Below are 110,773 nucleotides of genomic sequence, written 5' to 3' on the forward strand. Positions count from 1 at the left end.
CTAGCCTCTCCAGCAATGCAAGGTGATTAGATGTCTGGAGGGTTGGACACCCGACACCACCAGGGTGAGACCCGCCCGCACCCCGAGGCCTGCTCCCAGGCCCCAGGGCGGCGCGGCCTGCCATGGTCAGGCGGCACGGCGCTCCGGGGACGGGGGGGCACAGCACAGGCCCACGATCCGCCCCCCTTCTCATGGCCGCACCAGGCCTCAAGCTCTTGACACGCAAGCTATGAGCAACACCGCGGCTGCCGAAACCCCACGGCCCTGCTGGGGCCAAGGGCAGGCTGAGGGCCGGGACTAGGCTCCGTGAGAAGCCGCCACCCTCGGTGCTGAGGGGGCCCCGCAGCTCGACAGCCCCAGCGCCCCAAAGCGGAGTTCGGGACAGCGGGCGGCCCGGGGCCTGTCCCCTCGGCGGCGGGGCCTACGTCGGCACCGTCCTCCGCCCCGCCCCGGTCCCTGCGGCGGCCGCAGGTGGCCTCGGCAGCGCCTGCGCGGGGCGGTGCCGGGCCCTTCCGCCGGGCCGCGCGGGCGGGGCTGCGCGCCTGCCTGCTTCCGGTGTGTGTTCGGCGGGGGCCGCGCAGCGGAGCAGGGAGATGGCAGAGGGCGGCGCGGAGCGGGCCGATGGCCGCATCGTGAAAATGGAGGTGGATTACAGCGCGACGGTGGACCAGCGGCTGCCCGAGTGCGAGCGGCTGGCGCAGGTGAGGGGCGGGAGGGAGCCCGGCGGCGCCGATGGGCTGAGTCATGGCGTGGGGCGCGCTAGGCCGCGCTCGGCGAGGCGGCCCGGTGGCGGGGGGACCCGCGGCCCGGCCCGCAGGCGCCTCTTGTCACCCGGTCCGGTGCAGGAGGGTGCGGGGCTCGGGCCCTGCTGTGCCGTGTGCGGCGAGTAGGGGCTGCCGTGCCATTCCCTGACAGTGCAGGGCAGGAGGGCGGCCGGAGCTGTCGGGGTGCGGCCGGGCGGCTGAGGGCAGCGGGAGGCCCGGCGTCCCCAGTAGGGCCGCGGCTTTCCCCGGTGTGGCGGGACAGCCGCGGGCAGCACACCCGACTGCGGGGGGCTCGTTCATCCCTGGGCCGCTGCCTCCCTGTCAGGGGCCCCGGACCCGGCTGGGCAGCGCTCTGCCGCTTCCACCTGGGTACGGGCCTGGGGCTGCAGGGGAGGGGCAGAGCCCTGCCAGGGTGCTGGGTGTCTGCTCCACAACCAGGCCTGTGCACCCACCCGGGGCGACCTCGGGATGGCTTGCCGATTAGGATCGTAATCATGCATATGGTCTATGTGAAGGATCTTGTATGGATTTGTGCCTTTGCGTAGACCTCTGGACAGACAGACCGGATTTGCTGTTACGCTCTGTCCCAGTAGGATGGTATCTGATTCTTTACATGCTGCGCATCCTCCGCTGGATTCACGTTTCTCAGACATGTTGTACTGTATAACGTGTTGTAGGATGCTGAAGGCAGTGGCCTTAAGCAAATAGCGTCTTTTACTGTCTTAAGGCTGTGCTGTGTGGAGAGTTTTATCCCATATGCTGCATTAGGTACAGACACCATGACCATGGTTCATTGTTGTGTAACGTGTAGATTTTGTAGCACATCCCTGGCAAACCATTGTATATAGCTTAAAAGATTTCAGTAAGGTAGGTATGTTTTAAAAACAAATGTAATTCTCTCTTTTTTGTTACTAATTTGCTAGTTTCTAAGCACTTTTTGCAGCCCCACAGTTGCCAGGGACTGTTTCAAACTCTTCCATGTTAACATTTTTTTAGTGAGATATTTGCTAGGAATTACGATGTAGGACTAAAAGTAGATTGTAGTGTCTTTAACTCCTCTAAACAAATATAGTTCTCAAAACTCAAAAAGCAGGACTATTATAATTCCATGCTTAGACTATAAAAGCATGTAGTTTATGCTTTCTATAATATGCTAATTAAGATATAATGAATGTGGATGAAAGGAATAGTAAAAATTTCTTTTGGCCAAAATACCTAATTGCTTATCTGTTCTCACTTAAGGCTTTGTTTTGACTAGGAAAGAAATGAGTCTTCCATCTAGCTCGGTGAATGTGAGCTAAACAAACCTGTCTGAAACTTGCTAGGCTTTTTGCTCCAGACAACCAACTTCCAGCATGTATTGGGAAAAAATGGAATTTCAAAAACCTTTCCAGTTTATTCTGTGTGTAGAACCATATATTTAAAGTTACTGCTATGTATGTTTCTTTTATTAAGAAAAAAAATCCAAACCCAATTAAAAATGGGTGTACAGACTAGTCTGGTTTTTACTTGCATGAGAATTGGAGCTGCTCTCTATTTAAACTAAACTGTGTTTTTCACTCATTATGATAATTCTTTGCCTGTCACATTAGGAAGGAAGATTGCAAGAAGTAATTGAAAACCTTCTCTCCTTGGAAAAACAAACACGCACGGTAAGTAGCATATGGTGTGCAGCGTTTAGGCTGGGTTGTCCTATGCACCCCCTTGTTCCACTATATTTAAGTTGTGAAGGGAACTGGAGTATCAGTCTTTCGATTTTGTTGTTCTTTTCTTTAAAAAGAAAATTAATAAGGTTAGATATAATCAGGTTCTTTACCTTGGTGTAATAGAAGCGCAGGTGATAGAGGTCTGCACGTTGTTTATCCCATCACTAATATGCTGTTTGTTTGTTACAGGCATCTGACATGGTCTCCACATCCCGTATCTTAGTTGCTATAGTGAAAATGTGTTACGAAGCTAAAGACTGGGATGCTCTTAATGAAAATATTATTCTTCTATCAAAGAGAAGAAGTCAGTTAAAACAGGTGAATTTAATCCTTTGAAACAAAAAATGAAATTGTATTTGGACATGTGTATCTGATTCCCACTTGTGTGTAGGGACTTTCCTGACTTTGTAGCACCTGCCTGAATATATTGTTACTAGCTTCTGTTGATGTTTTTTTGTAGACTTAGGAAAGCCAATAATGAAACTGATGTCTGGAATTAGTCTCTCTCCACCCTGTGCCTGAGCTCCACATGGTCCAGCTTGCCATTCTTGGCAACACAGCTGTGACTTTCCTGCTTTTGTGCATGCCAGTACTTTAGACAGTAGCTCATCTTTACGCTCTTATACAGTCTGTATTGTGGCCATATTCTTAATTTTTTGTCTTCATGAGGTGTACATTAAGCAGAGTTATTGCAGCTTACTGTGATCAAATAAGGTGTGTGCTTTACAGGCTTGCTTTTGAAACTGTCATACTCAGGTATTTAGTTCTGTCTGAGAAATGGGCTATCAGGATAGCTGAAGGCACTTGAACTTAAGGAGGTACAAAGTTTATTGCATTGTGTGTTTAGTTTAACTTAGTAGAAGTCAGCAACAGGTAATTTCAATGGTATTGCTTTAGAAAGGAAAAGGTTGCCTCCTTTTTAATGTTCAAAAATGTTAGGAGTTTGTATAAAAGTAGAGTACAGTTTAGTTTGATAATTTGCACAAAAAATGTTGCTGAAGACTTGGATCATTTCAGCTGAATTTTCTTCTTGAGGAAGAGGTTTCATTCTCTCTCTTTTCTTTTTTGAAGTAGGTATTTTAATAATAATAGCAACAGCTTTGACAGCATTGTTACCAGAAGAACATATTCCAATAGCTGTGCTTGCCACTGAAGGATGCTAGTTTATTAGTGCTTTTTTGGGAGTATGCAGAGATGGAAAATAATCAGTCAGAAATAATTATCCCTCTTCCTTCCTTTCCTGAAAAATCTACAGGTGTCCTAAAGAGAAGGGCTAGTGCACACGCTTAAGAGAAGATAACACCTTTCCTGGGCCATGCAGGTCTTGGGGCATACAAATTTTGTCGGTCCATGTGAGAGTCATGTGAATTTGGCAGGAGTACTGCTTTTCAAGAGAAAGCTCTGTGGGATTAATCATTTTGAATATCACTGGAAAAACTGAGGTGAAAGAAGAGACAGAACAGCATCACATTTGACTTCAGTTGCTAGTGTCATTTTACACATTTTTATGAAGCAAAGTCATGAGAAGTAACCTTCATGCTTTTTGTTGAAATGAGTCTCTGAAGTACTGAACAGTTTCATATCAAACCTATCTGACTGTTATAGTTGGAATGCATTTGCAATATCTAAAAACCAGTATGTTCTTCTTTTCTGTTACTGTACTAGGCAGTTGCTAAAATGGTCCAGCAGTGCTGCACTTACGTTGAAGACATCACAGACTTACCAGTCAAACTGCGCTTAATTGACACGTTGCGTATGGTTACGGAAGGAAAAGTAAGGTTTTGTTTTAAGACTGAATGTCTATAAGGTAGTATAAAAATGTTCACCTCCTTTAAAAGCATAGCTTCTTAACCTTGTTTTTTAATCTTGTTCAAATAAGAGCAAAATTAATTTTTGAAGTAACTTGAGAAGCCAAGTAGTGTATTTCTTTCTGAAAGACTGCAAATATTTTCCAGATTTCATATTTAAATAATTTGCTGAAACACTGCTTATATTTCCATGATGTAGATATTTGGCTATATTATTGATATAATTAATAGTACACTTCAGAGTTCTAAAATGCCACTTTATTTTTCACTTTTTAAGACGTGATGTATTTGTTAGAGAAATAGGCAGGTTTCATTTAATTTCTCCTGCACTTAGCAAGGTATTAGGTACAGTTACGGTACCTAGAGGGTGATACTAAAGCATTATACCACGTTAATAATTTAGATAATACTCCTTTTGCTGGATGACTTTTGTCTGTTCAAAGTTAGTCCAAATTGTTAGTAAACAAGTATTGTCGATTTATGGGTGGTTAGTAGTGAGCAAAATAATGCAAATGGTAGTACTTAGTACACATTAACCATTAAAGTCTTTACTTTATATCTGTTTCAATATATTTTAACAGGCAAAATATCTAATACTTCATGCACAGTGCACATCCTTTTATGTTTGCTTGAAGAACGGTAGATGAATTTAGACATAGTTTTTTAGATTAATTTGGTCCAAATAGTTCCGGTGTGTCAAATATCCTTTCTACTTCAGCTGTGTATCTTGTGGATAGTGTCAGTATAGCGTATGGATACACAGGGAATTAATTGGTTGTATGACAACATCAAATATGTGTCTTAGTGGGGTTGCAGTCTTAAGTTTTCACTCTTCTTTAGAAAATGCCAATGTTTAAACAACTACTTCTGATTTCAGATATATGTGGAAATTGAACGTGCTCGCCTGACAAAGACGCTTGCAACAATAAAAGAACAGAATGGTGAGGTGAAAGAGGCTGCCTCTATTCTGCAAGAACTGCAGGTAATGTGCCTTGTAACTCAAAACTGTGTCAGCAATAAAAATTAATTGTGACTGCTCTTAGGTTATTGTTTAGAAACTTAATCAGGTATGTTTGCAGAAATGCCTGGAATGAGTTTACCTGTTACTAGTGAGAGTGTAATTCAGTTTTAACTGCTTTTGTTAGTCTCATGGTTAGGTTACGTGGAATACTTGCCATTTGGAAAACAGATTCCAGTTGTCTAGGTAGTGTATTGAATTCAGTGTTAGCAGATTCTTTTGGTGTAAGTGGGGGTTATAATTTAAAATTGAATAACCTTTTCTCCATTTTCACATGCTCTGGCATGTTTTTCCTGTTTTGTTTCCCCCCCCACCAACCTCCTGCTCTTCCTGGGAAGTTAAGAATTCACTTGTTTTGACTTTGACATTGTTAAATAGTTACATTTTTATTTTAGGTGGAAACCTATGGTTCAATGGAAAAGAAAGAACGTGTAGAATTTATCTTGGAGCAGATGAGACTCTGTCTAGCTGTAAAAGACTATATTCGGACTCAAATTATCAGCAAAAAAATTAATACAAAATTCTTTCAAGAAGAAAACACAGAAGTAAGTCATTGGAGGATTTCTTTCTCTCCTTTCCCCTGCTTGCCCCCCCCCCCCCATCTGACATGTCTCTCTTCAAATCCACGTATTTGAATCCCTGTTTTCTGTGATCCAGTTGGATTTAATTTTCATGATTCATGAAGCTGTATTAATTTCACTGTTTGATTCTGTTTCAGAAACTTAAGTTGAAATACTACAACTTAATGATCCAGCTGGATCAACATGAAGGCTCCTACCTCTCCATCTGTAAGCACTACAGAGCCATTTATGATACTCCATGTATCCAGGCTGAAAGTGAAAAGTGGCAGCAGGTAAAAAACCATCATGTACAAAATGTCTGTATTTTCATGTGGCAAATACCCATTTCATTACCAGATCAATTTATGGCAGGTTAAATAGTTCATCAGTTTGTTGTTCTTAGTGTTGGTTTTTTTAATGGGTATATTAACAAATCAGTTAGTTGAAAACAAATAAAGTTGATTTCAAATGAATATTTATAACTAACATCTTCATTATATTGTCTTTGAAATCTTGAGAATTTCTTGTCTGTTCAAGTGCAGAAATTAGAAACAGCTGTGCAGTTGTGGTCTAAATGATACTGTTGTGTATGCAGTACAGATGTTACATATTTAAAAAGATTTTTCCCCCACATATTTACTTTAAATACTAGTGTTTCAGTTAACCTGAATCCATTTAAATGTATCACTGTGAATTCAGGGTTCACTTCTGCAATATTACATTTATTTCACCTTAACTTTCATATGCTGGGTTTAAGCCTTTTACATGTTAAACTCTAAGCTCTGTGAGTGTTTTCAATTCCATTATTTAATTATTGGGGAAAAACCCACACTCTTTCCTCTTCAACAGGCACTGAAGAGCGTTGTCCTATATGTTATTCTTTCACCTTATGACAATGAACAATCTGATTTGGTGCACAGAATTAGTAGTGACAAGAAGCTAGAAGAAATCCCAAAGTATAAGTAAGTATTCTTTCTAATAAACAATTATTAGGTGAAAAAAAAAAAGTATCTCAAACTAGCTGTTCAAATGAAATTGTTTATGCTAAGTCTGCTGTAAGAATCTCTGAATGTGTGAAAAATTATGCAAAATTTTTCTGATTGTGCAAGTTCTACATTAAAATACGTCTTATAAGAGAAAGAGCTTTATTAGAAACACAGTCTGACTTGAGCTGCCCCTGATAGTATGAAGCATTACAGTATATTCATGAAGAGCAATGAAATCAATGGTAAAAAAATGAAAACATTTACAATTATTTCTTTGATCTATTTAAGTACGAAATAAGCATTATTAATACAGTATTGTAAATCACCTTTACTAAATCATTTAGAGACCTCCTAAAACTATTTACCACTATGGAATTGATGCGATGGACTGCTCTAGTTGAAGAATATGGGAAAGAATTGAGAGAAGGATCCCTTGACAGTCCTGCGACAGATGTTTTTGGCTGTACAGAGGAAGGTGAAAAGAGATGGAAAGATTTGAAGAACAGAGTTGTGGAACATGTAAGTATGGCTGTCTTTAAGCATTAGCTGTGTATTCAGTGCCTCAACTATAAATGCTTTTCGTTTGCCTTACGTTAGTTACAAAGGGGGAAAAAAAAAAAAGCTATGTAGTAAAGCAGCAGATAAGTTGCCTTTTCCATTGTGTTGTATTTTCCAGATTTTATTTACTCATGTATCTTTGTTATAAATAGGTGTTTGGCACGGTTGCCATAAAAAAAGAGCATGTTGCATTCGAATTGAGATTTAGCATTCACATTCAATAGAGCAGAAATTTGGAAGTCTTGCTTTTTATTAAATTCATAATGACTTGATATCATTACTTAATAATTTGTCATGTAAAGACTTATGCCTTTTACAAGCAAAAGAACTGTTTGTTTGTAACTCCCTCACAATACCTTATGCTGCACTGCCATTAGAGCTCCTAATCTGCTTTTAACAGTGACTTTTATATTTTTGCAGCCTGCTTCAATTATTTTTTGCACATAACCCTCTACTCTGAACACTTTTATTCCAGAATATTAGAATAATGGCTAAATATTATACCAGAATTACAATGAAGAGAATGGCACAGCTCCTGGATCTATCTGTTGATGTAAGTGTTGCTTTGCTTTTCCTTCTTTCGTAAGAGGTGTGGAAGTGTATGTGTGTATTCAGCAGATCAACGTTCTCCTGTAACTTGAATATGAGTTCTCTTTAGCTTAAAATGCTCTGTTAGTGATGCTATAGGTCATCATTGCATTGTTTTACAGACAGTGCAGAAAGATGTAGCACTGTATAGAAATACACTGCTTGCTACAAAATTCTCAGGGTTTACACTTGTGTGTTTACGAATGTTCATGGATACAGTATCTGTTGTTGTATCTCTCTATATTTGTCTTGGTATTATGCGTGTACCTCTCCTGGCTTCATCCTTAGTCTAATTCCCCTGTTTGTGTTACCAGTGCTTTTCAGCTCTTACAGGAAGAACAAAGTGTGCTGTAGTGATAGACAGGGAGCATTAACTGAGCTTTAGTTCATTGGATTCTGTTTATGAGATGTAGTGTAAAAGTCTGTTGAGAATAAATTGTCTGAGTATTTGGCACTTTATTAGTCAATATGATGACCTGAGTGTATTCTCACGCCTTTATGGGAGTTAAAAAACTGGTTTATAATCCAGGGAGAACTCAGTTTCATGATGCGTGTGCCCATAAGGCAAAAGTTGCTCTTAAAAATTAATTTATATTCAAGGTCTCATTTAAATGTTGGAGCTTCTTGTCTTGTGTTTTAGTGTTAAAATGTTCTTGTCACTGGGTGAAGATACAGGGTTTCTCACCTTTAGACGCCCGTGTTTATAGATGGTTGTACTTTGGGAAAATGGGGTGGAGTAGTCTTCCTGTCATTCCACTTTGTCTTTTCAAGAGCTTTCAGAAGAGATTAATACATCTTGGCATATTGGTGTTTTGAGCGCAAATGAAAAGCTTTACCCTACTGTCTTTTAATTACATCTGCTCTTTTCCACAAACTCAGAATAAACCTTCCTTGACAGTGGTCAATAATTCATGCAGATTTTTATATGCCTTGCTTGTCAGAAGGCTTGTTCTGCTATCTGGTTAGCCAAGTACTCCAAAGTATGAAAGTCTGTTGGTGTAGTATATTAAACTTAATTTCATGAAAGATAATGAGAAACAGGTGAGAAAAAAAGAAAAAAGTTTTTTAATAGATCATGCTAGTATCTTGCAGTGCCAACATGTAACACTAAAGTATCATTTGGTTTTTTTTAAGTACAATATTACTGTAGCTGTATTTCTGTTAAGTATAAAGAAAATCTAGTTCCCTGTGCTTTAATACTGTCTGGGAAGAATTCTGATGTTTTTATAGATAAAAATGCTATTTTCTTGACTTAGTGCTGTTTGTCTTTACAGGAATCGGAGGAGTTCCTGTCTAACCTAGTAGTTAATAAGACCATCTTTGCTAAAGTAGACAGGCTGGCAGGAATTATCAATTTTCAGAGGCCTAAGGACCCAAACAATATACTCAATGACTGGTCTCACAAGCTCAACTCGCTAATGGCCCTAGTTAACAAAACCACGCATCTCATTGCCAAAGAGGAGATGATACATAACCTGCAGTAAGGTGCCTCAATAATCTCAATGCTTTTAAAGGCATTAAATCTTCATAATAGAGACTATTATTCCAGTGTGTATATGGTTTGTTTTCTCCCTGTCAGGCCTTCCTGGTCTAAAGTTTAGAACACAATTCTGAAATTCCTGTTGATAATTAAGTTCCCGTGATTATTCATTCGGTTGTTATGTGTTTTTGCTACAGTTGGTGAAAAAACATAATAAAACTGTATTGCCTGTATAACAGTAGTCTTGTGGCTTCTTCTTTTCCATGTATACCTTTATCTAACACGTAATCCTGTGGTTATTTCATTACAGGACTTTTTTTGAGGCTGTGATTGAAAGGATGTGCTATAAATAAAAAATCCTAGGGGTTTACAGTAGCATGCATTGAGGTAAATTAAAATGATTATATTGTTATGTCAAGATACTGTTTGAACAAAATTCTGGATGCTCATGCTTAAGAATAATGCTGTTTCTTGTGATGTGGAACTACAGATAGACTTAATTCTGAACTGACTGAGAAATTACTGAATTTTGTCTGCTGGCTGCAAGTCACTAATGTTCACTATTTTGTTGTTGCAGTTTGTAATGGCTACAATAGCAATTACACAATTAGCTAGGACAGTACTTCAAAGCTGCTGCTTCTTATAATTGAATGTGTTACATTCATAGAAGATAACATCCTATTATTTGCTTTAACCTACTTGTAATGGAGGGCAGCTGTAGACTTTCCCCATGTCCCTGTTCTGTTTTTTTTAGAAAGTAAATAGTAGCACGAATAGTATAGGAAGAATCAATGGAACTTTTATTGAAATTGCTGTTTCTTAATGATTTTTTAATGCTAGTTAGTCGTAACTAACTGTTCTGTTCATAATTAGGTAGAGACTATAATTGTAAATAATATGTTGAGATGTATGTAAATGCTATCCCTTTAAAAGCACACCGAACTTCATTCGGACTAACACTCTTAGCACAGGTAATTATTGGATGAATACACAGTAAGTCAGGAAGCTAGGCAGTGATTTTGAGGGTGGGAAGTGTGTGAAGGGACAGGAAAAGATAGAAGCTTTTAAGCAGTGATTTGCATTTGAAATTTAGACTTTGGATGTAGTTTAAGGGAAATGTCATTTCAGAGACTTGCAACTTTATCAAGCCATACCAGTCCAGCTCATTGCATTTAAGCAACAAAAAAAGCTGCTGAACAATTGGTGAGGGAAGGGAGAAAGAGGAGCAGACTGTTTAGAATGCATAGAATGCTTACCATCTAGCTTCCTAAATGGTATTATAATCCCAGTTGTACAAGTTGTGTAAAATCTTGTCACAACCACAAATCTTGCCTGAGAATGGGATGTACTGGTCTTTGTGAGGCTAGCCTTAGCAGCATGAGTGAAAGTGGCTGCTGGGATAATGAATGAAGTAACTGCAGTTTTGACCTTGTCAATTGAAAAAAAAAAATCTTTCGCAAACTGAGGCAAGAGGTATCAGAAAGGGGAACAATGGATTGTTAGGGAAAGTGGGAACTTGCCTCTCCCTGTTCTTCTTAGCATAGACCTATTTTCTTCTTTTTTGCAAGTCTGATCGGGAATCTTCAACTCCAAGCATTTAAGCTTATGGACTCTGACACTTCTACCAGATGAGAGATACTGGACCTGTTTTCCCAGCCAATCCTATTTTCCTTTTTATCCTGGAGTGGAATGGTTCAGTGGTTCCCTGGCCCTTGTTCTGGTGGGGTCTTGCAGATGCTTCTCCCTCTCTGCCCTAGCTATATACCTCTCTGCTGCCTTTGAATTTAGAGCATGAGTTTGTTGGAGAAAGGAGGTGGTTTCTTTCCCCTCACAACTACCTTTTGCTGTCAGCATTGGAAAGAACGTTGGAAACACTCTTAAATTTCAACAGCCCAGGTATCTCCTTAAAACTCAGAAGGATTATGAAGGTTCACATTAATGGTCTGTATTTGTACCAAAGATCCACAGTGATCAAGCTTTTTTGCCTTTTGGTCTGAAATATGTTTTTGTCCTCACTTGAGTTCACTTACAACACCTCTGTCTTGGTTTGACAACATACTGCGCAAGGCAAACTCCTACCTAACTCCATCCTCAGGGTGAGATACACCTGTTGTGTACCTAGTACTTGGTGCCAGAAGCAAGAATCTCTCAGGGTTTCCCTCCTCACACATCACAAACTCAAAAAAGGAGTTTTAAAGCACAATTGTACAATTACTAGGCTGTACAGTAAGCCCAAGTGAGTGAAAAAGAATCTATACATTTTGCTTGGAGGTTTTTTGTTTTATTTTTTTTGTTGTTGTTGTTGTTGTTGTTGGCAAACTACTGTTAATGAAAATGAAAGGAGTATATCTTGTGTCTCTCTGGAAAAGGTTGCCACATTCAGATTGCTAGAAAAAAAGAAAAACTGTACATTTTTGGTGCTAGTTCATCTGAAGAATGCAGATACATGTCAGATATAACTCCTCTGTGAGCAATTTAAAGGTCAACATAAAGGCATGCAGTCTTTTTTAAAAAAAAATGCATTGAGATTGAAGATCTTTGATCTTGACAATGTGGGATCAAACCATCATGTTAATCTGAACTTTGTATTTCCTATCTCCTCAATGTACCTTCAGCACCCCCTTATTGCTGTTTGCTTCTCAACACCCTCATTTTGTGGACCAAAGGAAAAGTGAATTAGTTTGACTACCAGTTGCTCTAGAAATTGTATGTGTTTAAAGAGTCCACACTGAAGAAATTTTATCCTTGGGAAATTATGAAGTAAGATTAAAGTTGAGATCATCTGTTCATTAGAGGACTCTGGAGGAATTCCAGGGAAATTTTCATGCTGGAAAATCAAAACTTGCTACTCTACAGCCTAATAATCAGACATTAATGGCTACTTAGAAACAGTTTGCTTTATTGTTTAGTGAGACTAAGTCTTACTGTTGCTATCTAACCTCAGGTCTACCACTGACTTGTTTGTGGCAGAGGGTAAACCACTTAACTTCTGCTAGTTTCCCATGACTGCTGCTTCTGAGGGAGTTCAAAAATTTGTAAAGGCCCAGTGTGCTAAGACAATAAAAACATTGCTTCTATTACTGCAATCAGTCTGGAACTTATATTGAGAAAGGCCTCCTGTTGTTTGTTCTCAGAGGTGAAAACTGCTCAAGACGTTAACTGCTGGGATGTTAGGCTCCAGGGTCCGGGAGGCAATTCAGTGTTGAACGGTACTTTTACGTGTGAATTGTAATGTTTTTTCCTGTATTGTGAAGTTAGACATCATGAGTGGAGCTGATTGAAAATAGAGTTCTCTGTATCGGAATTTAAGAAATGCCAGTTCCAAGAAACAGGAGTGAACTTTATCATAGAATGGAAATTGATGGTTCTGAATGTCCTGTGAAAGCAAAAGTTGCAGAAGGAAAAAACCCAGCAGCGTAAGTCTGAAATAATTGAAATAGTTTTGCTTTGAAAATGTAGAAACTAAGCTATAGCTGTGATTCCAAGTGTGCAGCTCATGGGTGAGCCAGGACTCTAGGGCTTTTTGGCTAGCAGCTCTCCATTAGCCCTGAAGCAAGTGAGGGTTTGAGAGTTCCCAACTCTTCCAGAATCTGTGCCACACCTTTCGGAGCTCTGCTCAGATCTTTGCTTCATGGCAGGGAGCCTGGCAGCCCTGAGTGGCCCCAGGTTTTCAAACTCCTGTTTTTTGGCGAGGAGCCTAGATTCTCCAAGGACCTGGGTATGGCTCCTAGCTTCACAGAATGGGGAGAAGGCCTGTGAACAGCCATGGATTTCCAGAATCCTGACTTAAGGGTAGGGAGACTGGATGTGTTAGTGCCTTCTGTACAGGGCTTCCTTGAAATTGCGGTCCCTGGGAGGTCGGGCTTTCTGAACTTCCAGCAGGAAATTGCAATTTTCAGATCTGAAAAGTTTTGAAATACTACGAAAATGTAAAAACTGAATTGAATTTGGTATTTCTGCAATCATTGGAGGGTTTTTTGTTCATGTTTTTTGTTTTAATCTCACCGTTCTAATGCGTCCTTAGGAATACCACTGTTAGGCTTTTGAGGATTTGAGCCCTGTCAAGTCTCATGATGCTGAGCAGAGATTCCTTCTTTTTGTTCCTATCTCATGCCTCCCCCTTGTGCCTTTAGCATTTCTTACATTTGCAACATACACTGTTGCTTTTCTTCTACTCCCAGATTCCATGTGACCAGTTGCTCCTGGTCTTCTTGGGCCTAGCACTGTGAGCTCTCCTCTTGTCATGAAATCCCATTAATGAGCATAGCACATGGACATTCCAGGAACTCAGGAAGCCTGGACAATTCTGGAAATGCAGGCCAGCAGTCAGCATGTAACATGTTTCTGTGCCTAGCGCAACACTGATTGAAGACCTGGCTAGTCAACTCGGCCTGTAGAGTTGTGAATGATGTGTTTGATTGCAGAGGTTGGAAGTCAAAATTGCAGCTTCTGCTGGGGTAATACACATCAAGAAGAGAGAAAGAGATATCTCACGGAGTCTGTCCCACAGTAGAAGCTAACATTATAAGCATATTTATTTAAATTATCCTTCAATACTGTATAGAAGGATGTCAATAAAAGCCACAAGAAGTCTCTTTATCCCCCCCCCCCCATGTAGTATATAACCGGTTGCTAGTAGCATGCTCTGTCTTTTGTGCTATTACAATAGAAGTGTCTCTGAAAATAAAGTTCAGTTCTGTTGAGGCCCTTGGGGTTTGGGTTCTTGTCCCTTAGGCCACCTCCTCTGTCATTTGCACTTTGAGCAGAATTTCCAAGGTTAATGAGTGCTTGGAGCCCAAATTTGTTTTGGACCAGCACTGCTCATCTTTTCATCTGGTAAAAAAAAACCAAAACAAAACTATGAAAGAGCTTTGAGGGGACACCACATAGAAGCAATACAGTTATTCCAGTGTTGCAGGCTCAGTGGCAGTACTTGGACAAAGCAGCACTTGGCAGCAAACCTCATCTCAGGGCTGTTGGCTCCCTCTGTAGCCTCTGGCATGTCCACTTTGGATTTATGCAATATGACAAACCTGTCTACAAAACAGAGTAAAACCTGCTTCATATAGGGGCTAAGAGGTTTAATTTAAGTAACAAGATCATAAAAAGCACTGGGTGTAATGGAACAGTCTCCATATTGTTTTATATGCAGCATTTTTTCTGAGATGGGTACCATAATCTTTCCCCAGCTCCTTTCTGCACCGTTTCTACAGGGCAGAGTTGCCACTGCTTTACAGCAGTCTTTGCCTTTCAGTACTTTCAATATCGAAACTTTAAAACAACAACAACAGACAGCAATAAAAATGGTGTCTTGTAATTTTGAGCGAATCCTTCCTTGCATAACTCTATCACTAGCCACACTATTTTTTTCTTAGCATGGTATAAAGAAATGGACAAATATATAGGACAAATGGACTCAAAAGTTAATGACAGCTTATGTGAAAAATAAACCCAGCAAATTTATGTTTCACCCCAAACTGAACTCAAGAATACATGTGTACTTTTAGATAGATACACACATATAAAAATCATTATACTGTCCATTTTTTTAAAATTACCATTTATTTTAAAGAAAACCTTCTTTGCATTTTGTAACGGAAAAATTTGCCAGTAATACAAAAGCTTACTAGGAACCATACCCAACCAACCTCCACAATAAAGGGACTAATTCCACTTCCACAGCCTGGACTGAATGAGATGCAAAGTTAGATCCTAAACATGGTTTCATCTTTATCTGACTCATCCTAACTGCCCCCTTGTGCAGTGCCCATGGAAAACAGTCACAGCATGCCCTTTTGGCTCACTGGGGATGGTGGCCTGGCTGGGTAGCAGAGTTGGCCTGTGGCCAGCTCTGCAGGAGTGTGTTTGTCCTCCCACAGCGGCATCTCGTGGGTCGAGGCTGGAACCAGCTGCACTCCCCTCTGGCATGGCACTGAAACTTTATAAACACTCCCACCTGTATTTATAAAGTTGAATTAAAAAGTGGAATGATTTAAGTCTGGGGCTGTAAATGCAAAGGATTTCTTGAAATTTATTTCCTTCTGCATTTATATTTTTTGCAAGGAGCTCTCTCTTTTCAAATGCATTACTGATGAATATGGAAAATATTCTTGCGTCAAGTATCTTCTTGCAGTGGCAACGCAGCAGAGGCTGGGCTGGTGGTTACTCTTCAAAGAGTTAGAAGGCGTTAAACGTAAATTTAAATATAAATGTATTTAGGATAATCCAGTACTAAAGTGACCTGGATCTTATCAAAGTTGAAGGAAAAGTTTTTTAAAAACTCTGGGATCCTGTTTTGTTGCCAAGCTTCATTAAGGTCCTGAGGCAAGCTGTTGTCCCCTCAGGTTCGAGCCCACTCTGCCCTGCGGCCTGCCTTGGAAAAGCCAGCTTGAAGAACAGCGTAGGTATCGAGAATGGATTGCCACACATTCTGAAGTCAGAGCTAACGGGGAAGGTTACTCGGTGAAAATAAAGCTGTTACGGAAAGCAGTGTGTGTGGGGTTCACGCGCAGCCAGGGGTGCGTTACCGACCGTCCCTCGGCAGGCGCCTGAGGCACAGGGCGCGCAGCCCCCTCACACGGCCCCCGCCTTCGGAGCGTTTATGGGCTCTTAACTGCTTCAAAAAAAGCCCCAAACAAAACGGAACAACAACAACAACCCACTAAAAAAACCCCAATAAGCCAACCAAGCCTGCAACAGTCGAATGACGGCGGAAAAGCCCCACGCTCGGCACCGGCGGCCTCTGGCAGCTCACCGGGCGGGCCCGGCCCCACCGTGCGCGCCCCTCGCACCCAGCCCGAGGGCGGCCGGGCCGCGGCCGCGCAGCGTCTCTCCCCTTCGGCTCCGGCCTGGCGCTCGCTGCCTGCCCGCGGAGGCCGCCGCACGGCTCCCGGGAAAGGGGCGGCAAAAAGAAAACACCCCGCACCTCCCCCAAAACAACAACGCAGAGCCCCGGGGCTGCCGGTTTCCAGCCCGAGCGGCGCGGCAGTGCCTCTGCGGCGTGAGGGGAGAGCTGCGGGCCGGAGTCCGGGGCTGCCCCTCGGCCGCCGCCGCGCCTGCCGTGCCGGTCCGCGGGCGGGGCGGCGGGTCCCGGTGCCGGTACCCTGCCGGGCGCTGCGCCCGCCGCCCTCCGCCTTCCCCCGCTGGCCGCCGGGCCGGGAGGAGGGCGGGGGAGGGATTTCCCACAATGCTTTGTGGGGACGTTGACAAGTGGATCCAAGATGGCGTAGAAAGTAATGACAGGTAAGTCAGGACTTCCCCATTCGCCCCCCGCGGGGGCCGAGGGCGGTCGGGCCCGGCTGGCGAGGGCTCCGGGGAGGCCTCGGGGGATCCTCGGTGCCGCGCAGCAGGCCGAGCGGCCGGGCGAGGGCTGCCGGCCGGCCCGGAGGCTGAGCGGTGCCGGCTGGAGAGGGCCCTGTGTCTGCGGAGGGGCCTGCAGCGGCAGCCGCTCGGGGGCTGTTTACGGGCAGCTCGGCCGGAGCCCCGGGGGTGCCGGGCTGTCCCGGGGGCCCGCGGCCGGCGACGGGCGGCCCGGCGCGGCCCTGCGCCCGGCGCAGCGGGGGCAGGCAGAGCGGCCGGCCGGGAGAGCCGGAGATGCCTCGCACCAGCCCGGCTTCCCCCGGCTCCGGGGGTGCGCCTCAGGGCGGAGGGTGGGGGGATGCCGAGGGGTGGGAGTCAGCTTTGTTTTTGTACCGGGCGGGGCGGGAGGGGACGGCTAGCGACAGCCAGGAAATAACAATAGTAAACCAGAAGGGAGGGGAGAAAAAAAAAAAAAAAGGTTTAGGTAGGGTTTGTTGAAAGATGGAAAAATAAATCGAAAGAATTTAACAGCTGTTGTAAAATTAACCCTTGGAGCAATCGAAGGACTGGCAGATGAGCTTATATTTTTGTTTTCTGCAGGAGACTTTGTCAGGGCTGAGCAGCTAGAAGTTGGGAGGTCTAACAGACCCTGAGATCACCTTTTGTACGATGCAACTGTTCTGAAACTGTAAAAGGGGAGTTTGTACTGCAGGTTGTGATATGGTACTGCCAGCAGAGACTATGTGTGTGTATATATATATATATTTTTTTTATATATATATATAACATATGTAGGGCAAATCCCCAAGTAGGGGAAGGGGATATGTTACCCCTCCTGGGGTGGGTCATACCCTTTTATTAATTTCCAGATGAGTGGAGTCGTTTGACATCAGTGATTTGTTAATCAAACTGTTGTTTGATTATCGTAACATGATTAAACATATCATTGATGGAAATTAAGAAATAACTGCAGGGAGACAGTTGCCAGATTGCTTTCCAGTTAATGAGAAAATGTGTGAGAGGTAACAAGGTAATAGGACTTTTGCATTGTCAGAGGTGCAGCAAGCTTGAGATAAAGTTTTAAAATAACGTATTTTGCTTTTCATTGAAGAAATAAAAGAATTCAGTTGTAAGATACAAGGTTGTCCTAGAGATGAATATCCTCATTGACAGGTTGAGTGCATCATGACTAGTCTTGTTGGGATGTTTTGAATTGTTGGGGTCTTCTAATGATGTTCTTGGTAAATAATATAATTGAAACAAGGCAAAGGAGAAAATACTCCCCTCTCCCCCCCTTATTTCTATTAAGAAAAGACACATTCTTTTGTAAAAATGAAAAGAAAAAAACCAAACCTAAACACAAACCACAAAATTAAATTAAGTTATACTTGGCAAATTTGTATTATTTTCCAAGAGTGATTGGTAGAACAGGGAGGTTTTACAATAATGTGCTTTAAATTCAATTGTTCAAGTACTTTTGAGTCATAGCAGATTGTGAATGAAAACTCTGTTGTTGTTTTTTTAATGGCAAAAGTTGTTTGATTGGGACAGCCTGAGGTTGCTGGACCGCTTGCTGGTCCTCTGTAGCGAGGAGCTGATTTTGAACATGCAGTTGAAACTTAATGAAGGGAAAGTGTACAAGTGATCACCACATTCCTGCCCCCTCTTTGGGATTCATTGTGGGGGGATTCACTCTTAAATGACTTAGGCTCTGGTAATCTTAGCTTTTACAACGCAGAAATTGTGAGCAGCGAAAGCTGAATTAAGCTTTTTTTGTTGAACTTTAATTAGCAGAACAGTTTTTCTTTATTGGTAAGTGAAGGAACATTTTGTGTGTTATTACTGATAAAATTGAGTTGTCATTTGTTATGAAAGCAGAAATGACTTTTTTTTCCTAGTTAAAATCACATTTCTATTATCACTCCTTACTTCCGTGAATTTTTTTGACTTACGAAATGTACAGAGTGTGTATTTCCCCTCCTTTAATTCATACGGACGCTGTGCCTTTTTAAGTGAGTCAGATTAATTTTTCTGTGAAAGAAGCTTGTTAAACTGATGGCTGTAGGACTTGAAAGGTTGTAATAGCTGGTTTTGTTGGGTTTTTTTGTTGTTTTATTTTTGAGGGTTTTGTTTTTTAGGGGGATTGTTTTGGGCTCTCCCCAGCAAACTGAAAATTAAAGTGAGATGTGGAAGTGGCTTCTTAACCTGTAATATGTCCCAGTTCTGTTTCTTGACCTCTCATGGAGGAATCTTTCCCGTGCTGAAATCTCATTGGCTTCAGAGGAATTGCTCCTGCGGTTTCGGATCCATATTAGTAGATCTGGTTGCAGGAGAAGGGCTGGAGTTGGGAGAGAACTTCTGCTCCAGTGTTAGATTTACGGAGAAGTTCTCATCTCAGAAAAAAGTAACAGTGTCTAGAAGGTTTGAAGAGGTAATATTTCCACATGGGTAGGGTACAGGCCTACTGCTTGAGAGATCTGGACAGCCTGATGCAAATCACTTCACCTGTTTATGCTTCCTTTTGAAGGAATTTAAAACAAGACTAGTGAATCTTACCAACCTGTGAAGAGTCTTGAAGCCTGTGGATGAAAGGCTATGTAAGAGCTAGGCAATATTACTACTACTGTTTTCCAACTCTCTTAATTTAGTAGTCTGATGAAATATTTTCTCCATCTTTGGCAATTATTTTTGTTACTAAAATCCCCTTTGCAATTATAGCTGGATATTCTTTCTGACGTTCACTGTGGTTTTGTTTTCTTTCTATTTGTTGTTTGCTGCCATCTTACATGTGCTACTGTACTTTATTCTAGGTATTTTCATTTTAGTAATGGCAGAAGCAATTGCTGGAGCAATTCAGATTATTAGTTGAAAGCCCTTGAATCTTTCACCTCACTGGCATTCCCTCCTGAGGTCAGTGGTACCTAATGGGTCTGGTAGCAGGAGCAAAATCTAAATGAGAAACTTCTTTTGTAATAATTTAAATCCTGGCCCCTGTGTATGGCTGAATAACTAGGGAAAGCTGTGGGAGCTGGCTTGGAGAATGAGAAGGAAGGATGCTGTCGTTCTACTCCAGCTTAGGGATAGAGTAGTTGAACAGCTGGCATTCCCCCTGCTTTGGGGATCAGTAGGCCAAGTAGCCTAGTAAATGTGAATCTTGTCCTTAAGTTTTTCCTAGAGTTGCTAAAGGCTTCTTACTGGAAGCAGATCCCCAGAGCTGCTCATTGTGCAGGATTGCTAGCGGCTCATCGTGGGGGAGAAAACAGCCAATTTTGTATTCCTGACCTCCCCTCCTGCTCGCATATTATAGCTGTTTAATCTTTTCTTACTTCATTTGTTGAGGTCCTAAGGCAAGATCCCATTATCGCTACATGGTATATGTATTTCCCCCCTCTCAGTGGAAGTATTATGGGTTAGATTATCAGAACAAACAAGACCTTCCTATTTTTGTTCTTGTTTGTCCTGCTGTTTCTTCTGTGGTCTTTGGCAGTAGTCAACGCTTGTGTTTATGTATATCAATGACATATATTTAAAGACACTGTACTTTGTATGTTTGATTTCTTACTTCCTTTGGTAGACTTCTCCAACTGTCATTCTTTTTTCAGCAAGGAAGAAAAGAGAGAATATTAAAAAAGAGACCGCTTTTCCAAAAGTTTGCACACAGCAAGGGTATGGAATAAAAAAACCCAAGGAATGCTTGGTCTTGTGGAGCTTGTGACTGGGAAAGTAAACACTTGTTTTCTCCTAGTATTTATTTGACAGGGGGTGGGGAAGAGAAAGAAAATAACTGAACTTTATAGATAGTAAAATGAGGAGTCTGCAAGGTCAGACTCTCCACAGAAACAGGCCAGCTTCTCGTGATTTCATTATGGTGGTATTGATATGTAACTTAAATTCTGTATTCAGAAACAGTCTTGCTTACTGAGCTTTCATCTTTTCTTCACACAAATATTTACAACATGAAGTTTCAACCAGAAAGACTCACTCATGTCTGAGAAACACAGAAAAGTGACTATTAATGTAGGAAAAGAAGTGATTAGGAATTTAAGCAGGGAGATTGTAATTACTCATGGGTAAGAATTTGTTTTTCTGTTGCATTTCTATTGCACTGCTAGTTGAAGTTAAAGGATGCTTTATGTGGCTGTGACATAATAACAAAATATTTCTCTGTAATTTTATATGCAAATTCATTGTCATAAATTTAATAGAGATGCACTGGTTATTTACCCAGTCTTTTCTCAGAGTCCTCCAAATTACCTAATTTCAGACTTATTACAGGAAAGCCAGATAAGAAATCATACATCTCAATCTTTTTTCCTTCTTAAATGTAATTTTACTACACTGAGAGGTTTCATTTCATAACTAAAAAGTTTGAATGGTTACTGTGGCCCCTTCCTACTTAGAATGAGTACAAACTATCAATTTTTCTAAGTGGTGTGGAGTCTTTGTTAGGTGTCAGGAGGCTCATACTTTGGCAAGAAGGTAATTTAGAATTTGCAACACTGAACTATACAGCTTTTCCAAGAAGCAGTAGGTACACAGTTGATAGCAAGAGCTTTTGCAAGTGATTTTGTAAAGAGATGTTCTGGAGATGTTACTGTAAACTTGTGTGATTTGTTTCTGTTAGTCTCAGGAAGTACCACTTGCATGAGGAATGATGTGACAGAGGTGGATATTTTTAATCTTTGGCTTATATGTGGTTTAGGGAAATAAATTTTATGATCTCTCCTGTTTGTAGGCAGTAGGAAGGCTGATGATTCTCAGAGCTGTAATGACTAAACGTTGGAAGAAAAAGAATAATAGAATTATGTTAGGTATGAAATTTTGAATGTTGGAGTGGCAGGAAGTGAAGGGTAGAAGTGTGAGCAGTGTGTGGATTTGTCTGTATGGTAGTTAGGGTAAGTGTTATTTAGAAATGATCTTTCAGTCTGTGAATTTTACAGGTTTTGGTTTTTTTTTTTTTCGTAGTTACCTGTAGCAAAAGTACTGTATTTATCAAAACAGTAAAAATTACACTGCTTAAATATGCTTAGAAGATCTTTTGGGGCCCTTCAGACCCCATGGGAAAAGGAAAATACATAACATGACAAGCTGTTTTTGAGAATATTGGTTGTTAGTAATGTGGCATGAGTGTTTAATTTGCTGGAAAATATTTAGTGGTTCAGCAAACCAAGAAAGTAGCAAATCTTTGTGGACATAATAAATGGAAAATGCCACAAATAAAAAGCATAGTGGTTTTGGCAGCATATAAAATAATGCTTCTTCCTTATATATCTTCTCTCTTAATGTAAGATTATCTGTATTTTTGTCACTGAAAATTTAATTTTATCCTGCGGTAGTTCTGGGGGGAATGGGGACAGGCAGTGCGCTTCTGCTTCCAAGTGATGTTCCTTCGTTGCTGTCTACTACATCCCCATCAGCTAGTTGGGATTCCCAAGTACTGTTGACCAGCCACGACAGCAGCCTTGCGTCTGCTCCTCTGCCATCTTGGGAGCCAGAGTTGGGCTTTTCTCTTTGTCTACGCAGGGAGGTCGTTAAGGGGAATGTGTTTTTTTACTGTACTTCTGAAGCTGTGCTCACAGTGCTGTAGCTGAGTGCTGTGGCTATTTTATTGAAGTGATGTTTTTGATTATAGTTGTTTGTGCTAATGGTTTTTGAGGTAACCGTACTCTGACCATATCTTAAGACACTCACACATTTGGAATGGTACAGGACATTTGTTTTGTCGTTTGAACTGACTGATAGTACTTGGCTGTAGTTTTGTTTATATTTGTTTGGCTAGGCACTGATCTTCCGAAGTTTTGTCGGAATTATGCCATTAACCACAGTAGGATCGTTACTCATTCCTGCTGATGTCTGTTCTTTGAGTGGGGTTTAAAATACGTGACTGAATCTCTAATGTTCATGTCAAAAGGAATGAGTAGGGTGAATGCCATTGGGAAATTTGTGTTTTGGATACAAGTTGTGGTGTTGCCCGTAGGGTTTGCTGTGTGAGGAGAACTTGAGAATCCATATTCTATTTTCAGGAGGGGTCTAAAAATCGAACCTGTTGGTAGTATTGTATTCATGCATTTGAGGAGAGGAAACAGGGGTGGTTTAAAAGCATTATCTAGATGCAGAAGGGTTAATATAATTAAAATACAGAGTAAGAAGACAACTCCCTAAACCAGGCTTAGCTGTATTATGCCAAGCTGTTTGAAGCACGGTCATGTAAAAATGAATTTCAAAGGTTATTTACAATAAAGATAGCAATTTTTAGTGGTGGAGGTTAGTTATTGCTTTGAACCTTCAAAACAGCACACAAAAATATCATACACAGTTACATAATAGGTATGGTTTTGGGAAAGATGTGTTTGCAGTATCTGTGGGTGGCATGATTGTGTTATTAAATCTGTTATGGTAGGACCCTTTTGTGCTAAGCACTGTATAAATGCCTAACAAAAATCTCAGTCACAGTATTATTCACTACTATAATAAATTTAAGTTCATTATAATGCTGCAGTGAAGACTGAGGTATGTTGAAAGAAAATTTTCCTGTTGTGTCACAACTTTCTGGCTTATTTCTGTGTTCAGTTTGTGAACTGTGCACTGTAACTGTGCAACATAACTATCAGTTGTTTTTTATGAAGATTTTTATTTTCTTTTGCTTCTTGAATGGATTGAAAGAGCGATTCATGTTTTGCATCTCAAACAGAAAATGAAGTTAGGGCTTTTATTATTTGTTTTTTCCTATCCACCTGTAGAACTGTGATATATACTGTGGCATCTGCATTTGCACTGGTGATCATAGCTGTGTTCTTCAGGTAGATCTGCTAATCATAGGGGTGTGCTGCTTTGCAATATTGGGACATGTCAAGGGTGGAGAAAGTTCTTGTATGAAAACGAAGGTGACATTTGAGGAAAGCCTGTTTCAGCATCACTACAATATCCCTGCTAAGAAAGCGTGGATGGAAGCCACTGAGCTTTGGAGCTCCTTAGCGGTTGGGGGCGGGGGGGCAGGGAAGAGTTTGCATAGGGTTTTCCAAAAAGGGAGTTACTGCCATAAATAATTTCCTAATTTAAAAACACTTCTATTGCTGAAATCCAAATACAGCTGTATTGAAAGTAGCTGTGAATTGAACACAAGAGTGAAAGTTAGGAACTAATTTTGATTCTGTCTCTGAAACTGATGAAATTGGTGAATTTTGGCAAATGAACTGTGGTCAGGTGCTCTCTGAAGACAGTGCTTTGCAAGTTGCAAGTTCAGTGAGCATCATGGAAAACTGTGATGTATGCTTTTGCGTTTAAACTTCTGAAATACATTTGTAAATGTTCTGATGTGTTTTGTGTTGAAATGATGCCTGGGAATCTTCTTTGACTGCCCAGTGCATTCCTTGGGAGCACAGTTCTGTACTCGTTTGGCATTTTGAAAATTAGGTGACAGATATTTAGTCGCATATACACAGATTTATCTATATATCATACAGCAGACATTTCTCAAAAAGGAGTTTTGGCAATATCTCATGACTCAGCTGAGAAGAATATTGGTAATTGCATGACTGTGGAACTCCTTGAGATTAATGATGTTCACTTTTGTTGGACAAAATTACTACTAAACGTTATAATGTGAAATGTGCAGTGACACTCAGGAGCAAGGCTGTGATCTGTTATTCAGGTGTTTAAAAGAGAGGTTCTGCCACAAGTAGGCTGTAGTTTTAAAAGATGTGGATTATGATGTTTAAAACAGCTTTTAGAATATGAATACTGTGTTCTTCTGCAAAGTCTGTTACAGTTTGAGACTTGCAGGTTGGTGCTGCTCCATGGAGAGCTGACTGTTGTGCAGTGCTGATTTTTCCCTTTGTTTTTCTCTAGCAAATTTTATTAAGAGAAGCAAAGATTAAATTACTTTTCTAATGCATTTTTTTAAAGTAAGTAATTGGTGATGTTGTTATGGGGATAAGATGGTAACCATGGGACAGTATTTCAATTAAAATGCCCTCATCTTGGGTAAGTGTGAGAAACTCTTACTCTCAAAAAGCACTAAGGACATGCAGGTATATGGAATACAAACTGCTGCTGTTAACAAGTTATTATGAAAGATTGTTTACGTGAAGATTTTCTAGGAAGGAGCCAAAAGAACTTTAGGTGGGGCAGAAGCACCACCTATTATTATGTTACCTGATGCTTACTATGACATACTCCTCATTTCAGTTGGTTATTACTTGCCAGATTTTAATTATTCGGGTTGAAATTTCCCATGGTAGGTGTCTATCGCAGGCTGACTTTTTGGGTGCTGTGCAGGGAGTGAAGGGTTCTGCCAACATGGTTCTTTTCTAAAAATTGGGTAAAAAAAAAAGAAAAAAATCTGATGACCTATAGTGCTGCTTTGTAAAAAGTTGAGATGTGGTATAGAATGATGTTTCTGCCAAGTGTATACTTGTTATCAGCCCTGTGAAAATCTGCTCCGTGTTGGTCAAATTAGCATTTAGTACAAATCTAAAAGATCATCCCTGCAGTGAATATACTTCAGCCTGAGCTAAGCGGTATTGTTGTACAATTTGAAGGGTAGGGCTTCTGCATGTTCCCTGGTATGACTTTGGACAAAAATGAGAGCACAGAGAATTCCCCGTCTCTACTCCCAATACCCAGTTCCTCTTTCCTACCAGCTCTGCCTTCCTGCAGCATAGACGAGGCAGTGACTGGATTTAAACAGAAGTTGCAAACTGCAGTTTTTCACAGAATGTGTAGAGTAAATGTGGAGGTGGGGTGGCTGAACAAGGAGATTGAGATTGAAAAATATTAGTGCTAGAAAGAAATAGAAGGGAAGCTGTACTGTATGGGTACATATAATTTATAATGCTAATACAATTGTTGGAATACAGTTTCACTGTTAGCATACATTAGAAAGTGTTTCAGAAATGGAGTAGGGGATAGCAAAAAAAAAAAAAAAAAGGGGGGCAAATCATACTTAAGCCTCACCTTTCCTGTACTTCATTTTCTGTATTTCTAATGGGTGCTCCCATGTTGTGATGTAGAGAAATGCTGAATACTCATAAATCACTCAGGCAGACACTTTGATCATATAAAGGGCTATATAATACAGGGCAGAGCATAATGGGGAAAAATCACTTCTAGTTGTCTTTATCTGAATATAAGACATTTACAGAAACTTTTGACTTCAGTGTGTATTAATGTCTTAATTCTTTGTAAAATGCGAATAACATCAGAAGGATAAAGATATTTTCTTAATACTTGTGAAGTGCTGGGTCACTGTATTTATAAGCATTGAAAAGTTAATGAAAACATTCAGATGCAGTCTTGAGAATCAGATTTTAGCAGCATGTAGTAAATAAGTCCTTAGGCCCTGTGTTGAAGTATTTAACTACGTGTCCATTAAGCAGCAGCCTCTGTTCTGCCTGCTCATTCTGCCAGGTAGCCCTTGGAAAATGTAGTATGTGACTAACAAGTTAAAGGCAATATCATAACGCAGATGCACAAGAGGGCCAACATAAGCTTGTACAGATACTTTTGTCATTATACAACTTTCGAGTATTAAACATTACAATCTAGTATTTATACTGTAATTTTAATGAATGCAATATATTTATATATTTGTGTAACTAGGAATCTCGTATCTGTCGGTTATGGATGGTTTTCAGTCAAAGCAAGTACACACCAGGTAGATCATAGAATGTAGAATCATTTAGGTTGTTGAAAAGACCTCTAAGATCATCAATTCCCGCTGTTAACCCAGCACTGCCAACCCCAACTAAACAGTGTCCCTAAGTGCCACATCTACACGTTTAAGTCCCTCCAGGGATGGTGACTCCACCACTTCCCTGGGCACCCTGTTCTGATGCTTGACCACTCGTTTGGCGAAGAAATTTTTCCTAATATGCAATCTAAACCTCCCTGGTACAACTTGAGGCCATTTCCTCTTGTCCTATTGCTTGTTACTGGGGAGAAGAGACCGACCCCCCTGCCTACAGCCCCTCTCAGGTAGGTCTCCCCTCAACCTCCTTTTCTCCAGGCTAAACACCCTCAGTTCCCTCAGCAATGTTGTACTTTGACTTGCCACGTATTTTGCTTGGATTCATCAAGGTGGGTAATATTTTCAGACAGCTGTGTGAAAAGGGATCGTTTTAAAGGCAGGAGATGATGTTAAGGGTGCTTATGTGGTGGGTGAGGTGTTTACAAGTGCTAAGGCCATGAGTTATTTTCAGATTTTGAGCCAAAGATAGACACTTTGTCCATGTGTAAATGTTGCTGCCACTGGCTGTATAGATTTTCCTTTCTGCTGTTATTTCCAAAATGAAAACAAGAGATTAGTAAAGGTAATAAAGTGTTAATAATGGCTTAATAAAGTGTACTGATATAATGCATAAAATAAATCTATGCATGCAATAAAATCTAAAGTTGTTACTATCTGTGATGTATGTAAAATGTTTTAAAGAACACAGAGGATCCAGATGTGGAAGGCATTTGCTCTTAATCTCAGTTGCTGCTATATTTTTCTTCCTATTGTTATATGAATGGTAAAGCATCCACAAGCACTTGTTCCTTTTTCCGTAAATGTGGATGTGTTTACTCTATATGTAAGTTTACAGGATCAGACTCTCCATTTATGTGCCCAGAGATCACTTGTCCTCCTAATTTACGGTACTGTCTTTGGTTTTTCAATGTGGAAAGGTAACCTAAGTATTTAATGGTAGGGGGCATCATGAACCTTTTAATTACACCCCCCCCCCCCCCCCCACCCTTCTTGACATCAAGCATATCATGTTCCTGAGAGGCCATGTAGCAGAAGTTCTTGCTGATGTTTGGCTATATAATAAAACCTTGAAATAAGCTTTTCTCATTCTGTATGCTCCATTTCAGATTTAACATCATTTTTGGAATTTAAAGTAGGGTCATTTCGCCTGGAGTTGTACAACATTAACCAGAGTAATTCAGTTATTTCAGAAAGCTGATTAGATTGTCCTTTCTCTCAAGGGTGGAGACTTTTGTATTTGTTCTGTAAGGTGTGCAGTACATTTCTGAGCGCTGTGTATAACTAATATTACTGACTTCAGCCATAATTGCAGTAAATGAGTGCATGAGATCTCTGCTATTTTATTTTTCTTAAAATAAAAAGAAGCAAAAGCAGCTTTCATGTCATTTTTTTCTGCACCCTGCGCATGAAAGGTGCACCATCCTTTTTCTTGCTGTTCTGTTAAGCCTTTCACATTGGTATAGTGCACTATTATTATCTACTCTCATTTTATTAAATTATTTCTGAGTGTGGGATTATTTATGACATGTATGTTGTGACACTAGGAAAGTGTATTTTTCCTGTGTATGTCTGAAAGTGACTTCTGTATTTTGTGCAGCTGTGTTTTATTCCTTCCTAGAGGCTTGAATAAAATGTTTTTTTGTCTTAAGGTGAAGATAAGTTTATTTTCCTCACCTATAGTGATAAAATAAATATTTAATTTTATTTTGCTATTCTAAAGGTATGTGAGTGGTGTTGTGGAGTACTACAAAAACAATCACTTAACATCTGGGTGTGCAAGCGTGCCTTAAGATGGGATCACTAGAGATGGCAGAGGAACTGTATAATATGATTTAACATTAGATAGATGTATTATTCCCTATTTTAGTATGTGGATGGACAAACACAGTTTTATTTGCTGTCTTGATAGTTGAATTTCAGTGACCCATCATTTTAAACTATAACATTGGCATTTTCACAGTAGCTAAAATTTTACTGTGTGGTGTACTGAAGGTATGGTAATTAATGCAGATTATTAAATGAACCCAGATCTCTCCATACCTGTGTAAATTAAAGTGTCTTTTCGGTCTTTTCCTGATAATTTTGAGCGAGAGGGAGCTAGAAGACTCTTCAGTCACAGGGATTATGTCTGTACCAACTTTCTGACTCCCTAAATGCTAATTTTCTGTATTATGGAAACAGCAAATTTCTGAGGCCATCGTATGTGAATAGCTTACATCTCAATTTTACCAGTAACAAACTTCAGAAAGCCATGCGATGTGTACTGCTGGTGTCTATAGACTAAAAAGTTTGGGAACTCTGCTTTACTGAAACCTGGAAAGTACTGGATGGATCCTTGAGCAAATGAATGCAGTTTATGGCTTTTATCATTATGGGCAAGAAAAATAAATTGATGAGTGATATTTTGGTACAGTGCTGTCTTTCTCGCTGGGTAGATGGCAGCATGTGGCAGTAATTGGTGGGGTAACTGATGTCTTGGTATCAATAAGAGGCTGAATTATAACTTACCCTTTTCCTGGGTGGACTTAGAAGTCTGGGTTTTGTTATCTGTCTTGTTACACATTTTTTATAAAACTTTGCAGCATCTCTGAGACCCATTTGACTTCTGTGAAATTCAGTTCTAATTGACTTGAAGTTCAAAAGTTACTGGGGAAGGACAGAGCAACCAGCCTCAAAAATAAACCTAGTAGATTTCTTCTTGCCTCTTAAAAGGAATTGCTGGGAAGTTGCGATAAAACAGCTGTCTCTTCTTGACTTCCTACCTGAACATGTTTAAAACTTCTGTCCAGGTTGGTGGCCAGCTTTTCCAATTTGTGAGAAGGGCTGGAAAATCACCAAGGGTTCGGGAACGCAGCACGGTCACCACACGTGTTTCCTTAGAGAGGGGCAGAACGAGTTGAATTCCTGCCCTGCTTTCTCTGAGCCTGTGCCAGCTTGACCGCGGTAGGGAATGGAAGAGCAAACCCTTCCTACCCGCTCCTTTCCCGCAATACAGCGGGCTGCTAACAGGAGGACACAGCTGAACAGCTTTGGCAAGGAATATTTGGGTGCTTATTTCTCTCAGCAGAACTGTTTGAAGGGTTATGGGTTATAATGGGAGGCAGCTGGAGAGGCTCTTCCCCTGCATGTTCCCCATGGCAATGGGTCTCATTCATTGGCTTCGGTTTGCAAATCCCAGGATGTGGCTCTTGAAGTATATTCAATTGACAGTAAATTCCTACCAGTCTCACTGTAGGACTGCAAGTTGAACATCATTGCTTTAGCATAAATCTTTACAAGAGATGTTAATGCCTGGTTAAAATATGTAAATATTTACTGACTTGTCTACTGTTTGTCAGCTTGGCATGCGAGACCTCCGATCTGATCCTTCTGTCTTGGCAGACATTGGGAATTTTGCCAAGAACATTAATAGGAACAGCATTGTGCCCTCTAATCTGTTTGTTTATGAAGTACACGAGAGTTATCTGGCTAGATGCTTTACAGTGAATTGAAAAAGCATCTGTTTGAAAATTTTTAGGAACTGTCGCATACTTTAACTTATCATTATCTTAATGTATGGACCCTTTGATTCCATAAAATACATTGGTAAGCTGTGAAGCATGAAAGTGCACAGTCATGAGTTAAACTGCTTTGAAACACTAAAATTTTAGTTCATGGTGTTCTCCTCCTACACTGATTTTTAGCTTGAAGTTGGCTCATCAGACTGTGGAGTAGTTCTTCCAAAGCCTCCTGTGCACCAAGCAGGCGTAGTGTTTGCTTGAAAATAAATGACTGTGTAGATCACATTGTTTATCGCTTTTCCTCCTCAAGCTGTCCCTTCTGCCTTTCCCAACCCCCTCTGCAGTTCTGGAGGGGAAATACACAGTTTTATTTGGAGATTACTCTTTTCACGTTTGTTTATAGAATCCCTTTGGAAAGAAGGCGAAATACTCATTAGGAATATTGAGCCTGAAAATCATTAGTTGTAGGGGAGGAAAAAAAAGTCCCTCACAGTTCATTGAAAAAAAAATACCCAGTTTAAGTTATACCAGTTGGAACTAACCAGGTCTTTTAAATATTATTTTGAGGAAGCTAAGCTGAGCACCACTTGACCTTCAAAGAAATGTAAGATCAGTACGTTTTCTTCTGCTTAAAAGGCAGGAGTTTTTTGGAGGTACAAACAGTAATGCCAGGGTTAGATTTCTGGATTAGCCAGCGAGGAAGAGTTGTGTAAACTTCTGCCTGTGCTCTAGTCACCATGATGTTTACTGTCGTATCAGGTGGGATTCACAGGCACTGTGTTTAAATGGTTTACTTGAGTGCATACATCGGGAGCCTTTCTGTAGGCAGCGGTGCTGCTGTGAGACGATTCAAAGCTAAGAAATGCTTTATAAATGCTGATAATAAAAGTTCTGTTGATATGACATTGTGCCTCTATTTCTTATGTCCGCCCACCTATTTCAGATGTGTAACTTCAATGCCTGTGTATTGTTTCTTCAAAATTTTGAAGACGTATTAAACTTTGCCGTTAGAATAAATTGTTACTCAGATTTGAATTTGGAACTCTTTCGGCATGCAGCTCTCCAGGTCATTTTGAGAAAATGAATAATCCTGACATTTGTTCTGTTACATGCTTAGTATTTTAATTTCGGTTTTACAGACAGAAGAAGTGAAGTGCATATGCAGTTTGCTCAGTTTTGCAAACAGAATTGGCAACATTACACTGACCTTGTGACACTTAAGTTTTCAATTCTAATCTGCAATAATTTATACTCATGGAGTGAATGTAGAAATTCCAGTTTTACACATGAAATTTTTTAAAAATATACATTTATAGAACTCAAAATAAATTTCTTTTGACAAGTGTCTCCTTTCCTTGGCTGTTAAACTGTTCTGAAATAATTTTACACACGGGTAGGTCAGGTACTACAGTAGACTGGATTTTAAGAAAGCATGGTTGTAACCCACATAGTCTAGTCTCAGTTGCTAATTTGGGCACAGCTCAGGGGACCAAAACTAGGAGCATGGGTTTTTAAAGAGTCAGCAGGAAGAGCCAGGTGCCTCCAAGGAACAGTTGAGAGGATCTGGATTGGAATCTGAAGTAGATGGTGCAAATACCCAATAAACGTGCATGTTTGTGTCTGCACTTACGGGTATAAATGGAATTGAAATTAAATCTGAGAGCCTGAGTGTGTAATTTTCTGTATGTCATCCACATACTAGTTGTCTATGTTACAATTAGATTGTTTTAAAAACAAATTACACTGCAGCAGCTCCTTATCTATCATTGTCCCATGCACTGTGACTTCAGTGGTTTTTTTTTAATTACATTGTGAAATGCTGATAGTATGACTCAGTTTAGCCGGGTAGCCAAACAGCCTGGTCCTGACATCTCTTGGCTCCACTTAATCCACAGGTTTTTGCTTAGGGTCAGTTATGTCCTCTGAATTGCCCTCTTCAGTTTTCAAGTCGACCAAAGAAATTGTGTGGCCTTTGCAGTACCATAGGCCACTGCTGGGCATGGAAAATCCAGCTTCTCCTGAAACAGCCAAGGTCAATATGTATCAAACCAGCATAAGATAACAGATAAGTAACATGTTTTTCTTTTACGTGGTGCCATGTTGGAGAAGGGTTCGATAACCCAGTTTTCCGACGCCTGTCAGTTATGCTGGTCAGGTCAGTTAGGATGGGATCTGTGTATAATCAGTTTTGGGAATAAACACAGAAGCTTTGATCAGACTTTTGGTCAAAGGAATTTTGGTTGTATGTCAGCCAGGAAGTGAGGAAACCGGCAGCACAGCAGAGTTCATGAAATCCTCTTTTCAGTCCCTTAGGGGAAAACAGAGTGTACATGAGAAAAATTAACTATTGAAGCAGATCCTAGATTTGTAAAATGGACCATGGCCTAAAATGTTAGTGAGATGGAAATGAGTGTAATTTTTAGTTATATCTAGAAAGGATCCTTGCATAAACAGCTTAAGAATACCTGACATTTATATGATTGAAAATATGTGCTTAAGTGATCCAGCTGAGTGTCTTTAATGGAATTATTCCATGAATGAATTTACTCCTATGTATGGAAATGCATAACCTACTTGCCTGTTCCTGTTCTGATTGAAAATGGGGACTTATTTTTAATAGAAAAAGAAATTACCTGCATGAATCGGGTAATATTTTGCAAGGTCATTCTTAAGTATCACAGAAAGAGACATATGTCACAGATTTGTATCAGGATAACTGCAAAATACTGATACTTGTGTTCCTTCATTTTTGGGAAGATACATTTTTTACATAAGATTTTTTTATATGAATGTTGTAAAAGAGAAGGTGGCTTAAGTCAAAATTGTCTTGAAAAATCAATCTTCCTTTATGTTTCTATATCAATATTGAAAATCAAATTTTAAGAATGGAAGGGAACACATAGAGCACTGTGTCGCATAACATATGGAAAGTATGGTTTACATTTCTACCGTGTATTTGCTTACACGGGTGTTAATGAGAGAAGCGGGTTAGCAAATTATTTTTCATACAAAGAAAATACATTTATTTGACCTTCAATTAACTTCTTGAAGGTACATTACCTTAGTTTGGTTAAAAAGATCAAGCATAAAGGAAGTTTTTTAGCAGTGAATTTTTAAAATGGGCTACAGATAGTTATTTGAAACAATTGTAATAGTTGATATATAGTCATAAATATTGATAGTGTGCTGTTTGCTAAAAATGAAAATGAGAATTACATTTTTCCTTCTTTCAGTTATCAGAACACATTTTTGTCAGTGTCAAGTCTGCTTTAAAGTACAGTGTCTCTAGGGATATGTATCATATATTTAAATATTACGTCAAAGGATAATGTAGTCAGATTACAGAAGTGCTTTGCTTTTCTGCGGGTGGTGTAGATAGTGGATAACCGTTTGTCTCAGTTTACTGGCAGATAATGTTGTCTGTCTTGCATACAGATTTTTATCACGACTGTTTCAACCCTCCCCAATATTTGCTTTAAAATTATTTAAGAAATTCTGCACAAAGGTGTTGGTGTGCAGGGGTATCTAGACTTTCTGAGGCATGAATGGAAGTAGCCCAGCTGGAGGAAGAGACAAGTGGTTTGCTGTTGACCTCCACTTCTTTCTCGTACATCTTTGTCCTTCCCTGTTGTGCTTCACCCAGCCAGAGCGAGCGACTCTGTCCCCTGAGCGTAGGTGAGAAGTGTTTTGAAGGGAAAGGTGTCTTGGAGTGAATGGCTGCAGGCTTGGAGAAGGGGCAGTTGGTGGATGAGTTGTGTTACTTCCAAAGCAAAGATCATGTTGCCAGCAAAGACCCGAAAGCCTCTATGTAGCCAAGTGCCTAAATCCATGCTGACTTTAAAATTTGAAAGCGCTACTTATATTCTTAAAATCAGTCACAGGCTTAAATACCTTCTTGAATTAGAATCGAAACAGAGCTGGGAGCGCTGGAGAAAAGACTGGGAAGAGGTTAGTTGGTGAGAAAGCTTGGGATAGGAAACGCAGATGGCACAGAAGGAAGGGGATGTGGTACTGCACCTTGAGATGGGAATGGAAGTTGGTTGGCAAATTGTCACTGCCATTATGCAGCTAACCAACATTTTATCATCCCCTCTGCCCCCACTCTAGGATTTCTGTCCCTGAGTCATGGCAGACAGAAGACCAGAGAAGTCATGTGAACAAGCATGTGAATCTCTTAAGCAGCAGGATTATGAAGTGGCAGTGAAGCATTGCACAGAGGCTCTCCTTTCCCTCAGCCAGTACCCCCCAGCTCACCTCCCGGAGGCATGCCAGGCAGAAATCGACCGCATCAAAATCGAGACTCTTCTGTATAGAATTGCTTCCTTTTTACAACTTGTGAGTGTGACTCTTTAATAGTACCTAGTGAACTGGAAAGCACAATCAAGTATCTTGTACCATCAAGTTTTGAATAAGTTTCAGCGTTTTCCTGTGATTGGCATGTTGCTTTGCCACAGCATCTCTCTTGCTAAAGCATGTATGAGGCTTCTGTCTTGTAGTTTTCTCTGATCTGTTTATTTTTCAGGATTGGGACCTCTTAAGTAGTTTGGGTCTGAATCACAGTGCTCTAAAAGAATGAAGAAAAATACTTAAAAAAAATAATAAAAAATTCCAGGAAGGCAAACTGTCTGGTTTTAGGGTATTAGGTTTGTACAGTTATGCTGAATTACATACCAAATTACCTGACCTTTAAAAAGCTTGAAATTAAGCTAGCAAATCTAAATATTTAAAAAACCAATGTTATGAAATAGCAGAATTCAGGTAGCTGGTTCTTACCTGATTTAGCTCCGTTAGCATAGGCCTAACATTAATCTTTTAATACTTGATCATATACTAGTTCTTCACTGCTAAGCTAGAGCATATCTGGTGAAAGATGTAACTTTACGACTCTGGCAGATTTTTAATGGAAATGTGAAAACTGGGGTCTTGGTAAAGGTTTGTAAATGCAACAAAGAGGCATAACCCTGAATTATAGGTGATCCCATTGCAAATTTGTGTCCTTCCTTTAAAGCATCACAGATGTGCAGTTCCTTAAAGGAAAGGACATTACAATGCTTAACAATAAACCTATAATCTGCTTAATGAACCTCCATTTTTCTGTATTTCTGGAAATGTTATTAACAGATATACAGGGGTCTTGTCCACCCCAAATCTTCATGTATTGGGTATGAACAATTTCATCTCAAGTGGAAAAAGTTTGGCCAAGTTGTAAGACCTTGCTGGACAGCTTTAAGATAGGAATTAGGGAGCATTTTTAAGCATTCTTTAAATAGGGAGCTGAATTGGACTACTCTGTGTGCAAAACAAGAATTGGGAAACTTCTTAAATTAAGAGGTGACTATCTTATGGCTCTTCAGGGGAAGAGATTCAGAAATAACTGAAGTTGTTTTGTTTTTTTAGTTTAATGGAAGTTGTTTTGTTACAGACCTGACTCCTCAAAATTATTTACATAGGCCAATATGCAGAGAGGTGCTTAGCAGTATTTAATATGTTCCTGACATTGATGCTATTGCAAATCCTGTGAGACACCTCTCTGGATATTCATCATAGTAAATTATTGCAGTAAGTCTTCAGGGGCTCTGGAAAAATACTTGTAATCAAAACCTTCCTATTAAAGGCTTGAATTACATAGATACTTGAAGGTTTATAATTTTTTAAAAAAGTAAAGGAAAAAAAATCCAAATTGTCCTCCTTGTTTTGCTAAAAAAAGTGATTTTTAACGTCACCAGTGTTAAGACAGTGCAAGATAAAATACATACCTTACAAATTTCAACAGTACCATGTTAGTGCAAGTGTAAAAAAAATTACAGTGGCTAGAATAGGAAGTTATGTTTTTGTATTTTTTCCGAGATGTTGTGAGCCACATACAAACACATATAAAACATACACCTTTGCCCATTCATTTTCCTCTTTTAAAATGTCAGTTTGCTGAGAATTTGAGAAAAAGTCAGCATTCTAAGAATCAATAATATTATATTTGACATGTGACTGGTGTTTTTTACATTTTCCACCCAGGAAAAGATGAGATGTAACGGATTCTGAAAAGTTTTAAGAGACTTGTAACTCAAGCATGTAGTTGTTTATGCTAACTGGAATAATGCTATTTTTAAACTTTTCATGTTTTACCTTTCAGAAAAAGTATGGGCAAGCAGATGAAGACTGTAGGCATGGTATGCTTATTTCTTTTTTTTATTATAGTGTTATAAATTGCAGTCAGTTGTCTGAATTTTTAAAACTGATGCCCAGATTTGTTAGTTTGCTAACAATGTGGTTTTTTTTTTTTTTTTTCCTGGTTAAAACTATGTATCTACTTGATAATACTTTTTCTACTTTTTCTGTTTTGAGAGCTCTCACTATTTTGTAACTCACACTCAAGTACCAGAACTCAAATGCATGTCTTCGGCACAGTGGTGCTATTTGCCTAATAGATATTTCAGTATACAAATGTAGGATGAATTGATAGCGTTAGGATTCTTGTGAAGATAAAGACAGCTGATAGTTCTGTCTTTCTTCCTAGGGACAGGGAGGATATTTTGGTTTGCATTTTGGGACTTGATTCAGAGACCGTCAAGATGGTGTACTTACATATATTCCTATTTGTTAAAGCTTCCAAATGTGCATATGTCACATTGAAGTTGAGCCTTTCATGTTTCACTGCCTTGTTCAGTCAGGGTATTTTTAAAGGAATTAACCATCCTTCCTAATGTTCTGTTGTTCATGTATAATGCAAGTGATTCAAAACTCACTGAGAACTCTGCTGCGTTTGGTAAGTGTTGGAACAGAGTTTATCAGTTAAATTTGGAAAGAAAAGGTGGGTAGATCCCACCTTTCAGTTTTTAGTACCTTAACTACTCTTGAATTTGAAAGGAGGTTTCCTCAAACCACAGTTTTGTTACACAGACTGTGTGATACACTATTCTGGCATTCCTGTGCTAGCGATGATAACCTTTAAATTGTTCCTTTCTGGTTTTGTGTGGGGTTTCCTAGTTGTTGTTTTTTTTTTTTTTTTTTTTTTTTTTCTTTGCTTGGTTTTTTGTTTTAAATGCATCTGTCTTCACTGATACTCAAGTCATAGTCTGGGGCACTTGTGGGGCTGTGCAGCCTGCTTGTGAAGGTCCATAAAACATAACTAAGAAAAGTAAACTTGCTTTCTGTAGGTGTAAAATTAAGGTTTAACAAATTTGAAAAGGCTGAACATGGCTTAATCAGTACCATTCTTAAAATACTCTGGATTTTTTTTTAAAGCTGCTTCTTTTAACTGTTGCTACATGCCAAGGGTGTAATATTCTGACTAACCTTACAGTTGTCTTTCATGATGGCAAATAAAAGGAAGAGAGACACATACGGAAAGATGAATGATGGTTAAAGGAGGTAGGAGGGAGAATGCAGTTTAATGAATAATATTCTCATTGATGACATCTGATGGGTTCGTCATAGGGTTAGATGGGTGACGTTCATCTTCAAAACTTTTATTGGCATATGTGTCAGTTACAAGTATCTCAAAGAAATGGTCATGTTAACTGTTTTTCTTCTCTTGCTGGATGGGCATAGAAGTGGGTGGAATAGAAGCGCTGATCTCTACTTTTTTTTTTTAATTAAGTAGAGAAAACAGCTTTCAAATGTATATTAGTAACAAGGAAATAGCATCCAATTTAACGTTAATTTTCTTATTTCGTGCCATCATGTTCTGCAAATGTTATTTCCAGATAATTTTTCACCTTATTACTGCCATATTTAAGTGTGTCTGTATATAAAATGTTGTGTGTGTGTGTATATATTTGTATATACCCACCCACCAATTTTTTTGAATATATGAATGAACTATTTGGTTGTGGTTGCCTATGATGTGCTGTTATCAACAGTAGCCCAGCATCTGACAGTTTATGATCCTGAAAGGTTTTGGGTTTGAAATATCCTTGGGAAGAAACAACCCTGGTGTGGACTACCTGATACTCACACTTCCTTGATACAATTTTTTTTTTAATAGGCAAAAGTTTTATTCAAGCTGCTGTTCTGTCTTTTTACAAGACTTGACATGTTGCATACCTGTGACAGTGTTTTATTTTAACCTGAATGATAAGTACATTTTGAAGTAGCTGGAAAAATAGATGTTCTTTATAGTATGCTGCTTGCACTGTTACAAGGAATGATGATAACTTACAATCTCTTAAATGTTTCCACAAACCTTTACCAAAAGGTACTGGTTAATGTGTTGAAACTTTTATGTGCAACTGTATGTTTTAGTTTGGTGATACTATACAGTTAATAATATAAAATGTCATAATTGGACATCTAATCTTTGAGGTTAAAATAGCAAACTGTCAGACATGTTAAAGCTATTTCTGGTGCTGCTGCTTCTGGTTTGGGAAGTAAAGCTCTATTTTTGGAAATGCGGTCAGTATCATCGGAGTGGTGAATTCAGACTAATCTTTGAGGCACTTTATAAAGAGGATTTAGTTACCTTTTGGTTTTGAAGAGATGTCTAGGTTTTTTTATGGAAGAGATCCTAGGGTTTTTTATGTAAATGTTCTGTGGGACTGTTTTTTTTTTTGCTTCAGTCTTTAATGCAATTTCTGTTAATCATGTGAATGTCTGTTGAGTGAGGAGTTTTGATTTGTTATTTTAAAATGTAATCCTGAAGCTGTGATCAATGTAAAATTCCTGTTAGTACTAACAGGAGCTGTTTGCATCTGCGTGAGTAGCAGTATAAACACAGATGTTGATGTTGCCTGCAATAACAGTAATATATATTAAAATTTTGTAATTTTAAACAACTGTCCAGCCTTCTCTTCAACTCATATGCTTAGCTTACTAGCTTTTTAGTCACTCTGGCATTTCGTTTTCTGGACAGGTAATATATATGATTAAGTGTTACTCCTGCTTGTCTGAAGCACGTCTATATTGTGAAATAAGTCCTTTCACTATTGGAAGTGTCAATGAAAGTGTCTGTTTGGCTAGCTATCTGATCCAGTGCTAGAAAGCATTAGGAAAGGTTTCTGTTACATGGAGCCTGTAAATTTCTGGACTCAAAACAATTGTTCCTATATCCTGCACTTTACAGCCTAAGTGAATAAAAGCCCTTTTAAAGTAGCAGGAATTGACCGTGAGGAGGTTAGCTATATTTGGAAACGACAGGGCATGCTTTTTGTGAGCATGAATGGATCTTCCTGAGCATGTTTGTGTTACTGCGAGGTTGTTGGTTGCTATTTTTTTTTATCCTTTCTGTGAAGAGGAGGTCCTTTGTGTCTGTGTCAGATATTTGAATTTACCATTCCCGTATTTGTCTATTTTAGCATGTAAACATCACAAACCTTTTTTGAGCTCATGTACAGCATTTTTTAGATGGTGGGAGACAAGTTTCAAGTTAGTGTTAGACAAGAACAAGTAATACTTCCTTTACATCCAAGACTTGTCTTTCCAAGAAGCCATGGATTCAACCCAGGTTTCAGACTTTATTTTCATGTTAAAGGTGAAGGAAAACTGTATATAGCTTATTTAAATGTATGCTGTGATGAAGCTAATAGTTGCTGATTTGTGTTGCAGTGCTGGGAGAGGGGCTGGCCAAGGGAGATGGATCTTTCCGTGCAGTGCTCTGCTGCATGCATCTTAAAGGGAAGCTGCAAATTGTGTCTAATGTTCTTTCCAAATCACTGATGGGTGAATCACTGGTAAGTGGCTTTGCTGCAGTCTGCATAATATAAAAAGTAGTTTTGTATTTCCTTTTTAAAAAATGTGTTTAATAACAAACTTCTGAACATATGTTTGACTGGCAGGTTACAACAAAAATTATTTGTATGAAAAAGACAAAGATAAGTATACGTTATCAGGATACCTAGGTTGTTGCCTTACCAGTGTTTCAGAGTTGTTATGATTGTGCAAAGTTTTTTTGTTGTTGGCTCTGAATCCTCAGGGAATGCAAAATAATTTCCATACTTGTGTGATTGGCTAGGAAAAAATAAAGTAAGCAAAAGCTTGAGATTTACATTGAAATTGCACCTGATACCATTTTGTATGTACTTCAGGAGGTTTAGCCATTAAAGGAGAAAAATTATTGATAGGACTTTTAAATAACTGGCCCATGATAAGTTGTAAGACAGCATGAAAAGCTTTTCAGAAAAAAAAAAAAAAAGCTTTACATTTCAAGACAAAGATAAAGATTTGAGTTCAAAGCTGCTATTTTTACCCTTGACCTGTCAAAACTTTTAAAGATGCTTTTAACTCCATACATGTAAGTAACTGTTTTGGCTCTTATGTGACTACTCATATGGGGAAGATTAGGGACATATGTAAGTCTCCAAAGGATAGTTTCCTTTTTATTTCAGTAGTCTAGAATAAACAGCACACAGTTCATCACCGTGAACTGCTGGTGATGCTAAATCCAGAGACATGGTCATAGCACAGAGAAAAAGTTCTGGTCAGACCATGAGGAACTTGTAAGTGACATCAGAAACTGTCGTAGGAGAGTTACCTTGAAATTGGATAATGTCTCCTATGTCTTGGTGCTTAACTTAATCAGTAGGTTGTTTTTAGTAGGGAGTTCTGTTTGTTTGTCTGGTATATATCCTGAATTCCCTCCCCCCCTGCCATTGGTTATTTTTATGTAAAGAAAAGGTTTTTTTCTTTGTCTGGCTGGTGTTTTCTAACAAAAACATTTTTCATTGAAAAATTCCTGGTGAGGTTGAAGGAAACTTGCCTTTAGGAAAAATTAGTAAAATAGTCAAAAGCTCCTTATCGCAGGAAACGTACAGTGCCCTTAGTCTGAGCTATTGTTGTGCAAATAGAGGTGCCTTCATATATAATTCCAGAGTGTTGTACCAAAGCAGAGTTTGAGAGATTTTTACAAGCTTTAGGTTATTAGACACAGTTGTTTTCAGTAGGAATAAAAATCAGCAACTGATTTACTGACTTTTGCCATTGTCTAAGAGAAGAAATTAAACAAAGTTTTGGACTTAATTTATTGAAGAGTTAGAATCCATCCAGTTTCCTCCCCAGTGACTTAAGAGAATGATTCTTGGTAAAAAATTTTGTGCTCTAATATGTTTAAGCTCAACAGGTTCAGTTTGTAGCCTTCTACTGAAGAAGTGAAAAATCGTTTTGAAAAAAGCCTAAGTGTGGGGATTCTTGAGTGTCTGTTTTCAGCAGAGAGAGTAATTTCTGCTGCTTAGTAGCACAGTCAAAATGTGGAGGAGTCGTAACAAATGTAGTAGCACTTAATTAAATTTCTCAAGAGATTATTGAAAGAAAAACCACAGGTCTTGGTTCCTTTAATCAAAGTTTTGACTTAAATGACTGTGAAACGGTTACTTAGCTATATATTTCAGATAAACTTAACTTTGAAAGAGTGTTACTTCAGATGTACTTGAATATGCAGTTATTTTTAGTTACATGGCTAATCTTTGCTTTTTAGTGAAAACTCAAAAATTATTACGTAGTCTACATCAGAGGAGTTATGAAATTGTAGAAATTGGTAAGCTGTAAAGTAGATTCTTAAGAAGAAATGAATCCGTCAATGCAACAGCGGTGCAAGTTTATTATATTAATTTTTAGAGCCAAAGTGTTTCAGTAACCGTAGCATATGGTTCACTGTAGCGCTTTTCATCAGTAGCTTGCAAAGTGCTCTGTGAAGACAGTCAGTCTCACAGGCCCTATTTTGCAGATGGGAAACTGAGGCGTGGAGAGGTGAAGGGACTTGCCTAATGTCACCCAGCAGTCCAGTAGCCAAGCTGATAACAGAGCACGGATCTCCTGAGTCCTTGTCCATTGGGCTGTGCTGCCTCTGTGGCTACTGTGCATGTAGAGTACTGTTCTGGAGGATAGCAATCAATAAACATTATAGCTATTAATATTTATCTTGAATGGCAGCCAAACTTCATAAGAAGTTTTTTTCCCCCAAGCTGTGCTATGTACACTGCTCTCCTGCTTTGTCCTGTATTGATACTTGCTGTAAGTCTAGTGCTAGTTTTGGCCAGTGAATTCCCTTTTTCACCCTGATGTTTGCTTTGGTGTTACGTAGTCTCTGTCATTTAAAATTAGACCTTGTAAGTCAAACTCATTTTTCCTTCTTGCCCTTCTCCTTGGTGGTGGTGTGGGGGGAGAAATGAATTTGGTGGTTTGATGCATGTGAAGGATTATGTGTTTGATGTATTAATATTATTTCTCCCCCAGAACGGGATGGTAACTAAGGATCTGACACGGCTGAAAACACTTCTTGCTGAAACAGAGGTAATAATGAGCATATTATTGGGAAAATAATGAGCAGTACCTGAAACAGCTGAAAGGCTTGTTTTCATGTGTCCCAGGAGGTCCGGGCTCACCGTGAACATACTGGTTCAGACATCGTTACTGCCAGTGGTCTGTTGGTCTTTACCACCTACCTATTCAGGAGCCTTTCATCACAATCTTGCATGATGTATGAGAAAATAGAGGAAGATGCTAATAGGTCGTTGACTCTTGAAGTAGCAAGTAGAAAGAATTCAAAGTGGTTAGATCTGTATTACTTAATTATTTATTATATTTTTCTCTGTTGGAAATGATTCTGAAGTAATAAATATGTCTTAAGAAATTGGTTAACAAATGTAAATGCCTTCTCAGTTACCTTTTTTTGTATTAGAGGTTAATTTGTCCCGTCTGTTGATTAAATTGCTACTTCTTTCTTTTCCCTCTTTTTTTCTTCTCTTTCCCCTTACGCTTTGTCATTGATTTGGGCTTTATTTTTAATGTAGATTCAAAGCTCAATGACATCTCAATACAGTTCAGACCTTTGGCCTTTTAAAAACTTCACTGCAGTTCACAGTAAAACTATCACAGAAAAAGATGGAATTTGGTCTTGTAAAAATGTCTAAAATTTTCTTCTAACAATGAGTGGACTCGGTGTTTCTGGCAGAATTCCTTTTATCAATGTCTGTATTCCAGTTGTTAGGTTAATATGAAATTCATGTTTGTAACTGGAAGTCTTTTCAGAGTGGTAATTAATATTTTTGTATTGGTTGTTCTAAACCATATTTTGACAGCAAAGAAGCTAAAGCATTTCTTGTTGATCAAATTGTTTTGTGTTCCTTTATAACTGTGGGTTTTTTCATATAATTGTAGGCAGCTGGTAAAGTACCATCAGGATATCATGTAGAAGATTTAGAAGAAGGTATGTAACTCAATTATAAAGCTACTTGATTTCACAGTCAGAAGACTTGGGTTCTGCTCAGTGCTCAGCACTGCATAGTAGTCAGAAAGCAAAAAAGGGGCTTGACTATTGTGATGAGCCCTGGGAAATGTGGTAGAATTATATCCTTATTGACTGAATTTGGAGGCAGAACTTCTGTTCATTGGTCAAAGCACTGTATCAGAGTCTGATCCGTTCTGCATATTTTTTGAAACTTGCCTCCATAACCTTTGGACCTTTGTTTCACATAAATTTGATAGGGATTAAAAATTAATTTTTGGTGGGTAATTTTGCTTGTGTACAAATACACTTTGGTTTGATGTTTAGAGATGTGGTTCCTTGGACAGCTACTGCCAGACTCAGAAAAACTTGGCAACTACAAAAATAATCTATGGTTTGACTACTCTGCAGGGTCCCGGGATGGCTGGCAGTTCCGCCCTCCACCCAGGGGAGTCACAAGCAGTGAAGAATATACACTATGTAAAAGGTAAAGTCAGTGCTTTATATCAACATTCTCCAAGGGATCATAATGTTTCCTCTTTTATTTAGCTGCTGACAGAACGATTAAGAGGTCAGCAAAATGAAGGTACTTGTTAGAACAGGAGTTGATTCGTTCACAGATTTTTAGAAGGGTCAGTTTATCCAGAAGCACTTGCATTTATAAATTTTCTAATTTGTATAATTTCAGAGATGTGAAAAATTCCCACAGGCAACAGTGTTAGCAAACTGAAGCACAGTGAGGTGTGCTTTGACATCAGACAGGGTGTGCATGCCTTCAGCTGAATGGGCTTTGTTGATAGATGAGCTTTGTCTCCAGATAAAAGAAATGTTTATGGAATTTCTGTCCAGATCTCATTATTTCCATTTTGTGTGAGCTCAGGTACACAGAGGTGAATTGCCTTGCTGAAGATCCGATGGCTTGTATTGGAGTTTCTCTTCCTTGTCTTTTCCAGTCATCTAGTCAGTATTGCCTGTAGTTTGTGCTGTTAATCATCATTACTTAAGTCAAACTGTATTAATATAAATGGGGAGGAACCAGCATCATGCATTTGATTCTCCCATATATGTAACTGATGCAAATAAATTATTTTGGAAGTGCAAGCAGGAATCTGACCTTTTTAAATTACACAACTGAATTGCTGAATTTAGGCTGCTTTTGGCATGATTTTCTAGAGATGCCAAATCTTGGCAGCTGTTGTTGACTTTTATTGTATCTGGTGCGTATTCAGCAATTTTTAAAAAGCAGATATTTACAGATTTTAGCGATGATTTTATGTTGAGCAACATCTGTACCATGCTTCCAACTATTGCTCTGAAACATTTTTTCCACTAAAGCTGTAATTAGCTTTATGCCCACTGTTAACTCTTACAGTGAGGAGGATATGCCTTAATCAGCAAATCCATATGAACAGTATCATTCTGACCATGGACTAAAGATTTTAGCTCCTTATGAGGAGGCAGTTACAGGTACTGAATATGAATTTTTGAAGCTGCAGTTTATTTTTCCCCTGTGTGCCATAAAGCAGCAGTACAGCATATTTATTCTAGTTAATGAAGCTATGGAATTGCAGGAGGTATTAAATAAGAAACTAAAAATGAGAAAAAACCTGTCTGTTACAAATATGAACAATGAGCACTTGCAAAGCTTGCATAATGATGAAAAATTTTAAAGTAATATGTTTTCCAGTTAAATAACGAAAAGGAAACTCACTTGATTTTTAATCTGCTATGTAGCTAATAAGAACAGGTCAACAATTTTTTTATGCTTTCACTCCATTTACTTTGGGCCATGAAAATCATAATTGTACTTTAGCATTCTAACGTGATGGGGAATTGGAAGATTTAAAACAGAGCTACTGAAATTGACTGCCAAGGAAAATATTTTCATTTGAAATATATTAAGCAACGTAAGCCTGGGAATGTCTTTAGTAACATAATGATATATATCATGCTTATTTTATTTACAATTGGGCACACAAACCTTTAAAGACTTAAATTTAAAGGAAAAGTGTATGCTAAATCGAATGATAACCACTGATACAAGTGTGGCCTAGGTATCCAGGTCCTTCTGCTGCAAGGTTTTCATACAGTCAGGTGTTAACTTGTTTTTGTCATGTAGCTCAGAGTTCATGTGCTAATTCATGTTACATTACGTAGTATATTACGGAGAGATTATTTAGTCACTGATCCCCTTCTACTGTGTTTCTCAATGATGTGGGGTCCTGACTTACTGTATTAATTTAGTCTTGGTGCATCCTTTCTTTTTTACAGTAACTCATCACTGTAGGAAGAGATTCTTAGTATATGTAGATATCCACATGAAATTAAAATGATGTTATGTTTACAAAGATTCTGTAAACTTAATATCCTGACAGAGATCAGCCTGTCTGGCTTTATTTATTGTAAACATGATGCTTACATGAACTCTTTATAGTCTCCTTATGCAAAACAAACAAAACAGCCTCCTGGCCTGATGTTTATTCTGTATATCCTGTACTTTCTTAGCACCTACAGAACTTACCCCACTCCCCATTTTATTCTTCATTTTGTCATCTATTTTTTAAGTGCTTCAGTTTTGAAGAATGATGGTGAAACTACTGCCTTGTGTTTTACAATTTTAATACAAAGTTTAATTATAAAAATAGTTTCCAAGTTATATAGGCATTTGCCCAGACTTGCAGTAAATTCTTAGAACTAGAATGCTTAAGTTTTATACAGGCATTTTGAATATCATTAATTTTAATGCAGCAACACATGCCATTAAATGAAAAATGTACTATTTATCAAATCCTTCACCTCTGCAAAAATAGATCCTTTTAGACTGATACACTGTTTACAAAGAAGAGGATGAAACCTTTTCTTGAGGTGATTTCTGTGTAGGTGTATTTAGTAGAAAGGACCATGTGATGTCACTGTTGCTCCAGGAAAAACTGCTGACTGAGTATTTATCAGCTAATAATGTAACTACTGGAGGAAATTATGCTCTATCTTCCCTTTACCCTTGATTAACAGTGTTTTATTCATATTAATACAATGCCTAGTCATTTCAGGGATGGTCCATGATCTCATTGTGTTAATTTCTGTACAAACACTTGATTCTTTGAAGCTGGAAATTTCTTAAGAAGACTTTTGTTCCCCTATGTTTCAAAGAAATTTGATACACTCTTCTGAAGTTTGAACTAAGAGAGGCTGCCACCTCTCTTACAAAGTGCTGCGTACATGTATATATTTCCAAATCAGTTCACACGAACTAAACTGCCTTTAGTTCTGTGAAAGAGACTTAAAGAATGTCCTTCTGGCTTTAAAAGTAAAATTTTTATATTTTTCTTTTTAATTGGAGACCGAAAAGTTCAAGGCATAATCGTTTTTCCTATTTTATGTAGATTTTTAGAGCAAGGGATCTGCAGGTACGGTGCACAGTGTACTTCAGCACATTCCCAGGAAGAGCTAACAGAATGGCAAAAACGATATGCTTCCCGCTTGATCAGATTAAAACAGCAGAAGGAAAACAAACAATGTTCGGGCAGTTATATGGAAACCTTGATTGAGAAATGGATGAATTCGTTATCTCCTGAGAAAGTGGTAAGGAAAATATACTACTTCCCTATGTGCTCATATTTAAAACTAACAGATGAGCCTGTTTTTGGCCCTTACTATCAGAGCTGGTCGAATTACTCCTTACCAAGAAATTGTCCAACCAATTTGCTCCCCTTTCCATCCTGCCCTATGTCTTCTTGCAAAGATACCAGAGACTTAGGCTGATTTCTGCAAATGTACTCAGTCTTTTCAGGAATTCAGTAGTTTGTGAATTAACAGCTTGTGGGTTACTCACAGCTTGTGCATTTTGCATATTTACTACTCCCAGTGCAGGATGGGTCAGCCAAGTCTCATGGTATTGTTCCTGTTCCTTGACTAGATGGCAGAACTTTTTAAACTGGGGAACAATAAATGGTGAAGTTTTCATGACTTAGTGGAGAATACTTTTGCTTGTGCATGGCTCCTTGTCTTTGCTTGCAACTGCAGGCACTTGTATGAAGAAAAGCCAATCCCCCAAATGTTCAAAAACGTTTGAATACCCAAGAGTGTGGGGTATGGATAAATCAATGTTAGCAGCTGTTTGGAAATCCAGAGAGTGTTTTCGTGGCATTCGACCAGCTCTACTTACCACTGACCCTAAGGAGTTTTCGGTCCATCTATTGTTGATTAAAATCTGGGAAGAGTGGACTTTCTGCAGAATGCATTAATGAGTAGAAAGCCTGATTCTGGTTTCCTGGTGTCTCTAGTAGTCTCATTGACGTCAGTGAGATCTGGGGTCTTCTGGAAATGCAGTCTTTGGGCCTCGTTGTGTCAGATCCTTCTTTCCAAACAAAATAGCGTTCTACTTCAAACATTTACAATTAAGTTGTTTTTTGAAAAACAAGTCCTGCGGTTAATTGTCCTTAAATTATTATATTCTTTGCTTGCACAGTATGATCTAGTAATTTGGCTTGCTGGTCTCTCTGAATTAGCACATACTTTCATTAATTCCTACACAGGACTTGCATCAATTCTACACAGTGCAGGAAAGAATACTTTCCACTTTCATTTAAAAAATTCTACTTTTTCCCAAGTGTTTTTGTTTTGATACTGCCTGTAGAAGTTTAATGTTATCTTCTTTTTCTTTTAATCTAGCTTAGTGAATGTGTAGAAGGAGTGAGAGTAGAACATAACCCTGAGCTATCGGTAACTGTCACCACCAAAAAGTCTCATCAGACATGGACATTTGCTCTCACTTGTAAGGTAGGATTACTTATCTTTTGAACGTGAGTCAATTATAACTAGAATGCAGCCCATAGCCTTTTGCAATTAATATTTCAATTGCATAATTCTTCTTAAAACAGAGACACTTCCTAGCACCATCTCCTCTCTCTCTTCCCAGCAGCTCTGGTGATTACATATCGACTGCCCAGATTTCTGGAAAGCGGGCAGGACTTGTACCTGCTCTGAGAAGTTGAGAGTTCTTAGCAGCTCTCATTATCTGGTTGCAAATGAAGATGTTCCTGAGATAATTACAGTTTTCCAACACACTGTCATTTCAACCTTTGCCTTTTTTTTATAGCCTGCAAGAATGCTGTATCGAGTGGCATTGCTTTATGATGCCCATCGTCCACATTTTAGTATCGTTGCAATATCTGCTGGAGACAGCACTACCCAGGTATCACAAGAAGTTCCAGAAAACTGTCAGGAATGGATAGGAGGAAAAATGGTCCAGAACGGAATAGATCATTATATATACAAAGTCAGTATAGCCTTTAACACAGAAATCTTTGGAACTTTTCGCCAAACTGTTGTGTTTGACTTTGGATTAGAACCAGTCCTCATGCAACGAGTAATGATTGATGCTGCTTCAACTGAAGGTAATGTATTAAAAATTTTTGGGAATAGTGGAAATCTTTCATGCCATTTCTTCCCATATTTCTGGGCAGAACAGCATCTGTATTAACAGCTGATGAATGTCTTCTACTCTGTGTTATGTTCATCAGATATATGATTGTAAATAGTGGACAAAAGCTTAACTAAGATAGATAGCTAGAGTATGACTGTTAAGTCTGTCAGCATATGGCTCCTAAATCTTGTCAAAATGCTGAGAATTTCTAGTTTGTTATGTGTCTGAAGACAGCACTGGAAGTTCACATATGTTTATTTTTTTATGACTATTTTTGTATTGATGAAAAAGTTAAACACACAGAAAAAGGTCAGTAGAGAGATGAAGTGTTTCTGTATAAGAACACACCTGGTAATTCATGCCTTAATTAAAGCAGTTTGTCTGAGAAGTTGTTTATTTTCTTTGGGTTTTTTTTTGGTTTATTTTTCTCCCCTTGCAATATGTGACTAGGGTTGTCAAAGGCAAGAGGGGAAGCATAGGCTTGTAACTCAATGAATTGCTGTTGACATGAAGTTTGAAAACATAAAAGAAAGTGTAACTATATATTTGTGTGTTTTCAAGGAAAACAAAACTTAACTGCATGTTATTACAAGTTTATGAAACTGATCTGTGCCTCTCAAGTCAAACCTGAAATAGCCACATTATCAGAAAGATGTCAGTAGACTAAAAGATATTTGAAGAGGCGCAAAAAGAAGGAAGCACTTTGATTTAGGGTTAAAAGATTAAGAAAGCTTACTATAGGTCACTATGTCACTTGGCAGCAAGCAAGGGAGTGGGATACAGTATGGTAATTTTTAATGAAAAATTGAGAGATACAAACACCAAAGAAACAGAATTGTAGCACTGGGATGTAAGCAGGAAGAAGAAAAAGGAAAAAGAAGGAAAAAATAGGAAACTAAGAAAATAGCAATTTTCTATTCTTGGCCTTTATTTTCATATGACAGGTTAACGTTTGCAACATTAACAAAAAGAAACTGTAAATAGCAAAGATCGTGAACTGATCTTTCCAGATGACCCGAATACTTGTAGCCAAGAGCAGGAAGACTGTACAAGTTGTAATGCCTCATGAAGCAGAGAGTATTGCATTGTGAACAAGAAGCTATGCTTAGAAGCAAGGCTGTGGTCTTTTCAGGAGCAATTATATGATCTCCATGTAACAATGTGGGTTATCGCAGCAGACTGGCTTCCCAAGACATGGAGTTTGTGGGGAACAGGTGTCCTTTTATTGTAAACCTGTTTAGGATCAAGAGAACCAAGCCATAACTTATTTGCAAAGTCAGAGTTACTGTCAAACCAATCGTTGGGTCCTTGTTGGCTTAAACTAGTAACCAAGGCGACAGAAGGAATAGCCAGTCCAAATCCATGTGAAAAGTGATGAAGTTGAGATAGCACTCACTGACAGTAGTTACTGACAAGCCCTTTTCACACGTGGCTTGTCTGCATGCAGAGGGATGCTGAAGTCTTCAAGCAGGTTGTTGCTGTATTTATTTCAGATGAAAAGAGTGCTAGGTGCTTTACAAATTAATGTAAATACAAATATCCTGGGCTTTTTGCCAAGGTAATCGAAGAAGTGTGCAAGCAGGCAAGTGAAAGGGATGTGTGTCCGATCCCATTGTTTCGTTTACTTTTGATATATATGAATTGGGATCTCATGGAAGTACTTTTCAAATAGAAAGATGCCTGAGGTCTCTGCGTTTGCATGTAATTCAGGGGCCTCTCTAGGTACCTGGGCAGGAAAGAAAAGCCAACATGAAAATATTCTAATGGAGGAGCCTCTGGTATGCATTTTGAAATCTTTATTTGCTGTGGAAGAAGACAACTAAGAGCAGTTTTCTGTGTGCTGAGAATAATGTACAAAATGCTTTTTAAGCAAGGCTCACTGTACGTGCAATCTGTGCCTGCAACTGTTTTTCCAGTGGAAGCCGCTCTAGTGCTGGGAATCAGGTGGCTGCCTTTCTAGCAAACAAGGATTCGATCCCAGTGTGATTACTGAGCTTTTGTGACCTGAGGTACGGTTAGCACCAGAGAAAGCTTTGTTTATGGTGAGATCATTTCAAACACAAACCACACACACATGGACTTTCTTGCCATACAGCTGTAGTGAATGGTGTGGTTCAGGCTCAAGGTGGATATTTAAATGTGGTTTCTCAGTGAACACATCAGATCAGCGAGTGAAATAAGCTATGTTCCTGTGGTCATAGTTGAGCTGAACTGAGATTTCTTTTACTAAAAAGCTTCCTTCTCTTTAGAATAAAGGCAGTCAAGATGATGTTAAGTATTTAATTTGAATTTGAAAATATCTTCTTTGCACATTTTTCAGCGTTGGTGTGATATCCTGGATACCTATCTTAAATCTCACTCAGAGATGATGCATTAAGATACCATAGCTTCACTATAAATGCCAAATATTTTCAGCTCTGCAATTTAACTGCAATTCTGTTGGCTGGTGCACTGTTCTCATAGTGTTTTTGTGGTGTTAATGGATATATTTTGGGTGGCTGTAGACAGTGCTTGGTCTCCTGTTTATTATTTAAACTATGTGGTCCCACAAATTAGGGTATTCTGAAAAATTAATTTCCTTTTTTCTAAGTTTGGAAATGTAACCTAACATGACAGAGTTATGCCTGGCAAAGTAAATTTAGCTATAGAATGCAACTCTCTGCAGAATACACATATTACAGTACTGTAGAATTTTAAAAAATATTTTCAATGTTGCAAGTTTAATGGTTTCTTACCAGCTAGTTTATCAACTTGTTTCTATTACCTTCTAAATTTTATAGTATATATTGTAAGGCTCTTGACTACTTCATATTTTTTAAATGAGGTGGTGTTGCAGTTAGGCTTTGAAAGCATATTGTGATGCCCAGTCCTTGCAAGTTGCTTGTGATTATTAAAATATAAGTGCTTTCCTTGTCTGTCTGTATTAATTCTATTTGCTATCTATAGAATGTTTTATTTTCTGATACTGTTAGAGAGCCTGCTTGCTCTCTGTGTACACCTGAAAAGTAGGAGTGGTAAGTACTAGCAGTGAACTTACCAAAGCTGTTGTAGGCAGATGAGACTGACTTACATTCAGTTTGTTATCTCTAATGGGATTATTTTTAGTAGTGGGTTAGTTTGGGGTGGTGTTTTGTTTTGTCTTTTAATAAAACCCAAGAACATCTGGAGTTTGAACTTACTTCCTTTCCCTATTCTGTATCTACATTCAGATCTTGAATACCTGATGCATGCACGGCAACAGCTACTAACCACAGCTAAGCGTTGGGATTCTACTTCTAAGACTATTGTAGAATTTGAGCCTAATGAAACTACTGAATTGGAGAAGAGCCTTCTTACCAGATACCAAATCCCTCTTTCTGCTGACCAGCTATTTACACAATCTGTCCTGGACAAATCATTGACCAAGACCAACTATCAGTCACGGCTACATGACCTCCTTTATATTGAGGAGATAGCACAGTATAAGGAAGTTAGCAAGTAAGTGATACTTTTATAAAAAAATTTCTTAGATATTTCTTACTGTCCTATTAAAACGAGCGTGGCAACAATTTTCATTAAACCTACATGCTTGTTTAAGATACTGAGTCTTCCTATTTCTTTGAAATTAATTTGAATATGAGTCTGGAAATAACAGCTTTTGATAAAGGTCACTAGTACTTAACAAATGTAATTTACTGGTAACTAATTTTAAATAAATAGTATGTATCAGTCTATGCTTACAGTTGGAGGCACTTAAACAGCGGTTGTACAATGTTTTGTTAATTTCTGTATAATAATTATTCTTTTTTATAGTTTTTTGGCTCTCGTTATACAAGAGAATATTAATAATAGGAGTCATATTTTTGTTCCTTGGTGAAAGTAGGTTATAGCAAAGTAATATATGAAATCTTTGTGTAAAGGGTTGAATTGTGGGTGGATCAGACTCTGGTCTTATGATGATGTGGCAGCTGACTATTATATTTATTCTCTAAATAGGCTGAAACCCAGCTTCTGAATAAAATTTCCTAATAAAAGGCATATAGTATACATTGTTTGTTTTGTTCTGTCTTTAGGTATTATGTCCATATTACCAACTGGATTAGCTGCATGAACAAATACAGAGTTAGGAAAAAGATGTGAGCTTCCCATGTTTAGACTCTCACTGGGCCTTTTTTCTGTAGTTCAATATTTGTGGTTAAAAATTTTTCCTGCAGTCATGTGGTACGAAAGAGTTTTAAAGTGTTGCTGTACTCAGAATGGAAAGCCAAAAAGGTATAACTTCCCTTTAACTTAATTTGGTAGCAAATTTAGTTCTATCAACTTCTTAATTTCCAAATCAGAAATGTCTTTTTAAGATGAACCACTCCTAGAGCTATAGAGGTTCAGCTGAATCACCCCTCTGGAATTTAGGAAGAAAATACTATGAGTAGTTGTATTTCTAATGCTTCTAAAGCAGAAAAATGGTTCAATTTCTTTGTTGTATCTCAGATGAAGGGCAGTGTATTTGAGCAGTTTTTCTGCATGTCTTTCATCACTGCTGTGCTCTGCTCTTGAGCTGGAATCTGACATATGGAGGAATCACACTTGAACGCTGTTTTCAGCATATAGAAATATTTGCCATCATACATATTTATAATCAGGTTGACGTTTCTAGTGCTTTTTAAGACAGAAGTGGGTTTAAAGTAAACATTATGAAGTACGTTAAAAAAGTCAACAGTATTTTTACTGGGTGAATTTACACATTGAGAATTACACTCTCATGCCTCATAGGAAACCAAAAAGCAGCATGCTTGTAGAAGGGAAGGGAAAATAAGTGTATCTCGTGTGTAATGCTTCCCCTTTGGACAGTTTGGTGCAGTGATAAGTTACTGTTCTTTTTCTATCCAGTAGGTTAATAAAAGTAAGTTTTAATAATGTTCTTGAAATCTTCTGTTTTGATAGTGTTGATGACAGAAATACTCTTTTGATCTTGTAGCTGACCCACTTTTTTGCAACAAGGCTCAAACTAGCACGCTTTTTTGATCCTCTGCGGCTAAGATCACACACTTGGTATTCTCTAGTGAAGCGTCAGGATTGCAAGCCTAGAAATGGGCCCAGAAATACAAATGCAAGTGGGTTGTACTACCTCTGAAGTGGTGCTATGAGTGACAGTGTTGATGAGCTGCTGTTCTCTAATGGGTTTGTGTATGTATATCGTAAAAGTAGTAGGGTTGTCAACATTGTCTCTTACGAAGAGACGGAATAACACCAGCGTCTGCAGTTTACATTGGAGTGTATTGCCAGGTTTTAAGAATGTTGACGATTTCCCACTTTCTAGGAAAACAATGTTTCAGACTTTATGTGCGATCAACTGAGTGGAACTACTACCAAGTATTGGATGAAGGCTGCGGTGGCATTAAAGTCTTGAACTCGGTTATAAGGGAGTACATTCTGGATGGTCTCAGAGAGCTTTACTTCTAAATCACGTTTATTCTAATATTTCAGGAGGTGTTTGTAGGAATTACTCCGCATGAGTACATCACAAAATAGAGTAATAAGGAAGCCACTGCTGTGTAATTTACAACTGCAAACACACTTTAAGAAAAAGCAAAACAATGTTCTGATCTTGAGATTAGTTTGGTGTTGGAAGTTGTTGCCCTGCATACATCTGTTGGTGGTTTTAAAACTCTTCCTTTCTCTCTTGCACATTCGAGAGAGAAACAGCGTATAATTGATGTAGACAGATGCATCTAGAACTTACTGTGTGTTTTCTTATACGAACATTAAAGAGCATGTGAGGTGACATACAGCTCCTTCCATGCAGTCCACTCTGCTACCAGAATTACTGAGCTGGCTTATCCTCGTGGCTGTGAAAATGTGAAGTACTGGCTTTGATGGAAAGTAGATTTGCTTTTGTCATTACTGTGTCTTACATTTATCAGTACGTAGGTAGGTGTCACACTGTACACGCTGTCTGAATTCTGCATGTGTAAATGTAAGGGGAAATGTGCTGAACGTACTTTTTAAAGAAAGTGTTATATGGGGCTTTGTTCAGGATGGGTTTATTTGCCTTTTGGGAATTTATTGTTTGCACTGGTACTGGGTGGATTAATGATTTATGAAGTCTTTTTTTAATTTTTGTGTGTTTTAACTATATAAAGCAGCCTCCCCCCCCCCCCCCTTTTTTTTTTTTTTTCTCAGCTAGTTTCGTTAACACAGGAAGTAGGCTGGGGATTTTGCAGTGTTTAGAAGGAAACATGAGTTTTTGTTCATTTGATTTGTATAAGCCTGACTGAAACTCTTATTTTGTATAAACCTGCGAAGTAAGGGTGCGGAATGGATGAAAGAAGCAACTTTAGATTATTTTTTTTTTTCTTAAATAATTTTTGAAGGATTTTGTAGTTTAACAGTTTGCCAGAAGGTGTCAGTTTACTCAATGGGAATCGCTTGCTAATCTCTAAACTTTAGATTCCCTTTAGCACAGCAGATTGAGTTCAGTCATTTATGAATGTGCCTTGGCTCAGAACGGCAGTAATACTGTTTTCCAGCACGCTTTTACAAAACCACATTTGAGAATGAGATGACACGTATTCAGCAGCATAGGGATTCAACTTTAAGAAAATTTTAACAAAATAAATTTACAATGGCAAGTGATTGTATCTTAGTAACAATGCTGAGCTCTTGATACTGTGTTAAATGTTTTACCTAGTATTTTAACAGCGATGTGAATGAGATACGAGCTGGTTTAGATACTGCTAACTTGCTGATAGCTCCTTTGGAAATAGTGCAGCACTTGTATAGAAGAAAGCGTGCGTTTTGTTTTGTTATGTTTTTTTTTTTTAGCACATGTGGAAATTGGAAGGGTTGTGCTTAATTCTGGTATGCTCCCTGAAGTACGTGCTTCTGAGTGGTTGTTTTAACTGTAGCTTGAGCAGTGGCATTTGTGGTTGCTGCTGAACCAACCCAACCCATGTTCAGTAAGAAGACATCTCTTGCTTTTTGAGAGTGGATGGCTATGAAATTTGGATCTGACTTAATGTGTGTTATGTAAAGCAGCAGCTGCTACCGCAAGGGGGCAAACGTGCGGTTTCTGTGCAAGACTCATGATTTGCCAGATACGCAAAAAATATATTTGATTGGTTTGGTAGATATTTAATTACTAAGCAAGCTAAAATGTTGGATTTCATTGTTATAGGCTTATGGTTATTGATACTACAGGGCTTAAACAATAAATTAACAGTTTATTGGGTTTAAATAGAAATTACAAGATGAACAGATCAAATAAAAACAGTTTGAGCATGCAAAGTATTATAGGAAAATGTTGGGATTTTTTTTTCCCTGAGAGATTTTACTTCATTTGTGAAAACCTTTGGTTTTTACCTTTTTTTTTTTTTCTGTAATTTGTTGCAAATTCAGAAAAAAAGTTGCTGATAAGAATAGAACTGAATATTGTTAGTGTGACAGACTTCTTACCCCTTTTGTTCTTTTTAAAACCAGGTCGAAGCAATCTGTTTAAAAAGCCACAGCATTCTAGGAGGAGGTTACTATGTATTGGTGAGAGGTCAATAAAGTGTGCTAATAAGTCACTTTAATGTGTTATGCACGTGACTTCTAGAAAATGGTAACTACAAAGAATGAATTTGTTACGTCTGATTACAGGAGAAACTCCTGCTAATAGGAATTCAGTGGGTAGATGGTTTATATGGCTGAGCCTGTGATGCCATTCCCTCATTTCAAATAAAATTATCTCACTTTAATGCCTACAATTTGATTTTTTCGAGGCATTTCATCAATCCTTCTGAATTATAGGTGTAATACCATTTACCTATTAAGATGTAGATTGCCCTCTTTGGTGTGCAGCCTCAAAGAAATACATGAAATAAATGGGAATCTTACTCTGGTCCCTGCCTGCACTTCTCTCCTTGAATACCTAACATAAGCTTACGAACTATTCCATTGGAAATCTTTGCTGCTTTGAGACATGTGCAGCACTCAAATTCACCTTAAAATTATTCTGGTCTCAGAAAGTCTAGTATTTGATTCTCTCTTGTGAGGGTTCTATTTTTTAAGCTTTGTAGATGTTGATTCTCTTAAATATATGTTTTATAGGCTATAATCGAAAGGAAAATTTGTAAGCATTAGACAGCTACATATGAAGAGCCAGTTTGGCTATACCTGTTTCTGTTTAAAAGTTATGCATTCAGAATATAAGGCAGTGCATCTTCAGTCTGAATTAATGAGGCTTCTGAAGCTGAGAGCATTTTTCTGCACTGACTTGATGCTTTCTTACTTAGGTTCAACATAAAAGTGCAATTGCAGATTGTAGCAAGCTTCATGCTCACTGGTGTTTCTGGAGGTGCAAAGTATGCCCAGAATGGACAACTTTTTGGCCGCTTTAAGCTCACTGAAACGCTTTCGGAAGACACTTTGGCTGGACGGCTGGTGATGACCAAAGTCAACGCTGTTTATTTATTGCCTGTCACTAAAGAGAAGTCAGCACAGACCCAAGGAACCAAAGAGAAGGTTTATGAAGCAGCTATTGAGGAAAAAACAAAGGATTATATCTTCTTGAGGGTATCCAGGGAATGCTGTGAAGAACTTAATCTTCGCGCAGATTGTGAAATGCAGGTAAGTGGAAGTCGAAATGGTTTTGGTATGGGAACTCTGCACTATGTCTGTTTTGGCTTCACCCAAACTAACTGCTTGAAGATAAGAAAAGGAGTTTTGTTATTAGTTGTCATACACGGAAAGCAGAGCATGGATGAGAATTTCAGATAGGTGAAATCTTTTTATGTGTAAACATACACGTATATATGTATGGGTGTGCACATGTATATATGAGTCTTATTATTTGGAAAATAATATTTTAGGACTAGTACAGAGTAAAAATACTTTTTAATGAACTTAATTTCGGGCAATATTCTGAGATGATTAGGCATTGCTTGCAGATTTTTGCTTGAGTATCTCAACATTTTGAGACTGTGATTTGTAAACTGACTTGGACATTTGTTTTTACATCTCTGGTTCAAGTACAAAGCCCTCTATGGACTTCAAAGGAAAGCTTTGTTTTATTTTTATGTTCCTACACGTAGGTGTTTGTGGGTAGTTCATGGGCTTTCTTCAATCAGACCTACCTATCCCTCTCCCCTCAGTCTAAAACTGCTGAAGATACTGCTTACTCCTGCTGCCTGAACTTTTCTCCAGCTTACTCTCTCTGCTGTGACTTCTATCATCTGCTCATCATACCAGAGATGTCGGGAACCTTTTCTTAATGAAGTCAAAGGAGGGATGTGGTTTTTCTAAAAATAATAATAAAAACCAAAATCTCTATGGCTCTCGACATAGCCAACTAGAACTGGGTCTTTCTTGCATCTTGGACTCTTTATTTTGTATCTTCTCATTCTTTTTGTTTGTGTCATTGTGTATTCCACTATTTGTTCCTAGGCCTGAGGTGAGATTAATTTTCAGTAAGGTCTGTTGATGTTATGAATGGGCATTATGCTGCTTTCTGCACCCATATTAGAACAAAAGGAGTATGGTCCTTCAGTGGAAAAATCTTCAACTTTACAGTATTTCCTTGATGAAGGTGGTGAGGGCTGGTAGAGTAGATGGAGGCATGAGGAAGAGGAATAAGTACTTTCATTATATATATCCCGTGTTTCAGAATGGTAATACTTGCCTCCATGTCTCTTGCTCCCCTGACACTTGCATCCAAGACTTACCTGTCTTGGAGGCATTCGGTCACAGAATGAGGAGTTACATCACTTTTGCTAGAGAAAATTGTGTTGGCAGTTAACATCAGGCTTTTGTTTACAATTAACATGAAATGGGTGAAGATGTATATGTCTATATATCAATATATAATTCTTTAAAAAAATATTTTGTAGTTTGCAAGCAAGATACTTACCTTTTCATCCAATGCTCTAAGGGAAGACAAAACTCTAGTTAAATAATTCAAATACTCACCCATGCCTAGTGTGTGTCTGCAGTACATCTTATGATTGATCTTGTTACCAAACAGAAATAACCTCAAATTAAGGTCACTGGAATTGCTTGAAATAAATACATTTTCACCAGAGGATTATCTCCTATTCATTTTGTTTTGGCGAAGCATATACAAGAATCCTAATTTCTTAATTTAATGTGGATAATTGGTCTGGGAAGATGTATGTTGTTCTAGGCTCTTGGTTTTGTGTTTGTTTTCTTAAAACAATGATTAAACTTACTAATTGATTCTATCAGAAACTCCAGTGGAATGCAAAATGAGCTGGGGCTTCAGTAACTGGTTTATTTTTCTTTGAGTGTCTTGTAAAACTTCTGAGGCAGCAAATCTATTCAGCATTAAAAATTGGGTCCTTAAGTTGTTTGTAAAATCATTTAGTACTTTGTATCAGTGAACTGATGGTCAGATCCTTAGTGTTACCTGTATTTTAATGAATTCTGATTTTTTAAAATTAATTAACTGCAAATTTGGAAAGGGATCCTCAGGTTAAAATAAGGATAGTATGGTTTGGATGTATAGCATTTTTATTCAAGATGCTGGACATTTTGCTGTTGTCTTCAGTGGAGTTGGTATTCCCTGTGTGATTCTTACACATTGACAAAATTGCTTTTATTCCTGTAGTTTTTGGATAAGTTTGGTGGTTTGCTTCCTTTCCTCTTCTAATAATTCATCTCAGAAACTTTCTGATCACTTGTTTGCCTGTTGTCCTGGCTTAACTAAAATACACAATTCTGCTTTTATCAAGTGCATTGTTCGTGAAGGTGGGATGGAGAACTGGTGCTTTAAACCCCCCTTGGGTGCTGCTCTTTTTGGTGACCAAACTAACTTGCGACTGTTTTATTTTTGGAGCGATTATTCTGTTCTGTGTCCTCTTCTGTGAAACTGGCAATGGATTAACTTCCTTTCCCACTGTTTTCTTGTTGTGGAATATATATTAAAGCAGGTTACATGCCTCTCCTTCACAGATGGCCTCATTCAGTACTCTGCAACAGCAAGTAGAACTATTTGATTCAATCCAAACTGGATTAAAAACAAAACAAATCACAAGCTGTTAAAAGTGGTGAATGCAGGTAGATAATAAGAGGTATTTAATGCTAGGCATCTTACTTGGGCTCCCAGAAGAAGGGCTATTAAAGTGTCACTCAGATGAGCATCACTTTTTTTTCTGCATTTAAGTTATCATTGTTACACTGAGTGGCCTTTTGTTAGCCTTGGGTCTCTGAGCAAAGATATTGTTCCTGTACAGATCAAGCCGTGAGGTTGGGACTGCTGCCATTTGTTGGGAAGTCGTTTTCCACACATCTGTGGGACACGGTTGGGCGGACACGTTGGTGCTGGGTGGAGGTGGGTAGGACAGAGCTGTGGAAGGGGGCTCACGGTGCCCCTCGGGCAGGGTGAGCTGGCGCCGGCGCTCCTGGCAAGTGCCAAACCACACCGCTTTGAAGACCAGGGCGTTTGCTAAGGTAGTGGATAGGCATAAACTACATGGTGGAACAGGGGGAAAAATTCTTGTAAGTTCATATGTCCTATTGAAAAAAAGTTTTCCTAGGAGTTACAGTCGTTTTAGTGAACTCCATGCTTAACATTGTACATATTTCTAACTGCCCTTTTCTTTGGAGTTACGGTTATATGTCTTGCTGTAAAATGTGATAGTCAGGATGAATATTTAATATCTTTGTATCTGCCAGAGACTGAAAGTTAATGGCTACATTCTGCACTGATACAAGCAAACATTGTTTATTTCCAGCAAAGCTAGTGCTGACTTTACAAGCTACATAATAACAACAGTGTAATATTTAAATATGCTAGGAAAAAAAACCCAAACGGAAGAGCTGTGTTTTGCAAGTCCTTTGAAGGAGATTTCAAGTAGTAAACATCACAGGTGCACAAGGTGTCATCCCTATAGTAGGAAGTGACTTTGTGTGCAGATAAAGGAGTGTCATGTTCAACAAGTAGTTAAATCTAGAAGGCTAAATTATTCCTCCATAGGAGAAGGTTCATGAGAGAAGTTTATATGACTTTAAATGAGACCTGTTGTGTTTAAAGAAGTGATTATCTGCTTTTCTTTTTTTTTTCCTGTTTCTTTCTTCCTTTTTTCCATAAGTTTGCTGTCTTATTTTGATAACCACAAGGATCTTTAATACAACAAATTGGGTTTTGTTTGTAGTATATAAGGAACATTTTTTTTAGCTGACAAGGGCTTTTAGAAATCTTTATATAAGTTGTCAGAAAAGATAATTACAAAAATATATTCTCATATTGCTTTGTGTTTGTTGAAAGTTCTGGTTGGTAGCAATAATTATAATGAGATTAAAGTGTGATTAAGTAATAATGGACTGACTAATAGAGAATCAGTGAGTACCAGAGGAGAAGATTAAGTAGATCTGAGACGAGATTTTTGCTCTGGGCATGGGGGTACATTTAGAATGAGTGTGTTGCCTCCAAGGTATTTCTCTTGGATGACATGGGGTGCTATCAGTAACAATGACCATGGAAATTTTAAATACTACTGCTGTGCTTTCCAGGTAAATGAGGGGTACTTTTCCAGACAGGTAGCAGTAATTTGGCTGGCTGTTTGTAAGCATGCTCACAGTTCATTGTAAATCTCAGAAAAGTACTCAATCTCATTTAATCACAAGTGCTCATCAGAATTGTAGCACAGTACTTACGTAAATATTTAGTCATAGATAGCAATGCTTTGAAAAAAAACCCTAAAAATGTGTATCAGTCATTTGAAGTTCTGCAGCAGCTTTCGGTGGTTTTATGCTGTTTTATATTAGTGCAGGTCTGTCAAATTTTGTATAAAGGTTTCTGCATGAGTTGTTAATGTGTATTTCTTTGGTGTAATGCTCTGATCAGATTCATTTGTTTTTGAAGAGATTAGCAACTGCAAATTTAAATATGTGTAAATGATAAGCTGAGTGAACTGTTTTTATTAATTGTTTCCCCAGGAGCTGCTTTTATCTCATGTTCCAATTTAGAATGTATTTTTCCCTTTCCTCTTTTAGTATATGTATGTATAAACTAATTTCACTGTCCATTGTTCAGTTCTGAATTTGACCAGGAATGTTAACATGCTCTGCGTGTTGTTTCTGGCTTTGAACCAGAATTTTGTTGATATCATGTTTTATTTACTAGCATTAAAAGACAAGTAATTGAGAGAACAAAAATTGAATGTATTGATAAGTACTGTTAGAAATTAACTTTTGGAGAGTCCTTATAATTGAACATAAATGACAAATGATATTTTTCCACAATGTTTGATTAGAAATAAATAATGTTTGTGGCTTATCTCTGCTGGCCACACATCTCATTTATATCATCTGTTGATCTGGAAAAATTTCTGGCCTGTCACTTTTTATGTTGTTTTTACAATAAAGGATGGAAGCTTGTATTTGTAAAAACAATGTTTTAGGATAATAATATTTTCCAGGAGTATTTTTTGTATTCAAAAAATAATTCCAAGAATGTTTTCGCTTTATTTTTTTGCTGAAAATACAGTGGAATCTAATCTTAAGAGTCAAACAAGAAAATTACATTAGAGAGACTGCTGTATTTATCTTCGCTTCAAAACAACAGAAGCAGCAAGTTAACTTTATTGCAAATCTTTTGAGTGAATTATGTTTGCTGTTTTCTTCTGAGACTCAGTAGTTTGCAGGAAGCTAAAAATGTATCATATGCAGCAAAGTCTAACAACTGTTTTCTGAACTAATCATTTTTGGTTCACCTCTTTATTTATTCATTCATTCATTTTGTACTGCAGGTTGAACTTCAGTTTCAGTTAAATCGCTTACCCCTCTGTGAGATGCATTATGCCTTGGACAGGATTAAGGACAACAGTATTTTGTTTCCAGATGTCAGCATGACTCCCACCATACCCTGGAGTCCCAACAGGTACAAGAATACAAGCACTTTAATATCAAAGATTGTATGGTAATGCAGTACTGAATTTCTCATAACAGATGGCTGAAATCTGCCCTAGAACAAGAAACATGCCTTGCGCCTCATTAATGATGAGGGTGGTTCAGAGAAGGGAGTGAAACTGTTCTAAATAAAACAAGAAAGGTGATCCTCGGAGGACTGGAATCTGTTGCTTGGCTTTCCCTCGGTTGAGTTTCCTGTGGGTTTATAGGCAATGCAGTTGTGTTGTAGCCGTAGAAAACAGTTCTGCTATTGTTCACTGTTCTGCTGTTCTTCACTGAAATGATGCATAATACTTTATAGGAATGTAACTACCAGTTACAAGGAGTTTGCTGTGCAGGATGTCAAGCGTGCAGACTCCTGCTTGTAAGGGGTGATCCATTAGTACTTTCTGAGTTTGGTGCAGGGAGCCCTAATTTGGACATAGAACTGAGGGGGATGACTGAGAACGGTGTGGGAGTGAGTCCTGCAAGGACCAGCATTGTGCTTGCAGGCAGTCCTGGGTTACTTTGTGTATGTATCTTACAGTTTCCTGGATGAAATTATAAACCCTTACGTTACATAAATACTTTTAAGGAAACTTAAAGGCTGATGCCGTGAAAACAGTTTGTGGCAGAGAGGAAATTCAGGGAAGGGAAATGTGAGGCTGCGTTGCTCAGGCAGTGTGGTCAGTATTCTTACTGCGTGGGGGAGGATAAAAGAGGCATGAGGTTTCCGTACTTAGAGGCAGGGAAATGAGAGGTATGTGGAATTGATAGCCCGTACAGCATGTGAGGAGCCCCGTGGTGTCTTGAAGGTGAGGGTTAAGGGTGTGATTGTGATGCGGTACAAATCAGAAGATAGCTTGAGGATTAAAAGGAAAGTGATCTGGCCAGAAACCTGAGACGGCAAGATAATGTAAGACAAAAATTACTGGAAAAATTTGAGTTTGTCTTAAGTGTAGGGAGAACAGAGATGATAAAAGGGTGGGAGCAGTGTTCTGGGTGAGGATGATTGCTGCATGCATCAAAGCTTTGACAGTACGGGCAGAAAGAAGGGAATAGGTTTTGCATAGTTATACTACAAAGTTAATGGAGGTCAGTGACAATCTCTTCACTGACAGTTTTGAGTGAATCTTGCAAGGAAATAGTATTTAAGAATAGTTTGGAAGTAAGCAGTGATTTCAGTAAGAAGGTAAGTCAAGTAAACTAGAACTTCATGTTCTCTGTTTTATGTCAAGGAATTTTACTTACAGAAACCTACATACCGTTGTAGTTGATATGATTTATTTGTATAATCTTTTATATTTCTTATAAATGATATATATATAATGGTTGTAGTTCAGCTTAAGTCAGTGTGATAAGCATGTTTTTTTCCATCTGGTGGTTTGGTTTGCCCTACCTTGAGAATCAGTACTTCTGACTCAAAACTGTCTTTCCCTCTGTTTCTCTTCTATTTTTGTTTTACATCCCTATTACTTTCAGTATTTCATAGTCTCCTGCCAGTTTGTAGTTCATAGCTGTCTTAAAAGTTAGGAATTCAGTCAATTCCCTCTTGATTTTACTCCCTGTTGCTAACGACTACTGAATAGAAACTTTCCCAGTCTGTAAGAAGCATAGCGCTTGTAGCAAAGTAGATCACGTTACTAAAGTATGGCCATATGTGCAGCAGTGACAGGTGTTTTTTACTATGTGTGTCTACTTTTAAATCTGTCAGTGGGAATATTAAAAACTGTGTCTACAAATCTTTAACCTCTTACGCTCATTGGAATTTTCTGAAAGCATCTTCCTGTTAATGCTGGTATCACTAGGTGGTTACAGCAAAATCCTTTTTTTAGACTGCTTTCCCATTAGAGGTATGTGCCTTAATGATCTCAAAATAAACAAAAAGTGTAAAGAGAGGTCTGTAGTTAATTGGTAACCTTTTTTTTAAAAAAAATTGTTACTTTTACCAAGCCCTGGGGTTGTGTAACTGTTGACTTTTAAAGTTGATGATGTAAATACTGCAGGGAAGAAACAGAACTAATGTTACATTTTGCATAGTAATAGCAGAAAATCATTGTGTATCTACTTGCTTTGGTTATCAGGTGATGATACAGCATATGTATCTAAAGGTGTACTATGCAGGTTAATTATTATTAGGTGAGATAATGTAAATTGAGAAGTAGATTCCTTTTGGGAAAAAAACCAAACTGATTTCTTGCAGATTATCAAATCTTTGTGATTAAAGCGTGTGATTGTTTTGCTAGATTTGTTTCAGAGTGCCTCAATGACACAATCAATACAGTAGCATATAGGCTCTTTAATTTCTTTAAAGCTTTTGAAATCTTACCTCATTTCATTTCTGACTGACAGTGGATTGTCATAGTTTGTTTTTAAACTCTGTTGCCTCCTTTTGTACAGACAATGGGATGAGCAGTTGGACCCTCGACTAAATGCTAAGCAGAAAGAGGCTGTTCTGGCTATCACTACTCCACTTTCAATACAACTGCCTCCTGTTCTTATCATCGGTCCCTATGGGACAGGAAAAACGTTCACTCTGGCTCAGGCAGTCAAGCACATACTCCAACAACAGGATACTAGGTGAGATGGGCACTAAATATAGAGCAATACTTGATTAGCAGAGATGATGTGATTTTTTTTTTTTTTTACTCTAAATTCAAGTGAAAGGTAAAAATACAGGATTTCCATCCAGCTTAAAAACAAACAAAACCCAAGCCATCCGTCATTGTTTTGAACGATAAAGTAATTTTATAGTCTTAGCCTGTATTTTCCGTTTAGAACAAAACTAATTAAAATTGACAATATGTAGAATGACTGTGATTTGCTCGACATGGAAAGTTTTACAGCATGCTAGATAATAAAAGCTGTTCCTTACTTAAAATCAAGTCTAGATTAATAATCACAAAATAATTATTGAAAAACTGTTTGAACTTTAAATCTCATAACTGAAGGATTTGAGCTAAAGGGCTGAATCATGCAAACTACGGTAGGTTAGTGACTAGTTTCATTAAGACAAATGTGCAGGAAGATGGCCACTGTTTCCTTTTTTTTGTATTCTACTGCTTTGAATTGTTTTCTGTTTCTTCATTGCTTTTTTATTTGCACCATTTATTCCAGCAGGATTCTCATTTGCACCCATTCTAATAGTGCTGCTGATCTCTACATAAAGGATTATTTACATCCATATGTAGAAGCAGGCAATCCCCAGGCAAGACCTCTCAGGTATTTTTTTAAGGCTTATTATGTATCTATAAAATACTATTCTTAAGAAAAGGTGTCTATAAAAAAGGTTAAAGAACTTTTAAAACATAAAAGCATATTGGCATTACCAGCAGTGCTTTTAAAAATATAGACTAAAAGGATCGTGAAACATTGTCAACATAATTTTGGGTCATTTGTTAAATAAAAATAAAGACATCCTTTTTTAAGCTTTTATTATTCTATTGATAAATGTGTCTTTCCTAATGAGCAAACTTTTGATATGCTCGCTTAAAAGCTACTATGATAAAATAAAATGATTTTTAATTGTATTTTAATTCCAGAAAATTTTGACTTACACTTAACAATGATAATTTGGAAACTGGGGCTACCCACCTGGCTTTTTGAAGTGAAAATTTGATGTCATAGGAGCTACATATTTAGAGAATCATGTGAAAGTATTCTGGCCTCTTCTGATAAGTCATTGTATATGTGGTTAATGATAACCGCATTGTATATGTGGTTAAATGTACTTACCGTGGGTGTTTGGGGGAAATTAGGTAAGGAAAAAAAAATGAAGAAGAGGTGGAAACTTTAAGAGCAAGGAGGGTAAGCTTGCATTGAAATAGATAAGGAGGATTTATTTATGGGCAGAAACCGGCTTCTGGGAATATTCTGTGCAGTAATCACAATATATACTGTATGCTGCTAGCTTGGTCTATAGTTTTAAAATTATGGGCATTATTTTCTGAATGCCACTGTGTGACTTTATTATATTACTAGGAAAATGACTCTGTGTGTTTACTTGCTAGCTATTAAAAGCCATTCTGAACTTATATTATATGCAACGTCAGTAGAGCCAATGAGGTTATGTGGAAGAGCTAGTTTTACAACAGGTGTAAATTCTCTTAGCTTTGCTGGCTTCAGTTGCCATGTGACATTTTACAGACACTGAAGATCTGGCCAAGGAAAAGAAGGCAGCTTATTTTTGAAAAGTTACCTTTGATCTGATTGTGTTTTAACACAGATTGTCTTAATGTGATTTGTAAAGCACTTTGTGATGAAAACCAGTATGGTGTCTTTAATTTTGTGGAAGGAAAAAAATGTATGTAATTGACACTCCCAGAAATATTGAAGTGTGATTTAGCAGAGCAAGGAGTTAAATACAGTTTTAATGTGGTTGCCAGGCTTTTGCTACCTTCTTTTATGTGCTGCGTTCAACTATATAATCCAGTCTTAGAAATACTTATGAAAAACATACATGAACAAAAGTGCTATTTTTCTTATGGTTAAAATATATATATATATATATTTATTTGCCAAGAAAATTACAGCATGATTTAAAAGTCACTGAATGTTTGAATTTAAGTATAATTCTCATAGTATTTGTTAAGAAGCCTTCAGATATTGCTGCTGTAGATGGTATGATATTGTTCAAAGGGTCTTGGTACCTCTATAAGAAGTTAGAGTTCTAGAAGACGGAGGCAGCTCTGGAATTGTGTGTATAATTATATATGTTTACGAATCCACAAGTATGTATGTTTTCAAATTAAAAATGTTACAAATAATTGAGAAGCATATGTGGTTTGAAAGGCAACTGCATGCCGACCTGATCTGGTAGGAGTTAAAGGGTCGGTTTATCTGAATTGAAAGCTAGAGCTATGTGAGACTCCCAGCATAAAATTAATTATGGACCTGTTACCTTTCTTACTGACTGTTGTGGAGATGTATTTTCAGGTTAAAATCATTACGGTTAGTTTAAACAGGGTGCTCTGTGCCTCTTGCAGTATTTTAAAGGAAACATCAAGTGGAGTAGAAGCAGTTAATTATCAGAGCTGGGTGTGCTACTTGCAGAGTTTGATATGTTTCTAAACGGTTGAACAGTTTGCTTTAGATTTTTTCTTTATTTACTCTACAAGTGATGAGTTGGTTGAACAGTATCCTTGCTAGAAATGTTTCCATAGCTTAGTGGGGAGCACCATATTTATGTTGTTTTTAAAGGAGGACTGCTAAATTATTTAGTATTGACTGAGTACTGAGAACTGTGTAAATGTTTCTGTGAATTTCTGTGGGTAAGATGTACACTAAATAAATTACCCTGTCAATGATGTGACATAAAAGTTTGACGCCTATATTGTTTTCCTAACAAAATAACTTTCCATGCCCTTCGGAAGATGCAGTCAGAATGAACACTGAGAATTTATGTTGAGTCTTAAGTTCTGCATGTAAATCAAATACCAGTGAGGACTGAAGGCCAAATTCTCATAGTCCTGGTGCTCATAAACAACGTTGTACCCAGAAACAAACAAACAAACAAAAAGTTGCCCCTGGGTTTGATTAAATGATTCAACTGTATTAGGGGCACACGGTAAAGCCTCTTACTGAAGCAACTTGGCACTGAAACAATTTTGTTATACTTACGTAAATTAATGCAGAAGTGTTTCTGAAAGGAAAAAAAGAACACCCAACCCTAACCTACACGTAGGAGGAAAGAGCCTTCGGTTAAGTACTTCTGTTTGGTGCTGAGACACTTGGTTTTAAGTGTGGAGAAGCAGGCACTTTTAGACAGTGAGTCAGAGCTGTAAGGAGTAGTAACTGGCTCCAGATTTGTATACCCTTTTACTCTGTGGATGTGCTTGTCTCTCTCCATCATCTCCTAGAGCCTTTGGGAGGTCAGCTGCTGAGGTGGGCACTGTAGCTAGGTACCTCAGGTCATCATCATCTCTTAAAAAATCCAGCCAAGAGCTAGGAAGCAGATAGCAGTTTCTTTGTATGCTTCTGGGCATACAGTGGTTGAGATACCTACTGTTTATTACCATTATTTTACTGACATATTTCAAACTTAGTTGTATCCATATTTTGTTTTGGTATGTAATACTAGGGGAAAAGGAAGGAGGTAAATACTGCTTTTATCTGTATTTTTAATATTTTTGTTTATTCCTAATCATGTTATTGCCGACTACCAGTTCAGCAATGCCAGAAAATAAGTTGATTCTCTTTTAAAATATCTCGGCTGAATCCTTTCCCATTAATTTTTTAAATACTTAGATCATGACATACATGTATAAGTATGCATGTAACCTTTAGTATGTAGCTGCTAGCTTCGAGATACCCAGACTGTAAAAATCAATCAATCAGAGTGAACAAAAGTTTGAATTAAAAACCACAAAAAACCAAACAACATCAAAAAACCAAAACCCATAACCCAAACCAAAACCCCAGCTGGTTTTAAAGGACGGTTGCCCTTTTTTTCCAGATTGACTGGGGTAAAGTTCTCATACTGAAAATGGTATTAATTTATCTTATCAAATGTTAGTTTGTAAAATAAATGCCTCTGTAGCCAATTACTTTTCCTATTGAAACTGGCTTCTATCTTATGCCATCCTCAAAGGAAGACTGATTTAAAAAGTTAACTTTCAGGCTACGAGACAGGTTCTTCACATGTTTCCTGCATCCCAAGGAACATACTTGTTTGTGTGAACGAGCCTGTCTTTGGCAATGAATCAAAAGACATGTAAGAGGGAAATCAGGTGCTTTTAAAGTTTTCTTTAGGCTTCTTGGGACTACTTAGACTTCCCCCCTCCTCCCCATGTCTTTTAACAGAGGCATGAAATTAAACTGCTAGGTTCTTTTTCCTCTAAGCTTCTGTGTTCTTTTTGCTTGAGGGATTTCAGGTGAGAAATAACTGCACAAAAGCTGGGGAGCTGGGATTGGAGTTTATCCAGGGAGAGTTCTTTGGAGCACAGCCTAAAGGGAGAATCCTGGCCTTTTTATCAAGAACTGGGAGGAGTTAGTGTTTTCCAGTTCAGAACAGGGAAAACAGGCTTTGAAGAACTTAAATTTAGTTCTCATTCACTCTGTTGTAAGAAGTCACAAGAAGTTTTTGTAGGACAGGAGCGCAAATGAAACTGCTCAGCCTCCCTCAGGTGTTCTGACTCAGGACTCCCCCTTTATTAACTTCCAGAGGTGTGTTTTAAGTGATTTAGGAGCAATTCCAGCCTGAAACCTGAACAAGGAAATTATTGTGAATCTTAATTACAGATACATATTCGCGACTTTTGCAAATAGTCTCTTTTGTACCAATTAATACTTCGGTGGAACTTTATCAATGGAAGCAAAACATGAAAGATTAGGAAATACTCAATTCGACTAACATTTAACAGCAATATTTAGGCAAATTTCTTTTTTGATGTAATGGCTGGAAAATTGGTGGAAGCATAGATGGGTTAGTTGACCGTTTGTTCCATTCCTTGGCTAGAGGGACACAGAAATAAAGGCTTTTGTTGTAGATATCCAGATGCCACATTTTGAAATAAAGGTGAAATTTCCACGTGACGTGCAAATCCTGTGCGTGTTAACTGAGCATTAGCAAGTACGGTGGATATATTCAGTACTTTTGTTCGCAGAAGATTGAATCCCTAATCTATAATCTTCAGGGATTTCCATTTTGATGTGGTTATTTGCTAGTAATTTCACTGCCTCTTGTTGGGCAAACCTCAGCCTTCAAGGTTTTAATTTCTCCAGAATGAAATCTTGATGTGAGGCACACGATGTCAGGAAAATATACTCCCATGTGAACTATGGGTGGGTTTTGGTTTTGTAACTGCAGTTTTTGCACGTCTTTGTACCTATAGCTGCACACTAATAGAATGTGTTGCAGATACTAATGGGTGTTTCGATTGGTAACAGCCCAGCTTTGCTGGCATTCAGGTACTTTACTTATGCAGGTATTAAGATTAGAAGGTTAGTCACTTGCTTAATCAGAAGTAAAGATTATGTTGCAGGATGAAACGTTATGATTTGTGTTAAGCAGGTAAAACCCATTTTTGTGATGGGTTCCTCTAACTTTAAGGTAAAAACCCCACCCAACTAATAATGAAGTTACAGGAGATTTTATTAGACCAAATTACACCTGAGGAAGAAATCCCTTGTTCAGTGTGGCTGACTTGTATCATGGTATTTTCAAAGTAGTCACATCTGTCAGGTGTTCTTATGCCAGTGGTGAATAATAGCTCTGGGATACCTTTTTGATCTCACGTCAAAATAAAAGAAATTAATGGGTAAGCAGCAATGCAGTTTGAAATGCTGTCAGCCAATCTGTGAGTCACGCATAGTTGAATTTTTGTAATAAAAGACACTGCATGGTATAATAATGTCTAATAACCATAATATTTTGCATTTCAATAGCACCTTTCATCCAAGAATCTCAAAGTGCTTTACAAACATAAACTCACGATAAACTCATTAATCCTCACAGTACTCCTGTGAGTTGGTAGGTAAGTATTGCCCTCAGTTAAGATTGAGAAACTGAATCCCATTAAAGCTGACTGAATGGCTGGGATAAACAGAGCAGGGGTTATCTTGCTCCTACTACCTTCTTCTAGTGATTAAGCCATGACTTCATGTTGTTACATGGACGTAATAACAGTTTATCAAACAGAACTCATCAGTTTGATGACTGATAAGAAATAAATATGTTGGGATAACATTAGAAGGTTCTCGTTGCGAGAACGACTCAGGAGTGTGGTGGTTGCTCCTGCACTGGAGTTACCTTTGGTCACGGAGTGTCAGTGGTGGTTGGTTGTGTTGTCCGATTCAAAAACGGTTCAGAATACTGCAGTGCCTTTGCGCCTCTTTTTGTGCTTATTGTCCAAAACAGACGTTGTATTTTCACAAAGCATAATAATTATAATCCTAATAATTGTTTCTCTTACATTATTGGAAGTCAGCTGTAATTTCCAAATGTGGGTGTCCACGTGATATCCAAAGTCCAGCCGGTGAAATCATGTTTTGCACTTAAGTGCATAATTACACTTCTCCAAATACTTTGTTAATGATTTGGGATTTGTAATATGGATGCAGGACAACATAACTAGTGAATAGATAAACCAAACAGCATTAAATCCCGTATTTAGAACTGAAATTAGTTTAAGTCATCTAATATTAATTTGCTTTGGAAATTAAAAAAAAATAATTCTAAATATAAATATATGTACAATAGATCCCTCTAGTTTAAAGGTTCCACTTCAGATTCACATTTCCTACTTGATACAGATTATATTTTTGAGGAACACCCCACAGAGAAGCCCTTTGACATCTTTATCCAGATCCTCAGCTGCTGTGCTTTGGTATATTCCTATATACCTCTGTGGAGTTATTAGTATTCTGTTTTCTGGGGCATAGTCTTTGTGTCTTCTCTGTTCCTCTTCCATTTAGCTAGGCTGGCCGTAACATTTCATCACTTTAAGAAAAATTCATCGTTGATCTCACGATAGGGTGATTAAAATGATCTTATGTGTTATGGAAAGAAATGTGAAGTCCAGTGCTTCGCTGACAATGTCCTGATATTTTAGGCTCTAGCTATCCTTTTTGGCACTGTTTTCTCATTCTTTTATACAGCGTGTAATAATTATGGCCTTGTATGATAAAAAGATGAATATACTTCCTGTTTGGTTCTTAGAACTCAGAAGACACATGGTATGTGTAAAAGGAAGTACAGGGTTTTATTAATGTCTTTTGAAAATATATTTTTTTTTAAAAGATCCTGTGGCTGCAGTCGATGAAATGCGCGGACCACTGCAGCTGTCAGTTCCAAGACTATGGGCTACATTTATACTTCAGCCGAGGAAATATTTCTTTAAAATGAGTGTATGGATAGTTTGAAATGAAATAGTCATTGATGTGAGGGTTGCAGAACCTAAACATGTGAAGAATTTACAGATTGCCATATGTGAATTAATCCTTGGTAACTGTTCATGTATGTAGTATTGCACTGCAGCAAATAATGGAAGGTAAATCCAAGACATTTTAGTGTATTTTAGCATGAAATTCTGCATAGTTGTAATGTTTTGCTTCCTGAAGATTACATTTTATTTACCAGAAATCATAGTATTAGCTTTTGAAATATTAGGCTGTCACTGCGTTCAAACTGTATAGAAAATAAGCGCGTTCCAACTGTATAGAAAATAAGCTCCCTTTTTCTTTTCTAGGGTATATTTCAGAAATCGCTGGGTAAAGACTGTCCACCCAGTTGTGCATCAGTACTGTTTGATTTCAAGCACGCATTCCACCTTTCAGATGCCCCAGAAAGAAGACATTCTTAAGCAACGCGTAGTAGTTGTTACTTTAAATACATCACAGTATCTATGTCAACTGGATCTTGAACCAGGTAAGATAATTTCTAAACAAGAAGTGTCTGTGCTTGAGGATTACCTTCTTCTTACCAGTATCAGTTCCTTACCCAGTTCTTTGAACTGTTGAAGAATATAGCAATGATCATCTTGAAATGATTGTCTTTTTTTTAATGAATAGATGTTTATTACAGAGCTGTAATCTGCTGGCATTCAAGTTAACCTTTTGCTTATTCTGTTTCTTCTTTATTTTAAAAAAAATAATTAAATCAAGAAGCAGTACTATGATCTGGTGTTTCTGAGATCCAAGAGGGAAAATTCCGTTTGAGATTCTGACTTTGCATATTATGCTCATTAAGATCATACTCAGTGGAGCATGTAAGCATAAATACACACAAAGAGCTTTTTTCTTGTTTTGTGAATTGTGTAGCTTTGCAAACAACTCCCACACATGCAAGCCCCATGGTATGTTAATGGGATACTTCTAGAGTTGTTTTCTAAACTGAAATACATTAGACTGATTTTTTTGAGGCAGAGGCTGCTTAGGGTTTATTGTTTTCTTGATCTCTAAATGAAATCCATTTGCTTTTTGGAGAACGTGGAATTTCCTTGCAGAAGATGTTACGGTTAGGTTTTTTATGGCTACATTTAGGCATTTGTTGCAATAGAGAAAGCTAATATGGAATTTATGGTAAATATTTCCAGGTCTTTAGATGGAAGTAACTGCTTTGTTTGGCTGTGAGCTGTGTACAGTCATGCCATAGTAATGTGTGTGCAGCTGTATGAAAGTAATCTTTTCCAAAGAAAATTGCTATATTTTTATGTATGTAATCTTAATTGGATGGTACACAAAGTCCTCTAATAGTTGGTGCTAAACCTTAATATATATATATCTATCAATGTATAAAGCCACTTCTCTTCTATACCTGTCCTGAATTTACATTTCATAACATGTAAGTCTGCTGTGGCCCAGGGTTTTTTCAAGTGCATGTTATCCAGTGCATAGATTCCCACCCACCCGCCAAACGTTTTGGTCCAATATTATCATGAGATTGAATGTAAATTTTCCTTCAACTTCTGTCCCTTTTTTTCTCCCCAACATTCCTTAAAGCCCATAACCAGCAAAGTGCTCAGGTATGTGTGCAATTTTAATGGGAAATATAGTATATAAAATAGTTAATAAGACTGATGTAATGAGGAAGTCCTTTTTGTTGTTGTTGTCCAAAGCTCTTCAAGCCTCATGGTGATGGAAAGATTTCCAGGTTTGAGAAACCTCCTGAGGCAGGTTTGCCAAGAGACAGTTCCTCTTGGTATAAGGAAAGCTCAGATAAGTTTAACTTGACATGTATCAGCAGGAGGCAGATCTGTGGGCTACTGCTGATGTCACTAGCAGTGAGTTCACCACTGTTGGCCATTTGGGTTTGAAAATTGTTTGTGTGGTTTCTAGTGGTTGCTAGAAATTAATTTGTGTAAGCCATACTGAATTTTTTCTGGTTTTGGTTGCTACCAGAATACAGAACTTTCAGTACAAATTCTTGTATTGTTATCACTTTTTATTTTATCATATTTCAAGTTTCATTTATTTGCTGATCTCTCTGTTTCACAGGGTTTTTTACACACATTCTGTTAGATGAAGCTGCGCAAGCTATGGAGTGTGAAACTATTATGCCTCTAGCATTAGCTAATAAAAACACAAGAATTGTCTTGGCTGGAGACCATATGCAAGTAAGAGCTATATAGGTTTTGCATGTAAAGTGTGTATATATAATATTTGTATTTATGTATTTCAGTTATTTACCTGCTCCAAATTTCTGTGGTATATGAATACCTCATAATATCTAATGTAGACTCGTAGTATTTCTGCTAAGCGAGAATATGCTGTTGTCCCCATCTTAAGTAAGGGAACTGAGGCAAAAAGCACATGAGTTGTCCAAGTGTCATAGGAAATCTGCGATAGAACAGACTTGGGCCTGCTCAACCACTGAACTATATGCAAATAAAATTTCATTTTGATGAGGGACACGCATAAATTCTACTGGTCGTATAATAGAGGGGGAAGCCAAGGAAAATTTAAGGGATGTTACATGCATAAGATATGGAGTATCAGGGTAGGAGTTTCTTCTACTTTTTATGACTGGTGTTCCTTGTTGCTTTTTGAAAGAATTGAAGAATACAGAGAATGTGTATGATGATTTAGACAACTTTTCTATTTTTATTAGAAGCTACATAATCTGGTAAGGATTTGAACAAGTCAGAAATAGGAAACTGAAACTAACCAGTACCTTTATGTTACTGTGACGTGTCTAGCAATTGCTTGGTTTAAAGAGTTTAGAAGAGTTTCAAGTGCTGGTTATGCATGTAACTTTACAGCCTTGTAGGCACGAGAAATCATGCTTGGACACGTCAACTTTACTTGCTTTGTTGATTTAGGCCAGATGTTATTTGTTTTTACAGATTTGCCTTTAATTCTCTTGACATTTCACAATAGCACTAGAGCGGATGTTTGCTTTGGTATAGTACTAAACGTAGTGCGGCCACCTATGATTTAATACTGCTGGATCACTTCAACTCAGGATAATAGTAATCCCAAGGACTGAGATGGTGCTTTTTAAATACAGAACTCAAAAGCGCTTTTTAGGAGATGGGAGGCTCCTAAATTCTAAATTCGGGCTAGATCTCATCAGCCCAGCAGGGTGGCTGGAGTCTTGGCTCGGGCTACACAAGTAAAGAGCTGTTCTGTAGCTCAGGTTCTTACAGAAGCTGTTCTATGAGGTATCAAGTATTGACTTTTCTAAAGTTCGTATTTATCTGAATTGAAAATAGAACTTAGAATCCGAATCAAATTCGGAATGACAAAAGAGGTTGGCTTAATTTCTACATTTAAAAATTTTATTTTAAAAATCTTTTTTCATCCTCTTGGGCTCTGTTTTTCCTGCTGTAGTAGATGACGGCGTTGTTGTTAAGCAAGCCCACTAGTATTTTAATGTAACAGTAACTAGGTCACTTGGGTTTCAGTTTTTCAAATTACTTTCTATTTAACTTTTTTGAATTGTGTTACAAATTCCTGTATTTTCTGATTTGTACTACTTTTGGTAGTAACTGTAAAGTGATTGTCAGAGTAGTGGTGTAATGTCATTCAAAACACAGGTTTGGGAGTGGTTTTTGGTTGTAGTTTTTTGGTGGTGTTTTTGTTTTTTTTTTTTTTGTTAAACAGCTCTCTGCTTTGAGTTATTCATCTTGGCAAGCCACAAAGAAAAACTCAGGTATAAGGGTTCTTCTCTCCTCCATACATAGTTACTGAATGTTTTATTATTCCTTTAAGAGCATGCTGGTCTCTTGCCACTTTTGCAGTAGAAATGGGCATTTCTGTGGAATAGCCATGGTATATTCTTCCAGCTATGAATGTACAGTAAAAGTAAGGTTTCATTTTTGTTGTGATGCAAAATACGTATGTTGGGAGCATGACATTCCAAGTCCACATATTTAGTTACATTTTCTTTGTATGTGTGTGTCTATTACAGCTCAGTCCTTTTGTCTACAGTGAATTTGCCAGGGAAAGAAACCTTCATGTTTCATTGCTTGATCGGCTCTATGAGCACTACCCCGCAGAATTTCCATGCAGGATCTTGCTGTGTGAGAACTATCGCTCCCATGAAGCTATCATCAAGTAGGTGTGAACTTTTTCACTGTATCATGTGCTGCTTTGACTGGTGTGAGTGAACAAAAACGACTCTTCAGCCAAGCACAGCTGAATGAAGAGAGAAGCGCTGTGTGTTTCTGTAATGAAATCGTAGTTGTTTCCAAAGTTAATTAGTACAGTAATTCTTTGTTACTAAGTTGAAATTCAGTGTCCTAAAACAGATGCCAGGGGTTCAGTTAGGCGTATGACAGACCTCTCCATCAGGTGGGGATGCTTTGGCTGCAAGATTGGCACAGTAAGCCAAAGAAGAGCTAACTTTCCCTTTTTAACCATTATCCAGTACATTATATAGGGTCTGTGTTTGTTTAAACTGTTTCAGAGTTTTAGAATTACTAGGGTGGATTATCTTGGAATAGTAAGCTATGTGCAATGTAAGGAATGTGTGGATGTACAGCTACGAACAGATAAAAAATAGGTCAAGTTTTGGGCATGTTTCTGTTCTGTTGTCTTCTTTTATTACTTCTTGTAAGACACATTAATCAGTAGGTTTGCATTTTTATGGTATGATAAACTAATGGCTGCTAGTGTAATGAACTCATCCATGAGCAGTGCTGGAAAGAATCAGTGCAATCATGGGGAAAAATGCTAAAGTTTAAATTCTAGCTCAGATATGTACTGAGGAATGTTATGTTGGTATCCCGTCATACTAATTAGGTTATCACTGTGTTCAAAGCAATAGCAGAAGTATTTAAGCGCTCTGGGGAATCAGAAGTGAGAATGTAACATATTTTGTTATACAGCTTGATCTGTCTTCATTTTACAGACCTTGTAATTATAGACTGAGTGATGCTAAATTTCTTACACGTTTCTTGAAATTGTAAGTTTGAAATGAGAGGGAATCTCAGTAGCAAGAGATCGTTTCAGCTTTTGGTTAGAGATCACTTCCATGAAGTTTGACTCAGAAAAATCATGAAAATTCACTTCAGCAGTTGGAGTTCAGACAGTACATTCCTAGAAGGACCCACTGTGTTGAGCACTGAGACAGGAATTGCATAAATACGGCTGGGGCTACTCATCTGTCTAGTGAAAGTCCAGTGTGCCCAATTGCACTAGAAAGTGTTGCTGTGTGAAGTGGAACCTGCGAAATACTCTGATGGTGGTCCATTTAGGAGATTGTCTCAAGTCTACTTTTTTTTTTTTTTTTTAATAATGTGGAATTTCCCCTGACAAATGGGACCCCGGCATTTAAGACAGAAGTAAGGTTAGGAGGGTGGTTCGTGGTGGGCTCATTGAGCATACCTACCTAACTGAAGTAGAGACCACAAGAAATGAAGGAAAGAACAAGCCATTAGTTTAGCCTGACTTCGGAGTGGTGATTGGAAAAAACAGTCCTTGTAGAAAGGGTGTTTTATTGTTCAATGAGAACTCAGTACTAAGAATTAATTTGCGGAAGAAATCGTTTGTTTTGCTCATTGGCAGCTGTGGAGTGCTGCAACTCAGTCCACAGAAAAGATGTGTATTCTTCAGGATTGTTGAGCGTAAGCCGGTTCTGGTCAATAGTGGGCTGCAGTTTGATGGTGATTTGGTAGCAGACTGATTTCTTTAGCTTCTCCACGACCAGTTATTTACATCTTGAGCTACAATAGTTGTAAGCCGGGAAGAACTAGGTGGGCGCATGCCTGCACGGTCTCCCGCTTTTGTCACCTTCATGTCAGGCTGTATTCGTGTTACTGCATTCACAGAGTTGGACCTGGAGAACATTAAGGTCAGAGGCTAAGCATTCAAAAGTTAGATTATACCAGAATTCACTAACTAATGAAAACCAGTACATTGGTTTAGCGCTATTGTGCATGCAAATAGTATACAGTACTTACAGTACTACCAATAGTAACCTGCAGTCTCTGCTTGCTGGTTTTTTGTCTCGTTCGATTCAGTTTGTCTTCTTCCCTCCTGCTTTTCCCCGTGAAAGTAGTTCTTGCCTCATTTCTTTTTCATTTCAAACCAGCTTCTGTAATGCCTGCTGCCAGCAGAGGAAGCATGTTCTCGTCGTGTTTCTGATGACTGGCAACACAGATTGGGCTGGAGCAGAAGTCACAGAGGAAAAGCTGGCTTGAAAGCTGAACGCTTGGCCTGTCTTGTGCTCAGCAGGCACGAAATCTTTAGTAAATTTATCTTCCAAGTTCAATGGCTCTTACATGACGTAAGCAGGCTCGTTGTCCAGCCAGCCTGAGGAATAACCAGTGCCAGACAGCAAGTGTTCCTTATGCCCAGCTTCAAGTCGCCAGAACTTCTGAGTGAAACATTAGTGAGAATGTTAGTAACTTTGAGCTTTAGATTAGAAGAAAATACTGCCTTTGTAGACAAAGTGTTGAAAAAACATATTTTAATGCCTTCTGCTCGTCTGCAGTATGGAAATAGCAGTTCAGAGAAATCACTTGAACATGCCGAGTAGTAATCAGTGGTTCGATGTTCCTTATGAAGTATTTTGTGATTGAATATTTTATCAGTGAGATTTGCATATTTTATCAGTGAACTCATATGTAGACTCCACATTTTATTCTGTTTTGCCTTGTTACAGTTATACATCCGAACTTTTCTATGAAGGTAAATTGATGGCAAGTGGAAAGCAGCCAGCACACAAAGATTTCTACCCTTTGACTTTCTTCACAGCACGTGGAGAAGATGTGCAAGAAAAAAATAGTACAGCTTTTTACAATAATGCAGAGGTAACTCTTCTTTGGCTTTATTCTTGATGGTTTTCTTAAAGCTCCACTCCCCCCAAATTTATTGGTTTCTGCTCAGTGTAGGTGGAAGATGTAACCTGTCCTCTACTAGGGAGGGGAACATGGACTTTGCTGAACATGAAGGAGTGAATATTGCAATTGTAGTAAACATTTCCACTAATTTATTTTATTTTTTTCTTTGCAAATTATATGCTGCATATAGTTCTCTTGGGCTCGTTCTTCAGGTTGTCTTTCTGATGGTTTCTGTGACATTCTGATGTCTTAGTTGTATCTTAGCAACTGAGAGTAACTGCAATTTGAAGTAAAACTTAGATTTCTTTGACTGTTGTAGAAATGTTCCCACTCAGTCCTCTGGAGTAACATTTCATATTTGCTGTAATATGTTTAGGATCAGTGTCTAACTGATCATGTGCAGATGAGATATTTTTTTTTTTGTAGGTGACAGCTTAAGCTTGTTCTCAATATGTTTGTTTCACAGAGGTTTATTTGTGTTCTTCAAAAATTACTTTCATTCTCATTCCTTCCCTTGAGTTAAACCCTCCCCCCCAGCCCAAACCAAACAAAAACACATGCACACCCCCCCCCCGACGCCCCTGTCCACACCAGACGCACCCCCCTATCCCAGCTTGGTAATAACTTTTTATAGCAGAAGATGCCTTTTTCCAGTCACCTTGAGTTAGGGGAGGGTTGACCCAGCTCCCTTCCGCCCGCCCCCACCGAAAAGATGTCTTAAGAAATATCCTTGACATTTAAAGAAAAACAAAGGCATAGCAGTCATTATTTTTTAATAAACTTAGAGGAATTTTAACTGAAGTTAGGATGCAGTTAACCAGCAGTATTTATTATGAAGCACTGCAGAGCTGCCTGTTTCCCCTTGTTGATCATTGTGCAGTTCATCTGGTGCACAGTTTTTAACCTTTTTGTTGTTGTGCTGCACTCGTTATGCATTCTTTGATATATTAAAAGATCTACTTAAGTTAGCAGATCCAATGACTCCTGGACACATGACTGAAAAAAAACTGAAGGCACCTGACTACTTTCATTAATCTACTTGAATTGCTTTGCCATTTAAAAAAAAGTTGTATAAACCTAAAAATATCTTCAGTGGCCAAGTAACTGTCTGAAAACTGTGAGTCATTAGTAGCTACAGGCAGAAATGAAGGACAACAGCTGCTTAAATACCAACATGAAAAACTGAAATTCAGATGATGAGAGAGATTTTTGCTTTTGACCCTTAATGGACTTTAGCATTGGGGCATCTTATGGTTCATTGGTGCCTGTATTAAGTATTAATCTGGAAAATACACTTTCCATTTTTGGCTTTAATTCTAAAATTTTCCTATATGGTGTTAATTCTAAATACATATCCAGCAGCTATATGCTTTCAGAGAAGCTTGCCGAAATACCTGCAAAAGATCTTTTTTTGTGCTTTGGTTTTCATAGACAGCAAAGTTTTTTCCAGTATCCTTTGTCAGTAGAACTAGCTTTTAAATACAAGAATTTATGTTGCAAAATGTTATATTCAGGATTTGCTCAGAAACAGCCACCTGTTTTCCATACTTTCTGAAAATGTGAAACTATAAAAAAGAAACTGTGACTTTTTAAGGATTAATAGATTTTTTATTTATTTGCTTCCTCCTGATTTTTTTTAAATTCTTGAGCTTTTCAATACACTGTTCCAGTTCAGATACATTTTTTAAAAATATACACTTAAATGAGAATGTCTGTCATGTAAGTAGATCTTAGATGCTAAGAAGTCAACATAAACCAACAGACTCTTAGCAGTTAGGAACTACTATGCTTTATAGTATTGTACATACCCATTGTGATTCGTATCCCTCCTCATGTTCCTGAAATGTCCATAAAAATCCCTAGAATTCCCGCTTACCGATTCAAAAAAGAGATACTATAAAAGTTGGAAGCATTCCATTTATTTTTAACACCCCCTTTCTGCAGCCAAAGATAACTGGGTGAGCAGGGAAGAGAAGAAAGTTAGGAATGCTTGAGGTTCTTGTCGGAAAGACTATCTGCCTGGGTTCCATGAAGAGGCTGAGCTTGCATTGTGATGCTGTAGGAAAACTGCGTTCATCAATTATCATGCTTTATATAGCTGGATAAATATTTATTAAATGACATATTGACAGTTTCTGAATGACATGGTGAATGCAAATGTAAAAAAAAAGGGGGAACTACAAACCTTTTCTGAATTTATTCAGAAATACCTTCTGTAGCGCGGTATCTGTTCGGTGTGTTGAAACAGAAGCTGCTATGCCTGGTGCTTTTTTGGCAGGAGGTAACTTTGAGCCTGTCTCCTCACAGGAGGAGGTTTTTGGGTTTTATTACTCATTAGTCCTCTCAGGTGGCACGCTTAATAGTATTTTATAGAGATGAGCTAGCAGTTGATGGATAATCTGAAACTCCTGATGGTATCCTTTGGAATGGAAGTGATTCTGCTCTGGAGTCATCAAATTCTAATATGACATATATAAAATCCAGAATAAAAATAAAATAATCCTATTTAGGCAGTATATTTACTTCGGAAATTAAATAAACTATGGTAAGAAATGTCCTACTGCGCTTGACATTTTCATAAGAGCATAAGCATGAAAATTAAGGTTATTGATATAATTTCCCTGCTTGTACTTGAAAGGTGACATTTTTGTGAGCAAAGTTTTATATTAAGGTTGAAAAAAGGTGCTGTATAGTAAATACATTGTTTTAATACATGATATTTTAGAGTATCACTATGAAATGCAAGAGTATTATTGCTTCTTCAGTAAAACTATGTAATACTCTGTCACGTAAACGTTTTAGAGCTTTAAAAGTCAAATTCGCTTATCAAAGAATGATCTTCGGTGGAGCATACTTTTAAGAATTCTGACTTTCTTTTAAGGTGTTTGAGGTAGTAGAGCGTGTTGAAGAATTAAGAAGAAAATGGCCTGTTGCCTGGGGCAAATTGGATGATGGCAGTATAGGTGTCGTAACACCTTATGCTGATCAAGTGTTCAGAATTCGGGCTGAACTTCGGAAAAAAAGACTGTCTGATGTCAGTGTAGAGAGAGTACTAAACGTTCAGGGTAAGTAAGAGTTACATGTCTCAAAGATATGCTAAGGAAGTGAAAAGTGTGACTGGTGAAATTAAGTAAGACTTACTAAAATAATCTTAAAACGATTGGAACAAAAGGAGAGCTGTGATGTAGTCCATAAAAAACGAGGTATCAAAATCAAATTGGCAAGTATGCTGATTATATGTTACTCCAACATTGGATACCAAAGCAATAAACTTTATTTATTTATCTTTTTTCAAAATTAAGTTCAAGCTTACCTAAAAAAATGAATTGATTTAATGAAAAATTGAAAATGTGAAAACTGCTGGATTTTTATGATGAGTTCCAAGTAAAAATGTAACAAGGCTTTTGCCTCGAAATGTTTTACTGATTTTTGCATTTGTGGAATAGACTGTAAAAAGGAATCCATGAATTTAGGTATGTGATCCTGGAATCACATTGATAACAAGAATTTTGTGTAGGTGTAGCCTGTTGCTAGGTTGCAGTTTTAGTCAGTAATAAACAAAGGAAGATAATAAAGTAGCTGAGTGACAGTGAGTGGTGTGTTCTATCATGGTAGGTACTTGTATATTTGGGAAATTTTGAAATATGAAACAAGAATGTCCAGAACTTTTTTTTTTTTTTTTTAAGGTAGAATAAATAAATCCATCCAAGATCTGTTATCGGCTGACTGGCAACATTGTAAAGATAGCTAGCATTCCAGAAAGTTCTGGAGTGATTAATATCAAGATGAAAAATAAGTTTTTTAAAGAGAAAATATTCTTGTAATAGAATGTGCTATTTATAGTGCATCTTTTAAAATTTTTAAATCTTATTATTCTTGCATAAAGCTATTCATGTGAAGGGTAGCTTCTTCAGAATATCTAGGTGTGAAATCTGGCTGGCAAGTGCAGTGGTCTGATGGTGTTACCAGCAGAAATAGCTACAATTATCTCAGACCTTTGTTTTTTGTTTCCTTTTAGGAAAACAGTTCAGAGTTTTGTTTCTCAGCACAGTACGAACACGGCACACATGCAAACATAAGCAAACACCAATTAAAAGGAAAGAGCAGTTACTGGAGGATTCAACAGAAGACTTGGATTATGGGTTTCTGTCTAATTACAAACTGCTGAACACTGCCATTACAAGAGCACAGTCCTTGGTGGCTGTGGTGGGAGATCCTATCGCTTTATGTTCCATTGGAAGATGCAGGTACTTCATATATGTTTCGTAGTTAATCAAGGCTAAGGATGATAGAAAATGTGTTTATCTGTGACTGATGGATTTAATAAAAAAGATGGATTTTCTTTCAGGTGCCAAATAAGACACAGCATATTTAAACCCTTAAAATAACTGTATAATGAAATTAAAATTCTTCATGTGTATATCCATACAAATACCACGAAGATGGCAAAGCGTTAGTTGTGTTCCCAGCTCTTGCAGAGGCTTGAATCTGCAGGCGTGATTTCAGCTTGCCCAACGCGTGCTGCTGAAGCTCACCCCTCGGGCCGAGCAGGCAGGTGTAGCCCCACGCAGACTGAGGAGCGTTGTCGTACGCCGCGGTGGCTCCTGCGATGCCATCTGCCAGGTCACCGTGGAGCTGGAAGCATGCAGTTGTGCAAGGGCCACCCTGTCCCCCGATTAGTAAGTCTTGCTCACAGGGAAGAGAGGGGACATTTTGTTTTCAATGATAGTGAAGAAAACCACTCCAGACGAGAGGCAGAGCGTTTTAGTATCCTCTGTGGGTGGACAAGTCTGGCTTTTTTTGTTGCTTTTTTGGGTTTGGTTTGTTCTGGTTTTACCTTCTTATCCAGAGTCACCACATAAAACAGCCTACAGAGAAAAAGTGTGAGATATCCACCACCTGGTCGTTGATAAACTGTCTTTTAATGTATTTATAGTTGCTCTAGTTTTTACTTGACAGTAACAATTGAAGAAGCTTCATTTTATTTTCTAGTGGTTTTGTTAATATGCCTGTTATAATTTTATTATTTTATCTATAAATAAAAGTAATATATAATTTGGAATTAAAAATTGTGACGTAATGTAGTATTGTGAAGTTGAATATTATGGCAGTTGTATGAGAGTAGAAGACTTGAAAACCATTATTTGTGTTTTTATGTGTCTTCATGATATTAGGAAAAAACTCATTAAGATTTGAGTGAATTTACTTTTTATAGACCTAAATGAAGAAATGTGAAAAATGCTAAGAGATGTAAACACTGATGTTAAGGATACCAAGTTGTTGGTCTTCAAAGGTTTCTTCTTTGATGGAAGAGCTGAAATTTTGGGATGATCAGAGATAAACCCTGAGGCTTATTTCTCGAAGAGAGGAAATGCTGCACTGACTACATTATTAAAATAAAGCTAAAAATATGTGTTAGTTGTTTTATCTATGTTGTGTTCTACTTTCCTGAGCAGTATTCATCTACTGTATTGAAAATGGATGCGGTTTTCAAAGATTAGGATTGAAAACCCAAATGGAAACCAAACTTTTGATATGAAATGTGACCTGAATTCAACCACATACCTGCTGGGGACGTCACGAGCATCCATACATTAACACAGTGATTGGCTCTAAACCGCTAATAACTTCTTATTAAAAGAGAAGTAACGGCTGTGGTTTTATTTTACTTTTCCCATTACCTGCCTGGTTTTCTTTTTAGACACAATCTGGTTTATGTAACTGATGAGAAGGAGCTCTGTGCCTCCCGAGCACTTGATCCATAAATGATGTCTGTTACAGTCTGCTGGTAACAGTCTCTAGTCCATCATGATGCTTACGCTGCAGAGATTCATGACTAGCTGTAGAGGTTGCCGTGCTGTGCTGACGGAGGTTTCTCTTACCACTTGTTCGGAAATTACTCTGAGTTGATAAATTTTGCTTCTTTTCCCTACGTTGGGGTTCAGGATGTGCGGTGTTGCCTAAGTCGGAGAGTTAGTTCATCCCTGGTTAGTCTAGCTAGGACCATTATTGGTTCTCTAACCATTTGTTTAAATACAGCTTTTGTTGGAGAACGATCATGCATTGTACTCTGAATCCCAACGGGGAAGATAACCTCCTGAATTTTGAGTGTTGAGGCTTTAAATTAGATACTCAAGGGGGACCCAGTTTTCAAATGTGGGAGCTCAGCAGTTTCTCCAAGTATGGCTCCTTCAACATATCTGAAATAGGGCATGCAAAAACTTGTTAAAATCCAAGTATAGGCTATCAGCATGGTACATGAGTTAGTCTTGGCAGTTAGGGATTGAGTTTGCTTTTCGAAGAACAGCAGCTTTATGTATGTATAGCTGCTCAAAATTATAAACCCGAAAGATAATTAAGAAACAAGGAGCAGCGGAGCTTTATTAAGATGTATCTCAAGCTTTCGCTTTAATACACCATTGTCTTGTTTCACTGAATAATTGAACGTTCACCCTTTGAAATAGTGCTGGAGGGGCTCAGGCATGCTGCTGGAAAGATGGTTCTTTTTTAGTACAACAGGAGTACAGAAGTCTGAAAGAAGTGACATTTCGTTAGGAAAAACAGACCTCAAAAAAGTTTAGAGAGTACTTGAATTTTATAAATATTCTAATACCTGTCAAAATGAGTCAAGGCTCTGTAATGATAGTTGTAGAGAGCTTTGTGAAGTATGCCCAGGGTAATCATTACATTTCTGTGTGTTGCAATCGGACCAGACAGGGCTGTTTTGGCAGACACTCACTTTAAACTCCAGAGCACACTGTAAAACAGAGGCAGCGGTATTTTATTCTCTGTTCTTACACCCCAGTACAAGTGTTCCATGTGTAGAGAGACTGCTTGGGGCATTTTAAGCAGAAGTGGATAGGTCTCAGTGGATTTGTGGTACTTGGCAGTGGGTTTGGTGACTGAATTGATTAATCGGAGGGAGTTCCGTCATTAAAGCATCCCAGCGAAGTATTTCATTTTGGTTTTTAATCCTTGCTTAAAACCTTGCAAGATACATTTGCCTTACAGGGAAATGCAGAAAAAGGGCCATCTTGTATTCTGAATTTTAAAAGAGCATTTCTTCCCTCTATAAAATCACAACAGAAGATGGGCTTTTAGGGAAAACTATTTTGAATTCTTAAATACATCAGTAACATTACAGTATTCTTGCAGGAGAGGCACTTACTCTTTTTCACAAGCCAGGTACTCAGCAAAATGTGACACTGCTGTTAAAATTAGCATGTAGCAATCTCATTTTACAGGTTTTGGGGAAATAACAGTATAACAGTGCTTGCTTATAGGCCAGACCTTATTACTGAGGTCTCTCTCTCTATATATATACTCTCTATATATCTGTATATATCTATAGATATAGACTCTATATAACTAGAGTGAGTTATAGTCAAGTCCACCTTTAAGATCATTGTCTTTTTAATACTCTTTAAAAATAATTTTCATTACACTTGATTTTTTGAAAGAGAACAACTCGATCAGGTGTTTGGTTTTCTTTTTAAGTGACATCTTCAGATCTTATTTAAATAGCTTTTAAGCTTAAGTAACTTCACCTAAAAATTCCCTTGAGGTTAAAAAGAAATAAATTGTAAGTCTAAAATTTTTGTGTAGATCTGGCTGTGGATATTGAAAACGTAAAGGCTTTTTTTTGTAAGCAACAGAAAGACACGTCATGAGAAAGCAGAAGATGGGTAGGAATTCTCTTCTATTACATGGTTTAAATAACCCCTCCACCCTCCAAAAAGTTGGATACAGAATTTTTCTAGTGGTCACGTGTCATCTGATGGTTGTCTTTCTGGCTTGACACACCTTCTACATTTTAAAGGAGTATCTAACACACGGTGAAATAGGTGCTTTTGTTTTCCACCAGAGGATCTCAACGGCCCTCTAGATACTCCTCTGACATTTTCATGTGACTCTGAAGTGTTTCCCAAGAGTAGTTTTGAGGGTATATCTTGACTTTGGTATTTGTGACACTGGAATTGAATGACCTATTTAAATTCGTAGAATCTTTTGGGCATGTTCTGGGACTGACAATCTATATAATCCCTGTGACTCTTTGAGCTTTATTAAATTCCATAAATCACATGCTTTCCAGAATTCTAAGCATTTTATTCACTGTGTTTTATTTTCTAGGAAAAAATTCCAAGTCAGACCTGTCTGTGACCATATTTAAATGTGATATACACATGGTATTTAAATGTGATACACAGTGCTGTGATCTGATATGTGTGGACAGACCCATATGTCCATTTTAAGTGACTGGGGAGCTTTGCATTATGCTGTGGGGTTCAGATGCGTGGATCAGGTTGCAGGATGGCTGGCTTGGTGTGTAAAATGAGCATACATGAAAAATAAAAATGCCACACAGTTATATTAAATCTATTTTAATTTTAACAGCACCCATCGAGTCTTACTCCTTTTTATTGTTTCTAAAAATTGTTTCCATAGGAAATTTTGGGAAAGGTTTATTGCCCTATGTCACGAGAATGAAAGTCTCCATGGTATCACATTTGAACAGATCAAAGCTCAGCTGGAAGCTTTGGAGTTAAAGAAAACTTATGTGTTGAACCCACTGGCTCCAGAGTTTATCCCCCGAGCTCTTCGGCACCAACATTCAGCGAATGCCACCAAACAGCAGCAGTCGCCACCAAAGGTAAGGTTTTACTGATGATGAATTTTGTCAGGAGGTGGAAGTGAATGTAGAAATACCTTTTGAGAAATGATATAAAAAGGAACAAGTTGTTTGTTTTAAAATGGCATCAATGCAGTCAGCTATGAATGCAAATTCCAGAGGGATCCTCGGCATTTTCAAGTGAAAGCTCTAGGCTTGTATTATAATACAGTATTTAGCAACATAGCTCGGGGTTGTCCAAGCCTTGTTTCCTTACTGAAAGATAAACCTTGGGTCACGCTGTTCATTGACTGTGTTGCACCGACTCTGATGAATTTCAACCATGGATCTTGGCCTCAGTATTTAGATAAGGCAAATGAAAGCTTCTGAACAAGAGGCAATCCCTGTCCCGAGCAGCTTGTGCTCTGACTGTACCCCAAAAACCAGCGGGTTGATGTAGCAGTGGCAAGAAGTACAAGGAAGCAACAAAGTAATAAATAGCGATTTGGTTTGATCTAAAAGTCACATTTAAAATTCAGGGGGTTCTGTTATGTAAGATAGTTGTGTGATTTAATTAATAATACTTTATAAACCAGTGTATCACGTAGATTAGCTCACTGATAATGTCCTTCAGAAGACCAGATCTCATTATCATCAAGAGAGCAGAGAGATGAAATTGCCGCTCAGTGGTAATTTTACTAGTTGTTTTTATAAAAGTAGGTAAAGAAGCGATACAAATACATTACTTCCTTAAGGTGATAGAGAATAAGACTAAATTTTGGAGCTTTTTTTGGGGGCGATATATTAGTAATTAATTCAGTTTTCATAGTTCTTTGTAGTTTATTTCAAACCCATTTGAGTTATAATTTAATTAAATTGTGTTTAGAGACGCAAATAAAATGCAGGTTGTTAGCTTTGTGATGAATTCTGCTGTACAAGAAGGAAGAAACGTGCATGTTTTCCATGGCTTTGCATTTTTGCTGCTGGCTTTATCATTTAAATGAAATTTTTACAACAGGCTTTTTAACAGTACAAAAAGGAAAGCCTTCCCTTTGGCAGTCCTTCCCAAAAGAGAGTTTGTAAGTGAGAACATTTGGTTTCTTCATCAAGATTGCATTACTTTCTGAAACAAACACCAGATTTCTAAAGCATCTAGTCATGTGTCAAAACACTAGGCGTACAGAAAACTGTGAATTAAAAAATCATTGTCTTTAAAAATCATTGCTGCACTCTGATTTTTCATGAGTGCTTTGGTCTTGAACACATTTTCTTTAATAATAGAACATGACTCTCCATACTTTTTGTTTCCTAAACCGAAAGAAGAGTGTTTGAAAATGCAGGTATGGTACATTTTAAAAAAAAAAAAAAAAAAAAAAAAAAGGTGAGGGAAGTCAGAGTCTTGTGACTAGACCATTCTGTTTATTTTTCTTCCAGTTTGTTAGTAAACTGAGCGCTTGTGCTGCAGAAATCAGAAGAGACACCTTCAAACTGCCAGCACTGTCTTTTCAGCTTAAGATCTGAAGTGCTTTAACCACCTAGATCATAATTGTAATAAAATCTCTTCCCTCTGAATACAGTTGACAGCTAGCATGTGCAGAAACAGAAAGCAAGCAGGTAATACTGCAACACACACAGAAGATGTCTGTGATAAGCGATACATTTCCCTTTGCTCAAGCCTTAAAAGCAGATGGTTAGCTTTGCTTATTTTAGACCTCCTAAGTACAATATTTAACATTAAAAGATGAAAGATTAAAAGCCTAGTGCTGGTGTATTTTGTAGCGAAAAAGTGAGAACAGCATTTTGTGGTGAGTTTATGGACATCTGTGCAGTTCAGGGCTTGTTTTTCACATGCTGTGAAAAGTGATTTTGTAAAACTGGCGCTGCCTTATTCAGCAGAATTGCTCTTGGATTTATGTAAGGACATTAAAAACCTCTTTACTGTTTATTTTTTAAAGAAGAGGAGAAGTTTCAGTCCCGTCTCTCTGAGAAGCAAATAGCTAATGTGGAGCTGGCTAGCGGTGGGGCTGCTGTGCTCGTGGCAGCCCTGTCTGGGGGGCATCTGCCTTCACCTGCGTCCGGGTGGTTTGGCCGGGGGGGGGTGGCACTGCGGGAGGAGCAGCAGAGCTGGGTGGGCGCAGCCCTTATTAAAGGTGATGATGTGGAAACGGAAAGTTTCAGAACTCGGAGCTTCCCGCAGGGTAATTAACATCCAGTAAATTAGGCTCTGAATTTTACAGCTCTGCCTACCTCCCGCTCACTGCCTGTGCTCCAGCTTTTTGGCCCGGATTCAGGCACTTAATCAGGATGCATTGTCATCCTGGACATTTCATACAGGCGGTGAGGACCACTGGTCTGATTAACTCTCTGGAGAATCCTCTCCTCTCCTGCCAGTTCGCGGAAAGGAGGATCCTAGGAGTGACGAGGCTGTTAACTGCTTAAGTCACCTGAATCTCGGTCTGAATTGCCTCTAAGTGCCTTTATGTAATGTAGATTTTTATACTCTGAAGGTGGAGCAGGTTTTTAGAGGAAACTGAGTGTAGCTGTGCTCCAGTGCTCTCAACTGCCATCAGATAAAATGTAGGTTTAGCTGGTTTTTAGATGGGTGGGGAAACGAACCTTGTCGTGGAAATCTTTGAGAAATTACAACAGTTAATGAATAATAGACAATTAGAAAGTGATTAAACTATCAAAACCATTAAAAGAAAAAGACAGAAGGAAGCCAGCGCCTCCCTTCCCTGACTCACACGTGGCCCCAGTTGGTATATATTTACCGGTCTGATACCGTTACATGCTAAATGTTCAACAGGACAACTATTCTTATGAATTTATGTCTTTATTTGCTATTTCAGTTTTAAAAATATGGCACCTATAAAATACAAGTCTGGTAGGTAAAACCAGAGATTTGGTAGGCTTCTGCACATAGCTTGATGCTAACTGACAGCGTAAGAGATACAGAAATACTTTGTGCAAACCATAAGCGATTAAGGCATATAGCTGCTCTACAGTTTTAGACTGAATCTTCTCTTTAGTGAATAAACAGGTTTCTTTTAAGTACTGCAATGAAAAGCAAGTATTATTTTATTTTTCAATAATTCATTTTTAAAATGAGAGGGAAATGCAGAGACCAGTTCTTTAATCTGGTTTATGCATGAGTCAACATTGTCAAACAACCTGTCTCTGTACCCTGACTAATTTGCTCAGACTGCTGGAAAACTGCCTAGACTTATCTCCTGGGCAAAAAAAAGTTTTGCAGCATCAAAGAGTCTTAAGATTTATTTTAAATTTGTGAAAGTACTTAGGTCCAGATTAAGTAAGGTATTCCTATCCTGCAAAAGACTGTAGAGCATACTAGCATTTGAATATGTGCTCACAGTTTATGCATATTAACTAATTAGTTGATGCTGTAAGCTCATGAGCATGTAGGAGGGATAACTCGGTTCTGTTAATCTCCTTTTCTAATGTACAATTCACCAAGGAAAGACAGTTTCCCCAGAATACTCTGGGTGTTGAGTCTGCTATCCCATACTTTGGGGAGCAGTCCAGAAGCAGATACAGGAGATGGGGTAGGCAGGCAATGTCTAATGAGGCTGGGTGAGTAAGTGAGTAAAACTAGTGGCAGCTGCTTCGTCTCCAAGGTTCTTGAGCTGAAACCTGGAGAAGAAAATGGATCATGCTTCCACTAAGAGCTGCTATGGAAGAGGAATACTGAGGGTTGTGTTATACTGGGTGGTGCTCCTTCAAGGAATGAGGCAGCAGGAAATAAAACGGTGAGAAATGAAACTCAAGGCAGCTTGCTGTAACTGTCCTTGCGTCTGAAAACACCTTAGGAGAGAGTATTCCCAGAGGGACAGCAATGACCCACTGGTTAATTGAATTAGTGGTATTTAATGTCCAGCTTTCTGGATTCGTAGTCAGGTAAAGGAAGTGAACAGCGGAATGCGTAAGAATGAAATGTTTTGCTAACTTCTTTCAAACTTTATTTTGTATTTAATTATAATGTTCACTTGAAATAAAAAGCTTTGGTTTATGTAAGAATGCAAAACATAACTGTTACTGTTTTTTCTGTTTAAAGGGCAAGGTCCATCTTCATAATCAGAATGACCATTTCCCACCTGATGGAATTGGTAAGTATCTCTGCGGTTACTGAAGAATTCCTCCGAGCTCATGCTGATTTGGCTCCGGTGAGGTTGATAATAATTTCATATAAATTGAGTACCTGGTCTCTTCTCTATTCGAAAGCCATTTACTACTTGTGTGCATTTGGGAAACGGATTATAGGCTGTTAAGTGGACATCAGGTATTTCCAAGGCTGTCCCTTTATAGGTGTTGTGCAGAGCCTTAACACAGCATAGTTGTTGGCTGCTTAAAACCGGCTGTGTTTGAAATTCATAATGTAAAATACTGTACCAGTGTATTTGCACTAGAAGAGTTAGGATGTTGTGTTGCATGCACTGTTTAATGATGTACTTTGAACTTAAATTGTGCTGTCATATATCCAGATGTTACTGATCATACTTTTGCAAGGTAGTATGTAACAGCTTAATAATTTTGTTATTAATTTGAAAAAGCAATAATGTAAAGCTTGTCTTCCCTAACGACAGGAGGATTATTTTAGTTTTTGATGCAGTGTTTAACAGCCAGTCTGACTGTCAACATATTTAATTGGGTTGGGACATTCTTTCATTAATGCAGTTACCAGCTACCTGTTTCTCTGCATCTCAACTCATATTTTCTGCCTCTTCAAATTTTTGAAATGGGAAACAGGATTTGATTAATGATTTCTGTAGGTGTATCACAACTATAGTGTTAGAGAGTTGCACACGTACTTTATAAAGATAGAAGCTATTAGGATGAAAAAAAGAAAGAAGTAGTCTTCATATTCCTTTTGAGTGTGATGATCTTTTTTTTTGGTGTATGTATGTATATATCTTTTTTTTTTCTTTCTTTCTTTCTTTCTTTTCAGTTCAGCCCAATCCTTCTGTTCTAATTGGAAATCCTATCCGAGCATATACTCCTCCCCCTCCTCCTCTGGGACCTCACCCCAATCTGGGGAAATCTCCAAGTCCTGTTCAAAGGATAGATCCACACACTGGGACAAGTATTCTCTATGTACCTGCTGTCTATGGAGGAAATATGGTCATGTCTGTGCCTTTGCCTGTAAGAATTCATTGTTGTTTGTTTTTTTTTTTCTCCTCCCCTCAATTATTGTACATACAAAAATAAATAGCAAAATCAGTTAGTGAATATGTTGCAAGTTTTTTTCAGCATTTTACTTCAAATGTGTCCCCTTTAGGAGTGGCTGTGCAGAGAACCATCAGAAAATGAGGGCTTAAAACTATTGCTCCCACAAATAACTCGAGGCAGCCTAAAAGCAATTTCATGTTCATGTAACTTGGTGTATATTCTCAGCTTTAGGTTTAGGCACACCAGTGGAATCTGTCTCATCTGACTTGAGATACCTGCATCTGAATTAATTGCCTATTTCAGTTCTTAATCATTGGAGAGACACAGGTGATTCAGATGGAGCTTGTTTCTCTTTATTGGCTTTGTGCAGTTTAAATTACCAGCTTTGGATGTCTGCAGTGCAAGGTGTCTGAAGTGAAGTGATAAGAAAAATAAGCATAATGGGATATTTTCCCCTTCCAGAACCTCATAGTGAATCAATTTCTTCTCCAATCCCTTTCCTTAATGGCATTTGAGAACACGATGAAGATCCCTAATCAGGTCTTTTAGGCTACATTAACGTATGGCATTTTGCATTACAAATAAACCTATCCCACCAAAATTCACACAAATTAAAGAAGCAGCCTCTGCTTTATTTTCTAACCTTCACAGTCACATATTCCAGGAGGAAAACGGGGAGAAAAGAACAAGAGCTGCACATGTGATGCTGTGGAGTGACATGTATGTCTTGTACACAGCTCCTGAAGACTCTGGGAAGGACATGGAACCCACGCATGCAGATGTGTTTAATTCCATCATAGTGCTAAATGTTGGCATACAGTTACTTTTTTTTCTTAATAATTATGAGTCCTCTATTGGTTATTGATGCTGTATAGGGGACTTCTGTAGGAACTCTAGTTTCAGTTGTATGTCTTAGACCAGCTGGCTTCTATAAATTGGTTTTCGCTGCTGGGTCAAGATTTTTTCCTTTTCCTAGCTTACTAGAAATCCTCATTTGATGGATAGTTTTAAATGCAGTGAGGAGGCCGGCAGCTGTATCTCTGTCATGTTTGCTCACATAATATTAATATCAAGTCAAGGTAACTTAAAAAGTTCTGTCTTATTGTTCCAAGGTTAATGTATTTTTATGTATTTCCAGTCAAAAGAAATATATTTTTAAAAAAGTATTTTTGAGCTCACCTTCCCTGAGGATGGATTTTTTAAATTACTAAGTGGGGTGACTGAGGTACTAATGAGACATCTAATTTTGAAAAGAAGCTTGTTGGAGATGATTTGAGATTGTACAGATGCAGTAGTAGCCTAAAGCTAAAGTTCAAAGTGCACATTTCAAGGGCAAACACTAAATTAAAAACAGAATTGCATGAAAGTTGTTACTCTTAAACCAGGTAGGGACTGAAGTAAAATGTGTTTATGTTCATGTAAGATAAAATGATCTCTTTGCTTTGTTTAAGGCAGTTTCCATATCCAAGGTAAAAACACGAGGAGGTTGTCTGCTGTCATCAGTAAAGGATGCTTTGTCAGCCTGAGTGTTGATGATTACTTCCCCTGCACTCTCCTCTTATGCAAAATTTTCCTTCTTTTAATAAATTCCCTACAGGGCAAAATGGAACGAATTTGATCCAGAGCTGTCTTCCTTTGCATTCCTTTTAGGAGTAAAATTTAAAACGTTGTAAAAACTCCTGACTCTGACATGCTTTTAGGAGGTGGATTTTACTTCCAATATTTAGGAAGATGATCTGTCACAGCTGTGCCATGTAGCACAGGCACTGGGGAGCAGCCCTGCCATCCTTAACATACCGAGAGACCCTTGATTTTACCAGTAGTCCTGTTACTTCACCGGGCGTCTCATGGGTGCTGAGGTACGAGACACCCGCTCCTGTTACAAGATTACAGCACTGAGTGGTAAAAGGACCATAAAGGACCTCAGGTTAGAGGCTCTTTCCATCCCCCCCTGAGACATAGCCTAATGTCTCTTAATTACCGGGAGAAAGGGTGTTTCATTTTCTTGAACTTCACCCCCTCCTATTAATTTACAGAAGAGATTAATACCAAGTTTATTAAAATGCGGTTTGTCCATCAGTCTCTTCTCTGTGAATTTTGAGACCGTTGAAACAAGAATGGGTTTTGATACAATTTTTTTTTGCCCAGGATAGTTCTCCAAAACTTTTGCTCCTTGCCTCTTGCTGCTAGGTCTGTTCCTACTGCTCTCCCTTTGCAGCACCACCTGCAGTTGTGTGTTAGTGTGTCAGGTCGTCTGATGTATGGAAAATTGCTTATTACTCAGCTAATATCAGTGTGCTTGTTACTTTACTTCCTTTACTGTACCTTAACAGATTGCAATTTTTTTTTTTTTTTTTTTTAATTATGTAGGTACCATGGACGGGGTATCAGGGTAGGTTTGCAGTTGACCCTCGAATCATTACTCATCAAGCAGCTATGGCATATAATATGAACCTGTTACAGGCACATGGGCGTGGGTCTCCTATACCTTATGGCCTGGGACATCATTCCCCAGTTAGCATAGGACAACAGCAGCAGCTTCAGCATCAAGACAAGGAGCAACATGAACAAAGTCGAAATGGTTAGTTGTTGAAATTGCATTGCAAATTAGTTTTGTTTTGAGGGTGTTTGTTCTTTAGGGTGCGGTGGAAAGGAATTTTTTCTTTCTGTCTTTCAAGTGACATTGAGGAATCTACAGAGTGAAGGAAGTAACTTGTGATTTGCCAATACAAAATAACTAAGATTTTGTGAGATTCAAAGTTGGGGAGTGTATGTGTGTTGAGGGTATAATTGGTCTGTCTCTGTTCTGTAGTCCAGTGGTAACTACTGCTGATGTTCTTTGCAATTAAGTTGGAAGAACTACTTGGTGATGAATAATGAGCAAAGTGCAGAGATTAAAGAAAGAGTGATATTTGGGTAAATTATATTAAATGTCTCTGATGCTGCAAATGCTATACTAGTAAGTCTAAATTTTCCTGTGTCGGGGAAAAAAACCCAACCCAACCCAAATAATAATTTCTACATTGAAACTAATTAATGTTTTTAGGGAAAAGTGAAACCCCTGCTGGACCTGAAATCAGTAAAATTCGAACACCTGAGAAGAAACCTCTGGAATCCAAGCAGGTGGGTTTGTCTTTTTTGGGTTTGTGAGTTGGTGTATTTTTAATATTCTCTCTTTTAATGGATTTATTCATTACTGACGTGTTCTAGTTTAGGGGTTTTAATGTTAATTTTAAAAGTTTTTCATTCTGTTTTTCTAGGTTGACTTAGAAGTGAATTCTCAGAACAGAAGCCCAGAGTCACGTTCCGGTGTTGGTTATCCTAACGCTAAATTTCATCGCAAAGATAATCTTAACCCCAGGCAGCTGAACCTGCATCTCACCCCACCCCACTCCCAGTACGCAGTTCCCAATCGCCACTTCCAGCACCTGTCACAGATACCAAGGCAGCCATATCCTCTGCAACAGCAGCAAAACCTTTTAACTCAGCAACAAAATCATTTGCCTGAACAACAAAACCAAATGCCACCCCAGCAAAGCCAGGTAGTGCAGCAGCATAATCATTTGAATCAGCAGCCTCCACAACCTTCGCAGCTTTCCCCTGCTTACCAGGCAGGCCCCAGCCAATCTTTTTTTAATAATCCAATTCCCCACCGACCGCATTCTCCTGCTATAGATGCTGTGATTTCAGAACAACACCCCCCACCTATGTTACAAGAAGTCAGTAATCCTTTGAGGCCCATTGCACAGCACAACCCTGTTCTGCCAACCCACTTGAACAACTTCGTGGAAGAGAATCCATCAGGAATGCCCTTAGGGGACACTTTAGGTAGGTGACTTTTCTTTATTTAAATTCAGAGTGTGCAATTATAACTACATTGAAGTGAAAATGAAGGAGGTATTTACCTTTTCAGGCATATTGCTCTGAATTGGGACGTTGGGTTAGTTTCCATAAGTAATGTCATTGAGCATAATTTGCTGCTTGAGGCATGTTTGACTACTCAGCACTTTATTAGAAGATTCATGTTTATATGATTTTTTTCCATATGATTTAAATAACCAGGTTTTACACTGCAATGCAGTTAGTATATGGTAGGCCCTGGAATATGTTGTATAAAAAGTTTTCTTTTATCTCTGACATAAAGATCTTTAAAAAGGGGCATTAGATAAATTTTTTTTTTAAAACTATTTTTATAGATCGTATGCATGGAAATGTAGCTTTGGAAACAATAAGGCAGCAACAACAAGCCAGGTTACAGCAATGGAATGAACATAATGCCTATCTCAGTCAAGGCACTATTCCATATCAACACCATCACCATCCTCATCTACCACATCTTCCTCAGCAACCAATTGGATTGCATCAACAGCAGCAAGTTAGGGCAAACTGGAAACTTGCCAGTAATACAGAAGATGAAACAGAGGCAACATATTCAAGGTATTTGTTTACTGAGTCATCAGAGCTTGTGTAAAATTGAGCAGTGGGCACCTATCTGTAACACTGTGATCAAGTGCAAGACACTTAAAGGTATTGCTTTTTGCTGCCGTTATGATGAAGGTTAAAATAGTTGGCAGGCTGACTTACAACTATGCTTTTATTATGTGTTATGCTTTATTCTGTTAGTATATTGGGTAGTAAAGCTGTAGTGGAAAAAATACTTTTATGGAGCTTTTCAGTGCTGTATTTATGGAATAAGGAATGGATAGAGTGTAACAACCTTGTGTTTATGAAGGAGGTGTCTGAGTATAGTTAAGGCCTATTTAAGTTGTAAATTCTTCGAATTGAATTAGCAGTCTCAGATTTATGTGCTTGAAAAGAAACAAACCAACCCCTCCCCAAGCACTGCCTCCCAATAAAACCTGAACCTTTTCAAAAAGCCTTTGCTTTTAAAAGCAGATGAAAAAAAAAAAATATGTTTGAGATGGAGCGTTAGGGGGCAAGAAAGGAAGCTGTTGAACATAAACAGAAAAATGGTTCCAGTGGTCATCAGCTTTAATCACGTATATTGAGAAGGCTGGGTTTTTAAATTGCCTCTGTTTACTGTCATCTCCCACTATGCTTTATTTTCATCTGGTTTGTTATAGCCATGGTAAAGCATCTAAATGCTCTCTTGTCTGACTCTGTGAAGTGCTGAATTGAATATTCTTGACCTTTTGGAGAAGTTTGGAAGTATATGGTGCGAATGAGGGGAATCCCTGATGGTTCTGGCTTTTGCCTTTTAAGGGGTTAAAATTTTCTTTAACTGTGAAGTTTTTTACTTTGTATAATAAAGCAGGAAATGCTTCCCTTAGTTGTCTCTTAAGAGATAACAAAAAATTGATTCTTCTGACTGAAAAGGAAATCTCAAGAGTTACTAAAACTTTGAGATGATTCAGGTAGGTATTTCATCCAGTTAATCCTCTTGTGCCTAATTTCTGATGGCTCAGTCACATCCTTTGAAGTTAGGGTCAGTAAGCGCAAAGATGAGGATACTTAAAACCAGTGTTTTGTGCTTTGAGTTTTCTCCACCTGAAAAAAAGAGTGGGATTTCAGCAAAACATTTTTTTCTTTCTCTTGATACATTTATTCTGTCAATACAGATTCCAGGATTTGCTCAGAGAACTGTCACACCGTGATCAAAGTGAAAGTCGGGACTTAGCTGAAATGCCACCCCCTCAGTCAAGACTGTTGCAATACAGACAAGTGCAGCCCAGAAGCCCACCAGCTCTCCCTTCTCCTTCCTGCAACTCCAACCACAGCGGTCACTTCCCTAACTTCACTGAAAACAACAGAGACATTGAAATACCCAGTAACCCAGCATTTCAGCAGCATTTACCCCAAATATACAATCCCCCTTTCTCAATGCCATCTGAACATATAACCCCGTCCCCCTTGAAATACCTGCAACCTGATGGATCGTGGACTTATGCTAACCTACAGCAGAATCACCTTATGGGGCAGGGCTTTCATTATGGTATACCTCCATTGCCCCACAGGTCGCAACAAAACCCTTTTATACAAATACAGAATCATCAGCATGCAGTTGGTCAGGAGCCATTTCATCCACTCGCATCTCGAGCAGTATCTGCTTCTTCGCTCCACAGCTTAGAAGAGGTAGGCATTTTTGTCTGCGCGTGCAATCGTCGTGTCATTTTAATATCAAATTATACTTTGAAGTGGTCATGAATGCAAAATGCCTCACGTATTAAAAGCTCGCACTGGGAATTTCGGCGAGGTAAAAATTTTCTGTCTTCTCTGTTCACCATGTGCATACTTGTGGTTCCCATCACCACAGGTATAACGCTGTCTCTACCGAGCAGGAGGTCTCGGATTTTTGAATGTTACTTGGAGTTTTCTCGCAGTCACTGCTCTGTTATCTGCCTGTCATTTATCTGGAGCGCGAATTAATGACACCCCAGGTGAAACCTCATGAAATGACTCTTTGGAACGTCAGTTTGAATAAGCCAGCCATTTGGCTCAGTGTTAACCTGTGAATGTGGTTGACTGACTTTTCATAAGAACTTGAGACCAGAGCAGTACAACTGGTTCAAGAAACCTGATGTAATAAATCCCACCTGGCCTGAGCTAATTCTGTGTAAAGCCATCCTGTGTACTCTGGGGGCTCAGTGTTAGAAATCAGTGCAGAAATACCCAGCTGTGCTGCGTGAATCTGGGTCCAGCACAAATCCTGCCACACCAGAGCTGGCTCTGTCCCCCTGGATCTTTTTTTGTTCTGGACTCTGAGGGGGTGTGTTGTATGCGCTTGCATGATCTGCATCCCATAACTCGGACAGGTCACATTCTGAACAGGCCTTTTTAATCCCTGTTGTAATCTGGAGTGCTAAGGAGTGTATGATACGTAGCCATGAAGTATGCTGGGGCCAGGATGTATTCCTGGAATGCCAGAATTAATATTCCCAGATAATCTTGCACTGACTGCGTGTAATCCAGTATTTGTACATCAAGTTAGGCAGCTTGTTCTGTGATGCGTTTCTGTCAAGGATTTCAGAGAAGCTGTGTGGGGTATCCCTGCTCATCATTATCCAATGTGATAACGTATTTAATTGTTAACTTCTGAAAATAGAAAATACTTACTTGGTGTGCCTGAGCAAAATAACTAAAATTGAATTCCAGTGCATTTTACAAATTTCTGTCTTATACAGATCCAGAGAGGTTAATGGAGTCCTCAGGCCCAGATAGAGGTGTAATAATGTTTGGTTTTATAGACATTTAGAAATTCTATGTCTTGGTCCATTAAGCCGTGCCACCTTGTATAAAATCTAATACTTTGTGACAACAGTTAATGCCATCAGTACAGCGGGACATAGGAACAATGACTTTTCAGCACTAATAAACTAATAAATATTCCTATAGAGTTTGTGACAGCTCCCGCTATCTGAAGACAAATAGTCGAGCCTTTATGTAATTAGCGCAAATTTGTTTTAGTTCTCATTCCTTCATCCTTTTGAAATATGTGACAGAAATGCCAAATGCAGTAAAAGTATTACAAGACAGAAACTTGCTTGTAAAGTTTCCAAGATTGCTAGTTAGCTGGTAGGTGGGACTGAATGCACAAAGAAATTAGAGTTTTATGTGTATTTTTAACAGATCTTTCATATAAGGCGGGTGTCAGGGGAGGTGTCACGACTTCCAGTGTCCTGCCTAAACAGTTTTCTTGATCACAATTTATAAAACCGCTCATGGAATTGATACTTAAAAGCTTTTGCCTGATACTAAAAAAGCTTTTGTTTAGTCAAACCAGATTTAAACTGCGTATCAAAGGGAATACTGAAGTTATTCTGGCTGGTCCTGTTCTCGCAAGTATCCAGAACTTTGGTAACTTCCTGATTGCTTACCAAAATTGCCTGTTAAACCCGCTGAAAAGTGTACTTTTTGGGTGTGATTCAGGCCATAACATCTGAGGGGGTTTTTGGGTGTGGTTTTTTTTTTAATTTTTATTTATTATTGAAGAATATTAGAGGGTTGAGTGGCGGGATGTCCGAGTGCTGCCCCTCGATACAGTAGTGTGGTGGCTCTAATGAGATACTACAGTTTTCTTTCATGCACTGTTTTTCTCCCCATCTTTTTTGTGGATGATATAATAACAATGTTGGGGCACTGCAGGCGAGTTATTTGATGTTTATTTAGCTAATTTTTTAAGACCTTTCACTCAAATACTTACTTTTTCCCTTTACCAAGTATAGATATACTTCTATGACTTTTCTGTTATTTTTGCTCTTGTTAGTACAGTGCAGAAGGGAGAAAATATTGTATTTATTTTTAAAAATAATCTGTAGTACAACAGACTTGCTTTGAATCTTGAGGAAGTTTGAGAGAGTCCTTAAACCTGAACTTGAAGCTAATGGTTAAATGATGGAGCACCTGCCAGTTTCATCTACATAAACCCTGTAGATCATGGAAGCGAGTAATTTCTGTGGGTTTGGGTAGAATTCTCTGCGTTATTTCCTGTGGGCACACACTTCTGCATAGCATTTGCTTTGTATGTATATACACAAAATCCAGTATACACATCTATCGTGCTTCCCCAAATCCTGGTATACGAGTTACTCATTTGTCCTTTGGAAATGAAAAGTCTTTTTGGTTTTTTTTTTTCTTTTTTTTTCCTCTCTACATTGCAATTGAACATTTTCTCTTGCTCTTGTATGTTTCTGTGCTTCCTTTGCTTCTTTGTGAATTATGGGTGTCTTCCTTCTCACTGTGTGGTACATCTCCCAGGTAGGAGTGTGAGATGTACAGGTTGATAAGAATTTAGGAATCTGTTGATGCTCCTTGCACTTCCTTTTAAAGTTCTGTTTCTGTTTTGTGTGATTAAAATGCATTGCCAGTGCCCGCAATATACAACATATAATTTTACATGAGTTAGGCTTTTTTTCTAAATGCAAACGACTTTTTTTCTTTTTTCATAAGCCATTGCATGGAAAAAAATGGATGGAAAATTGGTAATTGATACATGCAGTTGAATCAAAGGAGCAAAAAAACTTTTTTGTTATGTTTTTTTCTGTTCATAGTATGAACCAAGAGGACCAGGCAGGCCGTTGTACCAAAGAAGAATTTCCTCTAGTTCAGTCCAGGCTTGTTCTGAAGAATTAAGCACTCCTCAAGACAGTCTTGGTCAGTGTAAAGAGCTTCAGGACCACAGCAACCAGTCATCTTTCAACTATTCATCACCTGAGTTGTGGGTAAACTCCTCCTCATCTGCCCCATACCCAAACATTCCATGCAACGGAGCCAACAGAGCAGTTCCACCCCGGGAGTTGTTAGGTAGGTGCAGACCTGCTCCTTGCTTCTCTCTGTCTCTGCTCCATTAAGTAGACCGTTCAGTGGAGTGAGCAAGTCTAAATGAAAGGGTCTGTTGTTTGTTTGGGGTTTGTTTTTGTTTTTTTTCTTTTCACAAAACCTTTCCTACATCTCTTCAAATCCCCAAACTAATTTGAACAAAGATTTTTGAAGTCTCCATTGTTTCAGTAGTTAAAGGTTTGCTGAGAGTAATCCTGGTTTCATTTGTTATCTTGTTAACATTCTGGTGCGCTGCTGATGTCTAAAGAATACTGCTGAGTATTCTTCATCTACAGAAAGCAACGCTGCTTCTCAGTCTTCTCACAGGAGTTAGTAACCCCACATATTCTCTGCCAGTGGTTTCGAGTGCAACTGAGCTTTTCGAAGAGGAGCTGGGGTAACTGGTGGGATTTATTTGCAAGGTAGATTGTTTATTTCCAGAGTCAGTGGTATTTCTTGTTGGTAGTACAGTCTGGGGGAGAAACAACATGAACTGAATTAGTAATCTCATTGTCTTCCCTAGTAAATGCTGGTATTCCATCAAAGTAATGATGAAGTTTAAACTCTCAGTGTGGAAGAATCACGCTGGAACCAGGCTTCCCTGGTGGTAGTAGCAGTGTTGATTGATTTAGCAGAGAGAAATGAAATTCAGTGATTTTAAAAAAGCTGCAAGTAGAGCATTTTTCTGTTCTCCATATTTTTAATATTTGCGAGAAACAAAATTACCAGGATAGTACAGTTTCTTCTCCGTGATGTTGCTGCAAGGATTTCCAGTGATAATTTTAAAAAAAATTAATAAAAATATGAAAATCTTTCCATTGTGAATATTAAAAACATTCAATAATGTTTTTAGTAAAAATTAATAATAATTTTAAAATATTTATTAGCTGGTTTTATTGCCCTTAAAAGATCTAATTGCTTTTGGCCAAATTATCTTGTAATTTCCTGGTATAGTAATTGTGAAGTAGAAACATGCAGTGTGGAATGAATGAAAAAAAGCTGTTTACATCAGTGACAGCACTCAAGAGTTAAGTCCCTAATGTACATTTTCATTTCCAAAGTGTGAAAATGTTATTTTACAAAACCGTGTTTATGGCAGCGTCTTTTGTGCTAAGTTAAAAGCTTCAAGTTCAGGGCACCTCCTTCAGTCTATTTATATTTTTACTGAAAATCAAGGAGCTGAATGCATGATTATTATGTGTCATCGAGAGTAGCATCTGTCTCTGAAGTTGCTCTGTAGGCTCTGTGGTTATCTAACAGGAGCTCAGGAACCCTGGCAAGGTTACACTGGGATCAGCTGATACCACGTTTTCTTGCTTTTATGTAAAGGTTGGGAACACGTTTGTGAGTAAAATCCTCAGAGGAAATATGTGTATGGAAAAGTACCATATCTATACATTTGCTGTCAAATAATAAATCCTAAATGAAAGGGGCAAGTTTTGACTAGCATTTGCATTTGCTATGAAAATGTTTTTTTACTGTAGTTAAGCCTGGTTTCTGTTTTGTAAATAAACATCTGTGCAACACTGCCCTGTACCTAATAGTTCATGCAAACAAATCTCCATTTTTGTGGCTGCTGTGCTTTTCTGCATTTACAGCTCACTGGCTGTGATGATCATATTTAAAGCCCAAATGGTGTTTTATAGTTCTAAGGGTTAATGACCAGTAACTTCGGTGTTTCTGGTTACTATTGATTTCTATGCATGAAATAAAAACCCAGGAGAATGAGATGCTATGAACCAGTCCTGTACCTGTATTCGTTGCCTGAGAGTGAGCAATCCTGACACCAGACCGTTCAAGGGCTTATACATTCTATACATCAGAAATGGCTGTGGCACAAGTATTCAGTTACAACAGCGTGGATTTATGGAGTGCAGGGAGAGCTGCTTTGAACTGCTCAGTGTTGTTATATGCAAGCACTTCCCTAAATTGCTAGCCGAGAGCTTGATTTGCATTGCTTTTTCTCTGGGTAGAAAGAAAATTATCTTAAGTTCTTAGTCAAGATGTTTATTTTGTATTTTTTCTTCTGTTAGACACCTCTACCACACATAGCTTTTACCTCTGGCTCTGCTTGTCATTACTTGTCTACTCTTGAGTGCTGTTGTTATTTTGGGGAGATTTTTCTGCTTGTGTTCTGTTTTGGGTTTTTTTGATCGTAGCAACCCTAGCAGAACTGTTTTGCTTATGGTCTTCCCATGTGCATTCTTCTATGGGTTGGATTTTTTTTTTTTTGAGTATTTTATCAAAAACAAAAGCCTGTATGTGATCCTTCCAGTGAGAAACTCTAACTATATACTTCGATTTTCTACTCTTGTACTCATTTTGTACTCATTAACAGACTGAAATAATTGCAGAATGTATCTGTTGCCCAGCTCCTAGGCTATTTTGGATAGAATATGTACCTGCATTTCAGTGTAGAGTTTCTCCAGCTATGTAAGACTGCAGAATCCTTCAGACAAAAGTGAAATACCTCATTAGGATTCAGGAAATTCACTTGAAAGCAGTTTTATACCTATGGTTTAAAGCATCATTTTTTCTGATAGTTACAGGAGTTGTTAAATGTGGAGCAAGAACATATCAATTAGCAGGAATGCATTCAGACTAAAATACCAGTAATTAGTTGGTTGGCATTCAGGAGTCTGAATTGCTGTTTGAGAATGAATTATATATGGTGTTGTAAATTTTAATTTTAGCCTATTAAGCTATAAAGCAAGAAGAATGAAATACTCTTTGTGCTGTCTCAGTGGATGAAGTGTTTAAATTAGAGTATATCCCGTTCTGAAGCAGCTTACCTTCAGTGCCTCTGCTAAATCCGCCTGTGCAGAATTGCAGGTTCAGTGTTAGGAACTGTGTAGGTACACGCAGACGGAGAATGTGTCGGTAATGTCAGTCTGCTCGGCGTTGCTGACGAGGCAAGACCAGATCCAGTAGCTGGAAATGAAGCTCGATAACTTCATAATAAGACGTTTCCTAGGACCCAGAGTGACAAACACAGAAGATGGGTGGTGGTGGGAAGGTTACCAGCAGAGGTAGTCTCTGTCCCCTGCAGAACTTGCTCGGGGGTTACTACAGGCAGATTTCTGCGGTCAGCGCCGTTCATGTAGACAAACTCTGGTTACTCCTTTCGCAGCTCCACCGAAGACGGTCAAGCCCCCAGAGGAACACCTGAAGGCCGAGAACATACAGCTATCCAACTCCTTCAACTACAGCGTGCTCCAGCATCTCGGCCAGTTCCCCCCTCTCATGCCCAACAAGCAGATCGTCGAGTCGAACAGCAGCAGCCAGCAGAACGCCGGTGGGAGCAAGCCCGTCATGTCCTACGCAAGTGCTCTGCGGGCTCCGCCAAAGCCCAAACCTCCTCCTGAGCAGACAAAAAAGAATAGCGACCCTTTGTCCTTGTTTCAGGAACTTAGCCTAGGTAGTTCATCAGGTAGCAATGGCTTTTACTCCTATTTTAAATAATCAAGATTATTTTTTTTAGAGAGAATTTAATTTTTATTTGTGTTGGTAGAACTAAGATAGTTGGGGCTTCACCTGTAGTTGCAAATATTCCCTTTGTTTATATTAGTAAATATATCCTCACTTAATTGCTTTGCTGCTAGACTTGCAACTAATTTTTTAATTATATTCCATTATTTTGCATTTTTTGATGTGGGTCAGTTTTTTGGAAGCTTTTCTGTAGGAAATCACACGTTATTTTTTAATTTGTGTAATGTTAATGATATGTTGCATTAAACTAGCAGCTGAGAGGTTACCTGTGCAACTTTAAAAAAGAAAAAAAAAAAGGAAAAAAGAAAAAAAGAAAAAAAGTTTGTCTAAATTGTATTTAAGAAGATTGTAAGTAGCATTTACATTTATTCAATAACATTAGCATACTATGCTGGGTTTCTGTACCAGAAATGGCCAGTTAATGTAAAAATGTATGTTATTTCTGCTTAAATTCATTTAATTTTTTTTTTTTTTTTAATAAAGGTGCAGCATCTTCTAAATACTTTCAGTTTTATCAGCTTTTTTGTGAAGGGATGCTGCATTCTCAGACTTTTATAGTTTTAGATTCTGTATGATGTGGTATTGTATTTTCCATCCACTGTAGGGTAAAGTAAAGGCATTCTTTGCAGACACCTATGCCATTGTTTGGAAACATTCAGATAAAAAGTATTGGTATACTTTAGAAAAACAATAAAAAACAAAAAACAAAAAAAACCCAACAAAAAAACAAAAAACTCTACATTTTATTTTTGGACAAGCTAGTAATATAAGCTTGTTTGAAAAGTTAATTTGATAGGTTTTTTAAATGAATCATGAAGCTGAAAATAAATTTTTAGGTATGTTGGTGCTTAGTAGATTTAATAACTATTTTAAAAAAAATGCGTGAATTTAGTAAAATACTTTTTTGTTTGTTTGTTTAATTTTTTTTCCACTATGCATGTGTAAATGTTTGTAATCTGGCTTTTTCCTCCCCCTTTCTCCAGTGGTATAAAGAATTGTGCCGCTTTAATTTTTTTTTTTTTTTCCGGTAAAACTTTTGGTACATTATTTGATGTTTACATTAAAATGTGACATTATACAAGGAAATTCAGATATTTTGCTAACTGTTTTGTTTGAGGAACATCATTAAAGAAGAGATTTAATGTTTGTCAAAGCTGTATCCAAATTAATCTAAATCTTTTGTGGGGATAGGAATGGTTACCAGGTTATTTATCTGTATGAGTTCTGCTAAGTACTTCACAAACCTGGCCCTTTAGGAATACAAACTGAAAAAAAAAAAAATTAGTTACGGGATATTTAAAAATTAAAGAAACAAGTGTGTATGAAAACTCAGAAGATAAATTTTGTCCATAAAGATTTGTGGTCTTGCACACTGTTCATACTTTTGCAGCTGGGGAGATGGAGAGGGGTGTTTGTAGAGCTTCTCCAGATAAGCAGTCCTCCTTTTACACTTGAAATAACTTTAAATCTGGGAAATATTTTACAGGGACTGAGCTGGGTGTAGTTGCAGTATTCCTCCACTTATTGCATAAAAGAATTAAAATTTTAGAGGGGTGTGGGGGTGATTCCAGATTTGTACAGCTGTCCATGGGACACCTGACTAACGAGCAGTGGCTGCTGCTGTATTCAATCAGATTTTTGCTCTGGTTACAATCAGGGTTTTTTTTGCGTTTGACTTCATGTTTTAAGGGAAGAGTCTTTATATAATGGGGTTGATTTAAACTCAGTACACTGCAGAGGTTTGCATATAAATTTTTTATTATAAATCTTTGCTGGTTTATGATTCAGAAACTTATCTGAAAAACTTCTTCCTTCTTTTTGCTGTAAAGAAAAGCGTGCATAACTCGTTAATTTATTTCCTAATGGCTATACCAAACGAAAGATGCTGGGGGAGGGGAAAGCCCCTGCCAAGTTATGCTTAGCACTTCAGCATATGGCATCAAATCAAGAGGACCCAAAAATGAGTAGAGGACAAATTCTGCAACCTTGAATCAAGCAAAACTACTGTTAAATGGGTTTTTGCCCAGCTGATGGCTGCAGAAATAGGTCCACGGGAAATTCGTTTGCAAGGGCTGGACGTGTGCTCAGTGTAAGTTAGCCTCAAGTCTTTTTTCTTCAGCGGAACCGTGCCAGTTCTCCTCGGCGGAGCACCTGGCACTGCTCTGGGAGAAGAGTCGGTGTGCCTGAACGCTGTGGTCTGTGAAGAGTTCTTGATGAGATGTGCGAGACTATGACCGAGGAGAGGTAGGGTTCAAATGCACTTCACTTCGCCGAGTCGGCATTGTAATTTCAGGGGTTTCAAAAATCATTCATTTATATGGAGCAGTCTTTTGATTCTGTTCACCATATTTGAATATTAAACTAATAAACATCACTTGTTAATTTACTGCTATCTGTCGATCAGTTAAGGGGGAGATGGTTGCATCTCGCCACGTTTTATTCTGTTTTACCCTGGCATTTTATCTGCACTGAAAGTAGTATGGGTGAAGGAGCATTTTCTCTCTGAATTACAATTTCAGTTCTATAACTTTATGAAAATCCCTGCTGGTTTGGGTTCTGAATTTTCATAAGTGCCCTCACCTAGGAGTTTGAGGATGGTATGGTAGAGATCTTCTGGCTCTTGGCTTTGGAAATGTTTAGCGTGCTTCAGTTGCATTTCTTAGAGCTAGTTTTTTTCCAAAAGACTATGTATTTTGGAATGTCTTGCCTGGCCTTTATATGTCATGTATGTAACCCTGAGTGGGATCTTTTTGGAGCAAATCATCCAATGTTTATTGAAGACATAGCTGTTTTACAAAAAAACCCCTAAAACTGCATTGTAAACTCTTCTACAGCTTTAATAGAACTCTTACTAAAGTCAAATCAAGCCTTACAGATGGCTGCAGTGGTCACTGGCTCAGGCTGCACCGAAAATACAGACCTGTTGCAGTTAACAGCGAAAATTCAAAATTACAAGTTCGGTTTGTGTAAATTGTCTCAACGTGGAGGAAGTGGGTGGTGGCTGGGGCATACCGACTCGGTATGTGGCTCCTTGACTTTTTTATGCTTAGAAGTACAGTTAATGCCAAATGCCATGCTCCTTGTCCAGGAATAAACCCCCGTCGTTGTCTTTGGAAAACTTAAAATGGCAAGGTCATCCAGATCTAAATTTAGAAAGCTTGTATTTAATATCAAGAATAAGTTCTGGGTTTATTTTCTCAAATTCCAGTTTTTCACGAGAAAAAATCCAGGTGTCTCACAGGAGGTTGTCACTGCGGTGAGAAGAACTAATAAGGAGTTGAGAGAAAGATTCTTAGAAAATTATTTAGACTTGAAAAAAATTAAACTTTTTTTTTTGCAATTCAAATAGAGCATCTGCCCTTTAAAAAGCTACTGAGTGAATGCGACTGGTAGATTTTGCTGTGTGTATTTGAAGACTGAAGTTTTTGGAAACTGCAAGCTTTAAACTTGGCCTTGCTAAGTCAGAGAAAGAAACGGGGGGGATGCGTGGGGGGCGATGCTCTCCCCTGAGCACAGGGGTAACTTGGAGAGGGATTTTGAAATAATGCTCACACCTTTTGATGGTACAGTATGTGTCCTGGGTAGACTTTGTTCTGATGTGGGGTATGAATGTGCGTGTCCATAGCGTGCCCGGTTTGCTCCTGCCTTTCCAGCTGGAAAGATTCTTGGAAAATTATTTAGACTTGAAAAAAATTAAACTTTTTTTTGCATTTCAAAATAGAGCATCTGCCCTTTAAAAAGCTACTGAGTGAATGCAACTGGTAGATTTTGCTGTGTGTATTTGAAGACTGAATTTTGGAAACAGCCTCTTTTGGAAAAGCTGTGGGGCAGCCGGGGTGTGGGGCAGAGCGTTCCCGCTGCCTCCCTCTCACGTGCCATTGCTGCTCCCGCTGCCGTGGGCTCCTCTGTGTGTGCCGGTCTCCCTCCCCCGTAGGACGCTTACGTGCCGTGGATCCCCCTGGGGCTGTGTTCTGGGGTCTGCCCACAGCGTCGAGCTCCTCCGGACCAGGAGCGTGTCCTGGGGGCGATTCCCCCTCCGCTCGGTCTTGCCTGAAGCTTCACCCTCTGCGGTGCCGAGCAGCTCCTCGCGCGGCAGCCTGCGGTGTCCCACGTGCAACCGATAACGAGCTGCTACGCGCAGAAGCTGGCTGGTTAGAGCCGAAGCCCTCGCGTCCGTATGTTGTCGTGGAAGTTGTCATCTACTGTAGTTCGTGCTGGTTTACTTAATCGCACGGGCTGTGGCACCACTGGTTCACTAGCTGTACGTGAACACTGCCGTTGGCTTTACAAACCCTCTAAGTACTGTTCCTTACTTTGATTAATTAATGTTTTGTTCCCAGATTTGTCCGGTTCGGCAGGTTCTTTTGTAGAGATCATGCTCCGTAAGCAATCCTGCTAGGTATGTGGCATCTCTGCTATAAGTAGCACCAAGAACAGTGTGTTTGACCACTCTAAATGTTCTTTTTAGAAGGAACTCGGGCGTATCGGGATCTGCACGTTCCCAGAGCATCGAGCCCATGACGCTTCCTGCTCTGCCCGTATCATTGTTAAGCACATTTCATTTGTTTTATTAGGTTTTTAATTTTGTGGTTTTCCTAGAAAAAACTGCAGACAATTAACTTGTCAAGACGGATGGGGATGATCGATGGTGCCTAGAAAAATTTGCACATCATGTTCCTTGGTATGAAAGATGGGCTGTTTCTGTTGGTACCGCAATGCTTGTGCCAGGATCTTTGTATTAGTTGTGCCAGGGAGCAAGGATTGAATAATTCTAAATTTTTGTTTTCTTTCATTCAAGAAAAGTAAAAGGATTTAAAGCAAATGCCATGGCAATGCCACTTTGGGGTGGGGCTTTTTTGGCCACTTGAGCTTTAGGTAAGAAACGTTCAAGAGTTTTTACCTCATTAATAGATGCTTCTGATAAATGACAGAAAACGCTTTGTGATCTGACTTACCATTATAGAAGATGCTGTTGGTCTGTTTTACGTAAGAAAATGGACTGACGACAAAGATGGACATTTGCCCTTCCCTGCTGC

At 38.4% G+C, this 110,773-nt stretch overlaps 2 protein-coding genes across 5 annotated transcripts; both read left to right on the top strand.

The window, feature by feature from the left end:
• Positions 1–515: 515 nt before the first annotated feature.
• On the top strand, positions 516–9,704 carry PSMD12 (proteasome 26S subunit, non-ATPase 12). Its single transcript, XM_080389115.1, has 11 exons — positions 516–701; positions 2,357–2,416; positions 2,660–2,788; positions 4,136–4,243; positions 5,156–5,260; positions 5,692–5,841; positions 6,015–6,149; positions 6,706–6,818; positions 7,187–7,361; positions 7,876–7,953; positions 9,263–9,704. The coding sequence occupies exons 1-11, from the start codon at positions 594–596 to the stop codon at positions 9,470–9,472; spliced, it is 1,371 nt and encodes a 456-aa protein (XP_080245241.1). The 5' UTR covers positions 516–593; the 3' UTR covers positions 9,473–9,704.
• A 144-nt stretch (positions 9,705–9,848) lies between these two features.
• HELZ (helicase with zinc finger) lies at positions 9,849–108,123 on the top strand. 4 transcript variants are annotated; one of them, XM_080389068.1, is made up of 31 exons: positions 9,849–16,710; positions 34,123–34,350; positions 36,146–36,182; positions 39,556–39,680; positions 42,178–42,234; positions 43,102–43,150; positions 43,580–43,655; positions 46,552–46,750; positions 47,840–47,947; positions 48,267–48,564; positions 51,803–52,070; positions 56,846–57,179; positions 62,318–62,448; positions 64,857–65,036; positions 65,574–65,678; positions 72,644–72,822; positions 74,391–74,509; positions 76,306–76,451; positions 79,003–79,150; positions 82,062–82,245; positions 83,199–83,427; positions 87,626–87,830; positions 91,861–91,912; positions 92,752–92,945; positions 95,343–95,553; positions 96,019–96,095; positions 96,233–96,800; positions 97,169–97,409; positions 98,552–99,065; positions 101,981–102,233; positions 105,379–108,123. In XM_080389068.1, the coding sequence occupies exons 2-31, from the start codon at positions 34,141–34,143 to the stop codon at positions 105,708–105,710; spliced, it is 5,829 nt and encodes a 1,942-aa protein (XP_080245194.1). In that variant the 5' UTR covers positions 9,849–16,710; positions 34,123–34,140; the 3' UTR covers positions 105,711–108,123. The 4 variants fall into 4 exon arrangements, with proteins under 4 accessions (XP_080245194.1, XP_080245195.1, XP_080245196.1 ...); XM_080389069.1 differs by having other exon boundaries at positions 65,577–65,678; XM_080389070.1 differs by lacking the exon at positions 65,574–65,678.
• The last annotated feature ends 2,650 nt before the right edge of the window (positions 108,124–110,773 follow it).

The sequence above is a fragment of the Falco punctatus genome (genome assembly GCF_963210335.1).
Source record: "Falco punctatus genome assembly, chromosome: 1".
Classification (NCBI taxonomy): domain Eukaryota; kingdom Metazoa; phylum Chordata; class Aves; order Falconiformes; family Falconidae; genus Falco; species Falco punctatus.

Coding starts and splice junctions, on each gene's coding strand:
- HELZ (XM_080389068.1), top strand. CDS start 34,141: ATGGCAGACAGAAGACCAGAGAAGTCATGTGAACAAGCATGTGAATCT. Junction 42,235..43,101: donor CACTTCTTGCTGAAACAGAG/GTAATAATGAGC, acceptor ATATAATTGTAG/GCAGCTGGTAAAGTACCATC. Junction 102,234..105,378: donor TCCACCCCGGGAGTTGTTAG/GTAGGTGCAGAC, acceptor CTCCTTTCGCAG/CTCCACCGAAGACGGTCAAG.
- PSMD12 (XM_080389115.1), top strand. CDS start 594: ATGGCAGAGGGCGGCGCGGAGCGGGCCGATGGCCGCATCGTGAAAATG. Junction 702..2,356: donor AGTGCGAGCGGCTGGCGCAG/GTGAGGGGCGGG, acceptor CTGTCACATTAG/GAAGGAAGATTGCAAGAAGT. Junction 6,150..6,705: donor AAAGTGAAAAGTGGCAGCAG/GTAAAAAACCAT, acceptor CCTCTTCAACAG/GCACTGAAGAGCGTTGTCCT.